This window comes from Buteo buteo, chromosome 24, assembly GCF_964188355.1.
Source record: "Buteo buteo chromosome 24, bButBut1.hap1.1, whole genome shotgun sequence".
Lineage (NCBI taxonomy): Eukaryota > Metazoa > Chordata > Aves > Accipitriformes > Accipitridae > Buteo > Buteo buteo.
The window spans coordinates 559,291-685,933 of NC_134194.1; the positions used below are offsets into that span (position 1 = coordinate 559,291).

At 50.5% G+C, this 126,643-nt stretch overlaps 1 protein-coding gene across 5 annotated transcripts; it reads left to right on the top strand.

Annotated features, from left to right (window-relative positions):
• The first annotated feature begins 1,940 nt into the window (after nt 1-1,940).
• On the top strand, nt 1,941-120,077 carry PPP2R2B (protein phosphatase 2 regulatory subunit Bbeta). 5 transcript variants are annotated; one of them, XM_075056548.1, is made up of 12 exons: nt 1,941-2,392; nt 3,000-3,111; nt 3,624-3,774; nt 4,021-4,098; nt 90,871-90,968; nt 92,455-92,620; nt 95,052-95,164; nt 106,929-107,106; nt 108,670-108,834; nt 116,188-116,357; nt 116,913-117,004; nt 117,866-120,077. In XM_075056548.1, the coding sequence occupies exons 4-12, from the start codon at nt 4,035-4,037 to the stop codon at nt 118,143-118,145; spliced, it is 1,326 nt and encodes a 441-aa protein (XP_074912649.1). In that variant the 5' UTR covers nt 1,941-2,392; nt 3,000-3,111; nt 3,624-3,774; nt 4,021-4,034; the 3' UTR covers nt 118,146-120,077. The 5 variants fall into 5 exon arrangements, with proteins under 5 accessions (XP_074912649.1, XP_074912650.1, XP_074912646.1 ...); XM_075056549.1 differs by lacking the exon at nt 3,000-3,111; XM_075056545.1 differs by lacking the exons at nt 1,941-2,392; nt 3,000-3,111; nt 3,624-3,774 and adding an exon at nt 3,800-3,873.
• The last annotated feature ends 6,566 nt before the right edge of the window (nt 120,078-126,643 follow it).

Here is a 126,643-nt window from a genome sequence, read left to right on the forward strand (position 1 = left end):
ATGCTTTCCCGCTGCTATACAGCATTCATGACTCATTTCATTTCAGGACTGAATGCAATGCAGTTAGCAGCAGACATCATAAAACTAATCAATATCCATGTGCAGACTTTCCCCAGGCGTATTTGATTTTTAAAAGAGTTCTTCAAATTCTTAGAATAAAACGGCATTTAATTTGCATGCAGGGAAGAGAGAGACCAAGCTTGCAGGCAAGCTCTTTTTATACATCAATATCGCAAGACATGTACTTCATTAGTGAAATCCTATCCTTATAGCAAGAACTGGAGTTTTGAAAGAAACAAGTCTAAGAATTACAGGTGATGTCTACATGGTCCATAGAGAATTTGCAGATGTGAAGTCAGCAATAAAACTTAAAAAACACAACAGCATTCTTTAAATCAATCCTCTCCAACATATCAAGTGGGGGGTCAGTTACTACAGGCTTTTTTTCCAACCTGGTTCCTGTGATACTGCAGTATTCATGCTCTAGAGGTCAGGAGGTACCAAGAGCCAAGAAACCCTGTCTGCTGTTCGCAGCACTTGCAGCGCAAAGCAGGAATAAACAATCCCTGGCATAAATGTGAGAACTACAGTAGTGAGGACAGGAACAAATCCTGTCAAAGCCTGCTGGGCGAAAAATTTACTGAACAACATTTATGACAGTGAAGATCTGAGGCAGAACCCTGCAAACTGCCCAGATGTTGAAGAGACTCACTGCCACTCTTACGCAAGCTTCAGTCTCATCTCCAACAAGCATGACAGAGCCTCTGGAAAACATCGATCTTTCCATGGCCTGTATGCAGATATTTTGTCCTCACCCTCTCCCTTTCCCCCACGAACAGCTTTCCCTTGAATTTATTTCCTTCCACAGAAACTCCCTTTCTGTGATCACAGTCAGACGTTAGTAACTACAGCCGGCTGCCGTCACGAGCCCCGACAGAGACTGCACCGCACCACTGCCGGGCTCACGGGCACCAGTTAGGCACAACCGTCGCTGGCACAGCATCTGGGATGGGACTGACGACTGCCATGCCCTCTCCAGCATGGGCTACCCGGGCACGACCAGGTTTCAGGGGTACTCTTTGACAAGAGAGAATACAGGGTTTTTTTCCAAGACTGTTGTGGATTAAGGGAAGTAGTTCTTGGAAGTGATTAATAAAGGTTTGCTGGTACGTCTTTAACCAGCTCTCGTATTATTTCTAGGCCCGCAGCGAAATTCCTAGCAAGCTTACACCCAGCCATAAAGGATGGCTTGAATTCAAACTTCTTTAGCTGATGCTGTTATTCAGGGCACTTGTCATGTATCTGTCTGGACTCAACTCTTAGAGAAGATGGGAGGCCATGCCACAGCAGTCAGATATTAAAATTGGAAATCAGGGGTTCTGGATAAATTTTCTCAATGCCTTGGACACCTGTGAGACAGATACATTTCAGCTGTAAAAACAGTGTGCGTAATCATGTGCTCATGACCATATATATACACACACCCCTTATATGTAACTGGCTTTTCTTTCGTAGGTGCTTAGTATTTTGAAGAGCTCAGATGCCCAACTTCACATTCCCAGTGCCAAAAACTCATGAGCGTCTTCGGCAGCAGCGGTTCCTGAGAAATGCTTTGGCAACATGGAGGAAATGTCCTCAAACACGTGGCTGGTTGTGGCTTCTTCAAAACAATCCCATGAAATGAGACAGATGCGTTCCTAAGCGTAGAAATCTTTGCCAAACACCAGCAGCCGACCGTCATCAAGGACATTACCCGCCCACCCCGCACGTGCACCGTCACCTGACATTAACCACCCGCCGCCTCCCGCCGCCCCCGCCGGCGCCCACCCCCGGGCGCGCATGCGCGGCGCCGCTCGGCCCCGCGCCGGTGGGCTGGGGCGGGGCTGCGGGGCGGCCCTCGGCGCCAGGAGGCGGGAGCCGTCCTGTCAGCGGGGGCCGCTCCGCGGGAGCGGGGCCGTGTGGGGTGCTGCCTTTGTTCGTCCCCTGAGCCACAGCGGGGCCTGAGGGGCCGGCGTCGGCAGCTGCCCCGACACACGGGCCAGGGGCCGGCGGGCGGCCGCCCGGCCTCACGGCAGCCCGGCCGGCACAGCGGCAAAGGTGGCCGGAGGGAGCTGGGAGTTACAGGTCACCCCGCTAAAACCTGGTGTTTGCCTCTCACGAGCCTCTCGTTTTGCCTGCTGCGGTACTGAGAAGCGTTTCTTAAACAAGAGCCGCAAACGACGCTGACTGGAGCGGGGCGAGCGAGGAGACCACCGCGGGGTTGTCGTGCTGTCTGTCCGTCCGCCTGTCCCAGTCCGCTCCCGTGAGCAGCCAAGGCACCTGAAAACACAAAAGTCCCTGTTTTCAGAAACCCGCTAGGCGTCATCAGGCTCCCAGACTAGGAGGAAGAATTGTAAGTCACAAGTCCTTTTTCCTTTGAGGAGTTTATCTGAGTGGAATTAGAGAAGAGCTTTCTGGAAAGGGCATCATGATGTTGCTCCTCTCAACCGCCATGTTGTCTACTTGTTTCTGAAACACTTCAGCAGAATTTATGAGACACTGAAGTTTATGCAATAATGTTAAGACCTGTTTTTGTAGATGTCGTTTTTTTCACATCTTCCTGTCATATTTTGTAGGTGTTCCCATTGTCCGGACATCTCAAGTTATGAATCTCACTAAACTTAATATTCTTTCATAGTCTTATCAAACTGTCTCATACCCTCAGATTCCGGATCTTTTCATACTTTCAAAACTCCAGTTTTCCCTTGTATTTGGCTTGAAGCATCCAATAAAGCTCATTCTGGACTTTGTATCTATTAAGTATTGAATATTATTTTATTACTTTTAACATATATGATATATATGGACCTGTATTAACATACAAAAACCTATCATGATCTAAAAACCAGACAGAAATCTCACAAAGACATTTGGGTAGGCCATGAGATAGAACCAAGTGAACCGGACTATCTCCAGCTATACATTATCTCGCAATCTCATGTTTTCCTTCTCTTTTGCAGGGAAGTAGCAAGTTTGAGTCTCCCATAGCATGACCCCTTGACTGAATCCTGTATCACGCTTGCTGGCTGCAAACAGTCACATTTTGCCATGTCTCACCTGTGTGTAAAACGGGTAAGATGACATTCCCTGTCCTCGTGGCTCCATTGTGCTGCTTTCTTCATGTCTGGAAATTGCTTTGAGATAAAATGTGTGTTAGGATAAAAGGAAGCAAGTTGTCTTTTGAGGCATTGAATTTTTTGTGCTACAGTGAAAACTGCATTACAGAAAGGGAAATTCTGCTGAACTGTCAAGAAAAGGAGGAGCAGCAGTAGATAAAATCCTAATTTCTCTCAGAATGGTTTAACACAGAGTATTGCTACAGCAGCAAGCACAGTTGAGAGAGCTACAGCTTAATAATATGCCCTGTAGTAGAAATGCCTGTAGTATTCTTTTAAAGCAACTACAGTGCACTTCTAATTCCAGGTAAATTTTGATTATAATATTACAATATCCTGTAAAGTGGCTTCATTCTGCTTGGATTCATTGCCAAGCAGTTCACAGCTACACTGACCACAAATTGGAAAAAAATTATTGTGGTAGCAAGAGTAGTTCTCTTTTTCTCTGTTTCACTCTCTCTTTAACAGTGCTGGAAATGATTGGGGGCATTAGTATTCTGATGAAGAGAGCCTGTGACAAAGACCGTGACTACAGGGCCTCCTGACTCTTCTGTGATGCTGCCAGTGATGTAGAGGGGACTGACTCCAATTGCACCGTTTTCAAAATAGCCCTACCATGGTACGGAGAAAACAAACAGACAGGCAATTCATAATGCGGGTGTAATGTTTTCAGTTTTGCAGTGTTAGCTTTGCACTTTGTATGGAAGAATGATACCAGGTGAGCAAATATTTATCTTCATGCAGGGACTGCAGATATTTGTGTGCCAATTTGTATGTGCGTGTGTATGTGTTTGTTTAAAAAAGGACAAGCTATATACCAATGTGATCGTATCTTATCTTTTTTCTGCATGTGTTTCCCTGGCAGGATTTGGAAACCTCATGCAGGATGTGCTGTGGTGCTTTAGTCAAGTAAAAGGAACTATAGATATTGGGGTGACAGAAGGTAAGTTTATTTTTCCTTTTGTTGCTGTGATTAGAAATAACTTGTTTGTCATGTACATCTTGCCTAATCAGCGTGCAGGGGAGTTGTTTGCGTGTTGTTGGAAACTGCTGGCAAAGAGCTAAGTTGCACTCTTTTCGTTTCTGCCTTCATTATGTACTTACGCATTTGAAAGAGATGGGTCTCTAAAATTAGCTATTGATCCAGAAAAGTCCTTTGAAGGCATTATGGCTTAATCATATCAATAATCTTTGAAATAGATTTCCTTTTGGTTTTCAGCTATTATTTACAGAATTTTTCAGGGAATTATGAGACAGCCTCTCCCATTGTAACATCCTTTACTGGAATCAGTTGGATTCTGTTTCTGAGTAACATAAGTGTAACTTGGTGCTCATTCTTGTATATGGCGTTAAAATAAATTGCAGCGCATACACTTGTACAGATATGTACCTGTGTGGGAGGGATTGATGGAGGCAGTTGGGGGATTTAGGAGCACAAGACATCCCCTCTCACACTCAGTAGCTTTCAGGGCGATTTGTGCTCCTCAATCACTTGTGCAGTTCTCTCTCTGCAAGCACATCTGTTTGGCATTTAGCCAACATGTGGACTGCAAAAACATGGAAAATTGAAAAGAAATGCATTCAATTTTCATGACTTTAAGGTTGAATTTATTCATTCAGTTCTGTTCTTCCTATGACTGTTCTGGTTAAACTTCTCAACTGGGCATTTTCCTACATTTTCTTATTCTCATTTCATACTTTCCTTTCTCTTATTGCATTGCCCATTAATACATTAATTCCTTTCCCTTTCCATTTCACATTTTATTCCCTATATGTTCGTTATCCCTCAAGGAAAACTGAAACCTTTATCACATCCCTCTTCTCTTAACCCTCCAGTATAGGCAATGGTTTTGTGCCTTAGGGAGGCCAAACAAACAGTAATGAAATCCTGTCTTCCCCTGTGCAGAGCAGGTTGGTTTGTGTTACTACAGTGACCTTTTACATTTGCATGTAAATTTCTGTCATGTTTTGTTTGGAGCACCAGAGGACACAACCTTTGTTCTCTGGGATCACACTGCTGATGGACTGCACGAGGGACAGGCTGATACCTGGAATATAGCATGTGAGGGTGCTGTCCAGCAAGACTTGGTTGCACTGGCAGAACTGTGCCAATGTTTTCTGCCTGAAACCAGAGTGTAGACACTACAAGTAGCATTTCATCCCTCCACCTGAATGGTTTTGGACGTAAGAATAATGCTGGGGAAAGATCGTGCTAACAAGCGCAGCAATGCCTGGGAAAGTGTTGCTAAAATTGCAACTGCTTGCAGCTCCTTATGTGGAGATTAAGATAATAAATGCAGGAACTGAGTTGGCCTATTAGATATATTTCTTCTATTTTGTTATATTTCCAGAAGTGTGATGCTTTCTTTAAAAGCACAGTCTCATAAGACTGAGAAGAGGACTCAGTCAGCCCAAGCCTCTGACAGCAGAGCTCTGACTTCTCCTGGTGGGAATGGCATTCTGCCTGGAGTGCCGTCATCTGTTTCAGTTCAGTGGCAGTTCTCTGTTACACTGCTTTTGCAGAAGAGGGTTTCAGTCTGTAACCTCTAGAGACTACAGTGGGGGACAAAACTCAGGAGAATATTTAACAATTTGTTAAATCTCTAGGGGAAAAAACCCCACCATTGTGATTAAAGCCAAGATATTTTTTTAACTGAGGTGGTTTTTTTGCAAAAATGCTTACAAGTGTTTTAAGCTTTTACTCTAGAATCTGCAAATAATTTTAACTGGTCAAGAGTACTTGTTTGCTAGTTCAGGATTAATAAAATGGTAGGTTGCCTCTTCTTACTTACTATCCTTTTCTTAATGTAACCAGTTATCAGCTGAAGGCTATAAGCTATATGTTTTTTTACATTTGAGACTCAATGCTGGAGGAATCCAGAGGCACGATGACAGGAAGGGCCCCCTGCGATTTTTGCTTGGGGTAACCTGGACTCACAGAACAGTAAAGGCTGATAGATAATACTTAAAGGCTATATTCAGTGAAATCAGTAACAAAAAGGTGATCATGTTGGTCTGTTGAATCTGGTCAACATGTACAAATGGCCTCACCATGACTGAGCGGAAAGCTCAGGAGAGTATTTTAGGTATGGGATTGGGCTTTTGGTTGTTACACTGGTTTTGTGTTTGTATGTGTATGTGTGTGGATACAGATGTACACATACATGAATTACATGTCATAAAAGTGTTTGTCACAGATGCCTCACCTTCATCAGAGGTTTGTCCATAACTTGTTACTTTTATGCTAGTCTTTGTGGCACATTTTTGACCTTCAGAACTCTTGGTAACATTCAAGCATCATGAATTTGCAAAATGTAATTTCATTAGTTATTGGAATGCATGCATTTGTGCATGGTCAGGTGAAAGGAGATGTTACTATTATGTTTAGAATGTTCTGCCTCTTTAAATGTAGAAGAGCCTGCCTCCATCAGCAGGATGGATTGTCATTCTGGCTTTCAAATTATACTTAAAATGTTGCTGAGAAGAATTCTGTATTCTCCGATAATATGCTTGCTCTTTTCAATGCACACGTAAAGCTGCACGAACAGAGATACACACAAGCTTTTGCATTTTGTTCTTCCCTTGGTCATTGCTTTCCTTAACTTGGAATATGGTATTGTAGTGTGTGGTACTTGTCCTGATGAAACCAGTGATGTAATGGATGCTTTAACTCTCTAATAACTGTGTGAATGAATGAGCTCTCTTGTGCGGAGATGGGAGGCCTGGGACGTCTTTCAGCTGCTCAGACAAACACTGATTTCAATGTTAAATATGAAGTAAATGATGTTGCATATTGCCATTGTGGTCCTACAGTGCTTTGAACTGTATTTCATTACTTGCTTTGAACTGTATTTCATTACTACTGAAAGGCAACAAATTTTAGAGATCTTGTCTTATTTTGGTATATTGATAATTAGCAGTCTAGTGTGGGACACTTCAGGACCTGGTTTAGTGGGCATCGTTAATGGTTGGACTCGATGACCTTGAAGGTCTTTTCCAACCTAAATGATTCTATGATTCTATAAAACCAGATCAGCGCAAATTTAAGAGGTGACATTTCCTCTAGTCTTCTTGAGCCTCATGATCCACAGTGTAGAACTACCATGGCCACGGGAAGCTGCCTCAGCGCTTGCTGAAGGGCACGTCACAAGGGAGTTACGCAGTGGCTGCAGACCTTAGGAGGGCAAGGGCAGCCTTAGGAGATTTGGGGCTGCTGTGCATGTGGGCTGTGTGCTTCAGACTAGGAGTCCAGGCATTAAGCATTTAAATCTTGGTCATATTAAATTAGTCAGGTGTAAAGCACACATATAATGAAGTTATCAAATGGAGGAATATCACATAAATGTTAATGGCTAAATTAAAATGGTCCTAATGAAGTCAGATGTTCTGCCCGGTGTCTGGAATATTTTGCAATTGGAATGTCACCAGTTCCTAGCAAGCTCGATGAACAACAGTCATTTCCAGCAGGTCTGAGATTTTATTTTGTCTGCTTGCACATGCTTGTGTTTGCCACATCATCCAAATGTGTAACCAATAACTCCAACTCAAAGATTTCAGTGTTGAATGGTGGTCTGCAGGCTCACCAAGCTGGCTCAGAGCCTGGTTTGTGGTCTTGTACGTTGGTTTCCTTTTTGTGTTGCTAATTAAGCTCAAATATATATTCCGATCTTTGCATGTGAAGTGAAACTCAGTTTGTAATGGAACATAAAAACTGAGTATAAATATTTAAATATATCCAAGCCACAATGAAGATAATTGGGGGGGGATTGTACATGATTTTAATGAGGTGGAATTAATCTGTTTCTTAGGGAATGTTTGTGCCTATTTTTAAGTGGAAAAAAATATTTTTTCTGTCACGTACAATGGAAGCTATTACATCCATGCAGATGGTGGAAGAGAGGCACAGTATTTGCAGAGTTCAGTCCTACAAGTAGGTCTCAGATACGGCTTCTGTTTCAAGCTGACTCTGAGTTCCTGGGTAAACCTGAAGCAAGTTACTGCACAGCTCTGTGTGGATAATATTTATTCCAGAGGCTCACATAACCTCTGACTCTCTGTGATCTATATCTACATCCATAAGGAGGTGATAAAGGCAGACACAGAAACTGGAGGGGTGCCGTATAAACAGTTAAAAAGGCATAAAGGGAGGAGAGGCGCAGGTTTATGAAGAAACACAGTCCTCCACTTGAACCTGTAATAGTGATCTTGTAAGCAGAACTGGGGCCAATGTCTTTCTGGGCTCTTAAGCACAGGACCAAAGAGTGAGTCTGGACAGCTGAGGGACTTGGACTGGTCTTGGAGCAGTTAGTTTTCCTTTCCTTTCCTTGAACAGCAGGCAGGTCAACACCTCTCAGTTTAGTTCATCCGTTCTGTTCCAGCGGTGGAATAAACTTCCAGCTCTCTGTTACCAGAGTGAGTTACACAAGCCCAGTACTGTGATCATGAGAATCTGGGTTGCAGTGGGATGTGTTTGGCTTGGAAATCCATGCTGGAGAATGAGCAGGTTGGTCTGTGCGCAGTGGATGACCATGCCTGAGGTGTGGCAGTGTGGCTCTGAAGATGCCGTCCTTGGGTACCACAGCGTGTGCTGCCTTCTTCTCATGATATGCACCTGCATTGTGTAAGCCACGTGCTGAGAAAGGAAAGGTCGTAACTAGAACAGTAATATGCTCTCTTTTCCTTTGTATAAGGTGAATGGTTTCTCCAGAGCTGTTCTCAGCTGGCCTGACTTAGGGGTGGCCCTAGCCTTCTCTAAGGGCATCCTGGCTCCAGAATATTAGTTCAACTAGCTGCTTGGAAATTCACATTCTTTTCCAGGTTATGTTATGAAAGTGGTAACTGAGCCGCTGTGATCATTAGAGATATGTAATTGCAGTTTTCACGTGTGTGATGTGGTTTAATTATGCATACCGCACTTAACTTCCCTCTGTAATTTTAACTGGAGACGACATTCATCACTTTCTCGAGTAAACCTGAATGTAGTTTCTAGGTGCAGTTAAACAGCAGTGTTTGCTTCAGAGACAATCGTTTACATTTCCAGGCTAGTATAGGAAATAATCTCATTCTCCAAGTCATACATGAACACATAAAGTGACTTTCCATGAAGAGTGCTTTATAAAATACTGTCTCTTTATTTTGTATCTTATTTCCTGGGATGGACTTGAGATACACAATAGTACTTGATCTTCAGCCTTCACTTGTTGTGATGCAATCAGAGTGAGCCATCATCTCTGAGCAGGAAGGCTTTGCCATGCTTGCAGCCCAGACCTGGATTTTTTCCTTTCGCACCCGGAGAGGGTGTTTTGAATAAAGAGAAAGATATTAAAGTGAAATGACAAGCTTCTCTCTTCACTGGTACAGGTGCTTTGCACCTCTTTAGTACAAATGCAGTCGTGCTGTCATCTGCCAATGACAGCAAAATTAGAAAGACTGCAGCCAGATGATGAAACCAAGCAGCAACATCACCCAGTGCTCCACACGAGGCAGCAACAGCAGGCACGAATGGCGAGTGGTTTGGTCCTAAACCAAAAGCTTGTCCGTAGAGTAATTAAACAGCAGGAAAACAGGGGCTGTGAGCATCAGCAGCTTATCACATTATTTCCTTCCAACCTGTCCTCTTGCTACTGTGATGTTTTCCATTATGTGCAGCTGAGCAGGCCATGGCAGGGCGAGTTTGGAGCGCGCTTATCTGTGAGAGATTTCTGCCGCAAAGAGTGGGTTGTGCTTGGAAAAGCGTTAGAAATACTGATGTAGATCTGCTCCGCTTCTTAAATGCTGCAGGTTCAACTGGGTATGGGAGAGTCCGAATTGAGAGCACTGCCTCGGAAGAATCCATAATACAGCAAAATGTGTTTTTGTTCTGTGCTGTAATTTGCTGCAAGTTTGTAAGTGCCTTGCTGGGTCTTTTGGTTCCCCCCCCGGCCTAAAGACGCTTTCTGAAGGCGTGAGGGAGCGGAGCTGTGCAGCCGCACGCGGCCGGGCCGCCCTGGCCCACGGAGGCAGCACGGCTGCTCGGGGAGGGCAGCGAGACCTCGGGCACCTACCTCTCCTCTCCGTGCGGCGCTCCGGAGGCTGGGCTGCGCCTTCGCCCTGGGAGAGCAGCAGAGTTGCCGAACACAAACCACCGCAAGCTCTTACCGGCCCGGCCCGGTGACGCGTGTTCCCCCCCAGGCACGGCCGAGACCCGCGGCTCTCCGGGCAGGGAAAGCGCTCTCGCCGCGGTAGCGGCCGCCTCCGCCCCGCTGGGCGCCGGCAACCGGCCCGCCGGCGCGGCGACGGCCGCGAAACGCCGCGGCTGCCGCGGAGCGGAGCGGGCTGGGGCACCGCGCATCCCGCCGGCCCGCCTTCCCGGCCGCCCGCCGGCGCCCTCGGCCGCCGGACTGCCTGCCTGCAGCCGGCTGGGCGGGGGGTCTGCGCCTGCCTGCGAGGACGGGCGGCCGAGGCGCCGTGCTCCGGGGGTGTGTTCGCGGGCAGGACGGGCTTAGTCAGCAAACCCGGCCGCGCCTCAGCCGATGCGGCGGCGGAGCCGGCCGGGCCGGAGCGCTGCGCTCCGCTCTGCCGCCGGGGCCGGGGCGGCCGGGGCGGCAGCATGGGGGCCGGCAGCACGGGGGCCGGCCGGCCGGCTGTCCCCGCCAGGCAGCCCCAGCAGCGAGCCCCCGCCGCCTCTGCCATGTAGGCTGCCTGGGCACCGGAAGGTTCTCATGGATTGAGGAGGGGCTGCGCTACCTTCTTCTTTATTTTTTTTAGCCGCTCCCCCCCCCCCCCCCCCCCTTTGTGTGGTTTTATTTCCCTCTTTTGTTTTTTTTAACCCCGGGTTTGGAAGATGAAATGCTTCTCACGCTACCTGCCTTACATCTTCAGGCCGCCGAGCGCCATCCTCGCCTCCAGCTGCCACGCGGAAGGTACGCGCCGCGGGTGGGAGGGCGGGGGGCAGGGGAAGCGGCTGCTGCTTCTCACCGGAGAAGGCTGAGGAGGCAGCAGAAAGGCTGGGAGGGCGTCTGAGGGCTCAGGAGAAAATGACTTCGTTTATTCCTGGCAGTGCTGCTTGGTTAACTGCTAACTCTGCACTAATAGTGCGACTAAGCAAGCGGGCTTAAGGAAGACTTCATAGCTACGGTGCTGCACGTTTTTCAGCTTTACGTAGTTTGTAAACTTGGCCTTTAACTCATCTGGGTATTCCCAAGAAAATGAAAAGCTCATATCTAGTGCTGCCTGCATTCGGTTACCTGTGCCCTTCCCCTCATTCAGTAAAGCCTGTTTTCAGGTCTCGGCAAAACAGCTCTGTAGCTATTTGGGATAAATGAGATAGTCTCAGCAGCGCTTGAACTTTGTATTTTCTGGGTAGGAATGCACAGTATCAGGTCTGTGTTCACTGAGACTTCAGTGGGACTTCTCCCATAGGGAGTGCTTGTTCATGCTGATTTATGACCCTGTGTGATACGACTGTGTGCACATTTGCAGCGTGTGAACCATCACACAGCTTTGCGAATCATCCGCAGTTGTCCAAACAGCTCCGCAGGATCAAAATTTCACGCCACTGCTACTCCCCTATGTGGAACCACAGCGATTTGCCTCATGCGCCCTAACCAGAGTTAGTTAATGAGGAAAAACACACTTCCTGTCACCCAGCTTTCTACGGACTCATTCATCTATCTTGAGTCTGTGTGCATAAACTGAAGTAGCAGCCTCATCCGTGAGCAAGGGGAAAATCCAGACAAACACTGTAGGGATGTATGCCTAACGGCTGGTTTTGAGATGATTGGCTTCAGTCTCTGCCCACTGCATGTATCTAGCAAAAAAGAAACACGGTGGGGCGTACCTTGCCATGGCTCCTGATGCCTTGACCAAGAATGTCATAAGGCTGAAGATATGGAGTGGAAAGGTCAAGCAGGAAGGAGTGGGCAGTAGATGATGACACTCCAGGCTAAATACTTAGGTTGCTATATTTTAGTCCAAGTAGACAGTGTGAACTTATTATTTTCTCTGAAGTTCTAAGCAGATAAAATTATCCCAGTAGATAACTCAGATTAACTCTGGAGTTCTTTCTTTGAAAATTTCTCTGAAGATTTCTTTTGTTTTCATGTTGACTTTGTCCAAAGGCACAGCTCCTTAAGATATTCTGAATAACTTTTGGATTGTTCTACTGGAATAAGTAATTCCAGGGAGAAGCAGACCTCACTGTTTTAGGGGAGGTCATATGAGACTACTGAGAGGAAAAAAAAAAAAAAAAGAATTAAAGAATGCCACACCTGTGTGCTATCTGTTCTTCTCCATTGCAAACAATATATGAAGAATGAAACTTGTACAGAACTGTTGCTCAGACCAATTATCAGATGCATATAATTAACTTGGGGTGAAACTGAGGTCTGGAGAGTTTACATGACTCTGTTGCAGGCTAAATCACTAGCATAACTGAGAAGACAACCCAGGTAAGAGCCTGACTCCTGCCTCAGTCCTCCTGGAGTCACTAAAAAGGCCAGTGTAGCATACAAGAACCCTTAATATACGATGCGCAGCAGGAGCAGGATCTAGTGCTCGTACCTCCATGTTTTGAAGTGATGAAGTTGTGATTTGGTATTTCTGGTTCACTCTCAGTGGAGTGCAGACTCGCAAATGGACAGAACTATTCAGGGGGTGAAGCTGCGAGGCCTCAGGGACCAGATTCAGTCAGAAGCTGCCCTGGCCAGTCTTTCAGCCAGGCTTTACTCCACAGACAGACAGAAGGCACAAGACGGCTAAGCCTGTCAAAGAGAAAAGGCTCCTCTCCTCCCCCAGCCTGGCAGAGGTGTCTTCCTTAACCAGAGGAGAAAATCCTTCGTGCCCCTGCACCACCCTCTGTACTCACCCCTTCCTGGCAAAGGTGTTCCTTGAAAGACCCTTCAGAGCTCGGCTCTGTCCAGACCAAGACCTGAAATCCCAATGTATTCTTTATTAACTCACTGTAAGAATTCTCTTCCTCGTTCATCCCAGGTTCCCAGAGTTGTAAACTAGAGATCTAGGTCAGCAAAAAGCCTGGAACAAAGGCTGTGCACCAAGCTATAATAAACCTGAAATTCAAGTATGCTTGTTTATCCTCTCTGGCACTGCCTGTGAAATGGTTTTAGAAGGTTGCAGCTGAGGTCTCATTTATTTCCTCACAGACCGGTTTGTTGCTCGGCTCTGCTTTGCTGTGAAGTTACCGTGCTTGAATGGCAGTGCCCATGGAAATGATCCAGCGTTGTTATCATTACTGTGGAGGTGCGGGATTAGGGTAATGAATGGGAAGGAGAGGGTGCATCTGGAGAAAGCTGGTGCAAGAGAAGTGCCTTAGGCGGTGGACGTGGTATGGCTGAGCAGGTGACATGCTGGCTTCTCTTGTGTGACCTGTTGTTGCCATCATACTCCTGGTGCTTGTTGTCATCCAGAAACACCAATCCTCCTTGTACCAAGGCGTGTGGCTTAGGATGCAGTATAGCATGTGTGTTTTGAGATCTTTTGAAAATATTGACTACTTGGGCCTTAATAGCACAGCTCAGTGATGCATTCAGGTGTGGGGTTAGTGTTGCATGTTGGAATTCAGTCCCACTCAGCATCACATAGGAACGCATGCTTGTGTCCCATTGACCTTAAAGGTACGCCTGTAGCTTGGCTGAATAATAGCAGTTTGGCAGAATTTGAGCCCACAATACTATTCTTTGGACCTTGATTGCTACTCCTGAACTGTATTTGAATGAGGAATATTACTGTAGAAAAGCATTTCTTGATCTATTACTTAAGATGCAAAGCAGGTATTTGGTCTGCCTTGTTTTTGCAGTGGTGTGTGCACTGAAAATCGATCCAAATATATCTTTCGATGTGGAATGAGCACTGTGGGCTTTCTATCATTTATTATTTGCTGAAAAAAAGTTGAATGACAGTGGGACCGATGCCTTAACAGAAGTATGTATGTGTTAGCATCAGGTTTCCTGAGAACTGTGGATAGGCTGCAGCAGCTGGCAGACTTGGGATGTGTGTTTACAAAATAAAACACTTCAGAATGGTTACATATATACTGATCAAAATAACTGCCTGTTTTTTTAAATGCGAATGTTTTAATTTGTGCAACATGTCCAACTCAAGAATATCAAAGATCATTTAAACCCTTAGCAAAGTAACCTTCAGAAAAAAAAGCCTTTGAATTAAGAAAACAATATCCTTTCCTGCAGACGAGGAAGCAAGCACAAAGATGGGAAGTGGGCTCTCTGAGGTCATACAATTACCAAACTTTGAGTCATGCATATGTTTTTCTTCCAGAATTTAGACAGAAATGTATTTTTGTGAGCTTTTCTGAGAAGGGTTTGAAATGTTGGCTGTTCTGCAGAAGTATTAATTCTTTTGGGTACTTTAATTGATGTTTAGACACGAGTTATTTCCTATCCTTAAAATCTGTTATTATGCTTAGAAGATCCTTAACTGCATTATTACTTTGACAGGCCAACAACTCAAATACATTTTCAGTAACTTCCAAATTTTTCCAAATTTGGTTGACATTGAGTTAGGCCTAAAGTCTTGAATCACTTTGTATTTCATGCTGGTAAGTGTAGCCATTCATCGCTGCAGTTGTGGGATCTGTGTGCAATAGTATGTTAGTTTGGCGCAGATACAAAGCTGCAAACAATGCAAATGCGTCTGCTTTCAGTTCACTCACTAACATTGGAAATGATAATTAAATTAAATATTAAAAATTATATTATTATTAATATAATAATAATATAATAATTAGATATTAATATTTATTTAATATTAAACACTTATCCAATATCTGAATTTACTGCTAAGGTCTAGATATGGGTTTTTAATTGTAACAGAAAAATAATGATGCACATTTGATATTGCAATGCTAAAGATCTGGACAATACAATGAAAACACGTTTAGGAGGCATATGTCAAAGAAGCACTGCTACTTTCATGCTAGGGTCGAAACAAATGTATGCTATAGGTTTTCTACTATTTTATTAACTCTAATCACTATAACAATGTAATAAGAAACTTTAGCACTTCTTTTGCACTTCCTGTGCACTTTTGTGAAGGACCAAAAGAAAGTGTCCATTGAGTGTAAGTCATGTTAGGCCAAAGGTTTGGAGTACAGTCATTGCTGTGAGTAGGCTCAAGTAGTACCGAAATAAGCAATAAACTCACTGTTTGTCCTCCACCAATAAGTCTCGATATTTCTTGCTTTGAAGAGTCCACCAGGAGCTTGGTATTACTCTGTAGCTCATTCCTGCACATTCTTTATTCATGCAAATAATTTAGAATGACTAAATCAGTAGCTTATAGAAAGTTATGGCAGTAGTGCATTACAAGCAGTAGTAGGCCAAGCACAAGGTTTGTAATCATGGGTGTGGAATTCTGATGCTGGCTGGTTTTCTTTCTCATGGGTGAAGAAACAGCTTCACACTGTACTGTGAATAGATTTCTGTTTGTTTGGGAAATAGAAAACATAGAAATAAAAGAAAACATCCTACGTCCAACGTACCCAAAACTGAGACAGTACACAATGGGTACCGCGGGTCTGTGTGTGCGACGCCAACGGGGAGGAGCCGCGGCTGGTGACGAAGGGCTTTGAAACCAGCCATACTTCATCCTAGCTGCTGTCAGATGCAGATGTGAAAGGAGCAACACTGCTCAAATGTGACTCATGTTGGAGAACAACAAGGGGTGGGGGGAGCATGGGAAGATCTTGAATCGCAGCTGCAGAAGTGAAGAACAATGGACTGGCTGTACAATTACCACTGGCCATGATCTGGGTCTAAGTCTCCTTAGTTAACATCTCAACTGTCTTTATCACATTATTGTTGTGGCTGCACTGCTGCCCACCTGGCTGTGCATCTGGCGTTTCTACTGGGAACCCTGGCCTTCCTGGGAGATGGTATTACTGATATTTTACCTACTCCGATCTGTGCTCAGTGAGACTGCTGGCACAGCAGTCTGGGATTTCACACATTCCTCCAAAATGAAGGTATTGGGTCAAGGCTGGAAGAAAACATAGGTAGATTTCTTAGCAGCATTTTGGAAGGAATAAAAAAATAGCACTGACAAATCCCTTGGGAGTCATCCAGCAGGATTAACTGTACTTATTGGTAGTATTGACACAGTACAGGAATTCTTGTAAAAAATCTTCATCCATGCCAGATTTGGTCTGGAATTTTACTCCCATCCAGCTGGTCTCTAGGTTCTTCTAAATCAGCAATAAATGAATTAATAAATCGACTTAAGATTTTTGAATGAGAGGAGATATACAGGAGAAAACCGTCATGCTGTATTGCTTCTCCCAAGATTTAAGTGACAATATTTAAGTGATTTTAAGTGATAATTATTACAGTTAGCATGGAAACATACAGTCAGAGAAGTGATGAGAGGCTGGAGGGCTGGTAAAAGCTAAGGAGGTCTCTTAGAGCACCTTTCCGTTTTCAGCAGGCTCTAATAAAGCAGCTACTTAACAGGTTCTTGTCAAACATGTCTCAATCCTTAAAGGATGCCAAATTGCTGTCTTTGCTGGTAATCGGTTCTAGGGCTGAGCTGTCTTCATGGTTTGTGTTCATTTATCTCTAACAAAACTGTCTGCAAGTTAAAATGATTCCCAGTCCCCACTATGTAGCCTGTGGAAGAATTGCTCAGCATTAGCTTCATTGTGATGTTGTATCTAGTCTCGTTCAGTTAAATTCCCTGTCTGAGCCTGTCCTTACAGGTGAAGGTTTCTGAACTTATTACTCTTGTTGGGCCCTTTTATTTTCCCTTAATGTGGGATAGCCAGGAAGGGAGCTGGTACCGTGACGAAGAAAATCATCCACCGTTAGTAGAAAATGTGTTTTGTGTATTTACTGTATGGCAGCCTGCTGATCTGTTGGTGTCTGTGTGGCCTTTGGGCCAATGGTGCTGTTAACTTAAATTCAGTTTGTGCTCTTTAGTGCATCTGTATCCTCTGCTGCAATGAGTTTTCTACGCACAGCAGAGGAATTCTGTCTGAACTTGTGAGTTTCTGTATTGCTGAAGATAGTCGGTCATGGCTGGGTCAGGTAACGCCCTACATCGTGAAAAATGAAGGTTTGTTATGGGTTAAGCTGTCAGCCTTCCTCACCTCCACCCCCCTGGACAACAAGCCAAGCTGTTGTCGTTTCCGCTACTGTCTTTTCCTCTGGGGAGAATCTTCAATCCTCAGTACGCCTTGTAGCGTTAACATGTAGGGTAAAATTAATTAAGAAGCATGCCCAGGACAAGAAATTCTCTCTGATGTGGCTGGGTCAGCTCCGTGAGTATGTACGGCTGCTGCAGCTGCAGGCAGTCGGTGGAGCTGGTCCAGGTTTCCCGCTGGGAGCGGAGCTGAGCCCGGTGGTGCCCGTGCAGGCTGGGCTCCCAAAAGGGCTGGGCAGGCACAGCCTTCGTGCTGAGCCGGCATGCTGGGACCTCCCGAGACGCCTGCAGAGCCACTGGCTGGGAGGCAGGTTATCCGCCTTCGAAGGGCCTCCCTGGGTGCTCCGCGTGTTGTGCTGTCAGCGCTGTGAACCGGCGGCAGCTGCCCTGGTGACACTGCTCACACCTTCCCTGCTGCAGCCGGCCGGCCTGGCCTGGGCGTACCGCTGTTTGTCCTTCCGGACAGCTACCCTGGGGAGCTGCGCCGAGCAGCCCTATTGCTGGGCGGAGGAAAAGAAATGAAAAGGCAGTTTAATAAATAGATTTTTAAACATCAGTGGGGTAAATATTACGTATTTGAAAATGAATGTTTCTTTCAAGGCCTCTGAAGAATGGCTGGCGCCCGTGCCGGGGAGGGGGGCTCTGCCTGAGCTGCAGCTGCAGCAGAAGCACAGGGCAGTCACTGTCCACGGTGAGGGTGGGCACCAGCCCGTGGTGCAGCCCCGCTCCACCCTGCTGCCGGGTACAGAAAGCCCTTGTCCCCGATCCCCGTCATCCCCTGAGAGAGGGCAGAGCCTGCCGGAGTTATCCCGAGGGGACGCCAGGATGACCCACGGCTGTCAGCCCAGTCCCAGCGTGGTGCCCGCTGCTGCTGCTGTACCAGATGTGAATCTGCGGGGAGCTCGGTCAGCAGCAGTGAGCTCTCCTCCTGCCAGCAGTTTAGGTCTGTCCTGCGGGGAGCTTTAACAGAAAGTGTTACCTACATTTGATCTTTAGAAATTATGCGTACTTCCAAATGACAGACGGTGCATGTAGAGAGCAAGGGAGGGCACAGACTAGTTCTGATCTCTGCTGCTTGATAAGTCACAGCAACTCCTCTGTCTTCTGTTAAGTAGCTCCTATGTCTCCCTGTCCCCGGGGCATCTCAGACTTGGCTTCATTGCCTCTATGGGCAGTGGGAGTCATGCAAAAAGCACAACTGCCCGTTATGAGCCTGTTGCTGAATGCGTTAGCGCTGTGATGCTGCTGGAGTCTGCCAGACTGGCCTGGAGGACATGGCAAGTCCTCGCGTGTCCTTGTAAACCTCCTTGTACTTGTGTATGTGGGGGCTCTGCTCCTCATTCAAGTTTGTACAAACGTATGCAAATACATTTTACAAATGTGGATCCTGTGCCCTCTATTTGGTACCAGTATTTTGACAAAGACTAAGCTAGAGAAGGTCATACAGCATCTGCTTTGGTATATGAGGCCTGGAGCTAACTTGGTTCATTTAATGTCATTACTCGAAGGAAGTTAATCTATTGCTTTAGGAATACCTTCACCTTTAATTTATTAATACTAAGTGTTCAGACTGCCCGGTGCCTGATTTATAAATTTCGCAATGGCAAGGTAAGCAACAAGCACCACTCAGGTAATTGGTGCTGTTAGTGAAACTGACTTTTAGCTCAAAATTAAATACTGTTTTAGTGGAAAAAATACTCTAAATTAATGAAACCTGTCTTTAAGCAGACTGATTATTTCCTGAATAGCTTGATACTCACAGGATTTGGGGTCCTTGAAAGACCAAAATGTGACTTTCCTTTAAAATGAAGGATTTTCAAGTTATAATTCCCAGAGTATTTGTATGAATAGTTCCCTGGCTCAGAAAAGCTACCAAAGAGTGGAGCAATTCCTGTGTTGAAGTAGCCCTGAGGTAACAATCTTTTTGTTTTCTCTGAAGCCTTTCACAGTTTTCTGTTTTTCCGCATTTCTCAGTTTGTGCCCAGGCTTTGCACTAGCATTTTTGGAGGTTCCAGCGGAGGTGACGCGAAGGCCAGGATGTTTAATCACTTAGGTTTGAGCCAGTTTTAAAGCTTAGCTCAAAGTGGCCTTAAGCTAGAGGGTTAGCTTTTTAGGGGTCTTTAACATGAAAGCTCAGCCAGAGGCACCTTAAAACTAAGCTCTTTACCTTAGGGGTACTCTAGGCTAAGCTTTTGGCCTTTGGAATATTTTTGAGTGATGCATGTAAAAAATAAAAATAATTATTTCCTCATACACTCCAGACAGCAGATTCCTCTATGGAATCACAGAACCACAGAAAGTGTGTTCAGGTTTTACCCCTTACCATGTTTAGATCAGTGCGATAGGGTAATTAACAAAGTGAAGAAAAGTCTGATTGGGAACTGTTTAAAATGTATCTTAAAGTTCCTGATCCCAGACTTCAAACCATCAGTGGTATAGAGCAGTTGCAGAGACCAGCTGGTTGGTGGCTAACTCGCTCCTCTGGCTGTGGTCGGTCTCTGCACCATCCTTTGCAGAGCAAACCCCAGTCTGGATGCTGGAGAACACTCAGGATGGCAGGACCCCACAGCCAAAATCCTTGGCCTGGAGTGAACCTAAAATAGCCAGCTTTCTGTTTGTTCTTTTTTGAAGACTTTAACTTTGTTATTATGATGACCCTTATACTTACCATCAGCCTGTCAGTTTTGTCCCCGCTGTGTTGACCATAAGTGGGTTTATTTTTCTGGTGAGTCATTCTGATGGCTTTGACCTGAGTTAATCAGGCACCAGCAGTTGGGAGCTTCACTGAAGTTCTGAATTACCCTGGAGTAAAACCCACATAAATTAAATTTGAAGCAGCATTAATACTACAGAATGGTATGTGCATTAGAGGTACAGTAAGATTGTGTAAGTATGCAAATATGGTTTGGTGTAACTAATAGTCTATAATTACATGAAGAGAGGCCATTAGTTTAAGGCTGATGGAGGAGAACACCGAGTTAAGATTGAGCTTTCTACAGTAATTGCATTGCCTGATTTAGCTGTTCTTTAATTTCTCAGTCCGAATGCCATATCAACCCTTGCTTTTTAGTGAAGAACATCAGACTCACTCTAATCTCAGTTCTTACATTTATCAGAACTTGCACCATGTGCAGGAATCCAACTGCCTGGTCTGTTCTTTCCATAACAGTAAATGAGGTTAATTTTGTGCAGCCATGAAGAAAAGGATTGTTGCTAGGGGAAAAAGAGGCAAATTCCCTTTCCAGAATACTACGGGTAATGTCAAAATGAAGCACAGTATATGAAAACTGTTTCTTTTCCCAGTAAGCTTAATGCCTTGTTTCTGCTACATCCATTTCTCTTAATTCATTCCTGTTTTTACTTGGAGGAGGTAAATCACACAGCACTGCCCAGCTCCTCCCACGGTGCCAGTCGTGCGGTGGGAGATGTGCTGCAGCTGGAGAGAAGGGAGGGCCGCAGGCACATCTCTGGACTTCTTTAATATGAGAAATGATAAACTTTTTCCTGACCAGGTATGGTGAGGGAGCTCCGATAGCAGGCGTGCGGCTCACAAAATGGCAAGATGCCCAGCTCTCCAGCTGCCAGATTCAGTTACGGGTAATTCAGGCATATCGGTGGTGCAGATGGATCGCTTTTCTCCATTAGGGATGAGTGGTGCACCTGCATTTTTGTTGTGGTAACTCAGGAGCTGGAAATACCTTTCCTTGGCTGCACTGATTGCATTTCCTTTGCATTTTTTCTTACTCTGTCCATTTCAAGGTCTTTTAGGAAAAAATAACGTTTGCATTATTCATGTATATACTTACAGGGTTTTATTTTGCTCTCTACTAGCTTCAGGAATTTGTAAAAGAGGAAGAAGGCTATTTCAGCTGTCACATATACAGAGCTTTCTTCTTGCAATTATATTCCTTCAGTATAATTTTTTGCCACAGAATACAGTAATAGTAAGATCCATGTTTTTTGTCTGAATGGTGCACTTTCATTTGGGAAAAAGTGTACAAGCCCCTTTGAAAGATGTTAGTGTTTCATTAAGAACTCAGCTTGAAGTCTCTCTTCTTAATGATACGTTAATTTTTGTCTTTTAAGGAGCAGAGAGTCAAAGATGAGAGGGGATACTCTCTCTGGATGATTCCTCTGTGCTTTGTTATTTGATCACATGCTCCAGCTCTTGGTGTCCCTGGGAGGGATGACTGGCTCTGGGGAGCCACAGCTCTTTACCCATGGTGGAGAGGGGAAGAAGCAGAGATCCCTCCCCGAGCCGTCCCACTGTGTCCCCTAAAGCAGTGAGGATTGCCCAGGCAGGAGGAGACCCCCTGGCCCAGGCTGTGGGCGGATGGATGCCTGCAGGGGATGGATGCCTGAACAGAGGCTGCGGTGGGAGGAGGAGGCTGGGAAGAAGCTAGGAGAAGGAGCACCTCACAGCCCAGGGGCAGGGGAGCATGCTGTGGCTTTCTACCACTCAGTGCTCAGGCATTTGGAAAACCAGGAGCTGCTGCCATTGTCCTCAGCCTCTCCCTGCACTGAGAATCCCAACTGCAGCATACTGGTGCAGGGTCAACCTCTGCTGGGGGAGGTGAGCTCTTGGGACATGCTGCGGCTGATCTCATGTCTTGTGTTTCTAAATGGTACCTACTCCACCATCCAAGGAACATAGTGCTGTGGGCCCAGGAGACTGTAACAAAAAACAGACGCTGGAGAAAATGAAGATTTGCCTTCTGTGGTCTCAGCTCCAGAAGAGCCCAGATGCAGTCTGTGAGTCGGGGATGCTGCTTTGGCCATGGCCAGTTGGGGCTGACTTGAAGGGCAGCTGGCCAGCGGAGCAATGCTGGTTGTTGGGTTGGCAGCAGGCTGCCTCTTCCAGCCACGCCGACAGCCTCCAGCCACACTGCATCACCTTCCTCAGCTGCCCCAAGGCTGGTCGTTCCTTGCTCTTGTCTCAGCTCTGCTGCAGTCGGGATTCCTCCAGGACCCCGCAGATCCTTGCCACATCTTCTGTGTAAACACCTCTCTTGATATCCTGCAGATAATAACTACACCTTGACTGGGAGAGGTCCTCTGCCCGCTTCCCTCATGATGAGCTGCTGTCACTGAGCTCTGTGCTAGTTGCCTCAGTTGGAGGAGAAGGTTTGCCGCTCCCTGGTAAGAGCGGTTCTTGTCTCTGTGCGTATGCTGGGCTCTGAGCTGGGAGCTAATTGCAGGCCCTGCTGAAAGCCAGTATAAATGAGGACAGAGGTCTAAGCTGCACATGATGCTCTCATCAGTTAGGGGGTGGAATTTTTTAATTCTAGCCAGCAGCATTTCTAAACCTCTTAATGCAACATAAAAGTGCTTTGTATTTGTAAATAAGCTCTGATAGTATAAACATTTCTATATTGAGGCCATGATCCTTCTACATGATCTTACACTACTATAAGTTTACAACCATAAATTATATGACTATGCTGAAGTAGTTTTTTTTTTTTTTTTTAAAAGAAGGGGGAAAAAAAAAAAAAGCCTAGTAGCTCCTAGGCTCAGACAAGGCCTGAGTTGATCAGCTTTTATTATTACAAAAGTATATGCATTTGCACTAATTTCCCAGGCTGAAACATGACCTCATTTGTATTCTTTCAAAGCTATTGGGTAGAGAGTGGGATTGAATTTGGTTTTAAATTCTCATGGGTATGACATTGAGCTGCAATTTGAAATGAATTAATCTTCATATCCTACTGGGACTTCTGAGCTATCTGAATAAACACAGTTGAGGAACTTGTTCAGGTTTTGCCTTTGCTTCCCTTTGGATGGGCTGTGGGCAGTCCCATGGGACTTGGGTTGAGACCTTGGGGTTATCTTTGATCAGACTTTGGTGGTTATTGATGTGGAATAAGGGTGCTGTGTGGGCTGGCTTGTGGGGCCATACACCTCAGGTGAAGTAAACTGGGACCAGTCTGTCCTTCTAAGTTTTGCTTTTTAGCAACGCCTCTTCAAGCTGGAAGGCCAAGAATGGGAAGATCCCTGACCACAGAGTTCATTATAGTGAGTGGGAACGAATGTTGAGCAGGAGACGATTCTGCTGAGTTTGGAGTTTTTGAAGTTTTAATTAAAATGCAATGGAAACACAGGGTCTAGATTAGCACTGCCAGGCGAGGTGGTTATTAGAGTTGCGTGCTGTTTACTTAAACGGCTCCTTAAGGGTGTTGCATACGATTTCTTCTGAAGCTTTGTTTCTAGGCTTTGAAGCTGCATATTTTCTCTTAAAAAAAAAAAAGAGATATGACTTGTTTGCTGGAGACAAACTAATTTTTTTTTTTCCCTCCAAGTCTATATTCCCTCTCTCATCTAGACCTTTCGTCTCTGAGCAGTGCTGGTTCCGTTCAGGTTATATTAGCAAGTAACAACAGGGCTGGAGACTGGAGAAGCTGGGAAGAAACAGAAGCTGCCCTGGGTGCTACTAAGGGGCAGCACCCCGTTATCCCTCTTGGTGTCTCTATGGACTAACAAAGGATTCTAGGAGAGCACGCAGCTCTCCTGTGAAATCACCGAAGCGCTGACATGTTATAAAGTCCTCTCCTTTTACTGCAGCACAGAAAACTTGCTAGGGAGAGGTTACCGCCTGCAAGGTGAAACGCAGTGGCCAGCCCTGTTCAAAAGTAAGGCTGGAAGAACCTCCAGCTCGGAGTTCTGCCTGGCAGGTCTGCTGAGCTGCTACAGTCTGGAGAGGCCCTTGCTCAGAGAAGGGTGGGCACACGCACAGAGCCAGAGACCCGTTCGGCAAAATCACGGCGGGGGGGCGGGCTGGGCCGCGCGCCCGTTGGCCCGCTGCGGCGCGGGCAGGCCGGCCTCGCCGGCTCGCGCTGCCGGTGTCGCCGAGCCGCGTGCTGTCGGGAGAGCGCGCGGGGAGACGGCGTGAAATGCGCGGGCGGTAGGAAACCCGCGCGGGCGGTAGGAAACCCGCCCCGGCGGCTGCGGACTTCTGCTGCCAGTCCTGCCGGGGAGAGCCGAGGAGAACCGGGAGGCCCGCTCTGGGCGGTGCCCGCCCCGCCCCGCCCTGTTCTGCCCCGCCCCGCCCCGCCCCGCCCCGCCTCGCCGCGAGTCCCGCCGGCTGCCGGGGCGGGTGCGCTCCCGCCGGCCGCCGGGCGGGGGCGGTGCCGGTGCGCGCCCCGGCCCCGCGCGGGGGGCAGCGGCGGCCTCGCCGGGCGGGGTCCCCCCGCTGCGCCCCGCGGGCGGCGGCGGCGGCGCGTCTCGGGGCGCGCTGGGCGGTTTTGGGGGCACCGGGCTCTCCGACTCCTTCCTTTCGCCTCTCCCCCGCCGGGGAACCCCCGTCGCACCGGGGTGCGGCACCGGCGTACGGCTCCCGCCGCACCGCCGACGGGACGCCCGCCCGGCGGGGGATGCTCGGGGCGATCCGGCCTTTGCTGATGGCCTCAAGGCAGCCGGACCGCCGCTGCACCCCGCGGGAGGAGTGGGGGGGCAGGGGGGGAGACTGCCGCTGGCCGCCGGCCTCGGGGTGCCTTGCAGCGGGCAGCACGCCCTGCCCGGAACGGGTCCAGGCAAGGGCTCCGGGCGGGAGCACGGCGAGGACTCTTGCTCTCAGGTGGCACGGCAGGGCGGGAGCACAGGTAAGGGGACGGCGGTCGAGCTCTCCGCTGTCTGGGGAAAGCTGCCGCCTCTGTCGCAGCCCGAGCCGGCACGTGTTGAACCGGCAGGATCGGGCACCGGCCGCCCGTCCCGGGAGGGGACGTGTGTGTGGCACTTCTGCGGCCGGGCTCCGGCGCTGGCCTCTCTGCACCCCGGGGCTGGGACGGGGCTGGGGAGCGCGCTCCTGCCTCGCCCCGGCGGCACCACAGCATCCCTCTGCTCCACGGGCAGCTGAAACAGCTTGCTTCATTCGTTACAAAAAATGTTGCTGAGGTTTGGTTTTTTTTTACCAAAAATGCTCCTAATTGTCAATGTTCCACCCTGTCGTCGTTGGATTTTGAAGATGATTTTTCTTCTCCCCCAGTTTGAGTTGGGAAGTTGCTCCCCATCCCGCTCCTGTGCTGAGCAGCGACCCGGTGCGACCATCGGTCTCCAGGCTGCCCAGTGCTATGGCTTCCTGCAATTTTGCATGTCAAACCAGCTCCAACAAAAGAAAGAGCTGAATTAAGAGCATATTTCCAAGGCTCTAGAGATATTTCCGTGATGTGACTATATTTCACTCACTGCAGATGGGTTCAGCTGTAGCTTCCCAGTGTTCCCGTGTCATCTATATTTAGTTAGTGCTTAAATCAGCACAAAGGTACCTTCTGTCATCCCTCCCACTCTCAAGAGACCTGATTGAGGTTGCAGGGTTGTACAGCTAGAAATGCTTCAGAGTGGGAGAGAGGGAGAGCAGCTGGCTGGGAGGATGAGCTTCAGAGCAGATCTCTCAGCCTGCGGCTGGCTTGAAATGGAGCTATTTTAAGCACTTCTGGGGAAGGCAGGAGGGTGAGTATCGTCAGGGTGACCTACCTGTAAGAAAAAAACATGGAAATTGTCTCTGTTAATCATCCCCACCACTTTGCCCATGTGTCAGTGGGCTTGCCAAATCTGTTTTCCCACCCATGGCGAGGGCATGCGTTTCCTCCAGCACTGTGGGCTGCGTTGGGCACAAACCACAGGCACAGCTCGGTGCCTCTGATCAGACCTAGAGGCGTATTTAGTTGCTGTCCTGGGTTGGCAGACCAGATGGTAAATAGCCAGCAGTAGCCTGCAGCTTCTTGATTTTTGTACGCTCTCTCCACTGAACCCACCCAGGAACGCCACGAATTACCACACTGGCAGAGGGCATGAAGGGCCACAAGTCCACCTGTGTTGACTCAACAAAAATGTTCACAAAAGCAATAGTGTGAGATTTAACCTTTCTCTTCTCTGCAGGCAGCTTTGCTAAAGCAGGGTCACCAAAAAAGTCTCAGAAATTCCTTAAATGTTTTGATATTGTGGTGAAGCTGTGCAGGTGTAATTGCTATACACAAGACCCTATTCTTACCATGAAAGTCTTGTATTACACCAGTGATTATCTGACAGCAAGCCAACAAACTGTGTTTGATACTATAAGTAATTTTCTAATGTGGATTATGAAAGAAAAACAGGCTGTCATAGGCTGATCTTGCTATATTTGGGAAATAAATGCACTATCAGCTTTGTGAAGCCATGTGGTGGATTTATTCACAATCAGCAGTTCCTTTCAAATGCAAGTTCATGGCATTTAGTAATACATTTTCCAGTATACAGCTCAGCACTCTTTTTTTTCTTTTTCCTTTTCCAGCATATGATTTGAGAGTGGTCAGCTGGCTGCGGCTGTAGGCCACCTCTTGTCTGGGCAACGCATATTCAGCAATATAATTAATCACTTACATTAGTGAGTTCTTACAAACTCCTGTGTACTTCATCATCAGTTTTTGTCCCTGCACAGTTTTGTCCAGTGCTGCTGGCTGCTTTTTTTCCTTTCTATGCAGTGTTGCACAACAGTGTGACTTTTTGGCCAAGTTTCCTCTGGAAATGGGGCTTGTAAGACCACGCTTGGAGTGTGTGTCTGTGTGGCCATCAGATCTGCTCTCCTCCATTGCTTCTGGCACTTGCTCCTACTCCACCAGATCTGGCTGAGGGCTGGGGGTCTTGGAGGTACCAGCTCTGTGGTAATGGGAACATGGGCAGAGGGAGATCCTCCTTGTGCCCTTTGGAGGGGGGTGGTCTCGTCCTGAGAGAGGGGGCTCTGCATCCAGAGCCCGTGCCAGGGATGCTGGGCACTGGAGCCCTGGCACTGCTGAGCAGGCTCTGTGTGCAGACGGAGGTGTGCTCAGTACCTGGCCGAGGCACAGTCAATCCCCATCATGGACCTGGTGGGTTTAGAGGACAGCGTGAGAGCGTGTGGCCACGAGCAGTGGGATGCAGTGCCGGTCAGAGATGGGTGGACCTGAGATATGACTCCTGGGTCTCCTCCTGGTCTGACCTGCTCCTGGTGGAAGTAACCACTGACACCCACATGTGACTTCTGCTGTGGGCTGCTCTGGTCTCTATGGGCTGGGTCCGTGTGAGTACTGCGAATCACAGTTATCTCTAGTGACCACCTGCACCAGAGGGTGCTCAGCTCCTCTTCCTTACAGGACTCAGTCCTTACCTGTGTATTCCCTTGGGATTGTTGCTGCATATCAGAGCTCAGCAGATCCCAGCCTGCTTCTCTCACTGTATTGTGGCTGATCTTGGCCACAAATCTTTCCCTTGTGCCTATTCCAGCTGCTCTGCCCACCTGTATAATGACGGCACTTAGCAGTAAATAGCTTCAAAAAGGCCTTTTAAACATTAACTAATGAATCTGCTCAACATCTTTGTGAAGGAGCTATGCATTATTTAAGGAACTCAAGGAGAGAACAAAAGAGGGACTGCAAGTGGGGGCTGAGTTCAGGACTTGGTGCCTCTGATGTAGGCATGCTTTGTACCTAAATGCTGAGCTGCTCCACTGGCCTATTTATTCCTTTTGTTGTCTTAGTCTGTAATGGAATATTTATTTTCATAATAATGCATTATAAAATCCCAGCTTTCTAAAACATAAGAAAGGGGCTTACCAGTTCTTAGTCTCTGTTCTCACTAACCAGAGAACACAAGTTTACTTCTTTGATTTGTAATAGGGCGAGACCCTTTATTTGGGCTCTAAAGCTTCTTATTCTGTCTCTTAACACACCTTCTGCCCAGAGACACAGCACACTGGATTGCCATCCACAGCTGAAACGGGAGGCTGGCAGTGTTTCAGGGATCTGTGGTTTTAGGTATTTCTATGATGCACAGGTACCTGAAAACTTCCATGACTGCATATGCAAGCAAAACAGATCAGTCCCATGTCTGTGTATGTGTGTTTACCCTTGTGCAATCTTGCACCCTTTCATACCTGCATCTCCCAGTGCTGGTAAGCTGCTTCTTGTGCAGTGAAGCCTTAGGTGGACTTCAGAGCTCTTGGTAAGTGTGTTCCCTACAATGGGATCCTACAGCAGAAAAACAGGATCCCCAAGACCTGCCTGGGCCAACCTGCTGGGTCGTGCCCTCTGCTGTTCCTGGAGCTCGTGTGCTGTGTGTCCCTTACCATCTGGCGTCTAATGCTTGCTGGTGTTTTGGCAACATATACATGAGCAGGAGGAGAGGGGGAGGAGGCTGAAGATGGCCCTTGCTGTGGAGCCCTCATTCCCTTGGGGAACCTGGTGCGTGACAATTAGCCAGACATCTCTCCTTGCTCTCTCTTGGGCACAGTAGGAGATGCTTTCTGGCAGCTGCAATCCCGGGAAGTGCTGCATACAGAGGGGCAGGAGTCAGCATAAAGCCATGCTGCTTATATCCCAGTTTTTCACAGAGGAACATATTTGGCTGTTGGGATCATTTGTTTAAAAACATTTAGTAATGGGTACATCCAGTTGCCTCTGTTTTTCCCTAGAAATTGGTGGAAATGGTGAGAAAGCCACAGGAACAGTCAAGAGAATGATAGGGCAGCAGTTCACCATCACTGTGCATTTGTTTGGCAGCATGACACCACCAAATGTGGCTTCCTGCTGGTTTGGAGCAGTTGCTCCACGTCCATGGCAGCAGTGCGGAGGTCGCGGCTGTGCCCTGTGCCCTGATCTGAGAACTGCCACCCTGCACCCGTCCGAGCTGCTCCCACGGTGTGTACCTAGGTGTAACTCATCCCTTAACCCAGAGTGACGTGCAACTGCAGTGTACAGTTTGGGGAGGAAATTAAGCATGTGCTGGATGGCGTTGCAGTGATTAGTCTGCGGAGTGTAATCATCAAATTATACAGCTGGGTTGGAGCCCAGCTGGAGGAGTCATTCAGGTGACTGAAAAAGAAGCACACTAGATATGACTTAGGCCACCCTTGACAAAGCATCGCTGTCTAGTGCAGATATTGCAGTGGACGTTTTTGTGCAGTGAGTGTCTCCCCATTAGAAACTTCGTGAAAACCCACAAAACCCACCTCCCAGGAGTTACTATAAAAGAGCCACAAGATGAAAATAACATCTTATCTCCTGCTGTGCTGGGCATGAACTTTTCATCTTGGGGAAGGAATCCTCTATCACCTGGCCCTCTGTGAGTATACTGATACGTGTTTCCGATGTGCACGAGGATGAAAGATGGGCTGTCTTAGAGAAGTGCAGTAAGGACCTGGCATGGGAGCGAAGCACCTCCAGGAGGTGTGATGGATGAGGGAATTACTGTTAGTCAGGCTGTCCATCCTTTAAGTGTTAATAGACAGTCCTGGGTTTCTGAGGAGTTTCTTGATTTTAAATACTTTTCTTCTTTGGGCTAGCTGCAAATTCTCTCCTGAATTCTTCTAACAATTAATGAAATCAATCTAATTTCTTCTTTCTTCTGCTTGGGGACCCCACTGCCTCAGTTACCTGGATGCCTGGTCTGTGGGTCTGGGCTGCTGTGATGTAGCTGCTGAAGCATCTTGCTTTTTGTATATAAGTAGAAACCAGTCAATACCATGATTCTATTAAACCAGTGACTGTCTGAGCAAGGTTTATACTGTGAGGTTTGAACGGCGGTTTGTTTTTATTGGGAGCTATGAAAACTGAAATGACTTTGGGCTGTCATTGAGCACTGATTAATGGCAGCACACAGCAGCAATATGAAAAGCATCGACCCCGAAGGAGGTTTGGGTGTGCTGAGCACTGAGGATGCACTGCAGGCAGCGTGGCTGCTCCAAGGTCTGGCAGAGGCTGGGGGTGAGCGCTCACCTTTGCAGCTCGTTCCCGTGTTTTGTGCCTCCCTGCCCAAAGGGAGACAGCTGCTGTCAGCACCGGCACCGCATCTGCTGGCATTAGGTGTGATCCAGGTCACTGAGCTAGAGTGGTGGCAGTGCCGCTCTGGGAGGCAGGCACAGGCCACGCGTGAGGCTGGGCAGGGTCTCACAGCCGCCTCTGTGTGAGCCCCTGGGCGGGTGGAATATGCCCTGCCTGTCTGCCCAGCAGTGTTCTCCAGGCATCAGGAAGCAGCAAGTCAAGAAGCGTCTTGGTCCAAGAGAGATGTCCGTGTTCATCGCAGGCAGAGCTCAGCTTACAGGTTTTTTTCATTGGCTGCTCCTTCTCAGAGCTGTGGGATATCCGTGCACACGCACATCCACACAGACAGGCAGACGCATGCAGATCCTGTCCATACCAGCTTGCACGGTGGTGTTATTTCTCTTTAATCTGGTTTCTTAGTAACTCACCTGAAGTGGAAATTTCACAACAAAACCAATGCATTCAAAGCAGGAGCTGATGAGAAGGCTTCCCTTTTATTTTTGCCTTGATTCTGCCTTTAAAGTCAATGTTCCTCAGCTGAAATGAAAAAGTAAGCAACTCACAAGCAGATGGCAACAAACCCACCATGCTAACCCATGAAGAAAAACCATCAAGGTGTGTTTTTTGACCCGCTGCCACATTGTTAGATGTTATTCTGTTGAAAGAGGCTAATTGACTTGACTGTTCAACCTAATAGCAGCTTAGGCTTCTCTCCATCCACACTGTTAATCTGAAGTCTTAGGTGACAGAATAATTGGAGAAGAAAACAAATAATCCAATTGATTAAAAACAGGAGTAGCCTAAGAGCAAGAGGCAAAAGTGTTTGTCACTTGGTGAAACAAGAGGCAGTCATGTCCCCAGTAAAGTTCTTGTCCGCAGTGTCCCCGTGGGCACGGGCGCTACCGCGGACCATCGCTCTCCATGGCTGGGGCAGCCTGTGTCCTCAGGATGGGGCCCTGGGGATGCTCCAGGGAGCCTCCCAGCCTGAGGGTCTGGGACCCCTGCAGCTTGTGGGGGGAGAGGGTCAAGAGTCACCAAGAGATGCTCGGACTGCAGTGACAATTCCTGGTGTGTGAGCAGGTCCAGACCCAAGGATGCCTGGTGCAGAGCCAGGAGCGAGGCTTGGCTCTGTGTGGGGATGAGCAGGGGCTGCCTGCATGCACTGCGTGGCCCCCGGGGGTTCCCGTGCCTTCCCTGTCCTCCTCTTGCCAGGGAGGCAAACAGCTCTCTGTCTTCTTCTGGGAGTGCTGTATCCGGAACGTGAGTGTAAACACAACTACACAGCAAACACCTTGCCTGCAGATGAGTCCATTTGCAGTCCTCCACTGCTCAGGCTGCCCTCAAATCTTTATCTTCACCTTTTCGTGCTGGCTTTGTAATTTTTCAAGGGTAGTTGTCCTTGAGAGGAAAGGCATTGCAGGTTTGCTGTGCTTGACATCACTCTCCGTGTTGTCTGAACTTAAAAGCCATAAAATTCACACTGATGAAATTTCACATGTGTAAGACCGGGAAGACGATGGAGAATGCTTCTGATGGGATGTCATGGCCATATTTTTCTGACACAGATTATTTGAGGGCAGGAGTGAGGGGGACATTGCCATTACACCCTTGACATTGACATTTTGTTCCCATAAATTTGGGTCTCAGGAAAATGGAGCACTGCAACCTCTTTGCCATAGTCTGTTGGCAGAAGTTATGTATGATGGTGTGTGGATAGATCTAAAATAGACTCTGCAGTCAGCAGGAGTATAACTGACTCTCTGGTTGGATGTGGCAAGTTGGAGTGGAAGGGCTAAGAGAGATGAAGCGTAGGAAGTGCTTGGGACAAGCTGGTGGGGACCAAGAGCTGCAGGTGCTAATGTCTGTGGTTCATTTGCGGAGGAGCTGAGTGTGCAGTCTCTTATCCCAGGACATCCTTCTGCAGCAGTACTGGTGAGTATTGCTACAGAGTAGGTGGAGTGAGTTGCTAATGGGTGTGAACTCAGGATAATCACGTGAAATATACTATTCAAATGCCTTTTTTTGATTAGCACAATTACTTTTTTTAGGTGAGTAATCATGGTAAGACTCCATACAGGTTGGCATCCAGTTTTGCATATATATTGCATGAAGAATGTGGTGTTCAGTGTTTCATGCCTCAGTACTACGCTGAATGTCCAGGGAACGTACTGATGGATTGATGATGCTCATACTAATGAACCAATTACTCTCCGTGCGTGAATATTTCTTCCTTTAAATGTTCAGAAATCATTCAAAAACATGACAAGAATGAAATCAGTTTTGTTTATTAAATTGGATTAAAGTAACTGGATTCCCACGTGGACAGGGACAATTGGATTTGATGTTACTTTGCATGTTGTTCCAGTCTCATCTTGGTGGGGATAGTTATCTGTTTTAGGAAGTAATTTGTTTTAAAGGACAATAAAATCTTAATGATCACATCATCACATTTCAGTGTAGACTTTTATACATAATGTCATGCTGACCTCATTGCTTATATTGTTATTATATGTAATTCAGAAAAAGGCTTTGGGAAAGACAGGTATGTGTGTGAGCACATGCATGTGTTTATGTTCACGTGTAACCCATGTACTAGACTAGGCTGCTGCTTGATTCATGATTTGGTCAGGGCTATTAGATTTCCTTCCCTCAGGCATTTTATAATCTATTTAACATAACACAGTCGTTTGTCTTGTTTGCTGACTACTTAACAGATGGATTTGTGGTTTTCGTAATTACTATATGAACGTTAATAAGACGTGATATCTTTTATTAATTAACAGTTTTCCAGGTTTGTTTTTCCAAATGACATGAGGTAGATTATATGTAAATATTAGTGACATACAAATATTAGTTTTACAACATTAGTGTTTTGAGAAGTTGTACAAACTTTTAAGGCTCCCCATGGTGTCTTTTTTTTTTTCCTCTCCCCTAAGCTATACTTCATAGTTATTCTCTAGTAGCACAACTGGTTTTATGTTTTGTTAAAGGTTGGTCTCTCCTTAGTGTAAGGAAAGCACAGACCTGGCCAATGTCCTAAGCCATTCTCTATATTTATCCTGCCTATCTGGTGTTCTTCCATCCCATTTATATCCTTGTAAGATATTCACATCCTATCTTTCCTCTCAGACATTTCCAAAAGTGGAAATCAGTGTAAACAAGTACGAAGACTGCATACCACACAGGAGAGAAAACTTCTCCCACCCTGGGATGCAGCCGTTTCTGGGAGCTATTACTGTAAAATGGTTGAAGAGAAGAATGGAAAAATGAGCTCTGTTGTCCTGGGAAATAGCGAGAGGCTGGCAGGGCAGGGCAGGGCACCGCAAGGTCCATTTTCATGGGTGACACCTCAGTCACGCCCAGCCCTCGTGCTGGAACTCTGAAAATGGGGAGTCCCCTTTGTGATGGAGCAGCCCCTTCTGTTACCCAGGAGGGGACCAGCCGGGTACCAGGGCACATAGAAGGGTTGGGGACCCTGGCCAGTCCCAATGCCGCGTTTCCCCAAGCTGCCATTTTTATTGGAGGCACCTGGAGGTCCTGTGGAGGAGGAGGAGGCATAGCCCTGGGAGTGATCGGTCAAATTTGAATGCTGAATTTCAGGCTTTCACAGAGAATGAATGAAATGGGAATGACGTGGGAGGGAAGGGCTGTACCGGGGGCAGTGCCTGCCCGCAGGGCTGGAGCCGCAGATGCTCCATTTGCTGTCATTTGCCGCTCCCTGTTTGTGGCTCAGAGTCACGGAGAAGCAGCATTACCAACTGAATTTAGGACCATGTGCACGTAAGAAACGTTGAACGGGAAAAGCATAACACTCTCTGACCCTCCCTTAATGCTTAGATGTTTTGAACACAAACACAATTTAAGCTGAAAGGTTCCCTTCTAAAGGGATGATAAAGTGTAACATATTATATCATAATGACAATATGCAAACGCAGACGTGACGTGAGTGTGGTGCAGCGTCACCCCACCGGTGTGCAGCCCTGGGGTGCAGAGCCGCCTGCCTCCGAGTGCTCCCGTTCTGGTCTGTGGGCTCAGCCAGGTCTTGGCAAGAGGCTCACGTGCACCCTCAGTGCCACGGCTGCCATCTCTTGTGTCAGCTCAGCCGTGCTTGTGGGACGTGTGACCATACAATACCAAAGAGGAGGGTGTGATCAGAGCGTGTTGTGATGACTTCTAGTGATTTTTCCCATACCAGAATAGTTTCATGCTTAAAATACGTTCTGCGTTAACCAAAGTGTGCATGAGGCTGGGCTGGCTTTCCAGCACTCGCCTAAATTTCAGACTTAGGTTATTGCAATGCACTGCCAACAGACTGTATCCTTCTGCCAAGGCAGCTGAGGAAGAAATACAGTTATCAGGGGGCAGGCCCTTTGCCTGCGTTTGTTGTTGCTTTGTGAAGTATTACTAAAAATTCACAAACCCCTGTGAACGTTGAAACAGTCAGCAAGTAGATCAGGCTCTTGGTTGTCCAGCTTTCAGCATTGCAGCCATCAACTGCTTTATTTTGCCTTATCCAGTTTTGCGTTATCCACCAGCCTGGTTTTGAGACCCCATCCATCCTTCTGATGTTTGCGAAACTTCAGCTGATCCTGGTGCAGGTTGAGATTGCCGCTCTGCCAGACATGCAGTTTCCTTTTCTTTGGGGAATTAATCCTGTCTGACTGATTAGCCTTTGTGCTTTCCATTTTACAAGGATTGCCAAGCTGCATCTGGGTGTTCTCCTCTCTTCTGCTGCTAGATGACATTTGAGGACAAGCAGAATGATTTTTATAAAGTAAAAATCCCAGCGCCAAGTTTGCAATGCTGTAAAACTTGCTGTGCTTGTGTTACAAGATGTGGGCAGCCCCAGTTGAATTTATACCATGATTTCATTACTTTTTGATGTAGTCCATGTACAAATTAAATGAAGGCAGTGGAGTAATTGCCATTTAGGATATACTATTCAAAATGACCTAGATGTGTTGGTGTCTCATACTGGCATACATCCTTTCAAATAAAATCCACCTTTGGGGCCATACAAAATTTTCCATATTTAATGCTAATTTAACAGAAATAAATGCTAAATAGTCATTCTTACAAATAATATCTCACCCCAGGATACGTGGGGAAGCATCTGAGTGCTCAGTATAAATACATTACGTGACAAACTTGGCTTTTTTTCTGCACTCAAACTGATCCCAGTTTCTCCTTTTGTTGCTTCTTCTGATCATGCAGCTGATGGATAAACAGTTTGCAGACTACTGGTTGTTTGATAGCTTTCCAGGTTTTTTTGTTTTTATTACAGTGGTGTATGATTGTCATCTTTGCTCCATGGAATTGTTTTTTGCCTTTGGCTTGATGACTGAAATTTTTTAAGCAGGAGAATGATGAATGAGAAGCAGTTTTTGGAAGCCAGTTCTCACACACATACACGCCAGCAGCGGCCAGTCCGTGAAGCTGATGTAAAGAGCCCAGCCTGTGTACGTTATGTTTTGTGAACAGCAGATAAAAAGGGGTGTGCACGGCTGAGGTGTGCAGCCAGCTGAAGATAAGCAGTTGACCTTCAGTATAATTTTACAATATCTGTTCCACTCAAATGCACGTGCGAGTTCACATGCTCCCCTCCTATATGGTGACCAAACCTAATATAAAACATCTGGGGAGCTGTATCTCTGTATGAAATAGTGGAATTAACATGGTGATTTTCTTCACAACTGAAAATAAATCAACAGGGAAATCCATGAAACAAAATATTGCCTTTATTTTTCCATTCTGCACTCACTAGATTTAGTTACTCAGCCTTAGACTTCCTATAATGGTTATCTCATGAACAATGTTCCAGTGTCATCTTGCATCCTCTTTATCCCTTGTATCACATTTCGCTGGAGCAGACTGTAAGCACTTTGGAGCAAGGAGCCAGTATTTATGTATTACACGGCGCCGTGTACATCGGCTGTGTGCTCTATATATAGGGCTCCAAGTCCCCAGGAGACCTTCTGCACTGGTGTCTCACGATGGTGTTTCAGACACTCAGCCAACGCCAGTCAGGTTTTGGCTTTCCACTGTCCTGTGTGGTGGAGTTTGTTATTCCAGTTAAAAACCAAAACCAAAGGAACAAACGAAACCCCAACACTGACAGAAGACCTCATTTGCAGCACTGCTCGGAGTAGCTGTTTTCAAGCAAAAACTTACTCCTTAGCGTAGACTGTGCTCAACTGGTTCAGATGCACTGGTGCTGTAACGTGTGGCCTTAATCTTAAGAAATGGCAAATCCTATTTACTGTGTAAGTATTTAAGCTAATTATATCTCTGATGTGAGGAACATGTGACAAAGAGTTCACACTGTATCCTTTAAAGGACACTGGAGTCTTGGACCCTCATGAAATATTCTGTGCCTCATTCCATTTTGGGGGTATTATTGTATGTGTTCTGCAGTGTATTTAGCAATAATATAATGTAGTAATAATATAGAGAAAAAGAGTATGTTATGGCTAGATTGTCCATAGAGTAAAGGAAGAAATAATTAATAACAGGTTTTTCCTGGAAGCGCTGTGTTTGCATTGCAGTTGCACAGTTATGGTATCTGTGGCATTATAGGATTGATTTCATAAACAGACAGATGTTTTGGTTTTTCAAGAGCTGCATTTGAAATCAAACTCCTGTGCTGGTGCCTTAAGTAAGAACAATGTTGTTTCTCAGGTGAGACTGCTGTATGAAGCTCTAAACAGGCTTTGCAGTAGCTGCAGAGACGCCAGGAGATGAGAAGGCTTGTGTCCGTGGAGGAGCAATCTGCAGCCGCGGAGGATTGGCCCGTTGGCAGCGGGACCCGTTCCCATGGCAGGAGGGTGGCGCGGCCAGCACCAGCGGCGGTTGCGAGCTGCCTCCGGCTGCAGCGGCGCGGCCAAAGCCAGCCGAGCCGTCAGCGGGGATGCTCCACTGGCACTGGAGGGAAAAGCCCAGCCGGCTCTTCACGAGGCATCGATGTGTCCCCCGAGGCTTCCCGGGCACAGTGTGGGGCTTTGTGCGGTGCTGGGCCCTCAGCCTCCCACATGAAAGGCTGCCCTGTCGCCTTGCTTTTCAGCGCTGTTCAGCGGTGGGGCAAGGATCCTGCGGTTAAAGTATGACCGCAGAGAGTGGGATGCCTGATTCCCACAGACACTTACTTGGCTTCGTGAGGATTTCTGCAGGCTTTCACGGACATAGGCGAGATCAGAGCCAGGCCCCTTACCTCCGTACTGGTTTTGGTCAAAGTCAAAACACTAGTAAGGGGAACGTTTGTGTATGGCGAACTGGATGGGTGCTGGTACCCTGAGTGGCTCTGAGTACAGGGTGGCATCCGTCTGGATGGGCAATCAAACTGAAAAAATCACTTTCTTAGTGGTGGGTTCGTCCCTGCCCTCACAAACCCTGGCTGGGGGAGCGAACGTGGGTGCGCGCGTGCTGCTGAGCAGTCGGGTTGCTGAGGCTGCCGGCCGCGCACTGGGCTTGGAGCAGGTCGCTGCATCTGAGGCACCCACAAATCCAGCTGGAGCCCCGAAAAACCGCGGCACTGGCAGTGGGGTTACTGCAGTGCTCGGCGGCATCACCCCGCTCTCAGGAGAATGGCAGGGCGATGAACTGCAGAAAAATAAACTTGCTGAGGAATAGCCAGTAGATAATCCACATCTACTGCTTAAGAGACATAGAAATAAGACTCTTCTCTTTCTAATTTCAATGTAGTCCATTGTTATTTCTCCCTAATTTGTCACGCCACCTTTGTAATCCATAAGATAAATATGTATTTTCTTATATATATAAAGTCTTACATATATATAAAAGTACCAGTAAACAGTATATCCAAAGTACGTGATGAGATAATACAAAGGAGATACCTGAAAACATGATTGAGAAAAGTTATTTCTTACCTTATATATATCTCTATATGTCTATATCTCTCACAGTGTGAACTTGCGGGAGGAGTTCCCACTGATTATTAGCCCTGATAATGCAATGGTTGTCAGTTATCACTGGTCTCAGAAGAGCAGAGAACAAATTGTGAAACCTTGATCATCTAGCACAAAAATGTTTCTTCTTCCAAGTAGTTCTGATGCGATCAGAGGTGCCGAGACTTGATGGTTGCACTTGATGATGTGGAAGTGCCTGGTACTGTTTGGCACATTGAGAGCTCTGTGCTCACACGACCTTTCCGTACCACATGTGCAGTGTGTGCAGTCACACAGAGGCACATTTACACGTGCAAAATCTGACACTACCTGAGCAAAATCTGTGTAGTTTTGCATGAAAAAATGTCCTGGTTTCAGCCGGGATGGAGTTAACTGTCTTCCTAGTAGCTGGTACAGTGCTATGTTTTGAGTTCAGTATGTGAAGAATGTTGATAACACTGATGTTTTCAGTTGTTGCTCAGTAGTGTTTAGACTATGGTCGGGGATTTTTCAGCTTCTCATGCCCAGCCAGGGCACCTGACCCAAACTGGCCAACGGTGTATTCCATACCATGTGACGTCCCATCTAGTTTAGGAACTGGGAAGGGGGGGGCAGTGATTTTGGCCGCTCGGGGACTGCCTGGGTGTCGGTCGGCGGGTGGTGAGCAATTGCCCTGTGCATCATTTGTACATTTCAATCCTTTTATTACTTACTGTTGTCATTTTATTAGTGTTATCATTATCATTATTAGTTTCTTCTTTTCTGTTCTATTAAACCGTTCTTATCTCAACCCAGGAGTTTTACTTCTTTTCCTGATTTTCTCCCCCATCCCACTGGATGGGGGGGAGTGAGTGAGCGGCTGCGTGGTGCTTAGTTGCTGGCTGGGGTTAAGCCACGACAAAAAACATGTCCCATTAGCTCAGTTGTAGCTATTGGGGTATATGAAGGGAGAGCAAAGTTTTGGCTCAGAAGAAAATGAGCGAGAAGCACTGGCAATGGACTCAGTAGAGGAAGAGTAGAAATTAAGAAAGGCCTGCTAAAATGCCACAGAAGCGCATCAGTCTAATTGAAGATAGGAGAGAAAGCACTTGGAGAGCAGCTATTCCCAGAGCCGGGCTGGGTGTGTGGCAGTGCTTGTTCCTGGTGTGCTGTTAATCATGTACAGCTTGTACCAGTACCAGTAACAGCGCGTAGCAGGGGTGAAGGCCAAGTAGATCAATTTATCATACGACCTTTGGGAGGCAGAAGTCTTCGCCTACTTTGCATTCGATGAACTGATTCTTCCCTTTTCTGCCCCGAGGTCCTGACCCTTGTTCTCTGTCATTCATGAAGGAGATGGCTGCAGCTCGCCCTCTGCATGTGACCTGACTTCCCAATTTTCTTGATCTTGGTTTAATCCAGTAAATTACTGGTCTTCCTGGAGTCATGTTAATTAAGGTTCATGTCACTGGGACTCCATCCTGGATATGGGTTACAGCTTCCCCAGTTTTCTTATATGACTTATAGTTGAAAACATGAGAAACAAACTGACAGTATAATGAAATCATTCGACTCTTTTGGTGTGCTACAGGAGAAACACAAGGCTACGATTCCAGAGCATGGGCTGGGGGATGTGCAGGGGGCTCAGCGAGCCTGGTAACTTGCGGTGGGATTCACAGATGTTCCATGCAACAGCCCAGCCCTCCATCTGTGGGTCGAGAGGATGGGCCCACACAAGGTGTTCACCAGGAGGATGTTCATCCAGAGCATGTTCATCTGCACTCTGTCTCCCTTGATGGCCGGATGGGAATGGTCTTTGTTGGCCAGCACAAGCTGGCAGCTCCCCAAGCCTTCCCCAGGCTCCCCAGGCTGTAAACAAGCAGTGTTGGTCTCTCTGGGTGCTCAGCTATGCAGCAGGGATAATATTTATCCACCCGCTGTGAAGCGCTTGAGTGTCTGTGGTCCTCTGGAAAGAAAGGTCCCTGACTGGTGTCTCTGTCTCTGGTTCTGGATTGAACTACCAGTGTGCTGGAGCAGGCACTGCTTTCAGAAGGCGTCGGGAGTGTTGGGCAGCACGGGTCCTGGTATGCCCGGGACAAGCACGGAGCTCCAGGGTGTGCTTGGGAGTGGGGGTCAGAAGCGCTGAGCGAGTGGTAAAGTCCCCAAAGGCTGCTGAAGGAGGTTGTTTCTCTGGAGGCCATGCAGCATACTCAGCTGCAGGGTGGCTAGTGTAATTGTCCAGTTACTGTTGGCGATATATTTCCAGCAAAAGGCCTTAATCTCTGATTCACTTCTGTTTTCCCACTGGTGCCTGAGCCAAGGACTCGCCCTGCCAGGTTACGTTCCCCTTGCATTGCTGGGAGCAGTGTGTGTTTTGGTACAGGGGGTACACGCTGCCCGAGACCTCCAGCTGGGTGTGTGTGGCACGTGCAAGGGCTGAGGGGTCAGTGATGCCCATGGGTTTGGGGCTGTGTCTGAAGGCAGGACCACACACAGTCAGTTCTTCCAAACGTGCTGCTGGGCAATGGATACTGCCAGTCCCACGCTGAATGCCCCAGGCAGTCCCACATTTGCACCTCCAGAGGGAAGCCTGGCTTGCAGCTCAGCTCTGTCTTAGAGGAGGGAGCCACCAGCACCAGACCCCTGGTTTCAGCAGGAGCCGGACACCTGAATGTCTGCTGGGGTCGCTTAGAGGTGCTGCTCCTGGCGGCAGCGGCCAGGGCTTCCCACCAGCCGTGGCTATCCCAGGGACACCTTGCCTATGGTGTTAGATGTGTTCAGCACTGGGGATCACAAGAAGCTCTGGGTTCTTGTAATGTGGCTCTTCCAGTGTGTGTAGCATGGGGGTTTCTGCTCTGGGACAGCCCCTTTCCCTTTGGGGTCATCCGTTAAAGATGGGCCAGCCAGCCCCCAACCCGATTGGCTGACACCAATTACATGTGGGATAAGAGGAGTGTAATTACCCCATTTTTGCTGCTTAATTAGCTTCTCAGATTTGAAGTGCTCTCTCTACTGGAATCTGCAAGCCAAAGGACTGGGAGCACATTTATAAATGCATTGGGAACTGGACATGATGAGAGAAATTGTACAAGAGCTTTTAAGTGCTCTCCCTCTAAGAATATTAATTTTATGACATGACCTTCACCCAGATCAAAAATTAGGTGCTGACTTTGGTGTGAGCTGCGCAGTGCTGTCATGCTAGCACTGGTTTCCCTTCCTGTGCAGAGATGGGCTTTCAGTTAAGGCATGCTCTCTTACACTGAAGTTATGTAAACCTGGTTAGTGCAGATAGTGGTGGCCACTGATTGTGTTGTGTCCTTAGTTTGATAAGTCTACAGGCACTCCTTGGGAGAAAACTTCTTTCCCACATAAGAAAACAACAATGTGGAGTCAGCTGTGTTTTCAGAGTGACAGTGGCCTTTCAAAAGCCAATACTGGTCCAAGGGATTGCATCACTTTATGAAGTAATGATTGGCATGAATGTCATGAATTCCAATTAATTTACATATGCATTAAAGTGCCCTGTCAAGAAAGATGGTATTTCAAACATATGCCATTAAATATTTATCCTCGTTGCGATCTCCTCTAGGCACAGTTAGTGCCTCTTCCCAGCACCCCTGCTCCCACCATGTGCCGGGTTTCTTGGGGAGCATTTGCAACGCGCCAAAGCAGCATTGGCTCCAGTGCTCACCGAGAACGGTGCGGAGAAACAGCCCACCTTGCTGTGCCCTCTGATGTGTCCATTTCCATAAAACACAGATCACGGCATGCAGGGAGTTGCTCAGCAGCTCAGTCTTCAGAGAGCCATCTTCCTCCATGTGGCAACAGCAGTCGAAGATGCTGCCGGGTGGGAGCTCGTGCTGCTCCCGGGGAGCGTTTCCCCGTCCCGCCCCAGAGCAGGAGGACGTTCCACCCGTGTGAAGGGGCAGAGCAAGGCAGCAGCATCGGCCCGTGGCCTCAGGCGGCTGTGCTGCCCACACGTCCTGCGGCTGGGGCAGAGCGGAGGGGACGCGGGGATGCCTGCTGCCAGCCCTGTCCCCTGAATTGGGGCAGCGGAGCTGTGTGCACGTGCTGTCACCAGAGCTTCTCCACGCAGGCTGGCCTCCCGGCATTGTCCAGCAAGCCAGCGCCTCAGTGACGGCACTGCGCTAATGATCAGTTAATCAATAGAAATCATTCTTACAAGTTTAAAAGAAATTTTGTTATCTAATAATATATTTAACAGTTAAAAAAATGAGGCTAGTGTTCTAACTCAGACCAGTAATTCGGAAAATAGATTTAGTGCTCATGGATGTGAAAGTAAAATAAATGAGGTGAAGGAAGTTTTGTGCTGAGCATAAAATCGGAGGTTTGATTCAATTATTCTTAACACACTGCCTAGGTCCCACAGAAACCTGTGCAGGGGAGCTCTTAAACCTATTCTAATTGAAGCAAAAATCATTGGAGTGGAAAGTGTCCTGGCTCTTCAAGAGATGTCAAAGTATATAACATGGTAGACACCTGGGGGTTTGGAAAACAGTGACGGCTACAAGCTGACCTTTGGTGAATTTAATCTGCAAATGGATTCCTGCTTAGGACAGCTAATGCTTTTAGTTATTGTAAAGGCTCGTTCCTGGATTTTAAAAAGCTGAGAATAAATGGATTTCATGATGCAGCTCCTATGCACGTTGCATAACAAATGGGTGGCTTGTGGATGTATTTAAATGATACGGTGTATTGAAAAACTTTGCAGGACTTATGAATATATAATTATAATTCATGCACAATGGGGAGAATGATTTTTCCAGTTAATAAAGGAGAAAGGACTTGGCACTTGTTAAAATGGAAATACACTGAAGACAGACCCTGCTGAAAAGAAAGGGAAAGAGGTTGCTGACTTGTATTTATGTTTCTTAAATAATATTCATGAGCATTGCAGGGGCTTGTTATTCAGCAGGGCATTGCCTTTTGACTGAGTCTTGCCATGTCAGATCTGAAGGGAGGATGCGATACAGTAATGTTTACTTGTTAAAAACCTGTGTTTATTTTTCTTTTCTGGAGTTGCGATTGTTTAAGCTAGATCGCGCCCATGTCTTACACGGCATACACAAGCGCACACCTGCAGGCAAACGCACATCATAGGCAGAGGTAATCTGATTCCTGGGTGTAGTGTATTGGTTTGGTTTTAACCTTTCTTTTCCTTCGCTCTTTTCCTACGGGAGGTCCGTACCCTTCCCTTCCCTGTGGAGAGAGCAGGCTACAAGCACGGAGGCGTCAGTTGACTTGCCCAGAGGCAGCAGCAGGTCTGAGTCCTGCCATGCCGTACTCGGTCCGGTCCCTTGTGCTGTAGCGTACAAGGAGCTACCAGCCACACAAAAGTTACTTTTAAAGCATGATGTTACTGCTGTGACTCTTCTTGGCCTGCAAGAGAGCTTTAGTAAACACATCTCTGCACTTTGCCATGAAACCATGGCCAGGTCCTATGCCTTGTCACAGTGAGTGAATTCAGACTAACCTGTGGATCTTGCCCACTGCAACTGAGAGGAGCGTCAGCCACAAATATAATGTGTTTGCTTAACTTAAACGCGTGCCTGGTTATTATAGCAAGGAACTCACACTCCAGAACAATTCAGTGAAGGCTCTGGGCATAGAGACTTCAGGCTCATACCTGTCTGATGAATGCTTCTGGCTTGTCACAACAGTAATCCCCGTATTAATGAATGGCCTGTGATGTGGTTGACTGACAAATCCTTGAAGTTATATATGCGTATGAGTAAGTGCCAGAGTTCTCCAAGGTGCAGTTTTACAATGCCTTATATCAACCTCCACGTGACAGCATGTCAGAAAGTGTCCTGGGGAGGCAGGCAGCTGAGAGCCTGGGAATTCACCTTTCCTCACAAGGTCACAGCACGGAGCAGAAAGAGCTTTCCTTCTCTCTTGCCCCTTGCCTGAGAGGATCCACACGCTCCTCCAAATGGTGTGCGGCAGTGCTGTGGTGGCAAGGAAAGCCCTGTCCACAAGACGTGTGTACTGGACATACTGGAGTCCTTGAGCCTTCTTGCTCAGACATGCTATCTCCTGCGCTTCCTATGGAATAAGCAGCTCCTGAGGAGGCAGTGTGATCTCAGCAGAGTAATAACATAGGCTGTAAAATCTTGTACCTTCCCAATGAGATTTTAATTATGATACTACAGTTAGGAGAGGAAATGGAGCTGCAGCGCACCACTGTATTTACAATGTTATCCAGCATCTTTGTTCATTCCCTCTGCATCCAGGGTATTTCCCCTCCAGTCCCAGTAGCAGTAATGCTCCTCACTGGTGTGGCACCAGGCTGTCAAGACAGCTGAGGTGGGCACCGAGCTCTGCGGTTCCTGTGGCTGATGCCGACCCCGCACCGTGGGGGGCTCGAGGGTCGCGAGGCTGACGGTGCTGGCGGGTGGGCACACAGCGCAGAGGTGCCGCAGGGCCTGTGCCCCTGCATGCCCAGCTCCCCTGCTGCACCCAGCCAGTGCCCAGCACCAATGACAATCCTGGACAGACCGAGGGCTCTGCTGCTACCGAGGGTGCTGCTGAGGTGGGTCTGGGCTGCGAGGCGGGGTGCACCCTGGGGTGCAGGCCCGGGTTGGACCCCAGGCTGTGTCTGTGCACCCATCTCCCTTCAGCAGCCATCTGGGCAGAGGAGAGCGGGGACAGAGGGGGTACTGCAGGTCGGTTGTGACACTGGTGTGAGAGCATGGAGTCATGCCCGTACCCCCCCCCGCTGCTGGCCAGGGCGCACATCGCTGCCTGGCTGGGGACGTCTTGTGTCCTGACACTGCGGTTGGGTTTTACCTCCAACTTCAGGTGCAAGGGCTAACAGAAGCGGAGTTGGGGGAGCTTGCCCCCTGTGAGTTTCTTCCCTGTGTCTGCCCATGGCTCACTCAGTGCCAAGGATTATTTTTTCCTGGACTGTATCAAGACACAAAGCCCTCCCAAGGAGCAGTTGTTTCCCTTTGGCATGCACCAGATGACACGACCAGAATACAGCCTGTCCTTTCAGAGGTGTGCCCTGAAAAGGAGAGCCCTGCCTTCCCCCATTAGCTCCTGCGCTTCCCTGGATGTCACCGATCCATCCCTGCTTGCACTGACCTTCACAGTCGTAACCACCGAGCGTCCCCATCCCCTTCCACAGCTGAGACGGGGCGAGCCAGGGCGAGGCACCCATGGGCGCACGCCTCCTTATCGCTGCAGGCGTGGCTACCCCCGCGGCCCTTGCTGCATCCCCTGTCCCGGGACACCCGGCGTTTACGCGCTGTGACTCTTTCTGCCAAAAAAAGGGCCTGGTGTCAGCCCCCGGCTGCGTGCTTGTGTTTGGGGCGGGCGGGTCAGGGAGCAGCACTCCTTCGGGCAGGAGCTTCGCCAGGGGCAGGGGGGTCCCCCAGAGGCAGGAGCATCCCCCGGGAAGGAGCGTCTCCACGCAGGAACGTCCCCCGCGGGCAGGTGCGTCCCGGGGCAGGGGCAAGCGGCAGCGCCGCGCTCCGCCCGCCCGGGACGCGCCGTGCCCGACGGGGCGGGCGGAGCGCGGCGGCGGCGCCGAGCCGTGCCGAGCCGTGCCGTGCCGTGCCGTATGGGAGGAGCCAGCGGGCTCCGCCGCCCCTGCGCACCCCCCCCCACCGCCGCCGCATTTCGCGGCCGGCCGCCGCGGAGCAGGGCGCGGGGGGGGATGATGGATCCGCGGCTGCGGCTGCTGACGCCCCGCGCCCGCCAGCCCGCCGTCAATGGAGGAGGACGTTGAGACCCGCAAGATCAGCAGCAGTTTCCTGCGAGACCACAGCTATGCCACGGAAGGTGAGCGAGTGCCGCGGGGGCGGTGGCAGCAGCCCCTGCCCGCCCGCAGCAGGTGGGGGCCGCCCCGCGCCAGCCTGCGGCCCCGGCCCCCCGCCCGCATCGCCCCGCATCCTCCCCCGCGGCCCCGGCCGCGCCGGCGGGGCCGCCGCTGGAGCCGGGGCCGGGCACCGCTCCCCGCCGGCCGGGCCCGGCCGGGCCGGGCCGGGCAGCCCCGCGGCGGCGGGCGCTGGGGAGGGTCGCGGAGGGTCCGTGCCGGCTGGGCCGTTGCGGCTGACCCGCTCCGGTGACTCAGCAGCGCCGGACCCGCTGGATTCCCACCGCCCTCCCGCCGGGGTGGGCTCCCCCGAGCCGGGCTTGCGGGGGTCCGGCCCCCCGCACGCCGGAGTCGCCGCGCTCAGCCGGGCTGGCCCCTCGGTGGGCGCGGGGGCGGGCGGGGAACCGAGAGCCGCCCGCCCGCGGCAGCGCCCTGGCTGCAGCCCGCCCCCCCCCCAATCCCCCCTAATCCCCCCCAAACCCGGGGCGCGCGGGGAGCCGAAGCGGGCCGGGGCCGAAGCCCCCCCGCGCCTTCGCCCCTCGCCGGGCTCCTCCGACGCCGGGGGCGGCCGGCGGGCGCGGGGAGAGCCCAGGCCCGTCCACAGCCCCTTCCCCGCCGGAGCGGAGCCCGCGGGGCCGCGGCCGCTGCCCTGCCAGGGCCGGGCGCTGCTGGTGGCTGCTGGGCGCACGGGGAGCCGGGGGGCTGCGGGCGGCCGCGACTTCGAGATGCGCTTCATCAGCTTATGGCTGCATTAGTGGCTTCCGCAGACAGCCTGTGACTGTAGCTGTGTTTGTGAGGTTGGGAAATAACGGCAAGTGCTAGTGCAATTCTTGTTACGGAAATTAAATAGTTGTCTCAGGGCTGGTTTTTCTGCAAGCCTCTGCAGGAAGAAATACGTATTCTGACTCGTGTGTTGCAGAGGCGAGGAGATGCCAGAACTGTTAGACGTGGATAATGTCATAGCCCCGGCTAAGCTTACGGGTGCATTTGAAGGCGATTTCCCGTAATGGCTCGGGGAGTGGAGGAGATGGTGTGGCCATGTTCAGTTCGGGCATTGGAAAGTGAGCTGCAGACTGCACATGACGCTGCAGCCTGCCACAAAGAGGCAGGCTCCACCAGCGGAGGTGGTGAAGGAGGGATGGGGTCGGAGCAGCAGCTGCCTCTCCTGTCCTTCCTGACAGCCAAAGAGCTGTTGACTTCACATCAGCTCCGTCATAACCTCTGCTCCCTTGCGTCAGGAGGAAAATGCAGCTGCTGAAAAGCAAAACCAAATCGCCCCCATTCCTCCCGGTAGCACTGACCCCTTACAGGAAACTTCAAAAAACAGTCTCCATGCCAGAGAGCCTCAACAAGCTTATTAATAGCTTAATTAGTAGCCAAAGAGGCTTTCCCTTACTGTTTCATTCTCCTAAGGCTCTAGAGGAAGCCAATGTAGGACCAGACTTCGGGAATTTTATGACTGCAGCACATGGCTAAAGGAGGGGTTTTCTAGTGGGAAAATCTTCAGCTTCGTGTAGTAATGGAAAGCTTTGGATACCTGATGAGCCACAGAAAATGTTCATATGCAAGTTCATGTTGCTTGTGTGTAGCTGAAATGTGAGTGCTCGGTGTTGACAAGCCCCAGAGGCAGGGGAGGTGATGGGTCGGGGCATCCCTGGCTCTGCTGCTTGGGGCTGGGAGACAGGCAGAGGCCGTGCTGGCCTCCTCACGGCCAGTTTGCCAGCACAGGGGTGGAGGGACGTTTCTGCTGGGAGGGATGGCATGAGCCGGTGCTTCCAAGGGGCTGGTGCAGCCACGATGGGGCTGAGCTCCCGTACTTCCCAGTCGCCTGGCTCGCATCACCTTGTGCTGTGGTCCATGGAAGGATGAATTTGCTGTTGCTGCATTATAAAAGGCAGCTGCAGCAGCCAGCAAATAGAAAATGGGACTGTAGCTGCCCTGTTGTGACCTGCTGAGAACCCGGTTTTCCGGGTCGGGAAGGATGGAGGGTTGAGGTGAGTCTGCAGTGATTTCAGCCCCTGACACCGGGAGGTCTGGGGATTTTCCAGCCCAAGGTTTCAGTGATAAGATCCAGTCCATCTAGTAAGCCGTGGTGAATTTCCCCAAGCTATATGCTGGTGTTTTCAGAAGAAGAGCCTTGTGCGTTGTACTAGAAAACTATAGCAAACCTTGCCATAGAAATGAAATAGCCAGAAGTCTTTGTGCAGTAGGTAACCAACTAAGCCAGGGTGATCCCCGTTGCTGTGGCGGGGCTGGAGGAGGTACGTGAGAGTATTTAATGGCTGCGTATCAGCTGGGAGTTTCTCTTCACCTTGTGCTGTTTAGGACTTCTGATTCTCCGTGCGGTTGTTCTGCTAGAGGAGGGCTGAAAGCACTTTGAAATCGTAGGTCTTCCTAGTGTGGAAAAAAATTAAGGAAGGTAATTCACTTTTTTTTTTTTTTACATGTGAAAGCAGCATATGCCTAAAAAGATGTCGCTGGTAACCTGTCTTCTGTTTAAAAAAATAATCTTTCCAAATCCTGTTCTGAAGGTGAAGACTTGCTTTGGAAATGAAGGTGTCTGGGGTGTGTCAACTGGGGGAACAAATGGGGTTATGTAATTTGGTTTAGTGAAGTGTTGTTGTCACTTAAATAGGTCTGGTATTTTTATGCAAATGTGGGGTGAGGATGGTATTTCAAAAGCACACACTTGAGTGCCTTGTTCTTGTGTGGTGCTCAGAAGTACTGCTAATGAAGGAACTGCAGCCATTGTGCTAATTCGACTTTAGTTGCCAGGGAATATTAAGTTGCTGAGATGCAGTGCACATTCCCGGGGGTGGTGTCTCGCAAGGAGCCGGGTGAGCTGGTTCCAGGGCGATGCCAGCGAGGTTGTGTGCTGGCTCAGACCTCACAGCACTGCTCCAGAACGGCAGGTCTCACGTGAAAAATGTTCAGAAAATACGCTTGGTTTGTTCTGCTGCATAAATACATCTTCATTCGCAATTCTGCTGAGCGCCCAGCCAAAAGTAGGACAAATTGGGACTATTTGAATACAAACAAACCGTTTGAGTAGCTTCCACTTTTAGACGTGCTTGCTAGAGATGTTGAAGGGCCCTTCACGCCCCCCCCAAAGCTGTCCCGTTTCCAGTGTCTTGACCCAAAATGCCCATCTCCTGAAGTCTTCAAGCTGCGGGTGTCACCTTTTTTGTGTAGCATTGCCGTCCACCTGGCAAGTCTCTGAGTCCTCTAGGTGGCTTATAGTTGGGTAAACACCTCCAAAGGAGGAATGGTGTGAATGCCCCTTTCTACGTTCCCTGCCTTGATGAGAGTGACAGTCGTGACCGAGCCCGTGTGCTCAGTGGGTTCGGGTAGGACAGGAGCGGTGGCCATCATGGCTCAGCCCAACGGGACAACGCCTAATGATCGAGGGTGTTTCATGTCCGTAGACACACGCCCTGTTGCAGGGCAGGGTCTTTGCTGGAGGAGGGATGCTGAGCACTGTGTTAGCCTGGGGGAGGTGGGTCCCTCCTGGGGTGGGCGGGTATGGCGGCAGGGCTGGCTTGGGGATGGGGCCAGGCTGGCGCTGCCTGTCCACCACCTGCAAGCGTGGCCGGGAGCGCGGCCGCTGTGCATGTCTCCCCTCGGGTGCCTGGCTGATGGGGACATGATTCTCCTCTCCAGCTCTGTCCCTACCCACTTCTGATGCTGCAGGATGTCCTGGGCTCCATGTGGAGAGCCTGCAGGGCCTGGCCCCGCAATAGCCATGGTTGGGTGATCCTTTTGCATGGAGACATACCCCTTCCTGCTGGTATCTCATGGGACGTGATGGGTGCCCTGTGCCCCAGGCACCACGGACCTGCTCTGGGGAGGGCTGCTCCCGCCCTGCGGCAGGCACCAGAAGGAGTCTCTGGGTGGGGTGTGCGTTTTGGGGTGTGCATTTCAGCTGTAAACGTAGTGCAAATGGCCCGAGGCCCAGCGATGGCTGTAGGTGATACAGGCATGGGTGCTTCCCTGGCACCTGCGGTTCCCAGCAACGCACTTGGAGGAGGAGGAGCGGTGGTCTTGCCTGGGGGCTGCTTGAGGGAGGTGGCCCGTGGCCAGGTGGTTGTGCTGTTGGAGGAGGACCCTTGGGAGGACCTTCATCCCATGGCCATTGTATGGGCCTGCTGTAGGGCCCAGCTGTGTCCTGGGGCCATCCTGGCACCCCAAGAGGGATGTTCCTGTCTCCTGACGGCTGTGCAAAGGGAGCGTCTCCCCTGCTGGTACGGGGTCGACCCTGCTGGGGCTGCATGGTCTCAGGGATGCGCCGGCTGCTGCTGGGCGGGAAGGCCATGACACCCTGCAGCCGCTCCCCGGCCACTGCTCGGCTGCTCCCCACACTCCTTTTCCTGGGGCACTGGCTGATGCCCCAGAGTCTTTAATCTCCTTGAGGAGTGTTTCCCAACCTGAATAGATTTTGCCGTTGAGAAATGTTTCATTAAGCCTTCATTTCCTTTTCCTAGTTTAATCTTGTTACTTCCAGCTCTAACCCCCTTGCCTCTCTCTGTCATTCCCATCCCTCCTTTATCCCTGCCCCGCTGTTGTGCTGCAGGAAGGAGCCCTGATGCCATTCCCCCTCCACCCTGATGCCAGGGACGTGGCCTCATGAGTCCCCCCCACCGGCATCTCAACAGGGCCTTTGGGTACCCCGGAGCCCAAACAGCCTCCATGTACGGCAGAGGACAAGTTCAGGCTCTTTTGTTCTGTTTTGGGGAGAGGGAAGCAATCTATGCGATTAAAACCTGACCAGTTGGTCACCGATTTCCTCGGGTAGCTGGGTGTGTGTCTGTTCCCCAGGGGTTTTCCCATCCCATCCCTCCCTCTGCCTGCCTGGGCTGTGGGGGTCCGGGCTGGGCTGTGCAGCCCCACAGCTCTTGCAGGCCTTCTGCGGGAGCACGTTCCTGCCTCGTCCTTACACGGGCAGAATTTCAGAAAAAGCCTGGGGCCCTACCTGATCTACAGCCTAGGCTGTGCTGTGCTGGGTGCCTAAAAGCTTCTTCATTTTCTGGGTCAGTTTGCTAAGAGGTCTTTGTGGCAGCTACAGTGACTTTTTAAAAAATCTATGTGTAGTCCCCAGAAAAGCATGAAGTGAGGTGTTTTCCCCCAGTGCTGGGTTCAAGGCGAGAGCTGTTGAGTATTTTTGTTGTCCCAAATGCTGTGAGTTGCTGTTTGGAGATCATCTGGATTGGGATTTAATTAATCCGGGAACCTCCTTGAAGTTGTTGTTTTATCACATAAGTACTTTGATTACGAAACACAATCCCATCCTTTATGCTTTTTATTTATATACATGTACTGTGTTTAGATCTCCCTTCCTCTCCGTGAGCCTGTGTTCTAGCTGGGTCGGAAGGACCCATGGACATGTCTCCTTCTGTCTAATCTGGGGATCAATGCAAGCAGAGCAGTATAACTCAGCTGTTTGTAGTGCACTGCGTCAAAGCCGACTTGGGGATGCTTTAATCCACAGATTAATGAGAGAATAGATGTGCCTGGGGACTCTAATCTAGGGATTACCGAGAGGACTGGGAGCAGGTAATGATGCGACTTCAACCCACCCCAGATGGGCCTTGAGAGTGCCCAGTCACTGGTGACGGCATCTGTGGGGCTCGCACCTATCTGCAGGGGACGGGGCTCAGCGTCTCCCCCTCCCCGTCTCTGTGCAAGGACTAGGTCGGGAGCTGCTCCCTCTGCAATGCTGGGGAAAGATGGGTTGCTCCCAGCAGTTACTGACAGCAATGTGGAGTGGTCTGGCCTTAAAACCCGGCGTCGCCCCAGTCCCTGTTGCTGTAGGGGTCTGTCTGCTCTGGGGACCAGCGGCATTCGAAACCCAACGCGGGTCTTTCCCTTAAGCCTGTGGCCCTGGGACATGCTGTGGGTGCTCGTACGGTGAGCCTCGGGGTGCCAGCACAGGACAGCTCGATCCTCAGGTTTCCAAATGGGATTGTGGGACTCGGTGAAGTGGTGGTGGAGGCCCTGGGGCTAACGCAGTGGCTTTCCCCATGCCCCTCCCGTCCGTTCCCCTCTGTGCCTACCTCTGTTTTGTGCCTCCTTTTGGACATCCTCGCTCCTTAGCCACCTCCTGCAGTGATGTATAGTCTCTGTAGACCACTGGTGTCTCATCAGAGGTGTCGTTGGACACTTGGGGTGATCTTTCCGGGTCTGTTGCACTTGTGCTGTCAGCTGCAAGGAGGTTGGCAGGTGATGCAAAGAGTTTTGCGCTCCTGCTCTGTCCTGCAGCCATCGGCATGTGCATGGCGCTGTGTGTCATGGCAGGGGTCTCCCTTGGACCACGCAGGGCAGAGGCACAGGGAGCTCCGGTGGGGAAACCTGTGAAGGTCTGCTGGAGCAGCAGTCACATGAAGGGGAGCAGATCTGGGAAGCTTTCCCGTGGGATAGTCAATCCTTGTGATCTTTTAGCAGCTGCAAGAAGAGACTGGACAAGGTCATGAAAGCTGTCAAGGTTTACTAAACACAGAGGGACCACCTCTGGCTCAGGAGGCCCCTGAGCTGCATGTTGTTAGAAGGTGGGAGAATATTAGTGGAAACATGTTAGGTGGTTGCCCTGTTTGTGTGCATCTCCTGTTGTCCGCTGGAGATGGGATACTGGGCAGGATGTGCTTTTGATTTGACCCAGTATGGCCTTGCTCTTGGACAAGGTTCTTGTGGTCGCTTGTGTGAGCAAGAGTTTACAGGGCTCTGCCAAACTCCTAATGCCTCCTCCCCAAAGAGCCGGTGAGATCTTATGCCTGGAAAGTCAGTAGGCAGTAGGGCTTACTGGCAAATGCCGTGGCAGACCAGGTAATCATCAGCTACCCTAAACTCTGGGAGTTAGAGCAGAGGCGTACCCCTGCCAGGGCTTGGTGGTGGTCGGCTGTGGGAATAAAGGTTCGTGGAAGACATCTTTTGGGAACATAAGTCCCAGCTGCTGGGGTTGCTGGAAATGCCACTGGTGTGGGCTGGTGACTCCTGTAACCGCCGTGAGACGCGTGTGCTGGCTCGCACAGAGGTGAGGCCCGCAGAGCCGTGCACACGTAGCAGAGCTGAGGCGTGTTGATGTGGCAGGATGCTGATCAGGCAGGTTAAAAATAGCAGCTGCTTCCTCCCTGCTCCTCCCGATCTCGGCTGTGCGGCTGTGACCAGGAGCTGGAAGCGCTTACGCCCATGTGCTGAGCAGGCACAAAGCCCCAGCTGCAGTCGGGGCCGGCGCAGAGCTCAGGTACCGCGGGGAGCGCGCTGGGCAGTGCCACGCAGGTGCCCGCCGCCGCGGGGCTGGAACGGGGGTCCGGGGGGCACAGCGATAGTGGAGCTGCTGCACGGCAGGTCTTTCTGGAGCTGGTGGGTAAACACCAAAACACTCGCTGACTTCTCATCTCGGCATCTCTGTGTAGTGCTGCCGTGACTCCTGGATACCCGGCAGCCCTGTGCAGTGGCACCTGAGCTCCTCGCAGCCCTCCCAAAGTCCGCATGAGTTAGGGGACTGGCGAGTGCCCTGCCCTGGAGCTGGGGAGCCGAGGCAGAGCAAACCTGGGGCCGGCCCGGGCATGCTGTGCCTGGCCCTAGCACTCCTGGAAAGGGTGAGGTGCAACCGTGGCCATCCTGCCCCGATGCCGGGGCACTGGAGCCCAGATGTGGAGACACTCGGTGTGTTGTTCGTACGTTGTCAGAAATGCTGTGCACAGCTTGCATCCCTGCCGCCCTCCCCAATAAAGGCGTAATTGAGCCATTAGAGTCAATGTCTCCATTCAGAACAGTTGTTCCAGCACTGGTTGTTATTTTTCTCCTGATGCATTGTGAGCCTGATTTCTTGAGGGGAAACATTTGAAGTGTCTTTGATTGAGCGGTTTTGTTCTCCCGTAGCAGCTGCAGTCATGGACGGAGCGGGGAATGGTACTGCTCCTCTTGCACGGTACTGCTCCTCTTGCACCGTGCCGCTGGCCTTTGAATCATTCTGGAAGCGCAGGCACAGATTAGCAGGACCTTGCTCAGCAGTGAGCAAAGGGAGTCCTGGGCACTGTTGTTATCCTTGACATCCTTGTGTCATTCCCTGTCAGGTTTGCAGTTGCATGCGGCAGTTAACTGAGTTGGGGTGATTTTTTGTGTTGCCCTCAACAATCCAATTTGGCAGATGGTTCCTGACCTGAATGAACTGCAGCCCCTCTGTCTGCTAGGCACAGCATGGGTGAGCATGGTAGGGTGACAGGTGGGTGGAACAATTGGAGGTAGCGCTCTTCATGATAGCTTTGCATTTTTGTTGAGGCTTTTCTATAACATGGGTGTTTTCTATGAGCAGTGCAGACTTTACGCTTTCCCTGTGTCAAGTCCAAACCTGTCCTGAGCTGTTTGGTTCTCTGAATCCATCCGGTAGCACGGTGTTGCCCAGACAGGGCTTGCCCATCGCAGAGCTGGGTTTCTGTTGCAAGTGCTCATGCTGGCTGGCAGAGGAGCACGCTGCCTGTCCCTGCCCGTGCTGGAGGATGTCCCAGGAAGTCGCCTGCACCTCGTCTCAGGGATGGAGGCTCTGCTGAATTTGTGAGAGGAGCCGCTTGGCCCCTGCCCAGAGCCTAGCCGGGCATGTGTGAAGGAAATGCCAAAGCAGCTGCCCCTCCTCGGTGTCGTACCCGCTCCGGGTTGGCGTGAGACCTCCCGAGAACCGCTCGACTGGGAGGGTTTGGAGGTGGAGCAGCCCTCGAGCAGGAACACAGCTGCCTGCTGAGGGGTGGCCCACGATGCTTCTGTTGCCTTTTAGTGTGCAGTGAACGATGCTTCTGTTGCCTTTTAGCGTGCAGTGAACGGGAGTGACAATTGCTGGGAGGGAGGGATGGGGCTGTGACCCCCAGGGTGTTTCTGTGTGGGAGGCGACTCTTTTTGGGAGTGGGAAGCGTAGCCATCCCTGGCACAGCGGGTCCTGGGACCAGGCAGGGGGCTGTGCAGTTTGTGTGGCTTTTCTGTTTTTTTCAGTCTTTAACTGCTTAAGCCTCCTGCAATCAAGCCCTCACTGCAGCTTCAGCTCACTTTGTTTCGGGGTCAGCGAGGTGTGATATGTACCTTGGTAAGAAAGAAAAACGCCAAACAGGTTAGGAGCTTTGTATTGCAGCCCTGGAGTCCAGGCAGCAGGGCTGGGGTAGGGAGTGGAGAGTTGTTTCCAGGCGGCTGGCATATCCAGAAAGATCCTGCCTCCGTTGCAATGCTGTTTGTCTGCATTGCACAGAATTGTTCTGCAGCCTTTTTGTTTCCTTTAAAAACTGTTTCCTCGCTTGCTTGCGTGCAGCGAGTCAGCTGTTCAACAGCGCACGATGGACCATCTCTCCTAATGCTGCACTAAAGCAGATCCTGTGAATGGAAAGGTAACCAAAATAGAAACCAGAAACCAAAATAGACAACTAATCTCCCATTTCGATCTTCTCTGTCCTGCATTTCAGTTGATTCCCTAGTGCAGTCATAAAACACGACCATTATCTCAGCTTCCCAAGTATGCAAACAAATTGCTGTGATTTTCCTACCCTTGGATCAGTCCGTATCCATATTCTCTGAATAACAATAAAACGTTAATGGAGATAAAGACTGTTATCTCCCTCATGTCTATTTTGTCATTGGAATAACAACTTTAAATGTTAAGAGTGCTGAGATTTATAGATGCCAAGCCTGCTCAGCAAAAATAAATCATGTTCCATAGTGCACATTACCATTTATTGCTGCTATATTAGCTGAAGCCAGAATGGGTGTTAACCCTGTGATAACATCCTCAAAGGGGATTTTAAATAATTTTGTAGTTTAATTTAAAAATTCTGTTGGCTGCCTGGTTCGATCTGCAACTCATTTTAGCGCAGGGTTATCGAAGTGGAAACTGTCCAAAATGCTGATAACAAGCTCCCCAAGAAGTACGGCAATGGGAGAAGCCCCGGATCCTGAAACAGCCACTGTTTCAGCTGCAGCTTCAGTGAACCCAGCCCCACACACGTAGCTTCCCGAATATGGTCTTTTCCAAGGTTTTGTAGACTTTGGAAGACCACTGTTTTTTTTAAGCTTCATCTTGGTGTTTTCATTCTTGATATAAAAGTCTTCAGTGACATACACATTGATAGCAAGATATGGGTGACCTGAGCCGGTGTGGCCCTGCAGGCGGCACCATTTTGGGTAATGCCCTGCCCTCGCCCAGCCCTGGCACTCTGACCTCCCTCAGGGATGGGGCGATGCCCCGCTGCAGCAGCGCGCGGTGACAGCCAGCTTCGGACTGGCATTCTGTGACCAGTGCCGGATGCTCCGGGTGTCCCTTGGTCAGCCCCCAGCTGCGTCGCGGCGTTGGTGCTGCCTGCCATGCCAGCTGTGCTGGAGCCGAGGGCAGCGTTCAGGACCCTTCCCATGTGCTGCTGTGTCACCAGGCAGCCCCAAAATGAGCAGCGTAGCCTTGGTGGTGAGTCATTAGGCATTTCCGTGCATTCCCTTTGTTAGGTCTGTGAGTAAAGGAAAAGCAATCTGACTCTGATGAAAAGCAACCTGTCTGACGAGCACAGGCATTGGACCAAATACTGAGCAGCAGCTATTGACAATTCATTTCTGCCGCCAGTCTCGTAGCAGTTAGCAGCTGATGAGCAACATTAGCTGGGATGACAGATTGCTTCACTTGCAGGCTGAGTAAATTTTACCAAGTGAGAAGGGGAGGGAGGTCAGGGGAGTGCAGAGGAGCCAGTCCTTCCACCTTGCGTTGTTTACAGCGCACACTGATGAATCTGTCTCACCGCAGAGCTTAGGCTGATGGGTGCCAGATGCTGACCGGCGGGGGGGGGGGGGCTGTAGCTTGTTCAACACCTGGCTCCTAACCATTAAACTTGCTCAGATGCACGGTGCAGAGCACTAAGTGCTTGTACTCTGGTGTGCGTGGTGCAGCTCCTGTAAAAACCTACTGCCAGGAAGAGTGCCCATCTCTAAGCATGGAATTTCAGGGGCATGGCAGCCCTACCGAAGATGCCTCGAGTGTGCAGGTGTGGGGCTGTTCAGCCAGCATGAAACTGCCTGCAAGAAAATGAGCTTTGCTTCCTTGGCACCCCTGCTCTGTTGCTGCCTGACGTGGTGTCCTGAAAGTCGGGTGCATGGCGTGACCCTTGAGGCAGGAGGGGAGCACCAGTGATGGCTCTCCCACCATACACTTACCTCCAGACAGGGCATGTCCCTGCTGCTCCCAGTCTCACTGGAAACCTCTACAGCAGCTGGGGGGACTACTTGGAGAGCCCAGCTCCCTCTTTACTTGATTTTATCACCATCCTGCTTTCTGGGTGCTATTGAGAGGTCATGCTGCTGGTGTCCAGCTTTGGCTATTACTCTGGTTTAAAAGTTGTAATAAAACTGTGATAGAGCAGTGAACAATCCAGATGCCGCTTCAGCCCTTCACACATGTCTCCAACTCCTTTGTGCGGGGCTCAGAGAATTGTTTTCTCTTTTTTAGCCACTTCATTTTAAGGGAAGCGCTTCATGATGTTCTGTCGTAAAATACAGTTGTGGGTCCTAGGTGCAGATAGCTGGGCTATCCGCATGAGCTCTCTGAATGTCAGGATGAGAGCTCTGCCCTGAGAAAATGAGGCACACTTGATGTTTCCTGAGCAAGTGAAATGGCTCTCGTGACCGTTGTTGGTCTTTGTTCCACTGAGACAACAGGGTTGTCCAGGGGAGGGGGAAGGTTGTCACCCAACCACCTGCAGCAGGAGATGATCTTAAGCAGAGTGTTTTAGTGGGGTGCATAATTCACATGAGATGTAGCAAAAGGGAGCTAAACATTTCACTTTTAATCTGAATTTTCTGAACACTTACAGAATACATATAAAATAAATATAAAATTAATTCCTTTCTGAATTATGTGTATCAACTGATTTCCACCTGTCTGGCAGGTGGAGGAAGCCTCCATTATGAGCAGATTATTTTGTGACTCCTGACTCAGGACCCTTGCACTTGCTGTTTCAGAGCAGGAGATGCGGTCAGCTGCTGGAGGTTAGACGTCAGCAGAGGTGAAAGCACGGCAAGGTGTCCGTGGAAATGTGCATCTGTGTGGGATCGGGAGAATGGAGGATGGAGAATTAGAGAGGTGATTTCTGAGAACCCTCCCTCACAATCCCTGAATAAACTTGGCCTTGGTTGCAGTAGGCTGACAGACCCTTAATTATAATAACAGCATGAGCAGTGTTGCATTGTAACTGGTTCCCCACTGAAAATTTCTGGCTAGCAGGAGTGGTATGCCAGATGTCTACTTCTGATTGCCTCTGGTTGTGAAGATCAGTTCGGGGGTAACGCTCTCAGCTGGAGGATACAAATAATGCAGGTATCCAGGGGTAGCTTGGTTTGTTTGCCTGGTTTCTTGGCAAAAGCCAGAGTCGCATTGCATAGGCCCATCAAAATCTTCAAAAGAGTCTCTGCAGCAATTACCTTCTGCAAAAAGTCGTTATGTTAGAAGACACTGGAGTGAGTGGGGATCTGTGCGTCTCCAAACAGTGATGTACTGCTGAATTTTGGCTAAGTTTTGGAGATGTCCCACCACCCCAGCCTTAGTTGTGATCTCTGAGCTGGGGGTTCGTGCAGTGTGATTTCAGTCTACTGAGAAATGGCCACATGAGGAGCATGGCTGGAGTCGTGCAGCGATGGGGTCCTGACCACCCCTGGCAATGCCTGTGAGTCCCAGGAGCTTTGCTAGGCTGGAAAACACACTGAACGATGCTCTGAGGACTGTGCTTTTTTGCATCTGTTATGCTCTTTGTGTCAGCATAGAAAGCAGCCTGGTGGCTGGGCAGTGGGAGAGAGTTGGAGGCACAGTTGTGGTGAGGAGTCTCCGGACTGTTGCTAGCACATGTGTTAGGCTGTGGTGAGTGAGAAAGCCGGAGAGAAGCCACCTCTCAGCCAGCCTGGCCCAACAGCGGGCGGGCTGTCATGCTGCTGGCACCCTGAAGGTATCTACTGGTTTGTCACATTCAGCAAAGTGCAGCTGGAAGCTGCTCTCCCACAGTACCAGCTAGGTCTGAGTTTCCCTGCAGCCAGAGTGTTTTGGTTATGGAACTTGTTTCATACTGTTGTTTGACACCTTGATGTAATATTTTCATTAGGAATCCTGCAAAATACAGCAGCTTGGTGTTACAGACGAGGCGCCTCCAGCTAGTAACAGGTTATTAAGCTTTTTTCAGCAATGGAAGTAATGAAGAAGCATCCTTTATTAGTCACTGGGCATAAAAATAGTCAAAGGTCAATACTTGTGGCGCTAACTGGTTTAATTCACCTAAGACTGTGTTTGTGATGCCACGCAGAGATCACCTCGTAGTCAGGGCTGTCTCTGGTGTCAGTGGAGCCCGATCCATTTCTCCCCACAGGTCTCGAGATGATCAGAGTTCAGTGTTCACTGTCGGTGCGGTGCCCATCAGGTGGCAATACCGTCTGCTGAGAGACTGGTACGGCGATCCAGCCCAAGTCAGGCACTTGGGAATCCGCATCCGGCTGTAATGTCGACAAGATAATAGCGGGTCCTGGTTCTCATCTAGCACTCCTTTACTAGCAGGTCTCAAAGCACTTTGTAAATGAGATGAAGCTTCTTGCTCGTATGTTACAGATGTATTTACCGATTCTTACCCATTAGCGTGCTTCCAGGCTGGGTGCTGATCCTGGCAATGCTGCTTTGAAGCCAGAGCTGAAGTCTGTGGTGTTACCTTGTCTGTACAGGGCTCTTCAGAGGAGACAGTGAAGTCTTGTCATGTTTGGACATTTGATCTAATGTAAGAACTTTCTAATTAGGATGTTTATGAGTTAATCACGTGTGACACTTTGTTTGCTCCCTGCTGCAAGCCTGAGATCTGTGTGAGGATGTGGGGAAGTGGATCATCCTTTTTTTGGCTTTGTGTCACCCTAATGCATTATCTCCATCTGGTTGTCTCCTCCCCCCTCGTGTCCCTCAGCTGGAAGTAAGTGTGTACCAGTGGCTATTAATAGCTGAATCCTGCAACAGTCTGCTCTTGCAGATGGGATTCTCAGCTTCTGAAGCCTAAAACCCATTACAAATAAAGCAGTATGCTGTGTGGTCCTTAATACAATTAGGCTTGCTATAAGTTAAGTTCTCAGGGCCAAATGCTGCCCTCAGTTTCTGTGTGAAGGTTGCCCATTAGTGTCCTGGCCTGCAGATCCCAACCAGCACATCCCCTTGTCACTCGTGTAGCTGATGATAAGGACGCAGCCGCAGTGCTTCGTCACCAGCACTGTCTGTCAATACAGATGCGAGATCCTGGTCCTGATGCCTCTGGCTGTGCAGTCCTGATGTCCCATGTCATTTATGGCACCAGGGCGGGAGAATTGTTGCTCTACAGCTTGTCTGTGTTGCTTGAGGACACTGGCTGTTGAGGGCTTCGCCTTTCCTAGCTTCTCCTGTAGAGAGAAGCAATCTCTCCCTTTCTGATGGGGGTATTTCACCTGCGGGAGGAGGCAGAAGGGCAGAGCATTTCTGGGACCCCCTTTCTCAAGGGACAAGCAGCTGTGAATCCAACAGCCCACACAGCTAACGGCAGTTGGTTGTGTCTTCACTTGCCACCTTGCATACCCATCTGCTTGACTGCACACACATAACACTTGTCATTACCGCTAGTAAACCTTCTCCTGCTTGCCAGGCTTGGCACTTATTAGGAGGAAAAAGGGAGAGAAAGGATAAACTGCCTTGGCCTGGGAGCGGTTGGGAGGCTGTGTTAAGTCTGTGTAGGACAGCTGAGGTGAAGCAGGTAGAACTCCCGTGGCAGGTTCCCGGGCAGGAGACTGTCCCCGTGGTTGGGTGCGCTGCCACAGGCAGCACTGGGCAGCCTCACGAGGGGCACGTGGAGGGCACGGCAGGACAGCAGCACTGCATCAATTTCAAACGCCAGTGGCTGATAATGTCACAGATCCAAAGCTGTGGACTTCTGCATTTGTCTTTGCTCTGCTTGGAGTCTTGGGAACTCTAGTTAATTTTATTCCCCAAACTGCGTTTTGCCTCGTCTTTCCGTAACTGTGTCAATCTGTTGCTAAAGTTACAAACCCGTGACATTATACTACAGATCATTCATAGATCCCTTGCTTGAATTTCACACCTCCCTGCGCTGTTTGGGAACCTGGAGGGCATCCTCGCCCCGCTCACACAAAGGCAGCTCCATCACTGTTTCTTCTCAGGGGGCTCTGGCCCACCCACGGCAGCAGTGAACATCTCCTCAACGGACTGACAGCAGGATTAGACCATTTGCTTCCACAGTACCATCAAGTGGAGCAAACAATGACGTGACTCTGTCCTCATTGTCTGTGGCTAGGGTCTGTCCTCACATAGACTGCCAGGCAGCACCCCCAACCCTCCTCCTCCTCCTTTGTTCATTTGCAAAACAGAAAAAACCGGTATTTCTCTGCCTGGTGTATAACAAGTACGAGGTTCCAGTACAACAGTCCTGAGCTGCAAAACCAGGAGAGGTGGGGCTCTTGTGAATGTGTTACTTAAAGTTATTCTATGAAAAGACAGAAAAATCTGTGAAACCTATGGAGATCCTTCCTGAAGGGGAGTCGGAAACATTGCAAAGTAACTGATAATGCGTATTTCGAGAGAACTTCACCCACTGGGCCTGTAAGCTTCACAGAGTTTCTGTGGTGTAATATTCATTGCAAACAGGAATAGCTCAAAACACAAATGTGATCTGGGCAGAAGAAATAAAATCAATTTGTGGTTTGGGCAGCTGTCCCGCAGGGGTTGATGTGTCTAATCCCAGAGTGAGAACTGAGAATTTTGCTAAAATTTCTGTCGAAACCAGGACATCTGTCTTCTCAAATGGCAACCTGTATACTTTACTACTTCCCTAACCAAAATAGCAAGCTTCTCTTCTGCCATGTGTTAGAATAAAATCTTCTGTAGATATGGGAACAATGTAAACCACAATGAATTTTGTTTTGAAATGAATAGCAGAGGGCTGGCTGAGCCCATCGCCTGTGTTTGATTCTGCAAAACCTCCCAGCGCGGAGCTGGTGTGAAACCTCCACGTTTGTGCGAATCCTCCCGGGTCCCAGCGGTGCTGGCCGCCTGGACCAGGCCGTGGTTTGGGCGCTCGGAGCTCGAGCACGGCGGGCTCCGTCCCACCGCAGGCCCTCACCTCATCCACCAGCGCAAGCCCCTGCCTTTGCGGTAATGGCCGCGCCTGCCGGCGTGAGAGCTGGCGCCTGCGGTGACCCCACGGTGCCGGGTGTGCGGACGGCGCGGCGGGCACCGGGGAGCCTGGCAGCAGCCTGAGCCGCAGGGGCACGGGGGGGCTGGCCCCGCGCCCTCAGCCCCTGCCTGATGGCCGCGGGTGAGTGCCAGGAGGGGCCGCGGGGAGAGGCGGCAGACGGGGCGGAGGAGGCGGAAGGTGCGATGGCACCTCGACACCACGCGCCCACATCGTGGGCTCTCGGTGTTGTATCCTCGGAGGGCGCAGCCTAGACCGGCCTGGTAGGGTGGTGGCAGCCGGGCTGGCTCCGGCCCCGCGGGAGCGTGGCGGTGCTGGCTGCACCTTTCCTCTGGCCGAGAGCCCGGCCATCCTGCGGGAAGGCAGACGCCGGCCCCTGCGGTGGAGCGTTGTTTAAAGCAAACTCTCCAGGCTTGCTGACCTGTGCGTCCTCCCAGTTCATCTATCTGACTTTCTCTGAGGGGCCAAGTCCTGTCCCCGGCAGAAAGGTGGGGGCAGTTTCTGTTGCTGGGGCGCCAAACCTTACTCTTGCCCTTTTCCTTCACTCAAACCTGCCCTTTCCCGGCACTCCAGCTCCTCGCAGGGCAGGTGCATCCAGCGATGGTCCTGCTGATGATGGAGCAGCGGGAGAGCGGTGCAGGGTGAGACAGAGACCTCCTTCAGAGGCAGGAGGAAGGACTCTGCACAAAGCTGTATTTAGAGAAAAACTGCCAGAAATTGCTCCAAATTGTGCTCATGTCTGGTGTGCTTCCCCTTGCCAGGGACCCACACAGCCTTGGGAACCAGCGAGGCTTTGGAGTTTTATTCTTAAAGGCTTTGTTTCTTTAATTAAGAGAGAGCTCTGCTTTTCCTTAAGAGAGAAACCTGCCATTAAAACTGCGAGGTTGGTTTTTTAGATTCATTTTACCTCTCCTTGTACTTTTTGGAGGGTGGCATCTCCTTAGGGATGCTTGCATCCCCATGCGCAGGAGGCATCTGTCCCTATCGGGCCGGGAGTCCTGCCCTGTCTCTGCACTTGCTGGGGATGGGTGAAGCATCCTGCCCAAAGTCTTTGGTGTGTTTATATACTGCAGCTTGGCCGCAGGGAGCGATTACTGCAGTGAATATGGCCAGTGCCAGTGTTCCTCTCCTAACAGGGACACCACAGCTGCGTGCTGTGCTTAGTGGCTTTTCCGTTTGCAAGGTGATAATGCAGCTAGGCTGAAGAATATGTAGCTGTTCACTTCGCTGGCTAGAAATGATTGTCATGACTCCAGACAGGAGACGTGCCCTGGTTTGAAGTACCACTGTACAGCTGAATTCCTGACTTCTGTGGCACTTCGTTCTCTATCTTTCGAGAGCTACTGCCTCACTAAACCTCCTTCTTTCCTTGCAATCTGTTTCTGACAATGTGTGAAGTTACTGACAATGTGATGAAATCTGGTGGACTAGGATTTGCCAGAAAAAGAAGGCTTTTTTCCTCTGCATATGCAGTCTCAGGTCTTCAAATGAAACCATTCCCCCTGTAAAACCCATGTGCTGCTGCACAGTGTACTGGGTTCAGAGCAGCGGCTGCAGGCAGTGACTGGCGGGCTGGCGGCCTTGTGGCCCATGGGTCCAGTGGTACCATCTCAGTGCATGTGCAGGCCTTGGAAGAGATGCGGGTGATAATTAGCACAAGAAAAATACAATGTGATATTGTCCTTGGGAGTACTCCTCCATTGGGTGCTGGATACTGCTCACCAAAACCTGTCCCTTTTGCCTGGTTAGGATAAACCTGCAGCAATTTTAGCACCTGGAAAGAGGAGTAATTATCAGTGCTGTTTTACAAAGTTAGTCTCAAGATGCATCTCTTTCATACCTGCCCGGCATCCAGGAGCTTTGTGTCATGGTAGGTGGTATGGGCAGGAGTCACTGTGGTGTTCAGGGATGGTAACACAGACACACCTGTGGAAGTTAGTACTGATGCAGACTCTGCAAATGCTTTGCCATCCACTGATGGACTTGACTTCTTCAGGGAGGTTAGCATGAGAGAATATGAATATGGTCAGATGCATTAAATGGGAAGACGCTCCCAATGGATGATGATACTAACTCATCCAGATGAAGCTTTTGGGAATAGTTTGTTGGGAAAAATCCTGTCTTGGCAGAGTGCTTGGAAAGACTTAAGTTCTGGGAAGTTAATGTTTGGGTTTAGGTGGCATTTATTCTTGGCTGTTCTGTTGCCTGCAGTTGTCCTTGCAGAGATGCCTTTCTGGGAGGCAGGGCTGAAACACCCGGTCGCTCTGCAGGCACTTGGGTCTGTGGGTCGCCTAGCCCCGGCCAGCCCAGCCCGGTGAGGAGCTGCAGAGGCGGCTCCTTCTCCAGACTCTTTCAATAGAAACAGGGGCTGCATTTTCCTGGTGCGGTTTAAATAGTCTCTCTGCATGACAGTACATTAAAATAGAAGCTTGTTTTAACCATTGCACTTGCTTACCTCCAGTGTGAGAATGCTAATAGGCAGCTTGGCTAGATTGTCAGATTTAGCTTTTGTTACGTTCTTGAAAGTGCTATTTGGAGGCTGGAAGGCTATTTTAGGTGTATTTAATTACAGTTTTTTCTTGCTTGGTGAATAGCTGCTGGTACAGTTATTAACCTGTAGTGAAAAACGTTAAAGCAGATGGGAAATATTCAAGGCATTCTTTTGTCCCATCCCCCTCCAAAAGATGGGGAAAACAATATTTATATTTATCGGTAAGCATTGTTTTCTGGCTAGCAGGGTTTGCGAGCAGTTTACTGTGTGTGTTTCTTTTACTTTCCAAAAGCCATTGATTTTTGCAGCATTGCAATTAGAAAACAAGAAGCCTATAAAATGATGTTATTCCTGTATTTTAAAATGGAGTTTCAGACTCCTGCTGTCTTTTTATTGGTTTCCCCCCTTTCCAGGCCTGCTGAATGTTGCTTGAGTCAGCATGTTGTAATTGGCCTGTGGAGATCCAGGTCTTGCTGGTATCACTTAAAACCCAAACGGCTCCGCTATGATTTCGCCATTCTTGTGCTTCCCATGTAATAGAAAGCACACACACTCCTGAGCGGCTCGTACTGCAGCTGTATTGACTGGGAGCACTTGGCTAATCACTTCCTGTAATTAAATTCTTCACTAGGAATAAAGTTAATCTTCTCAGAGCATGTAAAACCTGACCTGCAGCCTGAGCAGGCAGAAACACTGTTGTTTATAGGCACCTTTACCCAAGTATAAAGGGTCTGTTCCCAAACCAGAAGCAATTAGTATAATTAGATATTCCTCGTCCTGAGCCAAGGATATATGATAATAAACTGTAACCGATATGGCAGCTTCCCGCTGAAGATTTCATAGACTTTCAAGGTCAGAAGGCACCATTTTGCCTGTTCCCTTTGACCTCTGGTAAGACACAGCTCTGCTGAAGCCCCATCCATCTGATGGGGTCATCAGTTCTGCCTGTCAGGATGCTTGGGACTGATGGGGGGGGGCTGTTGTTTTTTTAAGTTTTTTTTTTTTTTTTTTAGATTAACATTTTCTCAGCCCAACAGTGCTCAATAAGTTTGGCAGAGAGAAATCAAGGAGACTTTCCCCAACTCTTTTCCTCTGTGTTTGCATAAACACATTAATAAACTAATTGACCAAATCCTTGCTGACTGGTGGAAGCATTAAGCTTGCTATGGGTAGCTGACTTGAACCATATGGTTTGGTCCCAAGGCTTCTTTGGGTTTTTAGAAGAGGTTAAAAAAGTGGCTATTTGCATCATCTTGAAACATTGGCATTCCAAGCACAAATAGTTTTGCATAATTTATTACTCTCACTGTAGCTTTTCATACTCCTAAGTTCAACTTCAAAGTACTGTATCCTCACTCGTAATTATTTATGTGCAGCAAAACAAAACAACATTAAGTGCCATCCAGGCATTGCTGTGTTTCATTTGATGGAGAAGCTCAAAGTTCTTCCGTAGTCATAAAATTTCTTGTTCATTTATTAAGAGCTAAAGTCAGAATAAAAATAACCATTCCAGCAGCCATTAACATTTGCCTTTCCTGGAACTTAGACCGATCAAAATCAAGTGCTTATGGAAAGTAAATATGTGTTACCTGGATGATGCCAGGTACTCACCATCAGCTGTTTAATTTGGACAATTAAGGTGTATTTGTCAGTTCCACTTTCATTTAGAGTGAGATCCACTTGCCAGTTCTCACACACTGCCTCAGTGCAGCAATATTTCAGCTGCAAACAATGTCAGGGAGTGTTCGGATATGACAAGACTATTATTTGCTTCCCCCAATTTATTTGCACTACAGCATTGGAAAGATACTATTCACCTTTAGAGACTCATAGCTAGAAGGGTCAGCTTCTGCCTCGCTTTATGTTTGGGAGACTGCCTGTCGCTCTGGGATCCTCGTTGCTTGTGCGGCTCGTTAGCAAAGACAAAGCTGCTGCCGGGTGTGTTGGGTAGCGAGCAGGCAGCGGTGACGGGCTCCCACTGCATGGGACAACCCGTGCTGGCAGCGCAGTTGGGAGTGGTCCCATGGAGCAAGTGGTGGGGTAGTAAAGAAAATGCTTTGTTATCTTTGCAGCAAGTATTATATCTAAAATCAGAAATGTAGGTGAAACATGCAAAAATGCCCCACTAAGCAGAGTGCTAGGGAAGCCCTGAAAGCAGGACTTCACCAAACCTGCTTTACTTGTGAAACCTGGTTTGCCAGTTGTTAGGTTCCCCTCATCATGATCTTGGGTTTGGTGCCTATCGATTCTGCCCTAGCTAATGGACTATCATGGAGAGCAATGGGGACTTGCTCTCATGATCTGCATCTCTCCCATCGTTGTGTGGATGCTAATGAAGGGTACCAGGGAGATGTCAACCATTACAATAGACAGGGTCTGAATAAATCAGTGTGCATGGATCATTGAACATCTTTGTTGTAAAACAAATGGCCTGTGGTCAGTTAATCATATAAAGAAACATCTCCCAGACCTCATGGCATTATTCGTAAGTCCTAAATCCTCTTGCAGTTTCATAAACAGAACATCTGTTAAAATATGGAGAAATTAGTCTGGAACAGTTGTTAGAAATGTGGCCGCTGCAGATTGCGGGGGAAAAGGAGTGAGAGATTTTTTTTGCATAAGGCTCCTCTCTCCAGTATTATTTGAACTGTCCTTTTCTCTTTAGCTTGCAGGTTTCCTTGTACTGAGTCTGCCTTTCTCGCGGTGCTCACACAGCCCTGCTCGGGTGCCGCAGGAGCCCTTGGGCCCTGCAGAGCCCACATGGCTGTGGCTGAGACCCTGCTTGCTCGGGCATCCCTGCGATGGGCAGCGCATGCCCTGGGCTGCTTATCCAGGGTGCTGTTGTACGTGGCCGATGTCGGTCCCTCGGCGTCACAGCTGATGGAGCGGGCTGCCTGCCACTGCGGCGTGAACGAGGGCTGGCAGCAGCCCAGGGCCCCGCACGGTCTGGTACATCTTGGCATTGCCCCTTCCATGTAAACGGAGCAGTCTTGGGACAGATGAATTGTCCTTGTTTCGTGCCCTCATTTCTCCCCCACTGGAAGGGGAATAAGCGTGCTGGAAGGTCGCCTGCTCCGACGGTAACTCCCAAAAGTCTGTCCGTCCTCCGCTTAAGTGCCCTCCCGCTGCTCCCGCGGTGAAAGCTGGACAAGCGGCAGCAGCCGCTGCTGATGGGGCAGCAGGAGCTGTTCTTCTCCGGCGCGAGTGGCTGCAGAGACCTTGCTCACTGGGGCTGCCGGTGCGTTCCCTGACCAGCCATAAGCCTCTTCCCTCCCCCTGCCCTTTCTGGACTAGAGGTGGGAGCCCCAGTTTGCGCCAGCGAGGCTCTCGCCCATGGTGAGCCGCGGGGTGCCAGCAGCAGCGCGATGCCAGCACTCGGGTGCTCTCCCGCTGCTGGGTGCCGGTGGGCTGGGGGTGAGCGGGGAGGGGTGGGGGCCTGGCAGGAGGGCAGGCAGCCCCCCTAGAAAGGTGGGGCAAATCAGGCAGTGAAGGAGTGAATTTGTGTGTGGAAGCAGTGTAAAAGGAGTCAGAGAGGGTGAAGGCCAATTAGCAGATCAAAGGCAGAGAAACCAAGCCCCAAAGAAAGGGTTTGGTAAAGCAGAGCGCTCTGGAGAGGATTAAAAATAGGTGTTAATAAACCGGGGCTGGGCTGTTCAGCCATAAAGTGGAAAAGGAAAAGAAAATGCTTGAGGGTGACTGGAGAGCTTCCTCATCCCAAGCCCCCTTGTCTTGGCAGTTCGTGCTCAGCAGCAGCACCCAGGGGTGCCCTGTGCAGCTGCTTGGGGATGGCGCTTCCTCTGTTACCTGCACCGCAGCTCTTCGCACCCTTAAAATCAAGTGACATTTTGGAGGCTCTCCACCACCTGGCCTGCTGGAAGGGCGATGCTGTGCAGCGGGGAGCGCTGGGCAGGGGTGCCAGTGGCAGCGGGGGAGCTCCAGCTTCCCAAAGTGCTCCCAGGTTTCACAGTGTTTTGTGGACCAGCTTGCAGGTCTGAGGCCCAAGGTGTCAGATGGATCTCCTCTGCCTGTGCGTATGGCAGAAGCCCTCTCAGGGACTGACAGGCCATTAATTACTAGTAGCAATTGATCCATGGGGGAAGCCTGGACAGTCAGTGTCGCAGTCCGTTTTGCTGTTGCAAAAACGAGGGGCGTGCATTAGAGCAACCGGACCTTCTGACACAGGCTGGTTTGGCACAGTCCTTACACACTAAATCCATCATTAACTGGAGGATGTGTACACCTTTTCTGGTAGAAATTCACAGATTCAGTGTGTTGTTTTCACCTAGATTTATCTAATTTTACGTTAAACTGCTTTGAAGTAGCTCCCAGCCATGTAAAACTGGGTGCTCTGGGCCACGTTACAGCCTCACTCCAGAGGTGAAGCTGCCTTTCCATAGCAGCTCTCTACTTGGTCCTTGGTTCCTGAAAATCAGTTGCTTCTGTTGAAGGCCTAGAATTGATGTCTATTGCTTTTCCATCATGATTTAAAAAAAAAAAAAAAATCTAACTGTGGCGGTCCCAATTTACAGTTCGTGTTTCAAGAAAGTGGCTCTTATGTCTTGCCAGCCCTCAGCACGTTCACTTGTTAAATTATGCATATGCTAATGAAGTGTGAAAATCAGCCAAATAACAACTCTCTGTAATCGTTTAATGTCCCCAGAGCATTGTGGCTTTTTTATTATTATTATTTTATGATTTGTGACCCGCTCTGAGTCACGTTTCTGCAGGGCATTCTTCCAACAACTGAGGTTAATTAGTATTTTCACTTTTTCCCCTTCTGAAAGAAGCCCAAACATGTGCTCACAACCCACAGTGCAGTTTTTGTTTTCTGTTTTGAATTAAGTAACCCCCAGATCTTCCTTAGAGTGGGGAGTAGCTTCCCAGCACAATTGCTAAAATCCACATCATTACCCTCGGCTTGCACCTGGGCGTGTTGGAAGGGACCATGTCAGCCCTTAGGTGTCCTGCGGTCACTTTTGCTGCAATGGCCATTTTGGGGGAGTGATGCTGCTCCTTGTCCCCCTCTTGACAGTGTCCCCCATCCCCAGGATGAAGCACTGTCTCACCTTGCATGCGGAGAGCCACAGCAGCAGCCTGCTGATCTGCCCAGAGCATTGCTCCAGAATATTAAAACATTTGTTGATTCCCCAGCTCTCCCATCACTGCCACAGTGGAAGCCTACACAAACAATTACGACTGATGCAGGCTGTACCAGGCAGGCAACAAAACAGTGTAAGGAGGATGTTGCATTGACAGCATGTCATCTGTCACTAGAAACTGCTGTTCCTCCTTCCTGGCATGAACCAATGTCGAGTGCCGTGTTTGGACGCTGCATCATCCTACCCGAGGCAGGCGTGTGTGAGCTTTCATGGTACCAACCCCTCTTTGTAGCAGAGATTGTCCCAAATTCATTAGCATTACAGGGCACTGCCAGACTTGAAAAGGCTTGACTGGGCTGGCAGCGATGCTTGGAGTCACTGGAGGTAGGTGATGCTGCCGTGTTTGGGTGGGGAGCTCTGAACTAAAGCTGGCTGTGATTCAGACTTAAAGCAGGGTTTAAACCTGTTCTACGTGCTATGTGGCCTTACTGAAAAAATGTAATTCACTTCTTGGTGAACCTCAGCAGGCAGCAATGTGAGGAGAGGGAAACCCAATGCCTTGTCTTCAGATAAGCATTGGGCAGGCCACGGATAGCATATATAAAAGCAATATTGCCTAACATCTGGTAACATCTGGTAACTTGCTTTCTCATTGACGACATGGGGAGGAATAGAGACGGGGTACCTAGCTCTTATCTCACAGAGGTATGGTGATGATTAATATTTACAAAACCTTGAAATCATTTCTAGAAGATGGTCTGTAAGAGAACATTGTTTATCACTGTGGGTTTTCAGTGGAAATTGTTGGATGTTGTATAATTACATCTATTTGGTGTTGACCATGGGCACTTGAGACACTCTCAATAACCCTTCTCCTGCTGGATCAGAGCCATTTTTCACACTCACCTTGTTCCTCTTGTGTCAGTAACTGACTTGTGTTCAAGACCTTTATACTCGTGGTGCCACACCATTCACCTATGATATATGTGGAGTCACGCTCTTCACCACTAACCAGGGCTTTGTTCAGACAAAGTGTGGACAATAGAAGAAAAATAGTTCTCCACCTTCTTTTGTGACAAGGCCCTAACTCTTGGGAAATTACATAGTTGTAAAAAAACCCCAGACATATGAAAAGCCCAATGTTTTCAGTGCCGGTGCTGCGGAAGACTGTTTAAATCCAGGTGATTTTGCCTTGCAGCCTGCGCCGTAAATCAGAGGTTGGTGTGAGCCTGTGGCCGGCCAAGGTCTGAAATGTCCCTGAGCTGTAGGTCACCGTGGGGAACAGCAAGGGACTTACTCGTAATAGGCTCTGGCCTCCCTGGAAATCATTAATTGAATCTTATCTTCTGCACGCCTGAACACCACCGGTGTGACCCTGCAGACCTGAGCAGCCTGTCGGGCAGCGGGAACCGGTGCTGACCCTGGGGGCAGCCGCTGTGATCTGCCCCGGCCGGGGCAGAGGCGGTGGGGGGTGAAGGGGGATGTGGGGGCAAGGAGGGCGGAGGTGGGCGGTGGGTGACGCTGCTGCCCGCAGGGAAGAGGTGCCCGGCAGCGCTGCTGGCCCTGGCCCCGTGTGGCAGCCCATAAATGTGGAGGAGGGGGGTCTCTGCCGTGTAGCGGGGTCCCTGCGGAGCGATTTGGGAGGGAGTCAGATGAGAGTCGGGAGGGGCCCCCCGCGCCTGGCGTGGGGCTGAGATGTGACATTTGGGGGGATTTCCCCCATCTTCTGGGTGGTGCCGACACCCCCATCCCACCCATCCCGGCTCCTACAGGCCACCGTGTCCCTCTGCCAAGGTGACGCTCTCGGTGGTTCGTTGGGGCAGGACGGGCCTGTTCCCTGCACCGGCTTCAGCCAGCCTCGGCCTCGGCCGGAGCTGTCGGCTCTGGTGCTTTCCCGTGATGGCCATGCCCCCAGCCCAGCCCCTCATCCGCAGCCTCCTGGGAGCTGCTGTGCTCCCGGCGCAGGAGCTGAGAGCCCCCGTTCCCCATGGACCCGCGTGGCAAGACTGGGCAGGCCATTTGTTTAAGCAGAATTACTCACAGTCTGATAGAAAATCAGTGGACCTGAGAATGGGATGTTTTACTAAAAGCGCAGCGGTGCTGCTGTTCGATTGCATGTGGATCTTGTGAAGTAGCAGTCGCCATGTCTAGACGAGCGATAGCTTTCTGCCACTGCTTGGCCCTATTGTGTTGCGGGATCATTTTCTGTATTTGTCTCTGCATTTGTCGCTCGTTTTAGAATAAACAAATCAGTTTTCCATGCAGTCTGATTAACTTTGCTGTGTTACTGTGTTAACAATAAGACCTCACTAGGAACAACCAGGTTCGGCACCAACTCTGGTTCCTGCACTGTGGCGGGTGAACAGTGTCAAGATTATCTCAGCCTAATAATTTTGTCCAAAATATTTTGTACTAATAGTGCCTTGGAAAGTACTATGTTTAGCTTCAATGATACAGCCCCGACACCAGAAACCAAGCTCCCAGCAAAGACCTTTAATTCCCTGTCAGAATCAACTTAATTAAATCCCATCTGACTGGGAGAGGGTTTTCATTTGATCTAATGAATGTCTGTGCTTCCATTTGGAAGCGTATTACATCCCGGAGTTTATTCCCTGGTAACAAGCAAGGTTTGTCTGCCTGTTTCCACTAAAGATAGGTTAAAATAAATCCGAATGAATTTTCTTTCCAAGAGGACAAAATCCATGGTAAAATGATTAATTAAAAATTAAAACCAAGGGGACTGTAGTTGAATTTGCCAACGTGCAAGACACGGCTACGTGGCTACCCCAGGCTGGCAGTGGACAGACCAGCGGGCTGGGGTGCTGGTGTGGTGAGATGCCTTGCAGCCTGTTTACTCTGCGTGGAGGAGTTGGTCTGAACTGGTCACCTGGAGAATGGACACAAGCGTGTTTGTGTTGGGATGTCCTCAAATGTACATTGAGCCAACGGGTCAGTTGGGTGCTTTGGGGACAGTCTCGTGGGGTAGGAGCTCAGCCACCAAGGGTGGTGGGAGTTCAGGTCCCCATACAGGGGTGATACCGCTCACACAGCACCTACCCTGGCCATAACCCTGAGATAAGTTCTCGTGGTGCACATCAGCAGAAAAGCAGAGGAACTTTCTGAGCTCTCCAAACTGCTCCAGAGGATCTTTACTCTTTTAGCTCACTGAAATCCTGGGCGTTTGCACGCTTAACTCACAGTAAAAATTAACAGACTGGTTTGTGGTAATGAAAAGGCTTTGCTGGAAAGTGATCAGCAGGTACCTGTTGCCTCATATTGTTGAAGGGTCCTTCAGCGTTCCACTAGATATATATTTCTTACAGATGATGGTGATGATTAGCAGCCTAGCTAGATGTGGACATCTTTAAGCTTAAAGATATTAGTTCTCCCATGTTAAAGATGAATTCTTGTTATTACAACCTAGCAGATCCTAAAAATAGCATGACCATGACCTCTCCATTTCAGATACAGATTGAGTAGTGATTTATCACCCAGGGAAGTAAGCAAGGTTATTTCTTTTTTGGGCAGACAGGAGGAGGTAATTCCAGCAGTGTATCAGTTCTTTATCTGAGTCAGGAGAAGAAGCAGTACAGCCAGGTGTGTATGTGAAATTCCTGATTGGTTTCAAAAAGAAATATTTGTTATTTACACTTGCAGTTTGTAAACCATGTATTTTTTACTCTCTGTTACTTACCAGCAAGAGACAGAATGCTTCCTTACTCAGACAGATCATAGGCCATCTCCAGGGTGAAGGCAGCACATGCAACACTAGAGTGCTTTCTGCAGCACCGCTTCAGGTTTTGCCATGTGGTGCTGTGCCGGTGAGCACCATGAAGGCAGGTTCCTCATTCCGTCAGCTGCTGCCTGCTTCGGGTTGAAATCGGGCAGGACTTTGCAGAGGCTGATGCCTGTTACATTTTCTGAACCATTACATCAAATGATACTGAATGCTACTATGTACAGAAATGTACATACATACACTGCAAACTGACACCAGCAAAAACTGCAAAGTTCAAAAGATGGACTCATTTATAATCTCCTCCTTCAGCTGCTGCACAAATTACTTTTAAGCAATTCATTTCAGTGGCTCAGAACATCACTTAATGAACCTAACACTAAATTGAAAGAAAGAAAGTTTAATTAAAATACTGCATGGAAAATGTCTTGAGACAAGCTCTTCCAGGGGCAGATTGAAAGTGATGGCATGGACATCCAGCTTCCGTTGGAAGAAATGTTAAAGCAGGCAGAAGAATCTAGTTTATGATCAGTTTTAAACTGAGCAGATGAAATGTGTGTTGTGGACTGGCCCCATGCAGGTGCTCTGTCAAGGTTTTCCTGGGTTAGCGTGGGTTTTTGCACTGCTTCGTGAGGGGTTTGTGCCCCTGGGTGCGGAGTGGTGGAGCTGTGGTGGGCATCATCGTTGAGCCCTGCATGGTGGCAGAGCCCGAGCAGCCCGATGGCGGCTGCCTGCCACGGGTGCAGTGCCTTTGCACGCCTGCGGGCACAGGTCACGTTCCCGGAGGGAGGACCCTGAGTGGCACCGGTCCGTCCCCAAAGGCAGGGGGGAGGGCAGTGGTGGGTGCTGACGGGCCATGCCGCCTCCTGGGGAGGGGGGCATGGGCTGGAGGACGAGCGCGAGGACCTACAGGCGATGGGACTTGACTGGGACAGACACAGGAGAAATGCTCTTGGCCGAGCACTGTGGTGGCCGGTGTCAAATTGAAATGCCCTGTTTGCTTGGATATGGGGTGGCTCCAACGGAGTAGGTACAGGGTAGCATCACCCGGCACCGCTGGGCTGCAGCTGCTTGAGCCCAACATGAAAGAAATCCTTTTGTGATGCCTTCCTAGTTGATATAGCCCCAGATGTTGGATTAAGCCATCTTTAGCTGATTAAATTCAAATCTATGCAACAAATGCCGGGGACTGTCTGTACATAGCTTTAGTGTGTTTGCTTTCCCCTAAATATAGAATTGGGATATTAAGCACATTCTTTCAAGTATCGGCACTCTCTGAGGGCTGTGGCTTCCATGTATGCTTTCTTTAAAGGTAGATTATGGCTGAGAAGGCTCAGCTGCTCCATGCGGAAGGTGCTTATCTCCCGTCGGCTGCATCCCCTGTTTGCCTCCTCCCATTCTCCAGTGTGCACCAGGCCCACCCACAGCTCACCACTGATCCACTGGTGTTTCTCCCTCTGCGCTGCCTCCCCGGCTGCCCCCGCACACAGGCTGCCCTAGGAGATGCTCTTGTTTTCAGGTGTCTTTATGAAAACTCTGCAATGGGTCCACTCTATTTACACAATAGACTATCCTTTTCCCATTTTGTTGTTTGCTCTATTAGCTTTCTAAAGCATATTCTAAGCTGTGTCACCCTCATTATGGCTTTTCAGCTTTAGAGAGGGAGTATCCTGGGGCTGTACTCGACGTGGGCCATGAGGGCTGCAATCTCCAGTTCATAGCTGAAGTGCTGCTGAAAAGCAAGCGTGTGTGTGTGGCCAGCAGTGGTATTTTGGTGAGGAGATGTCTGATCCCAGGAGCTTCAGAGGAGGTGAAAGTGAAGCATCTCACCTCAGAGCTGGAGAGAAAGTGAACAGTTGTGATGTCCATCCTTTAAGTGCCTAACCTGGGGTGCTGAGATCTGAAACGTGCCTGTGTGAGCACTCAAGGGCTGCGCCGTGTCCTGCACTGCACTGGCTGGTGCCTGTGACAGTATTACAGAAATATCTGTAGAGCTGGAAGCACTGGAGGAGCTGACTGGCCAGTTCTGGCAGACTTCGAGGGGAGCTGCGGGCAGGCAGAGTCCTTGGCTGGCAAGGGAGGACCCTGTGAGAAACCTTATGGGAGCTGCCCCACTCCTGGCTGCAGGCTCTCGACTTTACTCAGGTGTCAGAAAACTGGGAAGGGGGACAAAACAGAAAAACTCTGAGCCGAGTAGCCCAGACGGCACTTATGGCTTAGGGGATTCAGGCAGCATATTTAGTCAGCCAGTGCCCAAGTTTGCCCACTGGTAAAATTGTTACTATGAGTCTCCATGTTTGTAAAGTACTTTATGATCCTTCAGGGAATAAGCCTCTATCAGTGGTGCTCATTATTGAACGCTTAGTGTCAATGTCCTGTTAGAAACTCCACTTGCAGGAGGAAATCTCTGTAGTAACTGCATGTTGTGCCGCCTGCGTTCAGCCTAGGTGCTTGTTCCAGGGGCACTAAACTGGAATAATGAGACAGAGAATGACATCAGTGCAAGATGATAACAAAATTTGGTCATAAGCTGAAAACAGCTGCTATACATGAGAGGAAAGCTTTGCTGCTTCCAAATTTTACTTGCTTAGCTGACATTTGGATACTTCTAATTAAAATTTTTAAAAAATCAATAGGTTTTGCTGATAAGCTAACAGATGGCTTCAGCAAGATGACCAGAAAGACAGAATGCATGGCACACTGAGCGCTTTGGCAAAACATCCATCCTGGTGTCTGTACACTGACCCTTTTGCTGTAATAATTTAACAGTGGTATACATGTATTAGGGTTTCCTGGGCTTGCAAGGCAACATCTTGAGAATACATGTATGTCCTGATGGTCAGAACCGGTTGCTGTAGTGGTCAGCACGATGTTGATCTTGCTAGAAAAGCAGTCTGTATTGCTGCTGCTGATAAAGATCTTTTAAATACAAAGAGCTAGGTATTGTTAATATCTATGAATTTGTGTTTCCTATGTAAGCTGTTCAGGTTTCAGCAACTAGTGATGTCACTGGAAACTACAGGTTTTTGGAAGGTATTTGGAAACCAGACCACTTTCTGGGTTGCTTATTCCTATATGCCCAGGAATGAGAAGTGCCCAGATGGTCTTGTGGCAGACCCGGTAGAGAGCCCGAGGTTTGTAGAAAGCCTTAGAGTTTTTAAAGGTGTTAGTGTGGAAAGGGTGAAGTGGAGGACTTGATCGATGCTCAGGTGCTTTTTACAAAGTCTAATTTATTTTAAGAGTATATTTTTGCAGGTGTACTTGGACCTTCCATTACTATTCCTAAGCCCAGAGCAGCCATATTGAGGAGGTTTTCTGTCTAGTGTGCCTCTAAGTCTCTTGGCAAAAGGATGACAACGTAAATTCTGCAGCGAGCCAAGGCACAGAGTACAGTCGGATGAGTTGTCTGGGGATGCTTCTGGCAGCATGAGCCTGCTCATCAGCACAGCAGAGGCAGCTAGCGCAGCGTCTCCAGCCATGAGCAGAGGGGCTGGGGGGGAGAGGCATGGTCTGCAGGCAGGGACTGGCACTGGGGAGTGGCGTTGGGTGCGGACAGACTGCTCTGGGATCAGATCGCTTCCCAAGCTCTGGTCCTCTGATCCCCTTTAACAGTAGAAACATCAGTATCTAATGGAAGGCTGTACTTCTGTGTGTGTGTGTGTGAATGCAGGAGGAATAATGTAGAAAGGAACAGTAAAAAGAGAAGAAACTAATACAGGAAATGGTGTAGAGCATGTTTTGTCATTATTTTAAGCATACTTAGAGTGTGTCTGTCCTGCCACAATCAGGATTATTAAGGCAGCATCTTTAAATCTTTTCCATCACGCGTAGAGCTGTGTGCACGTTTGCTTTCCATGAGTGGGTAGCGCAGCCTCCTCCCCTACTTATGCGTGTATTTAAGTCTGTATCTCAGAGGATGATGGTGTTCAAGCCTGGTGCCAAGCGGACAGGCCCCAGAAATGGCTTTCGCTATTTCCAGGTGCCAGGAGTGGCCGCGGGCACTCTCGTGGGGCACAGCCTGTCCTGCTGTTCAGCTGGAGGCCGGGGGTCTTCATGGGGGCGAGAGCTGGTCCCCGCAGCAGAGGCTGTGCCATCCTGGCCAGGGAGCACCCACTTGCCTGGCGGAGGGCTGATCCAGGTCTCCTGCAAAGCGAGGTGCTCTGGGACACCGTAAAGCAGCTGTTAATTTTCCTCTCAAAGTGAGAAGGATTATTTGCGCTGGTAGAGAGATTCTCTGGGTCCCACGCTAATTGTCTTGATTAACATGCTGTTCAGCCATCACAGGTGTAATGTATAACAGCTCTATAAGGTTTTCATAGCCTGACCAATTAAAAATTGTAATTAATCCAAGAGCTAACGAGTTGCACATCCTAATGCTGAAAGAGGAGTTTCGTGTTGCACGCGCAAATCCACAGCCAGCAAGAGTTCATAGTGCACACGCAGGCATTTTGGGGCTGGCCGGGCTGCCCCTCCGCAGGCACTGCTGGGGCCGGGGGAGCCAGGGCAGCCTAATTGGAAACCAGCCCTGTAGCTTTGCCCCCTGCTCTGTTAACCTCCTCTTCTGCTTGCAGCAAGCCTGTCTGGTTAATGAAGGGACTCGCGTCTGGTTGGGAGAAGGGGGTCGCAAGAGCCCAGCGCAGGGGGTTTCACTGTGTATGCCAGCCTTCGCTTTGCTGCTTTCAGTCCTTGGCCTCTGCCTTTTCTATTTCTTCCCCAGAGCTACCATCTAAAACCACCACCATTTTCTGAAGCAAGCTCTTCTGCCCTGAGAGCAGTGACTACTGCATACCCCGTGGGACATGGCCCATGGCTGCTGCAGCACGATGTCTGCAGTCTGCTCCGGTGCAGCACCAAGGCTGTGAGCGGCTCCTTGGCGGCCGGAGGGCCACGTCCTTCCCCACAGGATGGGTTTTCCCTGGGCAGGTCAGGATCTGGGTGTTCCTGCCCAAAGCACAAGAGATCTTTCCCACCGTGTGGCACATGGGTATCCTGGTAGGGGTAGGAGGTTTGGCCCAGCCTGTCACGTAGACCGATCCCCCTGTACCTCTCTGTTTCACCTCCTCTCTTTCCTCTCTGCTGTGCTCCTTGCTCGTCCCTGCAGGGCTGGGAGGGCAAGGGCCAGCTGAGCTCCAGGATGTACCTTCACCTTCCAGTCATAGCTCTTTCCCCCTCTCCCTGTGCTTCCTGGGGATTCGTCTGTAACCGCAAGGCAGAAGGTGCAGTTTGTCACTCCTGGATGCAAGTGTCGTGAATGAGTGGTTTGGCCCACTTAAAGAATCACTGTCAAAGGTATTAGCAAAAGTGATTTAACAGGAATTTATAAAAGTGCAACTTCACAATGGCAAGGTTCACTCTATTACTTAAGAGATGGATGAAGTGTACAAAGAAAAATCAAGTGAGAATCAAACTAGATTGATTTATCCAGAGACTGAAGACACAAAAGGGTGATGGAGAAACATACAAAGGAAAATCAAATTAGAATTGATTTTTTTCATGATTTGCATGGAGATTGGAGACGTAGAAAGGTAGGGGAGACCCTCCTGTTGAGTCACAAGGTTCAGAGAAGACCCCCTTGCTTTCTAAACTCCTGATGGAACCTAGGTGCGGCTGAGATCCACTCCTAGTCCCAGACGTGAGCAACCATTTATGTCTAAAGGGATTATGTGTGCAGCAGCAGTCTGAGGTTCATTCACAGTTTGAGGTGAATCACAAGATTTAGCAGAATTTGATCATTGTAACATTTACAAAGTGATTCAATAGAATTTACTACAATCACAACAGTGACTTAGTTAGCAGAATTTGATCATTGTAACATTTACAAAGTGATTCAATAGAATTTACTACAATCACAACAGTGACTTAGTTATAGATTTGAAAGGGCAATATTTGTATTATACTTGCTATTGGATAACCGGGTCAATTCACACACACCTGCGCACAGACACTGAGATACATATATATATATAAACAAATGTATACCTGTTAAAAATTTCCCTTGAGTTCAGTGAAATATTAACGTCAAATGTCTTGGCATTTCTCAATGGTCGAAGGGTTGGGCCTTGAGGAGCGAAGGGTATCAGCCCAGTTCCTGTCGTTGGCTTTCAGCAACGGTCCTTTGATTTTCACAAACTGAAGAGTCTGCAGGCTCTGAGAGGCATCCCATTCAGAGGGAGATGCTGGTCGCAGCTCGCTGCAGCCCAGGAGAGCTCAAAGGGTCTCACTTGGTACCACTGTTCATAGGTTTGTGAGATGATTGGTCTTTAGTCATCAGCAAATTACTGGAATGCTAGTAACACTGGTACCATTTCACTCAAGCTACGATCCAGGTAAGGGATGTTCCAAGGCTGTCAGGGGATGACTAATTATTCACGCTCTCGTTCCCCACCTCAGCCAGGCAACAGGAATTCTTGGTACAGTCAGTGCCGCTCCCCACCTTAGCCATGCCGACATTCCTGGTATGGTCAAGGGATGCTTAACTGCCCAAGTCATTACACAAAGGCCAAGGCCTAATGGGAATTCTGAGATCATAGAGCAGCCCAGGAGGTTGGGGCGGGGGGGGAATGCACCACCACAGCAGGGTAATGGCCACGCTGTGTGGCTGGGCAGGAGGGGCCGGAGCCTTACATCTCCTGGGTCCCACGTTCGGTAGGGAGGATGAAAGCGAACAGATTTCTGCTCTGTGCTGGGAGAGGTCCCTTGAGATGGAGGCTCCTACCCTTTGGTTCACCACACAAGTCTGTTATAATCAGCTGCAACGGGACCCTCTAAAGTCAAGACATGTCGGGGTGAAAAAGAAGTGTCTCTGTCAAGTGCCGTACTAAGTTTTAGTTCTGTCTGAAAGCTGTTGTTGGCTTTCTTTTCTACTTTATTACTCTGCTTCTGTTAATGAACCAACCCATCACATTTCAAAGCTGCATGGTTTCTGCTGATGGCATTCAGCTTTGGAGGAGTGTTCAATTGCAGCTGCCATGTGACAGGGATGGAGCACTGCCCCGTGCACCCAGGCATCTGGGACCACAAGAGCCGCTGCTCTCCATGCGCCTTTGCTAAACACTTCCATGACATTATTTCCTCCTGAACTCTCATTTCCAGCAGTAACAGTGAATTAAACCTTGCGAGGATGATGGGAGAGATGTAAATTCACATTCTTTCATGTAGGCACTCTGAAACAGGTGCTGCAGTGGGGGATGCTGCAGAGATGCACTGGGGGAGCTACCAGATGGAATTTTTTTTCGTCGAGGTTGGTAGCACTAAATTATTCTTTGCTGTAACAAGGGCAAAGAAATTTTGAATGTGCCAGTATTTTTAGCACTTAAATCTAGGAGAGTTATTCCATTCTGGGGAAGAGTAGCAGCTGCTGCTAGCTCTGCAGCATCACATCGTTGCGACGAGAAGCCGTTCCCGGACGGCAGAGCTCAGCAGCATGTCCAGCCCTCCCCAAAGCTGCTGGGAGGTCTGACTCCGAGCTGTGACTCCAGGCCGATCCCTTTAGGAAACAGGACTTGCAGTGGGGCAGAGGAACGGGCCTGGGCTTTCCCCAGGGCTTGGAGGTGTTCCGGCATGGGGGTTTTCTGCAAAGCCTGTCCTCCCTCCTTCGCCGCAGCCCTGGCCCAGCTGGAACGGAGGGGTTGGGCAGGCGCAGGTGCCGTGCCGCGCTGCGCTGCACTTCGCGGTGTCGGCAAGTGATGGTGTTTCAGGCCGTTTTGCTGATGATACCAGATCCTTACTGGGCTTAATGCAGTGGAATTGATTTCTGTTTGCCAGGCTATCATTCACCTCAGCAGGGAAAAATCAATGCAGATCAATCACATGTGATTTTGCATGCCATTAGATCCCAGTTTAACCTCTGCTGTCCTCTTCCCTTCCTGCCCCACTCCTCCCCCGCTGTGGACCACACAGTTTGGGGGAGGATTGATGGCCCTGGCTCAGCCTGGTGTCACCCTGCAAATCACACTTTGCCCCGTTCTGTTGGGACTTGGATGGCGCTTCCCCGTCCCCTTCCAGCTCCATAGCTTTGCCCAGGCTTTCCTCTTTAACCTGTCTTTTCTGTAGCTGAGGGACCCTGAAGTCCTCCTCATTTTGGTTCCTCGCTAACACTTTTTCACAGGCAGGGAAGAAAGCTGCATTCCTGTCTTCGGATGATCTTTTTGCTCTGCCTGTTGGGGTGGAAACTGGGAGGTCTGGCTCTGCTGTGGGCTGCCGGCTGTGCTGGGGGGGCACGGGACTGGGTCCCGCTCCTCCTGCAGCTGGCACTGCCAGTGCTGCTCTTGGAGCTGCTGGGGTGCTTCATTTCATGGCAAGTGTTTCCAAGGTCCCCTGGCTGTCTACCCAGGAGGTGAACCTGTAAAGTGTCTAAGGCCCTGAAGTGGCCAGGACAACTCCTCGGCTGCCTTCCTGATGCAGAGGTCCCTGTTGTGTGCAGATCAGGAGGGACTGGCACCAGAAGCATTCTCCATTTGATGGCCAGTCAGCACCCACAGCAGAAAGGCACGGTTGGCCTGTCTGCATTTGGGACTGGGGTTTGGTTGGTTTGGGTTTGGTTTGGGGTTTTTCTTTTGTAAATCTGAACTTAGAAAAGTGAGAGCAGGTTATGGCTCCTTTTAAAACGTCTTGCAGTGTTCAAGCCTGCACATTGGTATTTTCACAACTCTCCGTCAAAACTCCACAAGTCTGCGTTTAAAGCTCTGACATGCAGCGTGAATTCCTCATTGCTGACAGCATGTGCATTTCAGAGTTATTAAAAAAACCCCCGCTCGCTCTCTTTTTTTTTTTTTTTTGAGAGAGGCAGACAGAAAGGGAAACCAAAGGGTTCTGTTTTAAACAGTGAAATGCTAAGAGTCTCAATTTCCTGAGCAAGATAAGACCCACAGGCTGTCACTGAGGTTCAGAGCCAGGAGTCCTCCTCGGGAGGCTGTGGCTGAGGACTGTGCTGCATTATTCAGTGGAAACTCAAAAGTTTGCATCCTCCTTGAAGCCCCTCTCTGAGCTTGATGGTCCACCTCCTGCCACGGATTGCTGGGATGCAGAGACCTGGACCGAGACCCCTGCAGAGGATCCATGGGTGGGCTTGTGGTCTGGCTCTCCCATTACCAGACGTGGCTGTGTCCTTCATTTCCCTCCCTAAGCCCTTTAATTTTTCATGACCTCCTCGTGCTTTCTTCATGCACCTGAATGGTTTCAGATGTAGATTTTGTTCTCCAGTTAACAGAACCCATCGGCGTCCCATTTGCTTTCTCCATCGCAGCTGAGCAGCAGGCTGGGCGGGGGGAAAACCACAGCTTGGTTATGTTCCTGGTCAGGGCCAGCATCCCCGTCCGCTCAGCAAATCCCCCTCTGCCCTCACTCTGTTTGAGGGACTGACGTGAGGGGGAGGAGAGACGTGTTTGCAGTGAGTTATTATCCCACACTTATCAGCATTAAACTGGATTTGACAACTCATAGCCTGGGATTTGAATATCTAAATCCTTCTTCATTTGGCAGCCTGGTTTGCCGTTATTTATGGTGCTTCCCAATTTATTATCATCTGCAGAGTTGGAGGCTTTGTGTGCAGTGCCATCCGCCAAGTGATTTATACAAATAATAAAAAGAATGGGGCATCTGGAGCCAAGCTGTGGTCACGAGTCCCCTCCGCAGGCTTCCCGGGGCCACGGCGCCAGGCCCCGGCTGGCAGGGCTGAGCAGGCAGGAGCATGCCAGCGAGCTGGGGACAGTCTGGTGTAGTTAAGAGGTCCGGAGCTTCCTGAGAAAGGCAGAGCTCCACCCTTGAGGAATTAGGGAAGGCACTGGCCTGATGGTGTCATCTGCACAGCTCCTGGACCTGTGTGTGGGTATGGGACCGTGGGCCTGCCCACCCTACCCGCCCCAAAAGAGACCTGTCCCACTGAGAAAGCAGCCAGAGGGGAAGGAGATACAGGAATAAGTGACAAGGGGCCGGTCATTCCTGGTCCTCCTTCCTGGACTCCCAGCGTTTGCGGATTGCCCTCAACTGCAGAAAAAGGTGCAGGTCTTGGGGACCATCAGGTCTGAGGTCCAGAGCAGAGCTGCGAGGGCTGAAGCATTCCCCTCTGCTCTGTCCCAGGTGTCAGGGCCGAGAAGAGCCTCCCTGTCACTCTGGGATAGGGCTTGCCCAAGAAAAGCTGATGTTTCCATTCTGGGAAAGAACCGGAATCACCTTTTTAGTAGGTGCATAAAAAAGTAAAGAGAGAAAAATGAGAGCAAAGCTCTGCATGGCTGGAAGGAACCAGATTGCCAGGGCTGGTGTAGAGGCAAATCCCTTCTGGGTTGCCCCTAAGTGTCCCTCTGGGATGGACCATGGCTGTGACCCCTTCCAAGGAGCAGGGAGGCAGGGGCTAGTTCCTTGGAACTGAAGCTAGACAAAATTTGAGGCTTTTGTTGGATTTTTGTCAACATTTTGGCAGGAACAAGAATAATCCTAAAAAATAATTAAAAATTTCACAGATTTACTTTCTACCTCTTTCTCTGCTGATTATTGCTACGTGATGCACTTCTCTTAGATATTGCGAGACTGTAAATAGACGAATGCTCTTGAATTCAGCAGGGCTCCACCAGCTTGGTATCTGCCCTACAAAGTAGCAGCAAGAACACCTACTTGTCACTTGTTTTGGGGGAGTGAAAATCTAGGGTTTTATGTGTGAGGGGCTGAGCAATGGTGATCGAGCAGCAGGACTTGGAGAACACACCGGCTCTCCAATACCAGTGCCTGGGGCAAACGAGCAGGCTGTATGAGACGTTTATAGGAACAGACGAGCTTTAGGGTGAAACCTTGCATAGCGATGTGGAGATGTCAGCTCTGTGTCTTGTTGAGTTGGAAATTGCTAATTTTGCAGCTGTATGAGTGACTCATTTGTGGACCTCAGACACAAAGTTTGCTGTTTGTGGTCTTCTCACTGTACCCAATTTATCATAATGATGCTTACAGTAATGCTCTTCCTGCCTCTAAAGGGTTTTCTCTGGGGCTTGCAGAGAGCTAAGCTTTGCAGAAATGGAAAGGAGATAGCGCTCAGAAAGGCTGCGTGACTCTCGTGGGTGCAGAAGGCATGGGAGCAGAGGCAACCAGGGAAGACGCTGTCATGCGGTGACTCATGCGTTCCCTGCTTTAAGCTGACAGTGCTCTGGCACACCTTCTGGCAGTTAGCATGAGGCCAGTGCCAGTGCCGTGCTGCAAGCCCTTGAAATGAGCCTCTGCCGACATCCCTCCCGGCATCGACAGCAGAGCTGGTCTGGGCAGCAGCTGGGTCCCACAGGCAGTACAGTACATGGGAATGCCCACGCTGCCATGCCGCGCAGCACCTCGCAGCCGGTACCCGCCAGCCTGCCCGGCCACGTCACTCAATGTGTTCTGTAGTCATTGTAAGCACAATGCAAGTACATTTCTGAAAAGCTAATAAAAATTGTGGGTTTTTAAGCTCTGGATGTTAAACGTTGTGTAACACATGTACCTCAGCTGGAAAGGGTATTCTTACCTGCAGACAGATTTTTCCCTGGCTTTCCCTGCTTTGAACCTCTTTCTGGCTTGCTGTGCTTCTTCACAGCTGTTTTAGACTGTTGGATCAGTCCTGCAATGCGATCCAGCAACGTGCAGTGGGCTGCACCATCCCGCTCCAGGTGAAATCGTTCTGCCCTCCTGGAAACTGGTCAGCTTTGGAAGAAAGGGCAAAACCCCAGCACTTCTGTGCAAGGCAGGCCCTGGAAAACTGTGCCAGTCAGGAGGAGGCATGGGCTGTCCTGGACTGTGCTGGGTGTGAGCCGCTGCCCTGCACCAGCCGCACTGGCTGACGTGACGTGGGGGCACACAGCAGCGGGCAGAGCCCCCGGGAAGACTGGGAGGCACCCCTCTGCCCTGTGGGTTTGAGCCCAGGGATGCCCCTGCCACTGGGCTAATGGCTGTCCCGCTGCAGCCGGGAACTCACAGGCTGGACCATGGGTGTCATCCTGTGCGAATCGGGGATGTGTGCTCCTGGTACGTTTGGTGGGATACGCGTAGTGTCCCCATGGCCTCCCTGCTGGGACAGGCGGTATCAGGGCCCTTCTTCTTGGAGCTGATGATGATGCTGGGGCAGACAGGATGTGCCAGGAGTGGGGACGAGGTGCCTGGGATGCGCCAGGAGCGGGTACAGGGCACTCGGTCAGGCCGCTGCATTGGTGGGCAGGAGGAGAGGGGCGGCAGCACGGGCAGCTCCCCGCTCCGGTCAGGCTGCTCTGGGGATGCAGGTCTCAGCACCGACTGCAGCTCCCCTGATTTTGTGTTCTCTCTTTTTGATAACGGGTTCGTTTTACTGTTCCTCGTGGAGAGCATGCCTTCCCTCCACACCGGGAGAGGGGGAGGGGGGTGTGTGTGTATTATAAATTTCCTATTTTTCTGATAAAACTGTAATGCTACGGCGGAAATCAAATCCCATCTTCGATATTTTTAGCATGAAAGCGTGAAGGAGCACTGGTGCTGAGGGAAGGGAGGATGGGCGGGTGCTGGTGGAGGGGAGGGTCTCCATGGAAACTGTTTCCTTTAAATTCCCGCATTCTGGGCACTGAGCGTGTAGGAGGTGATGAAGGAAATGAAAAAGCAAAAAAAAAGAGAAGCTTTTTTCCTTTCTGTTGTCACAAAACTGCTGTAGGAACCTTAGGAGAAATGGGCATAAATTATTGATCATTTCAATGCGAATACATGTGAATTTTAATTAATAATCACCCTCTCATGTCTCTCAAGTGCAGCGGGTGGGGATGAGCAGGCAGCAGCCCGTGACGGACCAGCCTGTGCTGGAGGGGCCCAAGTTTGTCGAGAGACATCTTTGAAAAGGATCTGATGCTGCCCTGTGCTCCTGAATTGTAACCTCTTGAAGCCTCCTCCATTTTACCCCTCGGGGATGTTTTCCTGTGCAATGCCAGACTGTTATTACTACCCAGAGATGTCAGAGAAGAGCCAGAGTCCAGCCCATGGGTGCCTGGGGTGATGCTCCTGTAGACAGTGGTGGGTTTTGGGTTGGGTTGAATACTTCCACTCATGAGAGAGGTTTTTTTAATTGTTAGGGTTTTTTGAGATATGAAAGCGTGTTGTTAGCCAGGCTCTGTTATCCTTGTCTGAAATCCTGACAACAGGCACGAGCGAACAGTCAATCTGGGAGGTTCTGTGGACCTGCATCTCCCTTCCCCGCAGGCGCAGAATAAACGGGTGGCAGGGCTGGGGTGGCACGAGGATCCTCGTGGTGCCCAGCCCCGGTGTTTCAGATGATAGCTCTGCTGACAAGGTGATGCATTAGGTAGCAGGCGCTGTCTGAAAAATGTCTCACTGCAGCACAGGAAGTTATTTTTAATTCATTGAAAAGTGAATGACCTAAAACCAGCAGCTGGCGATGGAGAAGATTAAATAGTGCAAAACAGATACATTTTCAACCGAGTAATTTTAGAAGGAAAAAATACCACTTAGTGTGAGGTGCACGTTAACACTGCCTGGCCATGGCCTCTGCAGTTCTTGGCTACTGCTGCAGCTTCTGTTCCAAGTCCGTCCCTGGCGCGTTCTCCGCATGACACCTCTGCTGATGCCAGGCTCAGCTGAGGACATCGCAGCGACGCTCACCGGAGTGGAGGTCACCCGCTACAGGAATGAAAACCTCTGCTTGAACTGGGGCTTAGCTCAAGCTGCTGAGCCAGATTTGGTTCCAAACACAAAGTTTCTCAGTGCTTGAGCATGTTGGATTTTGGCTGTGGTATCTGTCTGCAGCTGTGGATGTAATTACCTGTGAGAATGGAAGACGGCTTTTGGCTTAACTTTTCAGGGATATGTTTTTTCTTCTATTTGTTAGACCCAATGTCCTTTCCTTGAAATTGCAAATTGGTTTCTGATTCTGCAGGATGCTTAAATGCTGTAGCAAGTCTGGCAGGTTCGCAGCAGCATGGGTGGGATTTGCCCTGTCTAGGTGTTCCTTGCCAACCTTTATCAGGTGTTTAAAAATACCTGTCCTGCCCTTTGGGAGGCATGCACTGAACATGGTGATTGTAGGAAATAGAACTATATCAGGTGGATGTTTTGTTCACTGATGTTTTGCTAATTAAATTTCTGAGGTTCTAACTTCAGTGTGGCATCTTTGCAAAGGTTTCCCTCATGCAAGGGACTTCATGGGTCCTTGCTGTTCTGGCCCATCAGTCGAGCAAATCCAAGGTTAAAGAACTGGGTGGGTATGAGAGAGATCTGTTTTTCATAGTAGATGCTTGTTTAACAGCAACATCAAAAATGTGTCTGTACTGTGGGAGCAGGTTGTTGATCTCCTTTTTCGTTCTGCCAAAACTAAGGAACTTACCAGCTTCGTGTTACGGCTTAGTTCAGGAGCTGTGCAGAGGAGAGCAACACCTTGCACACAGTGCAGGGAAGTCTTGGGCACACCAGGGATGGTGCCTGGTTGCCTCCAGTCTGTGTTGGATGTGAAATGGTAATCTAGAGGTCAGAGGCTGTGCATCACGTTATCTGATGCATTAATGGATTGTAAACCTATTGGCAGAGAGGTGATCTGTTAAAAGAGGTTTTAAAGAGTGTACAAGAACAGCAGAAGCAACCAAGAAGTATGTGTAGATTACATTGCTTAAGGGAAACCAGAAAAAAAACAACCCTGAAAACCTTCCATGACCCGTCTTCCCAGCTGCTAAATGGGAATGATACTTAACCAATAGTTCAAAGCCAGCCAAGAGAGGAAGAACAGGTGATCTGAAGAAGTTCAAGATCCATTCAGTAACTTTAACCCCAAAAGACTGAAATCCCTAACAGTTGTCTGTGCCCAATGCTGCAGCCAGCTCTGCTGCAGTTAGCCTTGCTCTTTGCTGGTGTAAGCAAGAGCAGAGCTCAGCCCTTGTGCATTGCTTTTCAGCCTTTTTATTAGTGTTAGTAGCAGATGGTTAAAACCTGTCTGGCAGACTCTGCTGCCCACAGAGGCAGTCTGAGGCAGAAGGGCTCCATGCAAGGGAATAAAGCGCTTCGCCTTAGAGTTTTCCAGCTCAGTGCCAGCCAGTCCGGCCCTCAACACACATCCCCCTTTCTGCTTGCTCTGCAGGACGGAGGTGTTACCATTAGCCTCTTGGGTTTTGCTTCTGCAGCGCCATCTCCATCTGTGGTGAAATCATCTCCCTAAATCTGTTCACAGCAACCAAGTGTTCTAAGTGAATTAAGATGAACTTCTGAATGCATTCATGTGTCACTACAAATGTGCTTCGTGCTGGAAAGGTGGGACAATATGGGGAAGATGCACAAATATTAATAGGAGCAGCCCAGAGTTCATCACTCACCTGCCTGCAGCCATCTGGATTTTCACAACACAGCAGATGTGGTGGGCTCCTTCCACACCATCGGGGACAGAGAAGATCCAGAGAGTGAGCCGGGAAGTCCCCTTGAAGACACAGAGCTGTGGGCAATGTGAATAAATTGGGGGTGCTCTTGTGTCCCAGGTTTCTCTGTGCTGGAGGGTTGGTTCCCCCCCTGGCATGGCTCAGAAGACACAACCCACCTACATGGGCAGCAGGAGAGGCAAAGCCTGTGTGAACTGAGGCTCGGCAGCCGTCTGCCTGAGTGGGTGTGCTTGAGGTCGGGGTGCTGCTGTGGGTGTGCTGGTGAGCACCGGTGTGTGCTGGTGAGCACCGGTGTGTGCTGGTGAGCACCGGTGTATGCTGGTGAGCACCGGTGTATGCTGGTGGTGAGTGTCCCACACCACTGGGATGAGGTGGCTGCCCGGGCGCTGCCGGCTGATGGTGGCTGTTCTGACTCCCAGACCCTCGTGGAGTCACTCGCTCGGCTGAGGGAGCATCCTGCGGCGGAGGTGTGTTGTTTTGGGGGAGCCCGCGGCTGTGGAAGGGGCTCTGAGATGCCTTGTCTGGGAGATGCCACGGCATGGGGCGTGCATTTGGTGGGTGCTATCTTGGCTGACGTCCTGGGAGACAGACCATTAGAAGTGTTCCCAGGAGCTGCAGAAGTCTGTGCCACTCTCTGAATTTGGGTTGATGGCCTTTTCTTCCTTGTCTTTTCTAATTTGCTGTGGTAACTTTCTAGTAGGTGTCCAAGATGGATAGAAATCATAGGAAGGAGAAGGGACAATTCAGGTTACGTGGTTCAGATGTTTTCTCCGCTGGCAGATGACAGAGCTAATAAGCAAGAGAAATCATCGCGGTGCTCAGGGGGGTCCGAGGGTGCCAGTGCCCACAGTCCGGGTGCTGCTGGTGACCTGAGTGCCCAGCCAGTGTTTGCAGCCGCAGCTGGCACACGGATCTGCCCCTTCCCAGAGCTGCAGAGGCTGCAGCCATGGGCTCTACAACCCTGTTAGTACAGGTGGACTGCAGAAATGAGAGGGAAAAGAAATGCAAATGCTGTCAGCCGTCATGGCAGGAATGAGCTGGTTGTTATCATAGCTAAGTGCTGTTCATTGCAAAATCAATCTTGCACCCAGCACTGGGTCTCTGAGGCTGTGTTCATTCTTCCCCTTCCCCAGCTTCGTGCTGACGGAGAGCTGCACTCCAGGCAGTGGGTGAACACCAGTTGGGCAGTAATTGCCGTGGAATTAACCTCTGACATTCTTCTAAAAATAGGCCCAATAAATCCAATCATTAGCAGCTCTCCTGCTTGCTTTGCCTCAAGGGTAAACACTGCAGATTAAAGCGCTTACAAGTTACAGGTCCATGCGCGTTTCCTCACTTCTCCCCGTTACTGCAACCAAGCACCAGTCCCTGCTCAGGGGTTTTCTTTCCTGGCGATGGCACTTTGGTTTGTGGGGAAGGGGAGCAGTGTGAGCATGGTGGCTTTTGGGGTGACAGAGGGCTGAAAGGCTTCACTTTAATTTACCTTGATAGACGATGGGAGATTCAGCAATGGTCAGAGAAAAGTGGCAGAGTTGGTGTGGTCACCCAGGCTGCTCTGCCTGGTGTGTTTGGGTGGAGAACACAAAAGTGTCTTCATCCATCTGCTCTCCGTCCTCCAAGGGTGAAGGCAAACCATCTCCCCAAGTGTTGGAGGGGGAGCGAGGAAGCAGAAGAGCTGGGCAGGAGCAAAACCTGCCCCTTGCACAGGCGCCATTGGCAGGTGCTGGGGCGAGGTGCTGGGGTGCTGGGTGGCACAGAGCCCTCCCCAGGTCCCCGGAATCGATTGCATCACCCGAAGTGGTGGGGGCAGCTCCCTGGGGTGCGAGGGGAGCGTGCTGTGCCATGCGGTGCCGTGCCGTGCCGTGTTGCACCGCCCAGCTCTGCACCCCCGCTGCCAGCAGCAGTCCCTGGGCTGTGGTCAGCACAGGCACAGCGCGGAGATGGAAGTACCCCTGAATTCAGCTGTTGGGGTGCAGGCCAGGACAAGGCGGCCGGGGTGCCAAGCAGGTCTTGGTTCATGACTGCAAAATTCCAAAATGCTGTGGCCATTATTATCATAGACAATAGAAAAACGGAGATTTATGGAGATCCCACAGGGGACGAAGTGCTGACAAGGCATGTAGCTGTACAGGGAATGGTGCTTTCTAGATGCCTGTGAAAGCCAGTCTGCGGTTACTTAAATTGTCTTTGTCTTCTTCTTTCCAGCTGACATCATCTCTACAGTAGAATTCAACCACACTGGAGAATTACTAGCAACAGGGGACAAGGGGGGCCGTGTTGTAATATTTCAACGTGAGCAGGAGGTAAGTGCCAGTGAATGCAAAATGCCCATTTTATCCTTTTAAGAGAAGCTTCCTGCTGTTTCCTAATCCGTCTGTGTCACTCCTAACCTCAGGTCTCTTCTGGCAGACTCCAAACTGAAAAGCGACTATTAACATAAGCAGGAACAGATTTCATCTTGTAAAACACCCTCCAAAAACACATTGCATTTCCTGCATCCTTTTGCTCTGGCTGCAGCTCTCTGCAGCTGGGTGTAACTTGGCTGGGGCATTTGAGCATGCCATGGGTGTCCATCTCATAGCTAACACCTCCCTCCAAAAACTCTCTCACACCATCAAAATGTCCGGAAAGTATAGACGGGTGAAACAATCATGTTTCCCTTCCAAAACACTTTGCCCCAGGAAATTTTAACAAACTCTTTGTTGAAAACTTGAGGTCGTGGTCTGCCCAGCCTTCTGCAGGAGCGGCGAGTGCTCAGTCTTCAGCACGGGCGCCTGTGCTGGCGGGCACAACGCGGGCCTGGCCGGGGGCAGCTGCGTGGGCCCCCGCCGCCTGGGAGATTCCCTGCCATTTCCGAAGCCGTCCCGGTTAGCTGGTCTGGCATGGAGCATGCGGTGTTGCATGGTCTGAGCCAGCGGGAGACGTTCTCCCCTGTGTGTGTGTTTGCTGACAGTGGAAGGTATGAGTCAGGCCTGGCCATGAAAAATGTCACAGTCCAATGATGGTTTTAAATTTTTCTCAAAGTTATAGCCTCAAAATTATTTCTATATATGCTGGAGAGAACTGATCAGTTAAAGGTTACATGCATAGACGCTTCATCAACCTTTCCAGCAGTATTTCATTTCTCATTTCCCTCTCATTTTATTATTCTACTGCTTTACTTGAATTTTAAGCTTCCTAGCATCACACCGGGTGTATTCTGTTCAGCTCCTACTTTGGAGCAGTGCTGCACGCCAGGGGACAAGTGGGGCTTCACCGACCCAAACGCTTCATTTGCATGCAGGAAGTTCATCTCCATGATAGTTTTCATTTAATTACCTCAGCCCCATTCAGAGCCTGGTGCTGGGTGGCTCACCATGTGGGATTTGCAGATACATAGTACCTTACAAGTCTGAGCGCTGAGCCATGGCACGCAGCGTCAATTCCTACAGAGCTTGTGTCCTTTTCTTTGCTGCATTATTCTTGCTTTATATTTGTGCACCTGTGGGGCAAACGCTGCTTATCCTGTGCTGGTGGCATGCTGCCAGTGGCTCCTCTGGGGCTGGTTTTGGCACCCAGTGGGAGCTGGCGCTTGGTGCCAGCCATTCACCGGGGATGGCCGCCGTGGCGGGGTCCGTTCCCTCTCCATTCCCACTCTGTTCCTGCTCCATGCCTTGGCTTTCAGACCTGCGCTGCGTCACCATGACCAGGCGCTCCCTGTCACTTAACAAACCTTAGAGAACTAAAGAGCCGACAGAAAATGTTGTCTCACTCTGTGCCTTAGACTCCTCTCTGTTCCCCTTCCTGCAGAGCAAAAATCAGCCCCATCGCCGGGGAGAGTACAATGTCTACAGCACCTTCCAGAGCCACGAGCCAGAGTTCGATTACCTGAAGAGTTTGGAGATAGAGGAGAAGATCAACAAGATACGATGGCTCCCGCAGCAGAATGCAGCCTATTTCCTGCTCTCCACCAACGGTACGTGGCCGTGGCCATGGGCAGCCTGGACCAGCTGGGCACACGCCGGCGCTGCTGTCCCACCGCCTCGGAACCCTGGGCCCTGACAGCCAGACAGGGCCTTCTTTGTAGTGTTTCTTTGGGAAAAATCTATGTTGAAAAAATGTCAACTCCCTTCAGGGTAACACAGGTGTCACGGGGGAGCAGGAATGGGTCCAAACCTGCCTGGCAGAGCTCAATTCCTGTGCACGAGGTTTTGTCCTTATTTCACGGCAGCCGTTCCCTGCAAGGGAGGGGGATCTTCCCCCTGCTGACAACTTTTATTTTTTATTTGTTGGATCCTGGGAACTCTTTTTTTTTTCCACTCTTTTTTTTTAAAGGAAAACTGCAGCTGATTTGTTTCAATTTGCAGCTGCGTTCAGCTCAGCAGTTCCATGTTATGTTCAGATAAATATCAGGAGGATCCAGGAATATTACTTGGGATGAATGGGACCTTAAGATGGATGTGACTTAATTACTTTAGGGAAAAAGGAGGGGTCTAATTATCTTCCATAACCAACTTACTTTGTATTATAGAATTGACTCTATTGATCATTGTAATAAAATTCAAAGACTTATTAAACTCATTTGGGGGGAGAATCATTGAAATGCAATGAAGATTAATTATAGAGCATAATGTTCTGTTAATTGAGTTTTTAAATAGTTTTTTGATTAACAGGGATATTATCTTTCCATTTGGGATGGTGTTTCATATGCTAGCAGGTTATCAAAATGATTCTTTTAGAAACACTCCCGTGTTATGCTGTTTCTTTTTGTTCTTACTGTTAAACTAACATTATGTATAGAAACCCCCTGAAGTAAAGCAGGTTAATAAAAACAAAATTAATGGCACTCTATTGGAATTGCTGTGTAAAGGAGAAAATTAAGATGGATGATATGGTTGTATATGAAACCTGGTGGAAGTGATGATAAACTACTGATAGAGTGTCTGCCAGGAGAGATGAAAGAAAACATCATTGTTCAGAATAAAACCATGTGTTCCTGGGCTCCTTCACCTGGGCACAGGGGGCACAGGGTGGGTGGGATGCCAGGAGGGGACAGGGAACTGGCAGGGGCGGAGTTCTGAGCTGCCTTCAGTCTGTGGTAAATGCTGGGCTTTGCGCAGTTTCTGGGTGGGGAAGGTCAGGATGACTTTTTAGTGAATTACAGGCACCATTTCACCTCCTTTGGGGAGCTTCCAGGGACAGCTTACCTCCGCATGTGCTTTGCTCCTTCACAGTGCCGTAGTACCAGCCAGCTTGCTGGAACCTCGAATCACCCATTGCTCTGTTCCACTCGTTGCACACTGGATTTCTGCATGAACTCCACTGGAAGCAAAATGGTTTACCTTGTGGCACCCTGTGCCTGATGAGCTTTAAAGCCATGCAGAGCTCCCAGCGCCTGCTGCCAGCACGGGCGCTGCTGCAGCTGTCTCCCCAGCACCCCAACACCTGCAGGGTGATACCCAGCTAGAGCCACCCCCGGGCATCCCCATCCCTCCTTTTGTGTTCCCAAAGAAGCCGGCGAGGCCAGCACGGGGCTGGGGCGTGGAAGGCAGCACCCCAGTGCTGGGCGTCAGCAGGGATGGCCAAGGGGTGTTTGCAGCGTGAGGATCAAAGAGGAGGAGAAATATTGCAGCTGGCGGGGACAGAATTAGGAGACCTGGTGCATCCTGGCTATTTAACACATTTCCAATTGCTAGAAGCTAAATTAATTTGGAAATTACTCTTGAAAAGTAAGCGGTGGCCCCTGGATAACTGCCATATGAGCTAGGAAATGTAGGAGGAAAAATCTTATGTGGGAGTCTGCTCTCAGCTGGCTTTCCAGTGGGTGTGCACGTGTGGGGAAAGGGTGGTGGGGTGTCTGTGTATGTGCACAAGCATGCGACACATGCATGTCAGTGGCAGGGAGGAGCAGAGCAGCCATGTGTGGCCCTGGTCCATTGCTGGGACATCAGTTTCAGCCTCCCTGTGCTGCCCGAGCTGCCCCATCCTGGTGCCAATGCCTCATCATCTCCTCTGGGGGTAACTCGGTCCCATCACTCAATATATCGAATGCTAACATTCAGGGCATGACCTCTGAGGCTCTGAGCCCTGGGAAATCACTTCTTCTATTATTTCTCCATTAATCCAATAGTTCTGTTGTTCAACCATCTCCCTATGTCTGGGATAAACGCACTGGTAGTTGTCCAGCAGGAACAGCAAAACCAGGGCTCTGGGGATAAAGTGCTGTGGTGACAGGTACGTCTTCTGAGAAGGCTTTTCCCCTGGAACCATGTTGCTTCCAGGAAGCTGCAGGTGGGGACGCAGCAGGCTTTTCACTGTGAAACCAACCGGCATGGCTTTGGTGTGTCCGTCAGCAGACGGCTCAGGGAGCAGCCAGCCGTAATGCTCTCCTCTCTCCTGCCCCCCAGATAAGACTGTGAAGCTATGGAAGGTCAGCGAGCGGGACAAGAGACCGGAGGGATACAATCTCAAGGATGAGGATGGCCGGCTCCGAGACCCCTCCATGATCACCATGCTACGGGTGAGTGCGGGGAGACCAAGGCTGTCAAGGAGCTTTTCTTTTCAGGGTCTTGGATGAAAATTGCTGCCGGTGTCACCTGTGTGCCACAGTACTGGTAGTGCCGTCCTGACGTGGTAGGTAGGTCAATGTCAGAGGGCAGGGAGATGCTCCTTGTTTTGGAGGCTGGTGCTTTGGCTGGTGTGTGGGTATGGGAGTGGAGGAGGGAGCTGCCGCAGGAGCAGTGCCTGGGCTATGCCTGCGCTGGGCAGGCGTGCTGTGAAATGCTGCGTTTCATCTCAGTCAGGTACCCCAGTGCCATGGCGCTGCTGCTGCCCTGCCCTGCCCTGCATGCCTGTCCTGGCAAGGAGGCAGTTAACTAGCTCTCCCTTCTTAGTGCCTTTGCAAGTGCAACTTCTGCTTCGGGAGCATAAGTACTTTCTCTAAATGAGTTTTCCTCCCAGCCTAAGGAGATTAAAACCGGCCTCCCGAATCAAATGTAAACACCTAAGGCTACATTTTCCATTTACTGCAAGGGGGATGGATGCACAGACCCCATTAAAGCAGCCGCCCCTGTGCCCCAGGAGTGCGTCCGTCACTGCAGGGAAGCCTGGCAAGAGGAGGCACATGGGCACAGCAACGCCGGTCTGCTGGGCATCGCTTTGCCTCCCTGGGAGCTGACTGTACCTGGCCAGCAGCACAGGCAAATTTGCTCTTCCCCAAGTGCTGCCCTGGGATAGCTGTTTATGATCTTCAATTTGCATATAAAGAGCCAGCTCCGGCCCGAGGCGGTGCGCGCCCTGTTAATTCAATCAGAGCTCACCCCGCACCCCCGGGGAGCTCCGGCTGCTCCGGTACTGGGTACAGGCAGCAGGTACAGGCAGTGCTGGAGACCCTGAGCATGTGGGCTCCAGCAGTGAGCAGGGTACCCCTCTGCAAATGCAGAGAAGCCATGCTCCCTCCTGCTTGATATTAGAGCAGAAACAGACAATAACTCCTTTAACCTGTAGGCCGAGAAATGCCAAGTATGCAGTCAGTTTGTCATTACATTAATCAGACCAGACCAGCTTGTAATTTATTAGCGTCCTATCAGAATTTGCATTTTGAGTACTTGGGGGTTTTATGTTTATGTGTATGAAATTGTTGCTATGATTACCCTTGGCTCACTTTTATGGGTTCCAGTTCCATTGCAGATGAAGCCGTTGAGAACCCCAAACAGGTAGTTAATTCTCACCTCCAGACTGAGTTGCTTCTTGGTGGCTGGCAGGCATTTTTCTTTACTGAACAAGAAAACATTTTATTTCATGTATATATGTATCTGCTGCCATGTTTCAGGCAGCGTTTCCAGCCTAGTATGCCATTACCTAGACAGCCTGTTGGAGGAGTTTGCTCGGGATCTGGATGTTGGAGCTGGGGTTATCTATCCTCTGCAGGGCTGGGAGGCAGGTTTTAAAAAGACAGCAGTGCTCGGGGGTATACTGTAGTTAGTGCTTCCTTCTCTGGCTAAACACACTGGAAAAGCCCTGGGCTTACTGAAGAAACACAGGTCACAGTTTTGCCTAGATCTGCTAGGCAAAATCTAGGTGCCTGTGACAAGCTCTGCTGCGGGAGGCTGTCGGCGTCAGTCCCGTGCCCAGTGGCCTCCTGAGCACCCCAGCACACTGCTGGAAACCTTGCAAAACAGCAAATGCAAGGTCAGCATTCTCAAAGGAGCAATTTTTGAATATTGATTTATTTTTATTGCTAGTGTATTCTTTAGGAACATTGAATTTCTGGGGGATGTGAAGCAACTCAAGAGTCCAGGATAAATGTGATGCATATTTCTTTTCTTTTCCAACACAAACTGTATTAAAACTGCCAAAACATCAACGTAAGCTTTTAAGCAAAGCATTTCATTATGGGAACACTGAGTTTTGACGTTTTGAAATGGAACTTTTTAACCTTTGGAAAATGCATTTTTGTCTTTGGGGTTGACCTGGCTATCAGCTCTGTAGGTGTCACCAGATCCATCTTGCCTGCGGTGGCTGCCAGCCGGCCAGCCCCGCGCTGGCAGGCATGGGGAACGCAGGGGGATGTGTGCCACAGCCCCGTCTGCCCAGACATGCTGGTGCGTTCCCCCTTGCCCGGGCAAGTGGTGGCCACGAGGAGCACGGCGGGTGGCCCTGGCCATGTGGCACTGTGTCCTCTCCTGCGTGCGGTGCCAGCTCTGCTGCCCTCCCCACGGCACTGCTTATGTTGGCTTTGCAGTGCTGTGTGTGCCCGGGGGCTTAACGCTATCACTATCGTTTAGCTGCTCCTCCTCCTTCTCTTACCTGGGGTACAGACACTCGGGTGGGAAGAACAGGCAGCCCGTGTATGTTTGCTTGGAGGGGGGTACAGGGTGGATGCAGGAGTGCTGAGCTGGTGGGTCGGGCTCCCATCCCCGACCTGCCTCTGTGCTCCTTGTCTGCTCCCGCTGCACCAGCGGGAAGCGACTGTCAATCGATTGGAGCCCGCAATGAGGGTAATGACGCCTCGGCAGGGTGCACAGGTGATGTGGTTATGAAAATAAATAAATAATTGTTGTGCTTATCTTTGCTATTGATTGTTGGTGTGAGCTGATTGCATTTGACCACATCCTGGTGCTAGAATTGGCAACCACAGGGCTGAAGCAGAGCCGAAAATCAACATGGGTGTTCTTGCAAGCACTCAACCTGGAGTTGTGCCATCCAGCCCATCCATCACTGCTAGTGCCCAGCGGGGCGCCCCAAGGAGGGCAGGGATGCAGAGATGCTGCTAGCATGGCCGGTGCCAGGTCCAGCCCTGGGCAGTGCAGTGCCGGGAATTTCCCACAGCATACAGGGGCCATGTTTGGGGTGGGGGCAGCCAGCCCATCCCACCAGGCACCCACCTGCCCCATCCCTGCTCACCCCAGGAGCACCCCTGCACTGCTGGGGTGGATGGAGGTGGCAGCGGTCGCTGGAGTTTGTCAGAGAAGGAGGGAATTGTGATTTTTTTTTTTTCTCCCTGTGGAAAGTCATACTGAAATGTCAGAGAACTGGATGCTATTTATTGGAGTGCGCTGTCTGCCTTGAAAGTTTCAGCCTTCATTTTACTTTCAGTCCATTTATTCCTGGTAGCAGCTTGATGCTGTATGGCTGGAGGAGTTTGCTACTTGGGTGTCTTCCCTTGTGCTATGAGATAAGGCGCTGTGATTCCCCACTCTCTGGCGAGCAGCCTGGCGGGAACATACGGCTCCTGCTTCATGGCAACGGGAAGAGGTAAAACATGATGTAAGTGCTCAGTATTATGGTTATGAGTATCTGCCTATGCAACGCCTGCTGTCCCTGAGGACGGAAGATTGAGGACTCTTCCACCAGCACCAGTTTGATCTAATGTTTTGATGATTTTACTTAGGCAGATATTTACATAGCTGTAACCATTTTGCTGCAGCTTCGTGTATCTTTGATGTTTAATTGTCCTGTGATGCTTGCGCTTTGGAGTAAAGCCGCATCCATCCACAGTTTAATTTTCAACCACAGACAAGCGAAAAAGGGTTTTAAAACCAGCTTGCTGCAATCATCTCTTACCCATTTGTCGTAATGGTTTAAATGTACTTGATAAGCATTGTTCTCTGAGGAGTTTCTAACCCACATAGTGCAAAAGGAATATTTAACTCTGCTCAGACTGTAAAGTAAGGCTTTTGCTGTCATTAAAAGAGCTCTGCTTATTTGGATAGCCTCCAGTCTAATAGCTACAGCCCTTCAGCCTCATTTAACAGCCTCCACAAGCTCTTGAGTGCCGCTCGATGTACAGCCGTACCTACGCCATGGGATGTGTGCAGGAAATAATTAACACAAATAATATCCAGGGCTTAAATCTTTTTAAATAGAGAATGTGTTTGCTTTGATCCCTCACAGCGCAAGTCAGACTGCAGTGAAACACTGGTGTGTGTCCTGCCACCGGTCCCATCCCTCCCGCAGGAGGATGCTGCAGGCATCCGGGTGCTGTGTGTCACAAGATGCTGTCTGTGCCTCTGATGGGCAAAACTGGGGGAACCAGACAGGAGAGGCAGCTCCTGGGCCTCCCTTTCCTATAGAGATGGTCTGATCTTTACATTGCTTGTTTAAAGAGAAGCAGCAGCATGCTGTGCTGTCAGTGCTGCCTTGGAACGTAAGGCCTGAGCTCCAAGTACCACAGGGACAGCCGCCTGCCTCCCCGATGTGCCGGGTGGAGGCTGCTGCTGAAGGATATTCTTGTAACAGGTCACTGTGTGTTCTCAAGCCAGGCTGGGAGTTCTTACTCCACCAAGTCCCCTGCTCCTGAGCTACGTCCGCAGCAGGGAGAGCAGCTGGGGCTGGCGGGGGCTCTGGTCGGGGGCTCTCGGGAGGGGATGCTGCTGCCTCCCCTCCTCTGTCCCAGGGAAACCCTGGGGAGCTCAGATACCATTTGGGAACAACTTTTCCTGCTCCAGGCAGCTTATCTCTGCCCAAGCACTTTAAAATGTTGGTAAGTAAGGAAACACCCTGTAAACTCACTGGTGTAACCCTAATGAGCCCAGGGACCAATTGCTCTGGGCAGCAGGGTTGTGTCTCACCCAGGTTATTAAGGACTTAGTAGATTGCCATGGTACAGAGGGTATTTTTTTGTGGTCTCCACTGGACACCTCCCTGGGTGAGGAATCACCCTCCCAGGCCAAGTGCGACGTGGGTGCAATGAGCAGGTGCATCGATGTGCCCAGTTCTTGGTGTTTGTAGCTGTCACAAAGCTCGCTCTGATTAAGAGCTACCACTTCACTCTCTCAATTCCAGCAAAATCCATCATAAATTCTGTTTTATATCTCCCATTTTGCCAAAGCAGTCAGGTTTTTTGGCCTGTGGGCACAGTTTCCTGGGGAGGCTGTGCTGTGTTCCCGCTGCATCCAGTGCACCCAGCGGGCAGCCCCAGAGCGGGGCTGTGTGACGGGAGAGGGAAGGGGATGGGGGATGCTTCGGAGGACTGCCGTGCTGCTGCATTTCTGCCCCAGCAAAGAGATTTGTCTGTCTTTTCCTTGTATACATTCTCCAAAGCATTATCATGTAAATGACAAGGTAATGTGAAACATTTGGCTTTTTTTGGCTATAAAACGCATATGGCAGAACTAATCAATTTCAAATGATCGTCATCAAACCATTGCCACAGAAATGGAAAAAAAAAGGATTTTCCCATTTTCATTAGTTGCTTACATTGCTCTAAAGCAGCTCAATGTGTAACGTTTGCATGCTCGGCTGCCCTTTGGTAGGCTGGCCCCTCTGCTCGAGCAGGGCAGCACTGGGCTCACCGCCATGCAGTGCCATCTCGGGGAAGCAGCCGTGCTGCTCTGGGACGTGCTGGGCACCTGTGGGGTGTGCTCCCTTGGAGGTGCTTGATTTTTGTCACTCTTGAAGCAATGCCCTGCGTGAAGAAGAAAGGGCTTGGCTCAGTCTCCTGGTGAGGCACGGCCAGTCTGCAGGGCTCTGGCTCTGAAGTCACTGTGCAGGTAACGGTGGTTCTCCCAGGGACGGGCAGTGCCAGCACCTCGTGCCATGGCTGCGGGGCACAGGGGGGCCTGGCTGGTCATGGGGACGGGGCGCTCGTGGCACGGCCGTGGCAGGTCTGCGGAGTGGGAACTTCCCTCTGGCAAAGCCAGCGGCAGCAGCCAACCCGGCAGTGTGCACTGCCTGCACGTCTGCTTGCTTCATTCTGCAGGTACTTGAAAAGAAGTGAAGGAGCCTGTTTTGCTGCTGCTTTTCTTGGTTTTTTTGTTTTTCCCAGGTCATGAGTTGAATTCTTTCTTTTCTGGTGAAAACTCATTATTCATCCTTTTGATATTTGTAAACTCGCCTTGAAATGCCAATGACCAGAATTGACCTTTCAGATTTTTTTTTTCATTTCTTTTTCCACAGCAATTACACTGCTGGTATCTGTGTCTAGACGTACTGTAAAAACAATGTGCCGAGCAGAATTACCAAATGGGTTTGGATTGCTTTGAATGTGTGTTTGGTAACATGGCTATGTTTCTACATACTCCTCCCAGGAAAAGTAGGAAAATTGTAAGCTGCCTGCTGGGATTTTGCTTACATGGGGTCTTTTTCAGCGGGAGAAAGAAGTTAAAAAATATGTTTTCAAACAATCACATCTTTAAGGAAATGCAATTCTAACAAGATTGGTATGCAGAGTTCAGGATTTTTAACTTCAGATAGGAAAAATGTACTGCTTGTTCTTTAAGGTTTCTGCAAACTTATTTCAGAATTTAGGTGCTGATAGTGAAAGTAATCCTGGAGTGTAATAACTGAACTAGGACAAAATCTCAGTTACAAACAAAAAAAAATCCTATCATGCTATAAAAATATACAAAGAACGGGAAATCTGGGAAGGTTTGGGCTCTATGTGGAACAACACTTGCAGTCAATTCTCAGCCTTGCACTAAAAACCCTTTGTGAACTGGCCCTGTTTTTTTGTGGGGCGTGTATTTGTGTTGATGGCCCGAACAGTTGGGCCATATGGACTAAGTTCAGGCTTCGAACTCTGCACCTTGGTGCTGGTGGAGCTGAGCCCAGCAGATGCTCCTGTGACTCGGCCCCCATTGTGGCTGGGACCTGCTGCTCACAAATGGCTCTCATCCTTCTGCTGGGACATGCAAGTGGAGTCAGAGGAATGATAGCCCCACTTCTGTCCTCCCACAGGGCTGGGGGCTCTGGGAGGGGGCATGGTGCAGGCGGTGCAGGGACCCGCCGCCTGCTCCTGCGGCCCCACGGCCCCTGCCCGTCCCCACGCACACAGCCAGCTACATGTCACACCTTCTCGCCCTCCAGCTCCGACTCCTGCAGTTGCAGGCATGCACTGAGTGCCTGCTGGTGCCGATGCTGGCGCCCCGCGTTGTGCCAGCAGCCTCCTCCATGACGGAGCAGTCGTTGAGAAGCTAGACGCGGCTCCGGCTGGCAGGTCTGCTGGGCAGCACACACTCCCGCTCTGGTGCTGCAGCGCTGGCTGCACCATCCTCCCTGCAGACCTGGTGTCCGTGGTCTTCCCCCTCCTCCTGGCCCCCCAGCTGGGACCCAGACCCTTTTGGGGCAGCCCGCACCTTTTGGACCCGCACACGTGAAGGTGGATCTTCAGTTGGCAGCAAGTCTATGCCTGCATTTGACTGTATGAAAAAAGGCTCAGTAACAGGCGGCAGAAGAAACTGTGTTAGTGTGATGCTTAGCAAGGAGGGACGTGTCTAGGGAAAAGAGATGAAACCAGAAGCTCTATCAGCTACATGGACCGGTAATGAGATAGCGGGTTTATCCTCCCATGGGAAGGTACCTTCCACACTTCACGGGGAAGGTCCAATAAGACGAAATCCTGAAAAGCATGAAATTGTCAGTCTGCCATGAAAATAGCGTTTGAAGCACATTTCATCTGCAAAATATTAATCTGCAGGCAGCATTGGCCAGTTACAGAATATGCCTTTTGTAGGTAAGTAATAAACATCGGGGAGCACATTCAGAGGAGCTCAGCTGCTGGAGCAGGTGAGGAACCTTGCCGGATTTATCCCTGAGCAGCTAGCTCTGCTCTCTGATTTGCCAGGAGCTGGATTACATTTTCCTTCTTGCAAACCCAAGGCTAGGGTTAATCTGGGCTTTGGCTGTGACTTAATCCCACTTGGCCAAATCCTGCCAGCTTGCCGGGGCTGCGCGAGGCTGCAGAGCAAACTGCGCGCCAGGCAGCACTTGTGTGGAGCTGGGGCAGGCGGGCTGGTGGGAACGGGGCTACGCCTGGGCGTCCGCACTGGTCGGACACCACCGCCGCTCATCTCGTGCCAGAAAGGGCAGGTTGTCCTGCAGTAAATGCTTAAGGAGAGAGGAAAGGTCTGCCCCGTCCGCTGGTTTACAGCATCACCGGTTAGATGTGAGCGGTGCCGTACGCGCCGAGGAGGCCACAGTGGGAGCTGCTCTGCAATCGGCATTACAGCCGCTGCGCTGCAGGGCTGACCTGCTGCCGGTCCCGCTGCATGTAGCAGGTAATTGCAGAGCTTCAACTGCAGTTAATGCTGAGGCTTGGTAACCCCTGACGAGGCCGGGACTGGATAGCCATCTGAATGGATTATTTATTGATTTTTTTTTAACGGCTGCTCCTCTGGGTCAGATTTGGATCTCGGTGTAAGTCCAGTGCAGCTCCATTGTCCCAAGAGGATTTCCACAGAGGTAACTGAGAGCAGACCCTCCTCCATTACACAGAAATGGGTGTGTGGTCCCAACACTGACGAGTCTGCAGTTGCCCTCGCTCCCGTCTGCCTGTGGCCGGGAGCACTGTGCAGGGGCGAGTGCAGGACCCGCACCGGGGTGATGCTGGGGTGCTGCAGCAGCTTTCTGGGCCAGAGGCGGTATTACTGTCTTGCTTGTCTGTGCTGGGCGTTCTGTTCATGAGCCAGCCCTGTCATATTCACACCCTTTAGGAATTTTTGCCCTCCAGCATGTCCCATGAGAAGGTTTCCCAGCAGCGCTTTCACCTTGCGTGTAGGTGGTTGAGTCCCATCTTGCTGCGGGGCTGTGCTGGGGTTTTCATGTCACCGGTCTGACCCCCAGTAACGGGCGGCTCAAGCCCGGCACACGTTGGACTTGTGCTAGTGAGAGGTTATGTGACCATGCCATCCTGGGAGCTGAGGCCTTAATCTTCTTCCCATGTATATTGACTTGTGTTTTGAAAATGCAGCATGCCATATAGCACCTCTGGGCAGAGGACGAGGTTTTCCTGAGAAACACTGAATCTCTGCATCTCTTCAGGCCACGTCCATCACAGCGGCATAAACGACGAGGAGAAGCTCTGCCACGCAAAGCTTTTCTCCCCAGGAGCAGGGAGCATTTGGTGACAGTTGACATGACAGACAATGAAAGGGGGAAACCTGATGGGAACAGGGGGCAAAGTAGTGAAGCGGCAGTAATTACTGCCATCGCATTACCTGTGCCGTGGTCCTTCGCTCAGCGGCTGGAGGTGGCAGGAGGACACGCACCAGCAGCAGTGGGAAGGGGCCAGAGCACGCCGGCTCCCTCCACCCCCCAACCACCGAGAAAATGAATTTTACAGCTCAAGGGAGGATTAGTGCCTCATTAACTCAGGAAAGGGGAAGCCTTCACCAGACAAGGAGAGAGGAATCGAGTGTCATGTGCGCTTTGAATGAGTGGGACCGGCTTTTTTGCGGGGGTGCCTGCTAAAGGCAGAAAGAAAAATTAAGACATATTTTGTTTTAAATTAAAAATGACTGGCATTCCCCCCACTTCCTGAAAACAGAAAGTAATTTAATTTATTAGTGGTTTATTTTATTTGACAGCCTTTCTATGTACTTGATGCGGTTTGTTACACTGAATTACCCTTTAATAATGGGTATATATAATACCAGAGCCTGCCCTGCAGGTTGGCTCTGTAATTGAAGAAGGGATGCACTGAGGAGGTCTCTGTGCTGTAGAGGATTGCCATGGCAATGCTGGTGGGAGCCGGGTGGTTTAGGCAGACACTGGCTTGGACTCTGCATGCTTCAAAAAAACCCCCAAAACCCAAAGTTTCAATTACTGTCACATTGCCCCATTTGTTGGGCGCTTTCTCTTCACCGTCGCTGACCATTGCCGTCCTGAGCCGCTCCCTGCCTGCCCAGCTGGGCTCTGGATGGCGTGGCTGTGGCACCTGGAGCAGTCCCCCTGAGGCCACCCTTTCTGTTCCTTTATTGTATGTTAAGCAGAAATGTAATGCAGGTGTCTGTCAGCCGCTGGAATGGTTCCCCGGGGCGCTGGGAGTTACATTGCTGGAGACCAGGCAGCGCACTAGGAAAGACGCAGCCAAGAACAGTCCCGTGGTGGCGAGCGGGATGAGGGAGACGGACGGCTCTTCTCTGCCTGTGGTTTGTGTGTTGGCGAGGGCACGCGTCAGTGCCGGCACCGGGGTCGAGCCGTTGGCACGGACTCGTGCCGGCCTCCCCCGTGGTGGTGGTGTTCCCAGCCGGCTTCAGGGCAGACTTCAGCGGAGCAGGGACTAAGCCCAGGCAAGGGCACAGCCTGCGCTGGGCAGCTGCTCCCCTTGGCCGTCCTGAGACAGGGTTTGCCGTCTGCTACAAGATTTCTGCTGTCGTGGGACAAGATCCCCAAGCCGGTGTGTGCTTCCAGTGCATTCCTGGCTGCTCCTGCCTCAAAGTGTCAGCATTTTCAGGTTTAAATACTTATTATTGATACCCTTAAGCAAAAGCTCGCAGCACGTGGTGAGAAGGGACATGGACACTTGCTGTTTTCCATAGTCCAGTGCAGATTCTTGCCACCGTAGCAGATGAAAAATCCTGCCTTAACCAAATACTCACAGATGACCAGGTTTGTTCCTCTTGTGGGGTTTTACCTGGGGACGGACCAATTTCCAGAGATAAAAAACTCCTGAGAATTTGGGTCTGAAGTAACGTCTGGAGAATTTTCTTAGCTGAAGAGTTTATCTTAGCTCTGTGGTTGTGAGTAGCTGCCATATGAGAATTGGGTAAGGAATTGTGCTGGGGCACTGGAAGTTGCAGATGGCCACGCTGCTCTGGCTCAGACCCGGACTGCCCTGGTTGCTGCGCACTGCAGTGCGTGCTGCTGGGCTCCTGCTGGGGACGGGGACTGGCCTGGGGTTTGACCGCGAGGTGCCGTCGGGCCACACAGCATCATCTCGCTGAGTGAAGTCCTCTGCCAAAGTCTTTGCTGTACTTATTTTTGTGCCCAGGGAGGCCTGGTGTAACCATTGAACCCTTTCCCTTTGCACGACTGTTGTATTTCTGACAGTCTGAATGACAACTCGGTTCCTGTAATCCCTGAGCAAAACGCGAGCCTCCATCCCCAGATGGCTGAGCAGAGTCCTTCAGCGGCAAACGATGCATCATTGACTATGTCAGGCTGAATTAGCAGGCAGGCTCGTCACATTAAGCGCAGGCTCTGAGCTGGCAGTCCCTGTGCTCTAGTGTCACTCGAGCTGGCTGTCACACTCCTGTCCCCACCTCTGCAGCCATGGGAAATCTCTTTGGGCAGCACACAGATAATACACACAGTAATGAAGTAGCTTGAGGGAATAGCTTGCTGGCAAATGGGAGCACAGACTGACACCTTTCTAGTGTATTAAGTTGCCTTAAGAGCGTTATGCCTGAAGTTATTACATTGCTCCTTGCATACACTATTCTTACTGCATCCCTCCATCCCCTGATGTTTACATGAGTTATGTTTATTAATCTAAAGGCAAACGTGTGTAGCTCTGTTTCTAGTCCCTCCATCTGTCCCTTCCCTGTGCGTTCCCTTTCCTGTCTCTTTTCATCTCTTACCTCCTTCACTTCACTGTGAAGCAAATGCAAGAAGTTAAAAGAAAAATCTGTGCTGACCTGGCTCTCTCAAGAAATATATTTCTGTCAGAAATACTCCAGGAATTTCAGACTCCAGTTAACAGTGACAAAATAAGGCAGAAGTGGGTTTTATTTTTTTTTTCAAAGAAGGAACAGTTGCTGCAGCAGAGATCCAAGCCTCGTTTACTGGGCTCTCGCTCCCTTGCTGCAATCTAACCGTACTGGTGCCTCTTTCAAAAGTAAAAGGCTTTCGTATCTGCTTGTCCTTCTGTTCATACACTTAGAAAGGCATTAGGTTTCCTTGGTGAGAGCGTGGAAGGTGGGATGGAGCACTGCCAGCCAGAGCTGCGTGGGTGCCCACTGTGTCCGTGGGGGCATCCCCCCCAGTGCTGGATGCTGGCATGGGTCGGGTGGGACAGCCAGACCCTGCCCCTGGGTGGTGACACTCTGCTTCCCATCCCACAGGTACCCGTGCTCCGGCCCATGGACCTGATGGTGGAGGCCACCCCCCGGAGGGTGTTTGCCAATGCGCACACCTATCACATCAACTCCATCTCCGTCAACAGCGACTACGAGACCTACATGTCAGCAGACGATCTGAGGATAAACCTGTGGAACTTTGAAATCACAAATCAAAGTTTTAGTATCCTTTGGCGCGCGGCGCCCTGCGGCCCCTGGGACGGTCCCAGCCCGGCCAAGAGCAGCAATAAGGGAGGTGCCTCGTCTGGCAAGTGGGATGTAAGAGCCTTGGGACCCCTGACATGTGCAAATGTCAGTGGGAGAATGAAAAAGCTGGATGGGGAGACAAGTCGGCGGTGGAGGGGGGACCTGCGAGGTCAGGCTCTGTGGGACGCAGCAGAGCCATGCCTGTGTCTGCTGTGTTGGTGACCAAGCAGGTAGTGCAGCATCTTGCCTGGCCCTGTCCTCGCACCCTGATCACGGTTCCTCAGTACAGGAGCTTTACCCTCTGGCAAACGCTTGCAGGGGCTCAGGAGCACAAAATAGTGCTGTCTGCCATGCATCCAACTACAGAACTTCTGAAATCCCCAGTCCCCAGGTGTCATTACCAAGGCGCTTCCCTCTCATCTCTGCCTGTGCTGCCAGGCTGAGCTGTGCCACCGGTGGGACACCAGGATGTCTCTGGCAGGCACATTCGCCATCACACCCAAGCCGCTCCCTCTGTGGCGCAGGGCTCAGCTGGCATCGTCACGACTGCTGCCTCCCAGTGTGGGTGACATGTTTTTGAATTTTGCCTGCAGCGTCTGCATGGGGCAGGCGGGGGGGTGGGGTCCACGGGTGATGGAGAAGACAGATGCCTTGGGGAAGACAGAGAGAGGAAATATTAATCGTGCAGTCTCCATTATACCCTGCAGCAGGGTGACAGGCTGCCAGTCACAGTTGTACAAATGAGGTCGTGCCAGTCACCCTTGTAACAGCCACATCAGAAATAATAACAATGGGGCAGTAATCATCAGTGATATTTATATAGTGTTTCCTACTGCGAAATCCCTAGGGCATGTGGCAAATTTAGGTAGCTGGAGAGGATTTCAGCAGTCACAAGCATGTGGCTGGTGGGAGCTCGAAGTGGGTACGGTTGAGCAGGGCTGCAATGTGTGTTGCGTTTCAGGAAGAATGTGATACTAAGTTTGGATAAAACCTCAGGGAGTTTAGATGGCCCAGGGGAGTTTGGCTAAGGTGCAAGTGCAGCACCCAAAATGCTTGCTAAGAATTGATGGAGAAACGTCACCACCAGAGAGATGTCCCATCCCACCAGCCACCCCTGGGCTGTGGTAGTTTTCTGTTGGTTGTCATGCTCTGGCTTTTGTTTCCCCCCGTATTGTTTTCAGTGCGGTTACTCACCGTGCCCTGACGCTGCAGTAAAAGACATTTACTCTGGCCCAGGACAAATGGGCAGAGTTGGCTCTCATGCCGCGCTCCAGGCTGCGGCACCAGAGCTGCGGTCCCTGGCTGAACAGAAAACATGATGGACGTTAGCTTTCCCCTGCGCTAGCACTGGCTGGTCCTGGCTTAGCGCTGCGGTTCTGCCCCAGGACGGTGCTGCTCTCCTGGGAACACCTGGTTTGCACAGGGCGAGGGGAGGCCCAGGTGCCTGGAGACATCAGCAGGAGGGGCAGCGGGAGGAGACCCCACGGGAGGAGCGGTGTCTGGGCCAGACTACGTGGGGCTCCTTGACTTGCCTTGCCAGACATTGTGGACATCAAGCCAGCCAACATGGAGGAGCTGACGGAGGTGATCACGGCCGCTGAGTTCCACCCGCACCACTGCAACACCTTTGTCTACAGCAGCAGCAAAGGCACCATCCGGCTGTGCGACATGCGCACCTCTGCCCTCTGCGACCGCCACGCCAAGTGTGAGTACAGCCCCTGCCAGTGGGACAGCCGGGAGGGGGTCCCCTTTGGGTTAAAAGAGCCCAAAAAAGGGGGTGCGGAGACTGTCCTGGGCTCAGGTCTGCCCTGCCACCTTGCCCCATCCTCCCTCTGGGTGTGCTGGGCTATGGTCCTGTCTGCCCCTGGGCATTCCCATGGCCACCTGCCCTCTGTCCTGCCTGTCCCCAAAAGGAGCAGCTTTCCCTGGGTCCCAGCCCCATGCCCTTTGGGGGAGCATGTTAAAAATCACACGGTGATGTTTTGGAAGCAGTGGATCCGAGGGGTCACTGGGATGTTGGTGCACAGCGACTACAGAGCTGCCAATGCCAGAAGATAGGGAGTGCTGTGTTTCTTCAAGCTATTTGTCCAAATAGCCTCATGTCCTGTTGTCAACTGTGGTTGATGCTGCAGTGGTCAGGATGTGCAGAAAAGCCCCCTCAAAATTTGGAGTAAGCTGGGCAGCTAGGGAGCTTGTCGTTGGTCCTCCCCAGGCTGAAGCGATGAGTGAGCTGCTGCTGAGGCAGCCAGGTAAGCTTGCTTCCTGCTCAGCCTATACGTGGCAGGAGGTCATTACTGGAAATATTTGCCCTATCAGCAACTGCTCAGTAAAATGCCAGCACAAACACCTACAACATTTATGGGTGGGCTGGTGAATACCTGTTGCTGTTCTTCGTGGCCTAGCAGAGCCTGGAAGGCAGCTCTGTGCTGAGCACAGTGTTGTAACTAAGACACAAAGATGGTACAGACCTAAAGGAGTTCGGTATCTCCCTTAAAGACAGTGAAATATGGCAGAAACAAGGGCTGCTGTGCTGTGTGACTGGACAGCTGAACCCCTCTGTCTCCTGTTCTTGTTTGAGTTTTCTTCAGAAAATGGCCAATACCTTGTGGGAAGTTAAATCTACATCCAGAGAGCACTTGGGTGTGTTTCAGATTTAGGTTTCCTAGAGGTGATAGGGAATTACATGCCAGCTATTGCTTCTGGGCTTTTGAGCTGCGGTTGCAGTCTGATAGCTGTTTTTAAAGTGGAGTAAAGTGAGTGGAGAGGAAAGCTTACATTGCTGACTGGAGATTTGGAAAGATCGAATGGCAGTTTTCCCAAATCCTGAGCAAAACACACCTTTCTATTCTTGCATTTCCCAACTGTGTCTCGCCATCCTACAGTGACGGCTCCCAGCTGAGAATAGAATACAATTAAGGAGCAAACAAAATTCATTTTCCTGACACTTCAGTGGCAGAACTGCCCCCGACCCAAGCCCCGGCATTTCCCTTTGTTTGGGTACTGCTGCGTCTCTCCAGCCCTTGGTGAGCACACCGGCCAGCGGTGAATCCCGGCTTGGTTTGACCTCTCCCGTGACATTTCCTTATTGATTTCCCTCCATCCCTCAGAAGCATCAGCCGCAGTCAATTGCAGTTCAGCAGATGTGTGAGTCGAAATTGAGATGGTTCATCAAAGTTCAAAATGAAAAGCAACATTGGCTTTTGGAGGCGAATCCTCCAACGGCGACATTTAATAACTGTCAGTATTTAATAAAAATGCAGAAGATAGCACTGCACATCCCAGTCATGTTTATTTAGATAGACACAGTTTGCTGCTCGGGGCCAGCTTTTACTTATGTGCTTCTCTTATTAAATTTTGTTTGCCCATTTTATTTGAGGCTGTTGAGATCTGTGACATTGTGTATGTTACCTCCAGCTGTGTAGCTGGCCTAAGAGAGAACATCAGCTTCCATATAGAAATGCCTGCTCCGCAGGGGTGTGAAGATGCATGTGCTATGACACTAAGAGGGGCAGTGGTCCTGCGAGGGGCACACCATGCGCAAAGAAGTTGCATGCGTTGTCCAAAGGACCACAGGAGATCAGGATTCCTGCAGCATCTGGCAACGCCGGCAAAAGTAATCCTGTTTGAAAAGCATATGGGAAAGTGAGGAAGAATCCTGTTGGGGGTTACTACAGTTATTTCCCCATAGCAAAAGGCATTGGGCTTTCCACTTTTTTTTTTTAAGGAGCCACTTGTGATTGTACCTACCGAACTCCTGAAACAAAAGGCTCAAAGTACAGCCCATTTCCCAAAGGGGGACCTTTGCTGCCTTGTCTTTCCACTGCTGACTGCCTTACAGCAACACTACCAAGCATTTATTCTTTGCTGAAAAAAGTTTCAGCTTTGGTTAGAAATAAGAAGCACACAAAGCAGCTTTGATAGGGTAACCGACAGCTTACAGATTTTACCCTCCAATATTGCAGTATTTCTAAAACAGGCCTTGTATTTGGGCAGGCACTGCTGCCTCTTGGGGGAGCCCCAGTGAGGAAGACCCAGCCAGACTCTGCATCGCTGCGGCTTTCCAAGCACATGGCGGAAAGGCTGCCGGTCTCCCTGAGGAGCAGGATCACCTCGTGGGCCATGCAGCCCTTCTTGGCCATCTTGGGGTTTTGTTTGGTCTGTGTCCTCACGGGGATGGGCTGCTAGGGAAGGAGGACTGGCAGGGGGAGCTAGCGCAGGGAGGGCAGCTCCTGCGCAGTGTCAAGGGAAAATAGATTTGTTGTGTAACAGAATTAGTGCTCAGAAATCCTTTCCGTAAGCTCAGCAGCCCAGATCTGCTTCTGTGGCAGGAGCAAAGCCACACAAAAGCCTTCAGCCGGGAAGCAAAAATAGCTCTCCCGAGCCCCTGCCCTGCCCAGCTGCGCGCTTTGGTTCTCAGACCCGCTCCACTCCGCCGTTGGGGACTGGGGGGCACTGCCTGTGTGCTGTGACCCCAGTCCTGGCAGAGCCCTGCTGCTCCCAGCGCCAGGACCGGAGAGAGTCCAGGCATCCCATGGAGGAGCGGGCGGCTGTGGTCCTGCTGCCTGGAGGCCGTGGGGACGGTGCTGGCAGGGTCTGGGGACAGCAGGGTCCAGCCACTCCGCAGACAGCAGCTCCCCCCCGTCCTGCCTCGGGGCTGCCAGGGCCTGAGTTGGTGCTCAGAGCATGCTGCCAAAAGCACTTTGTTAATCTGTACCTCATCTGTGAGGAAGAGGAACACGTTTTGTTGCCTCACTACAGATAGGAAGAATGAGGCAGAAAAGCGAATCACTCAAGTTCATGGGGAAAATTGGCACCAGACTAGTAATTTCTGCTCCTTAGCCCATGGTTGCAAGGCTCCTGCACCTCTGGGCTGAAAGCGGATTGCAGAGTTGATTTTTTCCAATATAAAGCAAAGCTCAGTTCTCTGCTTCTGCTAGCTTAGCTTTTCCTCAGTGATGATCATGATTAATTTTGTGCTTAGGTGGAGCCTAAGCACACTATCAGTGGAGTTTTGACTTTTTATTTGAAGCAGGAGAAGAAGCAGACAGCTAATGTATTTGCCCATGCAAGCACTGCTCCACTGTGCTTCCAGGTTTCCACTGGGGCCCTGTTTATTACCAGATTAACTGGAGCCTCGGCTGAAATCCAGAGGGGTCAGGTGCCTTGCCCGGGGCTTACACGCTAAGTGGCTCCATCACTTTTAGTGCACAGGGCAGATGGGCCACCTTGCACACGTGAGCGACGTGCAGCCCCCGGGCCAGAGTCCCCCTCGCTCCCTGACCTGCAGGTGCTGCCCGAGGGTGGGCACCGTGCGGGGTGTGCGAGGGACCCCGCGGCACAGGCAGCAGCACGCAGGAGGCAGCGCAGGCGAGCCAGAGCCCAGCAGAGATGGCGATGCGGCTTTGCCCATGCCGGTGCTCTGTCAGAGGAGATTTGTCTCATACAGGTTAATACGGACCCGTGCTGAAACACAGCCACCAGTTAAACCCACAGCATGCTTGCTGGTGGCCAGTCCTGGTAACACCCCAAAAGCTCAGCAGGGAGTAACTACCGTGTAGGACTCGCCTGCTCAAGCAGAGCTCGGATTGATTGATCCAAAGTCCTTTTATCTGGCAGGTCACTTAACGCAGCTGGTCATCTGGTGCAACCTGAAACTCAGGATGCACAGAAGAGGGGGAGAGGAGGAGAAGAGAGAGGGGAGCTGGGCTTTGCTAGCTCCGTCTTTCCAGAGAGGAGAGTACAAGGCAAAATAGCCACATCTGGACTAAACTAACTTCTCTGACCTAGGCATGTGGGTCTGGGGAGATGCTCCCAGTGCTGCTGTTGTCTGCAGAGTGCTGTGGCTGAGCAGAGGGTTTTCCCGCAGCAGCTGCCTGCCCTGACTTGAGATGCTCAAAGTCCCTCCAGGTGATGGTCTGGCCTTGCCAGTAGGTGACTCTGCCGCTTGGCTAGCCGGTGTTCTCTAAACACCTGGAGAGTCTTGGCCTCTTCCCCTGGAAATCACCTTTGCCAGCTCGGAGGAGAGGCTCTGAGCCATGTATCCTGGGCTGCTGCACACCATTGGGACAGACAGGGATGAAACTAAAGAGTGCCAACTCTGCAAATCCAAACCAGGCTCCAAGAAAACACATTTATTCCTGTGTTCCTGCTAACATCATGTTCTCTTTACCTATTTTTTCAGCTAAGCCTTTTATAGAGGAAAAAGGTTATAGAAGTAGAGCACAGAGATCTGATTCCCTGTTAGAAAACTCACTTCTTTGTGTAGACAAAGCCAGCACTGGGAATCTGCTGGGTGAGCTGAGCTGAGCTCTCATGGTCCCAAGTTTTGGCTGGAACAGAGTTGAGCTGGTAGTGCCACCCACAGAAACTAATCATCTCCTTCCTCCAACCCCTCGCAGGAGTTAAGGGTGTCCTGATGCACAGAATAATAGGCCTGGCAAGACCTCAAGCTATGAATTAACTAGTCGGTTGTGCAAAATCTCCAGGGGAGTGAAGAACAAGCCTCTTGTGCCACCCTGAGCTCATTTAGCAAAGCAGGAAACTTCTTTGCCTTTGCAACACTCTCCCGTCTTCATCTGAAATCAAAACTTCCACCTGCTGAATCATTTGCTTCTAACAGGGTGAGTGTTGGGGCTGAGCTGAGAGGTGACACTGAGCCCAAAGAGGGACCTGAGAGACAGCCACGGCCCCAGCCTGGGCTTGGTGATGGTGCAGTGCAGCTTTGCTGTGCTTTCGTTTTCCAGTCTACATTGCTAATTGTCATGATTAGAGTTTAAATGAGGAGCAAGAAAAGACAGAACTTGAATTGGTGTTAAATTTATTGATGAGTGGTTGAATTTATTGATGAGTAAAAAAAAGCCATTTGCTTTGAAGCTGCCCCGACAGAGGATCCCTCTGGCCGAGGGGTGCTCGAGTGCAGAGGCAGCAGCTTGGGAAGATCACCTCCAGAAGTGTCGTTTGAACGATTGCTCTCTGCATTGGTTGGTCTGGTTTTTGCTTTCCAGTATCAAAGCCCTAGTACGGCCAGCAAGGTGACCAGGGTAGGGAAAATGCAGTTAACCCCTGCCAGACTTCACCTCTTAGCTGCTCTGAATTTTAAGTCATCGACAGCTCTTCTGCACTGGACGGCATACGGGACTGGATCCTGCGCTGGACTCTGTTGTGCATGGCTGGATCCTGCACTAGACTTGGTGCAGGGCCGGATCCTGCCTTCTCGCCCCGTGCACAAGTTCCTCAGCACAGAGGAGGTGCTGCACGGGACCCCCTTGCTCTCCCGCTGGGCTGGGGCTGGTGCTTCAACCCTGCCCCAGTCCCTTCCTGGGCATTGCTGCAGCCCGCGCTCCTGGGTGCCAGCTCCCCCACAGACACGAGGGGACGGATGAGCTCCACTGCTGCTCAGGCAGGACCCGGAGGTTAGGGAATTGCCGGAGGAGGGAGCAGCAGCGTGCTGGTGGGGAGCAGATGTGATGCCGTGCCAGTGGAACATTCCCAGGGGGATGCGGTACCTGGTGTCAGAGAGCTGTTCCTGCCCCTCTTCCTACCGCAGTCATCTCACCCTTGCTGACTTGTCTCGGTGCTGCCTCAGCTCTTGGGTTCATTCTCTGAGGCCTTTCCTGTTTGATAGTTGATCTGTAATTTAGCATTTTCTACTTCTACTGTATCAGCAACAATTTTCTCTTGCCCCTGTACTATAAACTGAAGACCTCCAGCCTTGACATAAGCTCACATATGTGCATCCGTGACGGAAATGATGCAGCCATTAAAACAAGCCTCATGAAGCCAGCCAACCTGGTGTGAGCAAACCTGTGATGATTACAGCGAAGACAAGTCGTGGCATTCAGATGCTCTCCACAGACTGCCTCAGATCTTTATTTTCTCTTGTCGCTGTCACTTCTCTTATTTAAAAAACCTGGCGCATCATCAGATTTCCTGGTGGTGATGAAAGGACCCAGAGCTGGGTCCTGCTGTGGGCAATGCCATTTCTGATTTGTAGAGAGATCATTTATCCTGGCACTTCAGGCATTTTTTCCGCCGTACTCAGGAGTTCAGGCGCTGGTACCACAGGGCTCAGCGAGGGGATGATAAACCTGAGCAAACACAGTGCTCGGTGTGGCATTGTGCAGGGCACGCTGCCTCTGGGGCGCGGAGCGGCCAGGCCTGCTGCTGGCACGTTCCCTGTTCTGGTCGCCGGTGGATCGGAGCCAACAGCCGCCGTGGTGGAGGGTTTGTAGCAGAGCCTCGGCACTGGGGACAAGGGTCAGACAAACGCAGCTGGCGACTGGATTTTTCTCCAGTAAAGGAGTGAAGCAATGCGAGCTTATCCATGTTACCCAGCAGTATCCTTTAATGCTGCGCTGGAGAGCTGTCTGTAGAAGTGGGAAGAGGAGGCTGGACAGATGTCCCTGCATCGGCAGCATCTCTCTTGATGCATCTCTGTTTTTTAAAGCCATACTTGCCCAGCTGATGTTACTTTGAAATCAAATTTGTAAATACATTTGATTTGGAACTTCATCGGTCTGCCTCAAACTGTTCAAACTGTGATTTATTCAAAGACTGATCTGATTAAAACTGTAGGTTGCAGTGGCTATAAAATATTTACATTGACGTTCAGTTACACTGCACATTGATTTCTGGAGAGCAGAAGTGACGTGCAAGGCTCTAAATCTTCTGGGCTTCTGTGGTGCTGTTGCTTATTGCACGCTTTAAAAACAAAGGAGCTTCAGTTGTGCCAGGTCCTTAAAATACAGGCATTTGTCTGGTCTGCGCCCAACCCAGAAGTGGGGAGCGTTCACCCAGCCTGCTGTGGGGACGCAGGTGCCTCTGCTCGGCACAGCGGGGCAGGCGGCCCCGGGGCTGGAGAGCATTTGGGTGTTGGCGGTGGCTGCCCCAGGACACTGGCTTGGTGCTGCCTGTAGGTCTCCACAGCCAAACCGGAGCCTCCTTTGCCGTGCAGCAGCGTGGCTCCGGGGATGCCCGCTCTCCTCCCAGGAGCATCCTGCAGTGCTGGGGCAGCCTGCCCATCGGCTGATGCCGGGTCTCGTCTCTTCCTCTTCTGCAGTTTTCGAAGAGCCCGAAGACCCAAGTAACCGGTCGTTTTTTTCCGAGATCATCTCCTCAATCTCCGATGTCAAATTCAGCCACAGTGGGAGGTATATCATGACCCGGGACTATCTCACTGTCAAGGTGTGGGACCTGAACATGGAGAACCGGCCCATCGAGACCTACCAGGTGAGTGTGGCACGGCCGGGCACCTGCAGCAGTTGGGCACCCACAGTGCTCCTGCCCAAGCCGTGCTCCCGGGCTGGTGGCAGAGGGGATGGGTACAAACCTGATGGATGGGAGCGTCGTGCCGTTAAACCACAGAAAGCAAATGAAGAACTCTTAAAGGTGGGCTCGAGTGGCCTGGTGAATTGTAACCCCTATCCCTAGGCTGGGTGTTGGTGAGGAGGGGAAGCTCAGGTGCTGGCAGCCAGCGTGGGAGGCAAGCGTCAGGGCAGACCAGCAGTCCTTGCCACCCTCTGCCAGGGGACGTGCCCTGGTGCTGGCCGGTGCTGCCGGAGCCACACGTGGAGCAGTGCTGGTGCTGCTGCTTACAGTGAAAAGGCGGCCGTGGGCAAGGGCATGCAATAACGGGCCGTGCCAACGCTGCCTGGCCTGGCTGTGAAGAGCACGGGGCTGGGCTGGGCCCTTCAGCCACCAGCAAGCGCCGGGCTGGCGTTTGCCAGCCGCTGGGCTGTGCCAGTCGGTGTTGTGGCCTCATGCCCCATCCCTCCCTGCCTGCAGGTTCACGACTACCTGCGGAGCAAGCTCTGCTCGCTCTACGAGAATGACTGCATCTTCGACAAGTTCGAGTGTGTCTGGAACGGGTCTGACAGGTGAGCACTTCGGCAGCGCGGCTCCACCCCAGCACCCAGCCCTGCGGGTGCTGAGTTTGGCCCAGAGGGTGCACGCTTTGGGATGGCCCAGTGAGTCCCATGTCCCCCCTGCGGTGCCTTCCCCAGCGTTTGGCTGGGTGCTGGGTCTGGAGAGTTTCCTGTGGGTACAACAGGGTTCACCTGAACCCACAGCCCCGTACCCAAGTGCTGCTGAGGGTGTCTGATAGGGTCCCATCTCTCCCCTGGACGGGTTTGGTTCCTGTCTCCATTTCACCCACACCTGGAGGAGGGTGGTGATGCGTTTGGCTCCTGATTGCCCAAATCTGGGGATGACAACTACCCACGCATCAAGCACACTGAACCAGGTGGCAGAAAGCATGCAAGACCAGTTGACGTGGCAAGATTGCCACATTTCTTCCTCTGAACCATCAGAGCAAGTTAATGAGGCACAACTGGGTCTGAAGCCGAAATTCCAAATCTAATCCAAATCTCATTATGCCTCTGGATATTCAGTCTGCCTCTAGTCACGAGGCAGTTTGCCCCTAAAAAGGTGTGAAAAATCATTCAGTTCAGGTCAGCTAAATAGTCACCATAAAGACTGATCTCTGTACGCATTGTTATCCTGAAAGGAATTGCCTCTCCCATGCACGTTCCCTGGGTTAAGGAGAAGGACACAGTGAAATGGCTTCACTGGCAGAGCCTGAGCCTTTTGGTGCAGGAGGAGGCACAAGCTGCCTGGCATCTTGGTTGTGCCCCCACGTCCTGTGGGGCCTGTGCTGGGCAGGTCTGGGGTATCGCAGCTGGGTGGGTGGCGGGGGCCGGGGCCACGCACGGTGACCTGTCCTTCTTCCCTCCTCGCAGCGTCATCATGACCGGCTCCTACAACAACTTCTTCCGCATGTTCGACCGCAACACCAAGCGCGACGTGACGCTGGAGGCCTCGCGGGAGAACAGCAAACCCCGCGCCATCCTCAAGCCCCGCAAGGTCTGCGTGGGCGGCAAGCGGAGGAAAGACGAAATTAGCGTGGACAGTCTGGACTTTAGCAAAAAGATCCTGCATACAGCTTGGCACCCCTCCGAGAATATCATTGCCGTGGCAGCAACAAATAACCTGTATATATTCCAGGACAAGGTTAACTAGGAGGACAAGTTGTTCTTTAGGAATCTCATGTACTGAATACTAGTAAACACAAGATTTCAAATGTTTCTTTTCTTTCTTTCTTTTTTTTTTCCTTTTCCTTCCTATTCCTTTGTTCAGTTATGCCCTGCAGACAGCAGTTGTGCAGAGGTGACACTCCCGCACCCCCTGGCACCTGGGGCAGTGCGGGGCACAGCCAGCAGACACCAGATTTCTCTTTATTTATGTGTTGAGAGCTAAGATGTAACGTGGGGCAGCTGGGGAGGTGTTAGGTTTTTGCTATCCCGGTGTCCCCAGGCGGCACTGGGGTGGCTGTAACTGTCTGCAGATGGATGAGCATGGCGATGCGGCAGTGTGGGCTGTCAGCAGTCGGCTGGGGAGGAGACGGGGAGGGGGGCGTGCGGTGTGTGTGGGGGCACACGCTGCCCTTCGGGGGCTCTAGTTACAGCAGTCCTGCTCTGATTGCTTTAAACTTGATCCTAGAAATATTCCACCTGTTATGTTGCAAGATCAGAATGTCGTCCCCTCTGCCATTTTTCACCTTTGTCTTTTTATTATTATTATTTTGTGTTTTTACCAACAGAGACAGCAAAACCAAATGTAAAATGGAAAAGTTCAGATTTGCAATGGACAAGCTTATAGGGGGGGATCTGCTGCGCACCGAGATGTGTCTGCTGTAGCCAGGCTCCTACCTTCCCCCCCACCCCACAGAAACTCTCCTGAGGATTTGGCTTTGTAGATACTGTGGTGCCTTTTTTGGTATATGAAATACCTTTGTAAATGATGCTTCCAAACTGCATTGATTGCAAACCAAATTGAACCTGGGCTTTTCTTCTGCATTTCTTGTCTTTTGCTTTGGTCATTTTTACTTGTTCTGTTTGTTGTAAGCTCTTGCATGTTGTGACTGTCTCTCTCTCTCCTCTCTCTTTCTCTCTCTCTCACTATTTATTTATTTATTTGATTTTTTTAAAGATAACGTATAAGTTGCTAATTTATGACCTTCTAAAAAAGAATCCAACCATAATATTGCTGTTATCACCTGACTGCTTCAGAGAGAGGCTGTCTGTCATCCTACATTATAATAATAATAATGATAATAATAATAAAAACAATAACTCTTCCTCTTTGCATGGCAAGGCTGCCCCTTTCTACTCTAAAGATTGTTCAGGGCCCTCTTTTACCTGAGCAACTGTTCCATAAAAAAAAAAAAAAAAAGAGCTACTTAATTTTCAGTCAATCTGAAAACTGCTCCTGCAACAAAAAGCAAATGAACAAATAGTCAATTAAAAAATTGAACACTGTCACTTTAGAAGTGGCTCCGTAAGGGTGGCCCTGCTGTGCATCCCTTCCGCTGGGGCAGCGGGCATCCTACCAGCGCCTGCATCCTTGCAGGGATGTTTACACGACTCTCTAAGGGCAAAGTGCTCTCTTGGGACAGCCTCTCTGCGAGGCACCACGAGGATTCCCAGCGTGTCCCGCGACGGCCTCCCAGCTCCTACACCCGACAAGGGAGACGAACTGCCGCTTACTCAAGGAGCGCAGGGACCGTGCGGAAAACCAGGAGCTGTGCAGCGGTGGGGACCCCGGCTGGGCCCCGGGCCAGGGGAGGCTGCTGCCCCAGCCCCTGGGACAGATCCTTGGGGTGCTGACCTGCTGGGGCGCCCCATCCCCGCCTCGCACGCCTGCGCAGGGCAGCAGCGGGGAGAGCTTGCTGCCTTCAGAGGAGTGAACGCGAGGGAAAAAACAAAGTGCACTGGCTTATAAATTTATTACAAGCGATGGCTTTCAGGAGTAACTTTTTTTTTTTAAAATGAAATGGTAAAAAAAAAAAAATAGCAAGAGTAAATGAACCATTTTTTAAAAAAAATGTTCTTTTTTGGTTCCTGTAAAGAAAGCCTGCACTCTGGTATCAGAAGTAAAGTTGTCCCAAATGTGTCTTTGTGTGGAGTCGCTGCTTGTGCCTCTCGCATGGTGGGTGATGGTAGCTCTGTGGCACCCAGATGGTGTCTGAAGAAGGTCCCTGATCAGAGGTTGGCTGCCAGGTCTGTGCTGATGAGGGATGGTTGAGGGGGTCCCTGAGACCCCAGGGATTCTGCATCCCTGCTGAGGCTAGAGGACGTCGGGGCAGCGGATAATTTGGAGACCAGTGAGTGGGAATACAGCCTCCCCATCCAGCTGGACGCACCATGGCGAGGGTCAATCCTTGGGCTATGGTGGGGCTGAGCAAACGTCCCGCCAGTCCCACATCTGCCACTGGGAGGGGGTGTGGGAACCCAGGGATGCATAAAGTGGGATGTCACCTCCTTGTCCAGTGGCTGCGGAAGGCAGGTATCGCTGTGGCTTTGTCACCCATGGCCCTGTCCCACTTAGGATGCATTTGTGCATGGGTGGGGAGGGTTAGTGCTGGTGCTGGTGCAGGGCTGGGCACGGCATGGGCCGTAGTGCTGGGGAGGTCGCAGCCATGTCGGAGCGACTGCCACCAGCCTCAGCCAGGAAGAATACCTGCTTTTGGAAACCACGCTGTCCAACGGCATCCTGCGCCCACGTACCCAGAAATCACGTCTATGAAATTCACGGTGATCGTCCATACAGAGGGATGTTTGGTGGTGTGCCCATCTGTTGTAGGTGGTTGCTGTTCTCCCCAGTGCAGCCACGCACACAGAGCCCTGCTCGCAGCCCGGCGGGGTCGGTGGCCTTTCCCACGAGGGGAAGGTGCCGTTTGCCTCATTTCTGCACAGGCGCCGTGTTGCCCTGCGGGAGAGCGCAGTAGCTCCCGAAGATGCCGGGGTGAAGCAAGGGAGCGGGGCGCTCGCCATGGCTGGTGCCGGTGCCGCGCAGGGGACGTGCTGGGGAGGAACCGCCATGGCTGGCCATGCCTGTGCTTCGTCCCGGGGGGCTGCCTGGTGCGGCAGCCGCCATCAGCACAACGCTGCGAGCGGCGGAGCCCCCACCGTGCACTCAGATGCCAGGGAGGCATTAATTCCCTTTTCATGGCTTGGCTAAGCGCAGTGGGGTGGATAGGCTTGGGGTATTGCTTTTTTTTTAAAACAGTCCCTTCTGCTCATCTGCGGCCTGCAGCAGCAAGGCAAAAGTGACAGGGAGCTTGAGGGGCACCGAGGAGGGGAGATGCCCGTAACCAGGCTGGGAACCAGTTGTATTCAGTAACTGCAATTGAGCTCTACATCAGACAGTGAAGCAGTCACTCACGATGGCCCTTGATGTGCAGAAAGCAAAAATTCTGACTGCTTTCTGCAGCAGTAGAGGGGCATTTGAGAGTACTAAGGGATGCTGTATTGAGGGGCAGTGTGCATGCCATGCGAGCGGTGTTGGATGATGCCGTGTGCGGGGTGCTGCCTGGTGCAGGCGGTGTCTGAGGGGCAGGCTGCCGCCTGACAGCCGGCAATCGATGTCCTGCTCACTCATGCAGGGAGCAACATTATCGCATCCCAGATATTAGCCCCGTGGCCCAACCTCAGCACTAAATATCTCCAATAACAGGGCTATATGGAGTGACAAGGGCTATTATTCTTACCCTGCAGCCTGGCCTCTGGAAAATGGAGCTGCTGGACCTTCTGTCCGGTGACAGTGCCTGGGGAACGAGTTGGACCCCATCAAAACTCCACCTGGCATCGGGCTGGCTCAGCAGAGTGAGGCAGGAGATGAGCACTTCCATTTATCCAGGGTGTCTCTGCCACAAGCCGGAGCCACTGGCTAACAGGAGCTGGACTCCCCTTTGCATGACATTTGCAGGAATGGATCGTGGGTGATTGCGTGGGGACATTCATGCCCATAAAGGAGCTGCTCTGGGTGGATTGTTGAGCCCTCACCCTCAGCAGTCTCATCAAACACTGTATCTCACAGAAACCAAACACAGCTTTAGCTCCACACACAGGCTTGGCAGTAAATACATATATAGTTACTGATCCTATCATCCACCTGTCCTTGAGGAGCATTTCAGCTGAAGCCAGCAGGTCAGTGATAGGAGGTGTGGGCTGAGCCCTTCTCCCTGCCCCGGCCAGGGCTCAGGTGAGATGCTGCAGGTCCCTGCTGGCATCCCGGTGGCTGCAGAGCTCGTTGCCTTGTTGCCTCCATACAGACACTGGCAGCCAATTAGTCGTGATGAGGATGGGCAGTTTCACTGAAACTTCCCCCCTCGCATTCGGGGAGTGCTGCGGAGGACACAGGGCAGCTGGGGCTCCTCTCGCTCCCTCCTGCTCCAGTGCAGGTTGGGCAACTCCCTACGGCAGTGAAGAGCAGTGCCTGGACCCCACACCAACAGCTCCGATCCATCACAGAGACCAAGGTCATGGCTCACCCTCCACCACCCGGCGTGGGGAACAGCAGATCCTGCAGTGCTTCTCAGGAAGAATCTGGTTTTATTTTCCATTTGAAATCACTGCTGATAGCTGAGTTAGCTTTACAATAAACCTAAAGCAGGATCTGAGGCAGAAAAGCTTGCCCAGGTGAGCCGCAGGTTAGCAGTTATCGTTGTACTGTCTGCCTTGACCTGTGCAAAGATCTGCTGCACTGTGCGTGGCATGGTGCGAGGATAGGCACGGCAAAGGTGAGCCCTATTCTACCTGTGCCGCGTTGTGCCCTGCCGTGCCGTGCCGGCCCTACATGCCGTACTGGACAGGAAGGGGCACATGGGGTGAATGTGGGAGGGCTGTTGTCGATGGTAAATCATTGGGAGTGTCTAACATGTCACCCTCTTAGGCAGGACAAATCCCATTATTCGATAAAGCATTAAAAGGACCTGTCAGTTCCTCTGCAGTCCGTGTGCTGATTCTCTGCTGTTCTTAGTGATGAATTTAAACAGCAGCACCTAATTAGAAGCTGCAGGGCATGGATTATACTGTCAAGGAAATGTTATTCAAACAGACACTCATTTACCTTCACATTAACTGTGTGACCTTAATCTAGTAAAATGTGCATGGATTCAGGCCCTGGCTTTATTCCTCAGTTTGCAGTGCATGTCCAAGCGGGGCAGCTGAGGGCGGCACTGTAAGCATTTTCTTCCAAAGAGCCTCTGGGTAAGTCCTGGATACCCAGAGAGCTCTTCAAAATTTCCAGCAAGGCTTCTGACATTTAAAACAGCCACATTTGTTTTTACCTCTGTGGAAAACAAGTTATGTGTAGAGCACCGGAGACTAAGCTCACAGAAGGACCAGTCACTGCTGAGGCCGTGCTGCTGTCAATGGGGTTACAAGGGGTGGGAGGGGATGCCCGAAACACAGAGCACTCATTTCCAAGCATTTTAAAAGGTTGTGGCATTACCCCTTCAGGTGCTGAGATCAAAGCTGAGCCTGGCTGCTCTACAAGGCACAAAGGTGCTGGACTCCTGGTGCGGGGCATGACGTCTCCTGCAGCTGCATCCACGATGCTTCTCTTCATGACAGCTGGAGTCCCCCACGTCCTTCCAGCACCTCCAAGTCCTTTGGGACAGTATTCAAAAGGTCCCATGTCAGAGTCCCACTGAACGCATCCTCCCTTTCCCATCACAGCTCTTTCCTGCGTTGCTGCAGAGCCCGCTCAGGGCCACATCTAAGCTGGGTCCGGTTCCCTGCCCCGGCTGTGGTCACCCCTCTGTGCAGCCCAGTCTGCTGCCGGCATGCCTGTGCCAAGGAAGAAATGGCATATCAGTGAAGTATCATTAGAAGACCAGTGCATATCAGCTCAAAATTAAATTTTAAACAGATTATTTGGGACTGGAAGTTCTTATTCGCTCTCACAAGTGAAAGTGAGATGTGATAGAATTACACTTCTGTGACTGTCATTAGCCACTGACCATAATCATTGCTCAGCAGCAGCCACCCTCCCATGGCACAGTGAGCCATGGCATCAAAGTAAAATCACAAAGTTCATAATAAATAGTCTTTTCTTCCCAGTTTTCTGGAAGGACCTATTGCACCATCACTTTCTTTGCTGTTAATCCCTGGCTTGCTCCCACACGCCTCAGTTCATGCCAGGCCAGGCACCTGAGCACAGCTCAGCTTCGGCAGGGTAGGAAGGCGAAATGCCGTCGCGAAGGCACCCGCTCACCCGCTGTGCATGGCTGGACCCATGGCAGGCCGGCAGCCACACATCACACATGGGAAAAATTACTTTTTTTCTAAAGCTTGTGGAATGAATGTGAAGAAAGCAACGAGGAATAGCGCTGCTGAGTTGATACCTGCTTACTGTTGAAAACTACAGCGGGAGTTGGGTGTCCTACCGTGGTTTACTGCTGCTTGCAAGGGCAGCTGAGATCCCTCGGGAAGCCTTGGGTTCAGTGCTGGCTCCTGAAGCAGGAGAGTGAAGAAGAAACTGTCAAGCGGTGCCAGGTCTGTGCTTAGCAGCTGGAAACAGCAACACGGCCCCAAAAGAAACTGAAGCCTGAGACTGGGACTGGCCCTCCCACCGGTGATGGACTGCAGCTCCTTATCCCAGAAATGACTCCAGCTTTTCAAAATTTGAATTTCTTTCCCTTTCCTAAGCATTCTTAGATTTAAATCCTGCTCTGCCAGCCTATTGTGAGCACTCAGCCACAGCAGCAGCCTGACGGCAGGGCTGCGACGGGGAAGGTGCTAGAAAAGTTGTCAGCATCCCTTATACCCAGCCTCCTCTCTGGAAGAGGATCCCATGGACTGTCCCTGCTGCTGGGGGACACAGGGGACCATGCTGCAGGGGCAAGGGACCAGCTCCACAATGTCATGGTGACAGCATCGCCAGCGCGTCCTCCAGCAGTATCACTGCGGCTGCAACAGCAGCACCCCCCCTACCAGGGGCCCGGTACGTTAGGCGTAATTGCTTTATCCACAGAATAAGCAGATAAATAAATGTTAATGAACATCTGGTGTCCATAAACAAGATAAATTAAAATTAATAGCAATCTTATCCATTTAATGAACAAGTCAACCATATTTTAAAACAGCCATAAAAAATGCATGGCTTCCTGCAGGGACGTGTTAAGCTGAGTGAAAAATTCATTTACTGGCAGAGCGGGGCTACATCGTGCTCTCACAGGGAGGGGACGCGTTGCCACAATTCCCACCACCAGCATCCTACTCTGGGCACCTTCTGCATCCCAGATGTGGCCACAGAATTGTTTCCCAGAGGGCACTCGAGGAGACACGAGGGCACCGTGCAGGCTGGTGGGCATGGACGGGCCCTGCTGGGTGCAGGGATAGTTGTGGGGTCCTCCTGTGTCCTGGGGGTTCAGAGGACTCCGTGCTGTCAGCAGCTGACCACCACAATGACCTGACCTGTCTGTTAGCATCACTGCTGTCTGCTGGAGTCGTTTGACCCTTCACTGCCAAAACCTTCCCATGCTGCGGCTTAGTAGACTCTTAGTTTGTTCATAAAAATGAAGATTTTAAGGAAGTTTAAAATTAAAAACCACTCTTACTGTTCTGTTTGTCCAGTAGTGATCTGGCTGGTGACAGGCACACACAGTGGCTGCAACGGAGCAGGGCAGCTGTGGGGTTTGCACCCAGCACCCACATGGTGCCAGCGCTCAGCTCAGCGTTGGCTGGTGAAAGCAAAGGCTGCCCTGCCTGCCCGCCCACCCTGCCCGCCACCCCCACCACGGGCAGGAGCCTGTGAAGGACAGGTCCGGCTTCGGGCAGCTCAGTGCAGAACCAACGCTTTTTTTCTGAATTGATGTTATCGCAGCAAACACTTTGATGTTTTGTCCTTGGCAAAACCCTTTCTGCTCACCTTGTACTGTGTTCCTGCACCGGTTCCTCGTGTCCCCCGGTGTCCCTCACTCCTGTTCTGAGATGTGAATAAATAAATATGAAACCCATCTGCCTGAAGCAGGCAATCCAAAATTCTTAAGACATCTGGCATTCAAGTACATGAAGAATTTGTTAAAAATTAAGAAAACCATGCTGAGGGTCTAACTTGCCAACACAAGTTCATCGGCAGCAGCCGTTGGGTGGGATTTCTCCAGGTCCGACAGTGACTGCGGAACCGCAGGCAGCTCTGCCATCCCCACCCTGCCTGTGCAGCACGGCCCTGGCAGAGCACTCCGCAGCCTCCCCCTGCTTCCCCAGCAGGCATACAGTCAGAGTTTAATTGTACTTTCCAGGTGGGAACTACACTTCCCACAGGATCTAACAGTTTTGGCCTTACGCAAGCTACAATCCTCCTTACTCCAGCAAAGGCATCGCCGGATGCTAGTTTCTGATGGCTTGGGTACCACCACACTGATGGAGCAGGCAGGCACTAAGAGAGAGGAGGGATGCTTGCCTTGAATTTAGGACTACATTCTTACTACAAGCACCATGTTTCAGATGGCAGCAGTACAAATCCCTCCCAAGCTGCCTAAATCTTTGTGAACAACCTTCCGTCTTGGTGCTCAGACTGCAAGTCCCAGTGGCTGGTCACCGAAAACATAACTGCTGAAAAAAGCCCAGTTTCTCACGGAAGAGCCAATCCTTCCCCACCCCTCAACTCAGAGGAAGATATCCATGTCAAATACAGAAGAAATAGAAGGAAATACTTTGACACCACCATCC

Coding starts and splice junctions, on each gene's coding strand:
- PPP2R2B (XM_075056545.1), top strand. Junction 92,621..95,051: donor TTTCCTGCTCTCCACCAACG/GTACGTGGCCGT, acceptor CCTGCCCCCCAG/ATAAGACTGTGAAGCTATGG. Junction 107,107..108,669: donor AATCACAAATCAAAGTTTTA/GTATCCTTTGGC, acceptor TTGCCTTGCCAG/ACATTGTGGACATCAAGCCA.